Source organism: Poecilia mexicana, unplaced genomic scaffold, assembly GCF_051168715.1.
Source record: "Poecilia mexicana isolate PSO_F unplaced genomic scaffold, ASM5116871v1 scaffold_17, whole genome shotgun sequence".
Lineage (NCBI taxonomy): Eukaryota > Metazoa > Chordata > Actinopteri > Cyprinodontiformes > Poeciliidae > Poecilia > Poecilia mexicana.
This window is the reverse complement of record NW_028263386.1, coordinates 3,671,640-3,815,818: the sequence shown is the minus strand read 5'-3', so window position 1 is coordinate 3,815,818 and position 144,179 is coordinate 3,671,640.

The window sequence follows — 144,179 nt, the reverse complement described above, 5'->3', positions numbered from 1 at the left end:
GAAAAATCTATTTATTTCACGGCTGTATTGGCCATATTTACATGCACATGGTGCAGTGCATCATAATAAAGTCCTGGTTAAACAGAACAGTTTTTCTGACTGCATGGGCAGCAATGTGTGGGATAAACAGTAGGTAAGGAGAGATACAGTGATAAGCACAAAGTGGAGGTGCATGGAGCAGCCATGTATTATGAATGAACAGCTGAGCCACAGGAGGATTATGCCTGGTGAATTTATTTATTTATTTTTTACACATGTTAGACTGCCATGCATATTTCATTGAGCATGTCTGGTTGGGCTGTTGCTTTCCTGGGGAGCCTGACAGATGTTGCATGAGTGTGTGTAGGTGTGTGTGTCAGTGGATACAAATAAGGCATCAAAACTGAGACGCCGTGTGCAACTGTGATCGAAAAACACCCGTCTGCATGGGTGGAAAAAGAGCAGGACGCTAAACGAGAAGAAAGTCAGACCAACGAGAGTATTTTAGTTCTATTGTGAAATAATCTGATAATGAACTAAGAATTTGAAAACATTCTTCTGCAAATAAACAAAAATACTAAATCTTAAGTGCCAGACTTTGTGTTGCATCTGGATTTACGTTTTTATTCAATTATTTAATATATAGACATATTTCAAAAGACTTAAAACACAAACAAAAACCAAACATTTCTTTGAAAAAGCAGGATTCAGCAGAATTCAGGAAAACCTGCGACATGTTAAAGGAAAAGTTAAAGTTTCTTTAAAATGCTGGTTTGCTTTGGCATTTAGAGTCACTTTTGCACAAACTGATTGACAACACTTTTGTTGTCTCTGAGCCAACTTTTCTAACAGCCTGTCACCAGACACTTTCTCACAGACAGGATAATGTCAGTGTGACTAGAGGCTCATTCATCTGCGATCCTCAGTGTGAGGGCTGCCTCAGCATCACACCGGGATTCTGACAGGGAAACTTATGGCTTGAATTCCACCAACATCACAATAAATCCATGCTTAAAAGTTCAAGGACAGAAACTGATGTGCAAAGACGGAATTTAAAAAAATATATATATTTTGCTCTTAAGATGATTATTTACATAAATTATTTAACCTGTATTGGTCAGAAAAGCCAAAAAGATGTTTTTAGAATGTTTTTAAAAATTATGGGTGCAGCTTATTTTGCCTGTTAGATTATCAAAAATCAAGCATTTTAAGGTCTTTAAAGAATAAAAACATTTGCGTATCCAATCTTGTGTCCTTGTTGTTTTTCTTTTTCTATGTGTAGATTTTGGAGGGGGCTTAATGAAAAAATGTTTTGCAAAATTCATTGTGAATATTTCTGAAAGTAGAACCACAAAATCAGCGATTCTGGTTGCAAAAAAAAAAAAAAAATCACAAGATAATTGTGAAACCCTGAAGCAGTTCCTGCAGCAGGCCTTCTGCCACATTACATCATGATCACATGATTACATCATGTCCATTCTCTGTTAATTCTGTTTACAGTAAAGCAACGTGAAGCTCTGCTCCCACTGCATGTTAACGAATACAGTTCCCAGTTGCTTCGTTGACATGATCAGATATTCGCTGGTCTTTGAACCAACTATTCCACTTAAATGTTGGCTTTGGAGAGTGACCGTAGTTTCCATGTGGATGTGTTGCTTTTGGCTGTTTACAGCTCACTGAACTGTTTTTCCAGATTTTCAGTCTCAAACTTTATGCTCAAGTCTGAGCAAAGCCAACAAAAAAGTCCTGGGGTTCTACTTCTAACACAAAACTGACACGGTCACAAACTGTCACACACCCTTCCAGTGAGACACGTACAGAAGTTTGTTCATGGAATGGACTCTGGCCCAACCTCATCTCTTCTGAGACACTTTCACATGCTTTTAGCAAGAACTCACCCGCCTGAGGTCTTTGGGCAGCACAAACTTGGGGAATAAAGTAAAAAAAAGGAAGGAAAGATGATATTTGTAACACAGCAAGACAAAGAAACAACAGCTCAAGTTGACTCAGAGATCAGCTTGAAAAAAAATGTTAGGACATGGCTGACTGGAGAGCTGCCTTAAAATCTCGACTGTCAGTCTTTACACGGCTTCAGAATTGCATCTAGTTTATTCTTTAGGCTTTTAGAGGCTAAGCAGTCAGTTTGGGACTGTTTTATAAATAGACTCCATGGAGAACACATGAGGAAACAAGGCCAATTACTAAAAAATGTCCCAAAAGTCCACAAAAACCTTGCAGCTGAACTTTTCACATGCAAGCTAACAATGATAGAGCACCAGGAACTTTTCTGTAAGGGCTGAGCAGTAATGCCGAGAGCAGATCAGGTGTGAGTTTTGGTTTCAAAATTAAGAATTATTCCTTTTCTGATGAGTGATAGTTGACATTCCACTGTCATGTTTGTTATCTATAGTTGCTCTTTTGTTCACATGTAAAAATTGCAAATCCTCCAGAAGTTGCCAAGAGAATTCATTCAAGAAATAAGATGGATACAACTGCTGTAAAAAAAAAAAATGCATGTCCAATTCGTAATTTATGTTTCCAGCATTTCAAATCATGCGAACTCGCTGTTAAAATGGTACAACTCTTCCTTTCTTTAGCTCAGTTCTTCTGTTGTGGTAAAAACTCCACCATCCTGCTGCTGCAGCTCCGTCCCTTCGGTCCTGACCTCCTACTTCTGACTGATGTTTTTATTGGAGTCCTACTGACTCTGGAGTGATGCGCCTATTATGGAGGTCACAGAGGTCCGTTATTTTACTCCTCCCTCATCTGCAACGATTTGACAGCAAGGGCTCAGACAACTATTCCCAAAAGTAGCATGAAACCAAGTCTGTCTTATTGCATTCCCTTTTGAAACCAAGATTAACTTATCCTTTCCAGGAGAAAGAAAGTCACCCACCCCTTCCTGCCTCTCCCCATCTAGCCACAATTTAAATTTGTTTCACCTCGTATTGAAACATGATCCTTTTGCAGCAAGCTCCAGATTACATGGATGCCACTGATTGTCCGGTTTAGGACACACTGGAAAAGGTGTGTGCGTGTGTGTGTGTTGGAGAGTTGGGGGGATGATGGGGGAGATTTATAAAAATATGCTGCAGTAATTGAGCGAGGCTTCCCAGACAGTGGCTTCGCTGTAACACGGGAACTTAGGATGCATTATCTACCGCTGAGAGTTATTTACTGCTAAAGCAGTTTGGACAAGGCTGTTCATCACAAATTAGTGTCGGTCAGTAATTCAGCTTGTTTACCATGTTTATCTAATAGCGCATCTGTACACCCAGAAACATAAAGCCAAAGCTAATTTTTTCGACAAGCAAAACTTCAGCTAGAGATGAGAATTAAGTTGTGATCTGAGAGCAAATGGAAAGTAGTTGAAATTAAAACTAAGACAGGTCTGGATGACAGCTCTAAGCTAAAGCTCTTAGCGAGCAGTCTGCTAAATTATTGACATCATGAATACCACATTTTCGTTCCTGCCAAAGATGCCAAAATATGAGGGGTAAAAAAAACATATTTATCTATTTCCTAAGTGCTTCAAAGCACCCAAAGTGTAACATAGGCCAACCGAGCCAAATACAAACACTTGAAAGGAATACGATGATCCATAAGCAGCCAAATGGTGCCGAGCAGCGCCTGTAACAGGCGGCAGTGAGGGGGTTTGAAGTGCCACGCTGGGCTGTTGGCGGTGCTGACATTCAAGGCGCGACACAGCTCACCGGGACGCGATTTAGAGCGTGTACTTCCACCTTCCAAATGATGGCACTTCTAAGAGGTGAAAATAGATCCTCCTGCCTCCTCACAGAGTTCAGAGGCACTTTATTTCAGCTACTGAATCATGAAAAAGGTCTTTTGGAGCTATGAGGCACATTAGGGTTAGTTTCGGCTTGGTAACAAACCTTCCTCCGCTCATTAAAACTAAGTGAAAAGTGACTTTAAAAAATAATTGGATATTTCTGGATGTTTGTTTGGCCTAAAAAGGTGTTTTTCATGGTCAAAGCCAGTTAAACTGTAATTTCTGTTTTTCAGTTACAACCACAAACTTCAACATACTTTATTAGGATTTAATGTGACCAACACAAAGTGGTGCATAATTGGCAAGTAGAAGAAAAATTTGTTTTTTTGCAAATACAAATATAAACAAATTACATTCATAATATGTTCACTCCTCTTAATTCTGATGCTCCTTTGTGGGATTTAATGTGAGTATAAATGAAGCCATTCTGTTTGGGGTTTCAGAGTTTTGTTAAAGAACATGACTGAGAAAACATCATGAAAACAAAGGAACGTGAAGCTCTCTGTGAACAAACCTGCAGTTGCCTTTCAGTAAGAAGGTCTAAGGTTCAAATCTCAGCCTGGGATCTTTCTGAATGTTTGTATGTTCTCCTTGTGTCACACCGCAGCCCGAACAAAGTCAGGTTTGATTTTTTGACCTTATGTAACATGTATCTGATCTTTTCAAGACAGTCCAAACAACACAGATCTGATTTTTTTTGTCTATGTGGTTCTAAATACCTATCTGATCTTTTCAAATGTGACTTGTGTCTGTACAGTCAGGTTGCATCCATCTGACTCGTTCCTTACTGATGCTCAACAAACATCACTATTCTGCATCCAGATACGTTGAAGCAGGAAGAAAAACAACCATGATATGCAATAATACATATTGAGTTGTGAATGTGTTGGCTTGCAAAATACACCAATACCATCCATGTTTACTTCCACAAAGACTCTGTGTGACGTTACGTCAGGAGTTCTCACAGGAGATCACACACAAGTCGCATTTGGAAATGTGGCCATGCAAAATAAAAAGAGGAAAATTGATTTCTCAAAACACTGGAACTGAGCATTAAGGTCTGCAGTGTGAACGCAGCCTTACGACATGCATGCTGGGTTAATTAGCCTCTCTAAAATCCCCAAGGAAGGAATGCATGTGTCCAGTCTGTGGTGGACTGGTGACTTGACCAATCAAAAGCTCCTACATAAAGACACTGGCAGCTCCATAACTCTGGAATGATGAGCAGAACAGGATGGGCAGACGGGGCCAAAATTGCCTAGATGAGCTGCTGTACATGCGTCTAAAAACTTGCATCTGTAATTGTAGTGAAAAGTGATACTGACTGTGAAGGGGCTGAATGCAAATGCAGGCCAAGCCTTTTGTCATTTTGACTTTGGCAATTTTGTGTTGCTGTCTCACATAAAATCCCAATAAAATACTGTGAAGTTTGTGGTTGTATCATGATGAATGTGAAAAAGCTCAAGGGTTTTAATACTTTTGGAAGCCCAAAACACATCAAATTTCCCTTTTATCATTTTAATAACTTCTGAGAGAGTGGCAACTGGGGTAATTCCAAGGTTTGAGGTTTGTTTCTAAGAGCTGCTATTATGTTTCGTCTCTGAGGGATTCACCTCTCTGGTTAAACATACTCGAATAACTCAGAAGAATAAACAAACACAATAATTCTTAATTACATTGCATCCACTGGGTGCCTCAGAAATAAATTATTTGCCTTTCTCTTTGTGCGTTGATGAAATATTGGGAACTGAGTGAGGAATTCTTACATACTTTAAAAAACAAACTGGGATCCGGTCATGTACTGTAATGGATCCCTGAGAAAACTTTGGTTTCCACAGCCACTTGGAACCTTCAGTCTGAACTCCTGTGGGGAAATAATAACATAATGACATAAAGTGTTGACACAGACCTCAAATGCAGCTCTGGAAATAAAGCTTTGGGAGTCCAGGTCAAGTTTTGATGTAAAATACATGATATAGCATTACACAGCAAAAAGAATGCCTACAGAATGAAAAACATACACAGACATTTAAGATGAATTTCATGAAACTATATAAAACAAACACAAAAAAGCTTTAAATAATCATATTTGGTATTAAATATTTAGAATATCAAATCAAAGCAGAGAAGATTAAAAAATACCAGAAAAAACTTTATTTTCTGGCCGAGAACAATGTCTTCTTAATGTTTCCCTGAGATTGTTCATCTTAGAGAAGTTTTATGGTGATAAACTGACTGAATATATGAAAAGCAGCTCTTTCAAAAGCTTTACACCAGTCACCCTAACAAACACACACATTCAGATCTCAATCTGCAAATCAGTAGGCAACTAGGGATAAAGTGCTTTGCCCAGGACATAAACATGTGGCAGAGGAAGCTGGAATCAAACCCACAGCATCCTGAATGGACAACCACTGAACCACAATCACTACAAAACACACAAATTATATTTTCCATAATTTTTTACTTCTTTAAGTGTTAACATTAGTAAAGGAGTGCATGGCGGCACAGTTGGTAGTGCTGCTGTTTTGCAGCAAAAAGGCCTGGGTTTGATTCCCAGCATGAGGTTTAACTGTATGGACATGTTTCTTCCTGTTTTCTCAGGAAGCTATTAGTTTCAGTGTAAAAACAGTTTGGGTCTGTGTTTTTTTTTTCTTACAAATAATTAATCAACACATGTATATCTACCTAATTCTATCATATTAAGATAAAAAATCAGTCAGAATCACAATGTGGAGTCAGAGGCAGATTATGTATAAATCTAGAAATGTTATGTTTTACTAATTACTTTCTTGGCAAATCATTAAATGTGAATCCTGTTGATTTGCAGAAATATGATTGCAAAGATAAATTAATACAATTTCAAACATGCAAAGTGAAAAAATAAATTCTCATTTCCAGCTGCAGACATTTTTGGCTCTGCCTGAGAATCTGAACCGATTTTTTGTTTGGTGCTTTAGATCCATTGTTGATTTCATCTCAGAAGTTCTGTGAAGGCCTTTTCTGTTCTCCATCCTGAGCGCCACAGCCTACCAGCAGCAAAGGTGCCACAGTTGGCTTTGTTATTTATCTATTTATTTAGCTGCTGGAGTTAAATGGCTTAGTGACAAATTAGAGTGTAACAATAATGACCGCGATAGTTAACATCGCTCGCTTCTCATGGAACAGAGGAGTGAATTTCCAATGCTTCTTTTCTCCCATTCTTATCCTGACATATTTCACACCGCCTCAGAGTGAATGACAATTACTGCCTCAAACGTGAATGGGAACCCCGAACTTTGTTTTCTTTTTTCTTGGAGTCTAATGTGGCAATTCAGAAATACAGAACTGATTGGAATCGAAGGACACAATAAGGCAGGGAGGCGTCTTTCTTTTTCACCCCTCTTCTTAGAGTAGGCTGACTTTAGGAAAAAAAGGGGGTCAAGAATCAAAATGGGAATGACATTTGCCATCACCAGAGGCCTGCATTGTGCCAGCTATTGATGCGCTTTTCCCGAACAGAGGCTGCAAGGGAGCCGATTTGCATTGCAAATTGGCTTTGCACTGGCCCTTTTCACAAGTGGACAGGCGGGTCAGGGCACGGTTCCCACACACACCCCATCCGTCATCCCGCTCCCTTGTCAATGCCCAGCCCCCCACCCCATGCTCCGTCCTCCCTCCTAACCTCAGCTTGCCCGAACGGCCTCAATCGTAGCCAGGATTGAAGCGACTCAATGCTCTCCCAGGCTGACTCCCAGAAGCAGGCACACACAGCAGGGGCTTTGTTCCAGCAGCGAGGGGAGAGGAGGGTCCAGGTCAAGGGGGAGGAGACCTGCAGCTTTGACAGGCTGTAAGTAAAGGTTTAGTCTGAACTGTGTAAGTTCCTCGTCACTGTTTGTTTGTTTGTTTTTCCTCCCAGCTGAACCATCTGCCACGCTTTTGTACGTACAATTCTAGTATTTAACTTGTAAATCCACACAAACGTTACATTTTTAAGTGTGACATTGTGAAGGTAAAATGAACTAAATGTTTAGTAAATTACATTCTGAACTCATCAAAAAGACTTTAATCTTTTTTTATAACATCATAATAAAAGTTCGGTTTCCTTTTTAGGGAAACTGAAATGAAAAGTATTTTTCTCATGTAGGTTAAATTTATGTCCTTCAAAGACTCAGACTTCCTTTCTCTTTAAATCAAGACATGTTATAAAAATATTTTTTGTGTGCGTTTAAGATTGATGATAAATGTAATACGAATTCTTAACTCACAGACATTGAACAGATTTTTCAGTAATGTTTCATATGGATGTGGCAAAGTAAATGTTGCATTTAAAACTATTCTAGTAGCTACGCTAGCAGATTTATTTTCTCAAAATATAAATACACTTACTGTTTTCATTATTTTTGTTTTAGTCTTGCATTGAGAAATAGAAAAAAAAACACTTTTGTAAGCAGTTTTGTAATTTTCCAAATAAACTTTTGTATTAAACAGATTTTCTGCAAAACATCTGAGATTATATATTGTTACATAGATGTTTTTCAGAGAATGCTGTAAAAACTTTTAAAAAATGTCTCCTTATTGATCGTATAATCACAGAACTCTTTAATCGTCGAGAATCTAATAATCATGTGATAATTTACAGAGATGTTTTGCTTTGCCCATCTTTTTCTGATACATTCCTGTTAGATAAAGTTTGTTACTTAATTCTTTCACCTTGAACAAGTTTCCAAGTCAAAGTAAATAATTCCTCGCAATCCTCTGCTAAAACCAAGAGGATGACTTGAATTTGAAAAAAACGAAAACCTTTTCTTTGTATTACAGGAGGGAAAAGAGAAGCATTGGCAAAGCTGGAGGCAAAAAATATAAAGCAGCATCTCAGTCTGAATTATAACTACATTTTCCATCCTGTGAGATTAAATATCCATGTATGGAGGCACAACCAAAAGCAGACGAAAAATGCAACCTAAATATTTCTCTATTGGTGAGGATTCAGTAGAAAGCATCACGTTTTTCTCTTTATATGTTAAAATTAATTTTCTGTGGTTTCCTGGAACCTGCATCTGAAAGTAATACAAGCTCAGTATGTAAATATAGTAAATGTTTTAAAACCAACCAGATATGGCAACCTTGTAAAGTACATTTTGTCCATTGATAATTTTTGTTTTCATAATCTGAGTTATGCTGTTATTCACTGGTTATGACCTATATGTTTAAACACACACAAACTGATTTAAAATCCTGTGTTATCCTGACAAAAATAGTGTCATTTGAATGTTTTTCAAGAAAAAAGAAAATATGCTATTACTTTAGCCAATCTTTTCCAGGAAAGAGCAGCTCAACATTTCAGAGCGAGGTTACTCATTAAAGATGGATGACCTGTTTGCCTGATGTGACATAACATGACTAACTGCTGCAAAATGTTTCATACATATAATGTATCATGTTTTGTGCAATTCAACTGAAATACAAATACATGTGACAGGACAAAGTAGAAAATGTAAGTGTGCACGCCCATAATGTGAGATTTTGTCAAATCACCTTCAGCTTTTGCCGATTCAACCCCCAAAGTTTCTCTGAATCTCAGATCTCTCATCTCTTAGGTGATGTTCTGTCAAATTAACTTCTGCACTCTGGTTTGAAAACTTACTTTCTTTCGATGAAGTCATTCTTACACTCATTTGGATTTTTACTTGGACTCCAGGTGTTGGTGAAAATTCCTGTAAGTAGTAACACTCAACATTTTATTGAGTGATAACTGGGTTAAAACAACCTTAGGTGAAAATAAGATAAAGAAAACTGATTTACAAAGTTCACAAATATTTCTTTCAGAAATTGTCTTAATCTTTCAAGTGAAGGATTAAGTTTTCTTACTGCTTTAATCTGAAGGTGAAGAGATGCAAAATATTGCAGTCACCTTCAAATCATAAAGTTAGCAATATGACAAAATATGTACTGAGTCAAGGAGGTGGATATGTATTTTTCTTTCTGGATGGACTGGGAAACTAACTGGTGGTTTTTATATTAGCCTTAAAAAATGTCTACTCAGGGACTTTTTGTTGCATCTTTATTTTTGGGTGGTTTTGAGATGGGATGTAGAGGAATGCAGCTGGAAGAGGACAAGCTCAGGGGTGAATAGCTCTCAGATTTTTAGTTGTGTTTTTTAAAAGCACAGGGTTGTTTTCACCCTGCGTCCTCCCCTCAGGATGCCCCAAAGCAGAGCAGCAGAGCCACTGTGGCTGTTAGAATAATCATCAAGGCTTCCTGCTGGTCAGCGCAGTTGGTGCAGAAGCTAAGGCACATGCTAGAGTAGAATATCGAGTGCTCACATAAATGGTGAATGGAAAAAGTTATAACTGGAAAAAAAGAAAGATTTTGTCCTTACTTTTAAACTACCTTCAACACAAATATTTGTATTGGATTATATGCTTTACAGCTTAATGACCTCTGTGTGAATAAATATATATGAACTACATAATATTCCCTTAATACTATGTAGTTTAAGTAAGATGGCGCTGTATAAGGTCTCACTGTTCAGTCCATCAGAACAGCATGGTAGCCTTTGAAAATCTCTGTGAGCAAAGTTCAGTCCATCATCTGAAAATGGAAAAAACATATTGCAGCACCGCACATCTACCAAGGCAATGACCTAAAATTGCACAAATTGGAATTACAAAAGTAAATTTGCTGAACGGAAACACGCCAATTTAGTAAAAAAAGTTTTTTGGTCAAAGGTTTTTGCACTAGGATGAGGTGGTTTAATCAGCTGTATTGAAATTAATGTATTTTGTAAAAAGTGGAACTGCTTTTTTTCACACCACACGAGTCATGTGATCAACAACCGGATGTTACTGATGGCGGAAGAAACAAAGGAGACGACAAGAAATGGTCAGAAGATGAAGGTGTAGCATGTTTTTTGATGACTTATTGCATGAACAAACTTATTCATGTGTCACTTTAATAAATACTGGTCTGCTCAGATGAGACCAAAATGACAAGCGAAACGCATCACCCTGAACACACAGTGAAACATGGTGGTGGCAGCATCATGCTGTTGCCGGTCAGAGTTGGTGAGAAGAAGGTGGAAGGCAGTCCTGCTGGGAAAGACTTGAGACTGTAGTGAGACAGCCAGGTCTACATAGAAATGGTCTACTTCACATATCAGAATGGCCTTGTCAAAGTCCGGATATAAATGTAATAAAAATGTTAAGTAAGACTTAAAAATTGATGTTCAAACAGCCTCTCTGCAAATCTGTCTCAACTTGAAACTATTTCACAAAGAAGCAAGAAAGATTTCAGTGTCTAGATGTGCAAACTTGATACAGAAATACAACTAAAGGTTTGCAGATGAAGCTGCAGTGCAAGACAGTTCCACCAAGTAATGACGCAGGGGAAGTGAATAAGATTCAAGGTAAATAATTACTTTTGCAAGATACTGTAGAATCTACTTCCAAAAATCCAAATTCCCACTTTGACTAAGAAACTTGATCCTCTTTTCAGATTAAGTTTACAATAACTAAACAAAACCTGAGACATAGCAACATTATTCAAGTTAATATGTTTGGATCTGAAGAATAAAATAAAATCTCTGCTTTACTCTGCACCATAAGTCAAACAAGGAACATTTAATTTCCAGTGGAACACGCTGTATTTCTCATCAGCCGCTGGGAGGATACTCTAACTTGGTCATGACTCAACTTGAATTTTGCAACAGAAACATTAACAGGGTTATAATCACTGGCATGAAATTGCTGGGAAAAAAGTATCGCTATGCTACAGTCAGGAGGTGAAAATAAGATTTTCACTTTTGGACAAAAGTGAGGATTTGGTGTTTCTATTCAGACTCTGTCAAGCGTTTCTCTCCCCAAGCTTCCATGAGACAACTATTAACGAGCGAACTGATTTCAAAGGCCCTCTGGGTCGCAGAGACTGCATGTCCAGGCATCTGTGGAAAGAAAAAAAGAAGTCCCACATTGCTCTCTCATGCTTTCTTTCTCTGTCTGTGTCTCCACTCTCTTCCCTTTGAGAACTGACAGAAGTTTTGACAGTGGCAGTAAATTTACTTCGCAGACCTGCTGGGAGGCAGGGGAGCGCGGCAACGGGAAGACCTTTCTGCACTTCAAGGACCGCGAGCGTCTGCCGGATAGCCTGTCAGAAATACTAAGGCTGATAATAAATTTGCTTTTGCACAGCTGTGGCTGTGAAATGAGCGCAGAGGCACTGGGGTGAAGGCGAGAGCTAAAGTAGACAGATCTATGGGAAGCAATTGGTTGGTCTAACTTTTATAGAAAGAGGAATTGTTCAAACGACTAAGGCCAAGGCAAAGAGTGGAATTTATTGCCAATGCATTCTGTTAAACAACATTGTTGGAATTATATTAACACTGAAAGACATGTCAGAAAATGGTTATTCAATAGCAGCTCAAATAAACCATCACCAGATGTCAGACAGAATTTTTAAAGACTTCTACATTAAGTTGGGCTTGACAAGTTACTGACTTTATGTCAGGATATTTTTTCTCTAAATTTTCAGAATTTTACAGTGACAGTAATATTTGGTTTTCCTCTTGCCTTTCCCAGTCAAGATACAAAAGGACATTCAAGATTAGTTGATACTCCCACTACAATTCTGACCTTTAGCTCTTTGTTGTATTGGCATTTAAGAAATCAGTTTTAGATGACTTGAGCTTTTGGAACTGGTGTCTTATACTGTTAGAAGTAGCCACCAGATGATGGATAGACTGAGGAATGGAGATGGATATCAGTCATACTGAAGCAGGCAGTGAGATATAAGTGATTATCAGTTGAGTATTGGTAAGCCTATGTGAATTGTAGCTTCAGTTTCCTGGTTTTAGCTCATGGCAGTGGGACCTTTTGCGCCTGTCTGGTTCAGGACTAACCATGGTAGGGCATTCCACCATGGTTAGTGGAATGCCCTACCATGGTTGGAATAAGTATTGTTGTTTGAGGTTCTATAAATGATAGAAAGGCAACTTTCAAACCTCTAAAATCAAGCAGGTATTGTCAGTCATACAACTATCTCTTTCTGGATCATTTTTGCCCTTTTTCTGTAAACTTTAGCTATGGCTTTGTGTGAAAATAATAGATCAGCAGTTTCTAAAATACTTAGATTTCAATGTCTGGTACCAACAACTATGCTCCTTTACAAGTCCTTTAAATTTATTTTCTTCACTCTTCTGTTGCAGAACATCAATAAATTGTCTAAGGGCATTGAAATGGTAGAAGTTGCTGATAGAACAGAAAACCAAGGAGCAGAATATAAATACAGTATATGACATAAACTACAGAACAAAAGCACAAGGAACCCAAATCCAAGCATGTGGATGCTACCATCAACCGGACTTCCTGTTTTATACTTCTCCAACTCTAAAGGTAATTTTAAAGTGCGTATGGACTCCATTGGCTTCCAACCAGGCACTGTGGGGTCCGTGTGTTGACTGGAAAGCCAAACCGAGTGACGCTCTGTGGTAACTAGAGCTCTTATTACTGTTACCAATTACGACCCAAACTTTACAGTTAATCCATGAGAGAATGCCATGTTGAGAATGGTAATTTTAAGCATTTTTAAAAGGTAAAGGAAGACGTTATCTAACATTTCTGGTTTCTGGTTCTTAGTTTTTAACATTTGCTTTGTAAACTGCTAATCATATGTTTTTGGTTATTGCCACTGAAATTAACTATTGAGTTGCAGAATGCTGAACTGAGACTTTTTTGGATGAAACTCAAATACAACAAAAACAAGTATGCTTACCCACTGCTGTTGTCCTAGTGAGCAAAGGACTGCTACAGGGAACCTGTGGTCTACTTTGGGTCTTTCACTTCCTCTGCCTTAGGCTGTGGTTGCTCTGTAGCGTTTAACCAACAATGGACTTTTTAACCATCTCATCTGTCAGTTTACACCTAATCATTGCTATCAAAAACAAAACTGAGAAGTAACATTAGATACAGACTGTGAAAATGACTTAAATGTGTGTTTTTAATAATATGATAAATTTCATTAATATTTTCTACACATTTTTTATTCTATGATATAGAAGAAGTTGTGTCATTTAGCAAAAAAGTAATTAGAACATGTTTAGAGTGTTTTCTTTTTTTATATAAGTATACACTGTAAAAGCCAAGTTTTGTGATATAAATAATTATACTTTGGTGAATAATTTCAAAACTTTTCCACACATTCTGAAGAATTTGGTCTAGTCTTCCAGGGAAAAACAAACTAGAGGGGCAGAAATGGAAATAAACAGACTGTAAAAAAGAGCAGGGACTTTGTTGAAACACTCATTTGGTTTTAGTGTTCAGTTTTCTCAAGTTCACACATGACATCACATCATTTGTACATGATTCAACATAAATTAAGTTATTTTTTTGCTTTAGGATTTCCCAGATGTCTGGACGGTTTTATCTTTTAGCTTAAGCTTCAGTTTGGAGAAAGACTCTTCCTGCAGTTCCTGCCTACTCTGTGCTGTTTTAACTGTTTTGAGCCACTCTGTGTGTGTTAGTCCTGGAATGTGAGCAATGCTTTAGTATATTTGGATTTGCTACTTTCCACACCTTTCTGCTCAGGCAGGCCTGGAGTGTCCAGGACCTCCTCGTGAGACTCCCATGGGGGATACCTGGTGTTTGAAGCCATCTGCCTGGCTGTTTTAAAAAAATAAATTAATATTCAGTTTGGTTGGGTAAGGAGGCTGGGAGGTGCCTGGGAAGTGAGGAAAAGAAATACCTTTTCAATGTTGGTTCCCGGAATAAACAACAAACAAAATACTTTTCTTATTTTGATAAGTTTTGTATTTGTAGTTAACAGATTAGTTTGACAAAAAACATGCACAGGCACAATTTTAGAGTGAAAACATTTGTAAGTAAGTATGAGATTTAATGTTAATTTACAGCCAATTTAAATTGGTGTCCTCTTATACTGAATGCAATTCAAGCTTAAATGTACAAGTCAAAGAAAATAAATTAAAATTTGCAGAAAAGTTTTATGTTCTATATGTAACTTGCTACAAACAGCTGCAGAATGCTTTACATTTTAATCATTATTCCTAAAACTACACTAGTGACAGCAAATTTAAACTGTGGTAAACAGTTAACTTTGATTATATTTGAAGTAATACAAATTAAATAATTTATATTGTAAAGTATGAACAGTATTTAAGTAATATGCATTTCTTTTTATTTCAGGCTTGGAAATCTACGTTTTCATTATGATAATAAATGTAAAATAATGATTAAGGTGTCACCAGTTCCATACTATTTAGGACAGAAGCAGGACAGAGTAAAAATATCCTTCATTGTCCCACAGTGAGAAAATTCAGGTGTAATGGCAACAAAGTGACAGGACATCAAGACATGGATGATTAAGTATTTTTGCTTTGATATATTGTCAAAATTAAATTAACATCAGTTAGAATTTTCAGTTAAGAAATCAACCAGTTTATTAAAACACTATATTTACAACAGAGTATTGTCTATTTTTATATGTTCAAAACAAATGACACATATTTGTGATTCAATTCATAACTAAACTCTCCAGTATGCCCCACCATCTGTGCTCCATATACCTGTCCTGTTTTCTGTTGGAGCGCCACCCAACCTGGCAACCTTACAGCTCGAAACCCAAATAATGAAAAGTGTGTTTGTTCAGGAAATCAACCCATTTCAGGTTCACATGTGTTTTTCTCTGCGCCATTATAAGACCTAAATCGTGATAGTTTCTTTTGGCTGAACATGCTCCTAACCGTGCTAGCAGGGGGGACAGAGGGAGCCAGAGCATTTACTGCCTTATGCTGAGGACCCGTTTGCTTAAGAAGGTCCTGCAGGAAAGTGCCTGTGCTTTTGTTGGCTCAATATTCGTCTCTACTTCTACAGATTTGACCTTTTCCAAGTCATCAACAAACTCTGCGGACACCCAGGGAGAAGGCAAATGAGGGAAAAGCTTCATTAGAGAGAAACTAGAGATGTTTTTTCAAGAAGTAAATTATTTCCTATGTTTCACACTGTGGCAAGTTGGACTAAATATATATTTCTAACACAATACACCACAAATATTACACAATTTTATACAATTATTAAAACTTGGTGCAAGTTTTGCACTGTGGTGGTTCTTCAACGTCTCAATTTCATTTTATTTGGAATTTTATTATTTAGACTGGCACTAAATAGCTGTTTCAAATATAACAAGATAAACTAAGACTGCAACCTAAATGTCATTTGCCTCCTGAGGAAACAAAAGCCCCTCAGGCAAAGAAGCAACATCAACACAGATCAAGTGTTACAATGTCTGTGTAATGTTAAATTGCAATAAGTTAATTGCATTTTTTTTTGTTTTTATGCATTTTATTTTTTATTCTAACTAAAACAAATTTTATTTCATATATTTACAAATAGAAATTGGATTTTCTCTGATACTTTCCTGCATATTAATAACATCAGAGAAAAGGAAAGGCAGGTTTATTTGTGAAGCAAATTTCAGCAACAGGACTGAAATTTTGATGAAAACATGAAACAACAAACAAAAAGTATTCAACTGCAGAGGCATAAACAAAAGTTAGAACACAGATTAAAATTAATGATGGCCAAGTTTTTCTTTTAAACATGTGAAGTCAATGTTAAATTAATGTTGTTTTGGCAGAAATGTGCTCCTCCATGGCTAATTTTATTTTATATTTTCTTTTTTATCTACAATGGCCCTAATAGTGAGGTCCCAGAGTTTATTAAGTGAGAAAAAATAATAAAAATAGACGTGTGTGACACAAATATCACATTCATTGTGTAAAAAACAAATTGCATCCAGCCTTTAAAGAAAACCTTCTTTTTGACTTTGAGGATATTTTCAGCTAAATATTGAAAAATGATTTTAATGTGGGAAAATGTTCTGAATGCATGATGAATCCTCTTGTCTCTATCTGAGTTGTGCAGTTCTTGAAAAAGTGCTGATAGTTTCGTCTTTGGTGGTCGGAGTTGTTGTAAGTTAATCTGATGTTGTCTCAAGCGTGCAGCAGTACAATCAAAACTTCCTGCATGCTCATGCAATGCGTTCACACACAAACAAGGCCTAACACAGAGACTGCACAGTTAAGGCCTACTCCTGCCTAAATCTGATAATTAACCAGGCAATTTTCATCTTCCACATTCAGCACTTTTTCGTTTACTGTGGCACGTATCATGCATTCTTTCCAGATGACTGAGTCACTCAAGGTATTCAGTGATATGTCCTTTAGGTAAAATTAATTTTCTTCCACACTGATTATTGTTTGAATAATTCACTTCTAACCATCACCTGACTATTTGGAAACTCCTATTTTAAGCCTTGCAGAGTTTCTTATTTGTCTCTTCAGATATTTGTTAGGGCCACATTTCAAACGGCTGTACTTAGTGATGCAGCCCCCAAGAAACAGTAAAAGGTAAGTTGCAATGTATTTGATAATCAATGCAACGTCTACTTCTTTTATTATATGGATGTGATGTTTTACATTTCACATTAACATTCTTACATAGCATTAAACATTAAGGTATTAAAATAGACTCATCTTGACATACTGTACTGAACTCCTTTTTAGTTTGAAACAAAAATTCAAAGCCTGCCTTGAAACTGAGTATAGTTGGAGCATTCAACTAAAACTGGGGAAAAAATCGCCAAGCTTAAAGCAAAGCAATTTACAACTATGCGTTAAACATTGGAAAACACATAAACTTTAATTCTGTGTAAAAACTCAGCAAATGGAGTTTGTTATGAGATTAACTTAAGGAGAGTCTCAGTCTTTCTAGTGCACACTGGGAATAAATGGAACTCATATCTGATCTACTTGGCTGTAATTATGTTGCCATCATTTATTCTATTAACTTTTTACTTTAACATAAAAATAATCCCACATAAACTCAATGGTTTCTTTTTCCTTTCCACTGTTGTTGCATGCCTGCTTGGTATGAGGGATAAAGTCAACAACACAATGCATGCGCCTGTCTGCTGCTGCTACATGCTCACACAGGTGAAGTGAAGTCTGCAAGTCAATGACTTAATCCAATCAGGTTAAAATCATTTGAAAAATTAACTGAGTTAATTAACTCAATTAACTAATGATTATTCATTCATTAACAATGCTTAATGCATTGTTTAATGATTAGGATTAATTAGAATGTATGTGCAAATGAACTGAAATTGCGTTTTGAAAACTCATCTTAAAAAAACAAATATAGATTGTGCTAGCATCTGCTGATTTCCATTTGGAAAAAAAACAAAACAAACAAAAAAAAAACACTAATTACTCAATGCTGCAATCCAGCAAAACTATGAGCCTAAGATATAACTCAGGGCCAGGTGATGGTTTCTTATCTTTTCTAGAATAAACTGAAACTGGATAGTGACACTATAGGATGTAAATTGATCTTATTCATCACTGTTTGAATTAAAACTTCATTAGAATTATTACCGTGCCAGTGTCATGACATCATGGCATCATGTTGTACAGAGTAATCACCTGTGTTCCCTTCTGGTAGGAGAGGTCATGGTTGGGAACTCATGGCTGAAGATACACGTGTTTCAGGGTGTTGAAAGCACCTGTACCTCTGTGTGTGTAGGTGTGTGTGTGTGTGTGTTTGTGCGAGAGAGAAAGAGCTTGAGGCTGTTTTTAAGTATGATCTGTCACAGCAGAATACTCCTTTCCTTTGGATGTATTCATTATTGGCACTGGGTTCTGGAACAATGGCACATTTTCTGCACTGAGCATTGTTAGCCAAATGTTTGGCCACCTAACATCTGTTTTAAATTTTCAAACCAATTGTGTCAACTTATAAAATGTTTCAGATTTTTTAAGATTTAGATTTTATGTGAAGACAAACAAGGAACTATTTTATTAAATTAGTTCCACATCACAATCACATACATCACATTAAGGTTGTATCCAAATCACTGACTTTTTTTGAGCTTGACAAACGGAAACAAATTAATTAATTTCAATTAATTTAATTACAAAATAATTTTTAAAAAGTGTTTAGTGGTCTTATAATAGTTTAGGGACTAAGTCAGAGTTTCAGCACAAACATGTCTATTATTTTTACAAAAAATTTGGAGTTTGCACAACACTTCTGCTTTTAAATCTATGTATTTAAGATACATCTATATTCAATAAGTCTGAGTACAGCAGAATTTGAAATAGAGCTGACTGAAATTAGCCCACATGCCAAGCAGTGAAATAGTTCTTTATACTACATCTGACTCAGACTCTAATTTCATCATTGTGTTGTTTTGAAGATTTGTGGAACATGTTCAGAAGAAACAACCAACACTTTTCTATTCAAATGTAAAAAAAATCATTATGTAAGAAGCCTAAAAGTACTGCATTCTGATATGGAAATTGGTCATAATTTTGAATTAACATGTGAATCCTTTGTTTTACAGATAAAATATGTTTAAATCTGAGCAAAAATCACAAAACTAAGGATTAAAAAGAGACTTATTATTTATTTCTGTTTTATGTGAGTTTTTTCAATCATAATTCAATTAATTGCTTGTGATATTACCAAATAGAAAACAGTCTAAAGTTTGAGACTTTTCTAATAGATTTATTTTCATGATGATCTGCAGAATGAAAACTGCATACCAAAAAAAACTACAGACAGTCCAGTGACAGGCATGTAAATTATTCAGTCTGCATGTGATGGCATGTCCAACTCAAAACTTTACAAGGTCAGAGTGGTGGCAGGCCTGTGGAGAAGTACTGATACATGTATTATCAGTCACATCAGCGAGAGAAGGCCATCAGAGCAGAAACATGTCTCATAGACACATTAGCACAACTCAACAGTTATTGCCCAGCAGCAGCTATCAGAGCCACAGACGACATAACACTCCATGTGACTCATGAAGCTATCGATTAAGATCTGGTGTCTTTTCTAGTTGTGCCAGCTTTCTGCAAATTGAATTTTTCTCTTTATCACAATCATGCGTCCCAAATTATTTGCAGATTAACCCACTCAGACTGGCTTTGTTACCAATGACAGTATGTTGGCCATGGATGATGTACTGTGAGTTTACAAAAGTGGAAGGAGTTGGAAAAAGTTTTTGGTTCAGTTTGTATAACAATGAAGCTGGAGAGCTGGAAACGTTTGGGGCGAAAAGTTGTGATGAAAGGACAAAGTGCTGAGGGGGATGAGAGAGAAGAGCTGGAGTTGGTGGGATGTTGAGATAGCAGGGGGGTGGGCAGGATATCGGGGAGGTCTACTTGGCCATGAAATTAAAAAGCAAATGCAACTTGATGCAAGAAAAATAAATAGTCAGGAGGGCCTCCCTGGTTTGGTTTAAACAACCGCAGCGATTATTGAACTGTGTTGATTGCTTCCTGACTCACTGGCTTCATAAAAAAAGAGAAAAGAGGTCTACCACTAGACTCAAAGACTTAACACAGAAACATTACCTCATTTTTCAAAATTTATTAACTATATAGGTATGTTATATTTGGGAATGGACTCAGATAACTAATAAAAGCTAAAAACTATTAAAAGATAGCGAGACATAACTAGTTTTGACCTTTAAAATACCCGGGCATCGGTTATCTTGGAAAACATGAGGGACGTGGCAAGAAACAACAATAAACAACTTTGTAATTGGACGAAAAGGATAATGACATTCACCATATTGAGTATTTCCTGCACAACTCATTCAGTGACCTCTGACCTCCACCAATCATTCCCATGCTACATGCATGGGACTGCTCAGGGTGTCTCCCTACCAGCCAGATATAGAAAATGCACTTAGAAAACCGCCCAGAACTTTAAAGACGGCAACAAATCATGCAGAATTTATGAAAAGCGCTTTTAAAAAATGGAAAAACTGTATAATGCCACCATGGAACATGACATAGTTCAAGTTGTAAACAACACTGATGTGTAAAACTTGCAGCACATGCAGAGTATCCGTGTAAAGTACGTTTAACACAGTGAGGAGCCTATGCAGCATCAAAATGAAATCCTTCTGTGCCTCGACTCCCCATTAATGGTTAAACGACATCTGTAGCATTGCAGGCTTATTAATGCTTTGACCAGCTGGACTTTAAGCAACTGACAGATGGTTTATGTTAAAATCACGACTACATAAATGCATTTTTTAATCTATGCGATTATGTTCTTCATGAGTTCAGCAAGTTTCAACGTTCTTCTTGTTTTTAATAATAACTGCATTGAGTTTTATATGTAGCTGGAATTGCTATTAAATCTGCTCAGAACTGTTGAATATCCATTACCTAGAGGAAAAATTCATGATTTCTGAGGTGAGGTTCTATTAAAATGTTATAAGGAACAAACTGTCTAAGTGTTTTCATTTAGTATGTATTCAGTTTAGTTCCTTTTTCGTGGTGAAGCTAACGGCTAACGTGAGAGGGACCAAAGACACAGCAGACTTCGACCATCTTACAACTTTGTTTCCACTGTGCAGATTAATGCACGTTGAGGTAAATATTGAAATGGGCAGTTATTAGAATTGCCTTGTTGCTAAAATGTGGTAAAGAAATAAACCTGATGGTGAAACTTGATTATTTCAGCTAGTCATAGGGAGTTTTTGACTCTGACACCTGTGAACACCAGTACAATGGAATTAAATGTTGAATTAAAAATTTGAATATCTAAAACATCTCTAGTCAGAGTCACTCTTAAGTAGAAAAAGTTTGAAAAACTAAAATATATTGGTTAAAGTGAATGTGAATCCACAGAATGTCCCATTGTTTAATATTTATATCAGAAAGTTATTCTCTGGTAATTATTGTTAAAATAACCAGTTTCTCTGTAAATATCCAGCCAACACAAAAACATAAATGGTTAAAGAGCATATCAATAACTCCCTGGGAGTAACATAGACCTGCATGATACTTGACAGCTCTTTCCTCCTCAGCAGGGTCAAGTCCTCACTTTTTGGGGAAATGTAGCTTTGATCAGCTGCATCCAGAGTTTGAGTCCTTCAAATCAGAATTTCTAGGCTTTAATTTTATCTTAAATTATAATAAATCTGACTAAAAAAACATGTCGCAGTTGCTTCGTAAAGTTACGTTTACTTTCCATTGGTGAAAGGGTGAAATATTTCGCACAATGCATTTGTGTCGTACAGCGCTCACATTTGTTCACACATGTGCGTGACAAGGCTCCTTGGAGCTTTTTCTGTACACTCTTTAGTCAAACACTGTACAGTCCGGCGCTGATGGCTGGCATATGTGGCTGCACTTCCCTGCTTGCACCATGACACAAGAATTCACACTTCCCTTCCACCGAGCTTTGCCACCGACAGCTGCACTTTTAACAAGAGCTCAGAGATTCAATTACTGGCCCTTCTCTGCGCCGAAGCCTTGTCAGCCGAACCACACAGGAAATTGCCTCTCACAGTGTAAAGGTGGTAACTGGATTGCTGGCCTCTCAGGGAAATTGTACACACATTGTTCCTGCATGCATTTGATTATATTGTGAATTGCTGGCAGATTGCATAATGGCAAAGCTGGACGCAGCTCTAAGCTTCAATAGGTGCAATTTCTATAACTCTGTTGGGAGGCAGAGAGAGAAAAAAGTAAAACAAGTTTTTTAATCACGAGGCATGGAAAGGCTTTCAGTAAATAGGATATGAAAAAGACATTTCTTGTACTTTTAACTGAATAAGTGAGCACAGGGAAAAATAAATCAAATTCCCCCCAGCTCCTTGTCTATTTTCCCCCCCCCCAGTATTTTCTTCCTTCTTTTACTATCTCCATTAAAGACTGAGTCTGGCTGAATTCATCTGGTGGTTAAAAAATAATGTCAAACTCTTTTCATTTTGGGTTGCATCAAGATCATGAATGTTCTCAAAGAACAGGTTGTGGCAAAATGTATTAATATGTTAAATTTTTTAAATTTGTTTTCTCTGCGATTGACAGCAACAAATTCTCATCATTCCATGTTGATGTCATTTGGTCTTTTACAAATGAAAACACATTTTATTTGATACGGGAGTACTTAAGAACATAACTGTTATTTTAAAGTAGAATCTTGGGGGCCACATTATGGCGGGCTGGATTTGGCCCTCGAGCCTCGAGTTTGACACCAGTGATCTACAGAATAATTGGCCCACAATGTCCTTTTCGTACTTCCCTCCTGTTAAATATTGAATAACACATTAAAAATCACATCAAAACTTCCAAAATACATAAATACACCACATGGTCATGGATAAGCATTATTTTATCTAGATGTGAAATATCTCCATAATATTTTTTCTGAAGTTAAAATGTGAATAATAAAATGATTAGCTGGGCTTCCAGATTTTGATTATTATTTAAAAACATTTAAACATTTACAACTTGTTTATTATTAACATTTGATCACATAAATTTCCAAACCCAATATTTGGTAGTGACTGCATCACAAAATCAATAGAAAACTATTTTCTAACATCTATGTTACATTTAATTTGCGGTTCTGTCTCTTTTACTCTAGATACATAATTTATAAGCTTCTGATTTTGGAGATAGATAAGTTACCTTGTTCTGTTTTAACAGAACTGTTCTTAAACTGTTGGGTTTAAGTCAAACAGAAGTAATAAATACTCCAAACAGATGTAATAAATCAGTCCAACCTTAAAATATGTCTTGTCAGCTTTACAAGTCAAACAATAACGTTACAGTGATTTCAGATTTCTGCTCAGGTTTTCCTCCAGGTTCTTTTCTTTTGGCTTTGCATAGCAGCACTGATTATAATTCACACCAGGCGAGTATGTCATTTTTAAGTGGAAATGTAAAATCGGCTGCTAATTCATTGCTACAACATTTTGCCTTGGAAATTGGAGCAAGCTGAGTGCTCCTTACATAAATGTCTGCATGTCGACTTCTTTTGACATTTTGTTGGAAGTCACCAACTGCGTAAGTGAATAAAACTCTTTAGGCACATTGGAGTTTTCCGTGAGGGAGAAGTGCATCAAGTTATTGGTTTCCTTTTCCCCTCTCATTCTTACACACTTTTTGGCAGTAATACTTCCAGGGTAAGTGGAGAAGTGGATGTTTTATTCATTGTAAATTGCTTGTACAATACATATTTTGTTCAGTCAGTCAGGGAGGGAGAGCTTGATGTTTTACAGAACTTGGAACATTAAGAAAATGGTTGAGAACAAAATGAATAGTTTCAAAACATTTACTAAGACTGAACCACAATTGACTGCGTGGCAGCAAAGGTTCCAATCCCTTCAGCTCTCTAAATATGACACTATTATTTACAAATGCAAAACATTTCACATCGAAGAAGAACTTTGTGCAGATGTGTCTGCAAAATTCATCAGTGGCCACTGCTGGGTCGAGTGCTGACAGTGGCTTCGAAGTTTTGCTTCCAGCAAACTTATCATGGTGTCAACACACAAAGTCAAATTCCCCCCAGAACTATCCTTAAAAAACAGAAATGCCTCCACTCTCTGGACCAAAATAAATAACCAAAAGAACCTATGGAAGCACATTCCTCCACTGGAATGAAGCCATACTTCCCCCCCAGAATAAAAGCCTGCTTTTTCTGTTGTAGATAATTTTTTGGCCATTTGAAAGTCAGTGAGTGTTGTGATTGACTGGTAGATGGGTTAATCGCGGATACTGAGGTCAGAGCATCCTCTGGGAACTGTGAGCATCAATCACCAACCAGCATCACTCATCACACTGACGGCTTCCTGTTCCTAATTGCCTCTCTCTTTTCAGCCGCAGTGCAAAAATGAAAATATTTTTATTAAATCTGATTCTTCCTTTTGTAATATAATTATACACAGTAGTCTTATATTATACACAGTTGCTCTGTCTTTTTTCCATTTATGTTTGTGTTGTTTATCTTTGACCTAAAAAGGCTTAAATGGACGGCTTAAACTTGAGGTAAAATTATTTTTCTCAAATATGTTGGAAAAACAACACACCAGATATTATCTTTAGTCTTATTTGCTGAAACAATGAAATCGGGAAACATGAGCTAGAAGCACTGGCTCCTCCTAGTGATTCCAGTAAGAATCCACAGCACTCCACTGTGGAAATAACCAATAAAAAGAGGAGAAATCTGCTGGTCTGATAAAACCTCTCTGCTTTTGGGTGTTTATCTTTGTCTAACTTTAGTTTATTGCCTCTTCATTTACCACTGGGTGCACATAATCTTTAAACTTGCATGCATAGAGTTCCCTGTGTGGGATAAATTGTAGGGCTTGAGGAACGGGTGATTATTGTTCAGGGAGCTGGTCTGTGCGTGTCTGGTGCTGACTGTGAACACTGTGTTTTTGTGTCTGTCCTTGATGGATTTAAGTTGGCCTGCAGTCTTAGAAACAGGGAATGCTGACAATTCTTGTAGTGGTTTTGCAAGCACAGAATTAAAAAAGTAAAAGTGTTAGAGGCCATTTCATTTGTTTTTTTTTGTTTTTTTTTGTGGCTGTTTGTGTTTGCATTTCTAGTGAACAAAGGCTTTCTGTTTCATTTTACTGTTTCTTTTTTAAGCTTTTGTAAGAAAGAGAAAAATGTGTCTGAACATTTGTTTGTTGCATTCAATATATTTCGTTCTTAAATATTTTTAATTTATTTAATTGAATTAATTTAAATTGGAAAACAAAAAAGTTATATCGTGGCAATTTAAAAGTCAGATCAATCAAATTCATATCTGATTGTGGAAATGAAGTTAATAACAACAATAATAAGACAAAAATCACATAGACGGTTTCATTTAAGTTTCATTACATGTACTCCAATTAGATCAGAATTAACAAACACAATCAAATTTATGGTATAGAGTAAAAGTTGCCTAGAAAGCCCAGTTGTTTGTATTGTGTCGCTGATTTTCCATCGATTCTTGAGAAAGAAGCAACTCTCAGTGGCTGTGGTTACTTGTTTGAGTCAATGGACTGGTTTGTTCCTTTCAATTTAATAAACTCTACACTCATTTACAACTTTACTATTTACACCTTTTCAATACTTGATTGGACAGATTTTGCCTTCCAAACTGCCAAACATGCCTTGCCAGTTTTCATGGCAACAAAATATCTTTCACACTTTCGGACTGCAACCACAAGCCTGAACCTTTGATATAAGACATGATGGATGTATCTGCCACTGTTTTCTAGGCAAATCTCTGGCCTGAACATGTGGGTGTGAGACCTAATATTCAGACTCAACAAAGGAAGCGACATTTTTCCAATCTGGTATTGTCAGGTTCTGCTGACCCGTGTTATCTTCTGGTCTTCTCCCCATCTACTCCAAGATTCAACGTGATGTGTGTTCACAGATATGTTGCATTAGTTATACAATCAGTAGGTTTTTACATTAATGTTGCATATCTACTTGTGTGCCCATTCTCCTCCCTTTTGTATCCACATGAGTTCTACTCACTGGATAGTTTCTATTTTCTTGGAATGTTGAAACCTGAGACATTATTTTGTGTTGAAATTCCAGTAGATAAGTATTTTATTAAAAATTCAAACCAGCTGATGAAGCAGACAACCATGCCAGATTCAAAGCGCCTTAAATTCCCTTTCTTCTTCATTTTGATGCTCTGTTTGAAGCTCAACAACTTGTTTTCACCTGGTGTGCATTCCTGCAATTTTGTCTAAAAAATATGTACTACAGTGCTGATAAAGTGTATCCTTATTTCACTGTGACATGTTTTAGTTATCAGAACCTAAGCACACTAATCACAACTGTTTTTTGTTGCTTCATTTCAGTTCTGAAAATGTTTTGGTGTTTCAGTTTATGTCAAAGTTAAAATTGACCTAGCGCTAGCATTAGCATGGATTCTCCATTTCCATGTTGAGTTACTCCTCTCCCCCCTTTAGCAGTACTAGTATTGGAAATGAACGAACTTAGACCCATTTGTGTTCCGACCAGCATAAGCCCAGATTAAGTAAAGAACAAATAAAGAAATTCTCAAAATAAATACAACTCATAATTAGATTTTAGCTGAACCTTTAATTAGTTTAACTTCTAATGTTACAACAACTAACTCTTGAAAATCTTGCACAATTTGACACCAATAAAGTTATTTCTGTAATTGGACATAGGAGTGAAAAGCCCTAATTTAAACATTTGGGTTGCCCAAATGTTTGGGCAACCTTAAATTAGGGCTGTTTGATGGCTGTTTGAACCATCAAACAGCCATCAAACAGCCATCAAACAGCCCTGTTTGACTGTTTGGACCATCAAATGTTTGGGCAACCCTGAAGCCACTGCTTGGAAAAGTCGTGAAATCCCCTGAATAAAATATATTTTGAAAGTTTGAGGTATAAACTTGAGTTTGAAAGTAAAACACTAAAAGTGAAATACTGTTTTAACTCAACTAGCTTTTTGCAGGTTGGCTTGTGCTCTTGCATTGATTGCATGTTGCCTCTATTTAAGCCTTCAGAGAGTGGTGGTCTTACTTCAGATCAATGATGTTAAAGAGTCAAGGTTAGCATGTCTTCAGGGTGTGTTTGCATTTATGCCAGAGAAAGAATTGACTCCATGCTGTTTGACTTTTGTCCCAGAGAGGAAAAGGCTGTCATCCCACAGCGGCCTGAAAGCTGAAGACTGAGGTTGTTTTTTTTTACCTCACTGCCTAAGAGCACAGAAAGCAGTTGTAATAAATGAATGAATGAATGGAAATTGTGTGTATGGAGCAGAGAGTGTGAAAACATCAGTGTCAAGTCTTAAAACTGAACGCAGTTTTAAATTCAGTTTCAGACAATGATTCCTGTGTTAAATTAAAAATTAAGCCATAATTTAAATTGTGGATTTTGGCACTGTCCCCAGTCCTCTTTCTTCTGTTTTGATTCAGAAACGTATCGTTCCCCCAGGTTGGCTGGAAGGCAGGCAGACTGAGATTTTGCTTCCACCTCCAGGAGTAACTCAGGCTAAATATTTCACATGTTAGAAAGTTTTAAAGTTAATTAATGCATAGGCTTTACCCGAACTCAGTAAACCAATATAGAGTATTAAACTTAATGAAATCATTTCAAAACTTAAAATCAAAGTTAATATTTTCCAAGCAGAAAAAGAAGACTTTAATGTAACTTGCAAAAGTATTTATCCCCCACCAACCTCTTTCATTTGCCATGTTTCACCCACAAGCATCAATGCAAGGATTTTAAATGATAGACCTACACGTGTCTTTTTGTGTAGTTACTGACCCCCTCCATGCTTCAGATTCTAATAGGATCATTGAAAATGAAAGCATTAATCGAAAGTATAATTGTAACATAATAAAAAGTACATCCGCACAAAGAATCCACCACCAGATTAAACAGAAAAGGTAAAAATTGAATAGTAAACGATGAAAAAACTGTTATAAAGCTAACACTCTTAAATAAAAAAAAAAATTAATCCCTGTGGGGACATAATTGACATAATTGAACTAATTATCAGCTCAGTCTGAATCAATTTGAATAACAGCCATTAACTCAACCTGCAGCACACACAACGCCTAAAGGTTTGTCTAAAATTGAAAAAAGCTTGAAAACTTTAGCATCTGGGCTCGTTTCTTTCCTTTTTTCCAATAAAAGTTGTTGCAGTGAAGGGGCCCAGAGTGTGAAAAAATAGTAACACCTTGTAAATGCAGCATTGTTAATTCAGAGAGTGTAATATTTGTGTTCTTTACACTTCTAGAATCAACAAACAAATTTTATTGGCACTTGACGTCAGGTTTCACTGCAAAGATTTGGGCTACACGATGAAAAATAAACAGCTTTTCCACATTGAACTGGTGTAATGTATGGACCGTCAGTGAAACTAAACAAAGTTACACATGAGGTCATGGTCAACTGAAAATTAAGTTCTTTGGAGTATAACCAACAGCAAAGTTAAGAAGAATAAATTCAGCATGAAACTCAAATTATTTGCCGTCTATGTATCACCTGGCCTGACATTTATTCTACACCTCTGTAAAATTCCATGACAGTTTAAATAGAAATGCATAATATACACAAATAATGGCTGTTTGAAATCACGAAAGGAGAGATGTTGGATCTGAATGACATCTGGAACAAGTCATTTGGACGGATGAGACACTTTCCAAAACAAACTTTGGTTGGTTGACAGGTTGGTTGGATCTATGTCTGTATTGATGGATTATCGTTAATAACCCGTCTCCTTGCTGAATCTTGGTGTCTCAGAGTCTAATCCTATTCATTAGACAAACCCTGGTGGTTCTGCTTAATGTTTAAATGTCACAATGGTAATCCGATGATCTCCGATGTACCATCTCTTGGTCACCATGCTTTAGGTTTAACCTGACATGTTTTGAGTATGAATACACTCTTATTCTCTTTAAATGCTTTCAGTAATACATTCTAACCTCAGTCACATTCTGTCCTTGTCCATTTACACTCTGCCTCAAGTATGTCCAGGTCGGTTCTGGTCTCTTGACACCCATTTAGAGCTGCCTGTGCAAACAGACGCTATCAGCATATGAAATGTTTTGTCTCGGTTCCATTAGCTGAAACACATTGCTGCCTTGAGATGCAACATGCCTCAGGTTAACAAAACACCAAAGCATGCTGGTGAAGCTGACGTGTGTGCAGTCGTTTTGATTGACCACAGACGTTCCTTCTGCTGCACACAGACTACACATCCAGTGAATCCCAGGAAGGGTTTCATACCAAGGACATTCCAAGCATACAAATATAAATAGTATTGCCTGGTAGACTATTTCATCCACAGGTGGGCTGGACTATTAGGTCATGTTGTTTCTCATTTGCTTTAGAATCGTTTAAGTAAGAAAGTAAGTAAACTTTATATAGCACCTTTCACAGACATAAAAATCACAAAGTGCTTTACAAAAAAGGAAACATCAATATGACAATTTGCCCTCATTTAACAAACCTGCATTTGGCAAAAATGTGTTGTGCAGTTATTTTGACAGTTATTTTAAGATGAATCAACGTGGATTTGAAAGCAGGACACGCATTAAACTTGTGTCAGTGTGAAGTTGATCTATACACTACAGGACAAAATCTTACCATATTTGATCTAGTTTGTATTGCAAGTATCTTAGTACACTTAAAATACGACAAAACTAACTTAAAAGTAAAGTTCAACAAGACATAGGAGTTTGCTTTGAGTTAATAATTCTTGAATATTGAAAAAAAAATGTTTTTTGAAGCAAATTACAGGCAGACTGGACTCAAGCTGGAGACTTCACTGTCACTTGTTTTGTCTTCATTTGACATTGTTACGCATCTACACCTAAGAGTTTTTATAACATTGTCAGAAAATTAAAAATGTTGATGTAATTAAATCATGACGGGACATTTTATCAAGTTTCTTCATTTTCTTCTGAACTGAAAGCAGATTTACTTTCATTCAACCTTGTGCACATCTACCGTCCTCCAAAGCTGAATATTTTCTGTTTTTGAGAACAACTAAACTCTAGTAAATCACTTTTTTATACTACTGTGAAATATGATACCAAAAAACCTAATAATAAATAGAACATTCTTGATTTATTGTGCTGATGCATGAGTATGTCAGTTAACATTTTATGCTAAAATATATCTCTGATGAAGAAATGTATACTGCTTGTCATGCTGTGCATTGTGTAGATTTTTTTGTAAAAAGTGATGATTAACTGTGCGCTTTGTTCCATCGCTCTTCATGAAATGGTTTATTAATTCAAAACCTTCTGGCACAGCAGAGCTGGATAAAGTATTTGTTCAGCTGTTGTGCTGTGCTTTCCTCAATTTCTCATAGCTGCACATGTACAAGATTAATCTAATAAAGAAACAATTAACAATATTCTCTTTGTCAGCAGAGCAACAGCTGGGCTGAGCCGGCCAGTAGCTGCTGCTGTGGTATTTGTTAGTCATTTGTTGAGGACAGATTGACTTGGAAACGGCATTTCCCTCGTACTGTAAACTCAGGGCCCCCTCGTTAGGTCAGAATGTTTTCCACTGCGTAGACAGATGAGGTCAAACTTGTAGTGGATGTTTGGCAGAAAGGAAGGAAAAGAGAGTGGGAGGGTTAAGTGGGCCAAAACAGGTGGTCACCAACGTTCTTAATCAACTGTGATGGAGTGTACTGGTGCTACTGGGAGTTTATTGTTTACTGTAAGTGTTTAAAAAGTGTAAATGTGAAATAGTTCACCGTTTCACATTTACTGTTCCGACTATATTGCTCAACATCGCATTGAGAATGCTGACACTAGTTGCACCAACAAGAAAAAATGTTTTTACTAATTTGTAATGGACTAGGTCACAATAAAATAGAAAATGTTAACAGTTTTGTTTTATAGCCTCTTTGTACAATTTGACATCACATAGTTCTGCTCGTGCATGTATGAATATACAGATGCAATTATTGTACAATTATAGCAATTATATCAATTATATGTATATTATACAATTGTATATATCTGCATGTTTTAATACTAAAGCATTAATAAATGTTTTAGAATTTCTTTAATAAAATGGCATTTAAATGAAGTCCAGTTTTCTTTTTGCCTCTTTCTCATAATGTTTGGTTTAGAGTATTTAAATCTACTAGTATTAGAGATGAGACTTGTCCTTTTTGAGCTGGTAATCAGGATTCAATCAACAATCCAGGCTCCTCAGTCTTTCTTAGTATGCGATTCTGATTAGAGACAATTCGGATCTTAGCCTGGAAGTTTATATTTCCAGGAAATACAGGCAAAATCTAATGTTGCACTGTAAAAATAAACTACTCTGATACTATTGTGGTCCATATGTATGCAGTCAGTATTTGGTAGATTAGTTAAGGTCAGATTAAGTAAGGAAGATGGAAGAAATGTAGAAAGCATAAAAGTGTAAAACAGTTATAACTACTCTGATAAGGTAGAGACAAAGTGCTGTTTGTTAATGTATGTAAATTTGTGTTTGTAAGTCTGTGACCATCTGCCCATTCCACCGAGTCACACCTCAACCACAGAGTACTTTTGTGCAAACATCAGTTTTTGAACTCACCTTAAAGAATGTGTAGTGGTGACCGGTTTTATTTTTGCCACTAATTCTTCACTGTTTGCGTTAGAGAGGTAGGTTTTTGTCATTTTGTTTGTTTATTTTGATATTTTTTGGTAAGTTTAATTAACATTTCAGATAGTTTCGTGTGGCTCGTTGCTTTGGTATGAAGCCCACTCAGAAATTACACACAGGTCCTTTTAAAAAGAAAAGCAACATCTTGTAAATAAATCATTGTAAAATGATACAAATGCCTGAGGTCTGACAAGGAAGGAAAATCTTCATGTTGTGGTTTGGCCACCCGTAGGCAGGCCATTGCAACCAGATTACAGTTTGCAAATTCACATAGTGACAAAAAACGTGTCAATATGCTGACTTAAACTGTTAAGAGAGTATCATTATCCATAATGAAATGATAATTGAAGTGTTTGGCTATAATGACCATCATTACTTACAAAGTAAAATAGAGGAAGCTTGCAAGCCAGAGAAGAGCAGCATCACGTTGCATTGCTCTCTTATAGTAAGAAGGGCTGGTGTAGGGCTGGCACCATAAGCAAATTACATTATCTAAAGATATCAAAGTAACATCTCGAGACATCAGCAAGGAAGCTAAAGCTTGAGTCTTCCATACAATTACCAAAACTATACCGCCATATTAATTATAAAGTTGTTAAGGATAAAAATTGATGTTTTAGTGTGTGGTCTTTACAAAGTCCTGATCTCAATCCTAAAGAAAAGTTGTATGCAAATCTGAAAAGATGCGTCAGCAAGGTATCTGACAAAGATATCTTAGTTATGTCTGGAGGAAATGTCCAAAATTCCAACAAATTATACTGAGAAGCTTGTGGTAGGAAAAGGAAAAACAAGTTATAAAACTTAACAGGTGATTTCACTATTAAACTAACATAAGTATTTGGATTCACTGATATATTCATAATGACATGCCCATCACATAATGAGTTGATGATACTGACATCAAGGATTAGAAGCAGAATGTGAAATTCTAATATTTTTTAATCTAAGTCAACCACATTTACATACTATGGCATTTTTAGCATAAAACAATGCTAACAGAAACTCTGCTCAGATTATTGCTAAAGTCCTAGAAACTCTACCAGACCAGTACCTAAAGTTTACATATGTAATAACTGACAAATGTGACATAATTTGTCAGCAGTTTAAAATACTAATTGCTTAATCTTCTCTTTAGGAGAAGATCAATCTCTTATTCCAAACAGTCCAGTGGTCATCTCTGGTTTTCACACCCCCAGGGTTCCAACATTTAATAGCTTAGAGTAAAACTCATAGTACTTCATACACAAAGTTGGTTAAATTAAGTAACTGCCAGGACTACCTGCAAAGGTCAGAGTTGCTGTGTTTTAGGAGCTTTTTGCTATCATTATTGAGCTAATCTGTAAAAGTCTTTTTAGTAAAATATTCCAACATTGCCACATTTTTCTTAACTGCCTAACCTGAAGAAGCTTTTGTTCACATTCTGATTTCATTTACTTCTTCCTGTAAGCCAGCCTCGACTTTTGTGTCCAAGTAAGCTGCCACACAGTCATTACGAGTGGCTTTTCCAGGTGTTACTGGAATAAATTGTGTTTTCATTGGACACCACACTGGAACACAAGAGTTCTTTCTGTTACGAATCTTCCAAACATACAACGCGAGTAATGAGCAAAACTGACAAAACACATTCAACATAGCTGTGAGCCGTGCTCCTACACAGTCTCACACAGACAAGCCAAGCATGTCAGATTTATGTGTCTCACACTGGCCACAATCTGTGTTTCCTTCCAACAGCAGAAGCAATTAGTGTTGACATTTGTTTTTGCATCAACATTCCAAAGTTGACAAGTAGTTTCCCCCAAACTGAAAATGCGATAGCCATGTGTGCGCCCGGCCATTTCCCACGCTACCTTTGCTTTCTCGGTTGCCTGCAACATTTAAAATCGATGCACACACCTTTCACACGTTTCTTCAACCATTTGTGTCATCTCCAGAAAAATAGAGACTAGAAAACACAGGGTTGCTATGCACCAGGCGGCTGCTTGGAGAGGTAGTAGCTTCATGCCTCTTGTTGACCCTGCAACATGAACTGAAATGTGTCAGGAAACTTTAAAAAGTGGGTGTAAAGCCGGCCCTCATACAGAGAGAGCTTGGATTTACTATCATCTATAAATTTTACAGAACAAATTAAATATACTGTGTCATTTGGTGCTTTATTTCTTCTTTTTATAACAACTTATTCAGAATAATGCAGAATTTGACAGCAGAGTTTGCACACTCTGTGAAAACTCTTACTTATTACAACAAATCCAACCAATGCAATGCCAGAAAAATATCCAAGGGTGTACTAAGGTGTTTATCTGCCAAATAAACTCCCATATTTTTGTATGTAACTGGATATTCTGCAGAATCATCTCAAGACATTATTATAAATCCTGCTGAATAGCACACAATTGAGTTCTAACTCCAACCATTGCTTTAGAGCACAGGTGTTAAGGTGGGTGTCCTGCAACTTTTAGATGTGTCCGTGGTTCAATATACCTGAATTTACAAAATTTTAGTTTTGTTGTATGATGGGTTCCTACAGGTCTTGCAGGTAATAAGTTATTACTGTTTGATGCTTCCTTGTAAAAGGAGGACATTTCCCAGCAATATGTATTTTAAATATATGGACCTTAATTGTTCCCATTTTTCAAATCCAGTATTTTTTTTTCCTATAAACAAAAGAAAACGAAAGTTTTCATTTCAAGTCTTCATACAAAGTTATATACACAGTAGTTGGTAAGTAATTATTTTGTATAGCATTCTACACTGCCAGACTAAACCAGTCAATCTGCATTTATCAGAACTAGTGAGAAATATCTACTTGTAGCAGTTCCCAAGAAAAATACAAGCAAAACAAAATCCAGAGGATATTGTCAAACCCAGAATGTCAAAAAATTTAAACTCTCTTCAAACAATGTTTTCAGCTCCTGCAATCAGGCGCTTGTGGTGACTAGATATATCCTGGGCCCCATCGTGCCTGTATTATACAGTAGCTGGTGTTTCTTTACTCCCACACGGGACACTGGCAAACATGGGCTGAGACACTCAGATCGACTCACAGTGGGGGTAAACGGAGCAGATCATCTCTGCTGTCTCTGTGGCACATGAATAACCCTATGAACTCCTGTGAAATATCATTGATTCAGACTTCATCCCGAGATTGTGTAGGTGTCTGTATGGTGCATGCTCCTGATGCCTTCATGTGGTTTACAGAGGCAAAAATGTCTCTCCGTCAATCACGCAGGTGCGTGTTGTGTTTGCGCAAGTCCCAAAGCAAGAGGTGTCAGTCTCCATATACAAGCTGGATCTGTGGCAGCTTTGTCTGCTGACAGGAGGAACAGTGTGACAAAACAGCAGGGAGATTGGCATCCATCTCACCCCCCCAGGCGCTCCGCTTGACGCTGTACACAGTGCTGGATGCTTTAAATTCCTCACCCAAGAACTGTCTTGCATGATCTTCCTCCAAAGCTTGTTCTGCATTCTGACTGGAACTCTATCTGGAAGCTTAGCTTTTTTTTTTTTTTTTTTTTTTTTGCAAATTCTTGTTTTCAAGTAAGTGAACGGTGTGTGAGGATGTGATTTAGAGAAATGTGAATCTGAATTGCTCTCACTTTGTTTGCACAGACCATTTTTGGGATAAAGTAGTTGAACAAAGCTGAGCTACTACAGGAATTCTGAAAGTCTGTTCCCTATTACTGATTAGTCCTGTGCCTACTGCGTTACTCACACCCTACCTGATGGAGAGAAAAGAAAAACACTCAAACAAATCTGAAAGTTGAGCTCCAGATTCTTTTCACATCCAGAAGATCAAGCAGATGGCAAGTGCTTCGCATAAAAAGGCATGAAACTAAATCTGAGCGGCACCTGCATTGCAGGCAACAGGCTTCCAGTGAAAACCAATACTGGCTCTTCAAATGTGACCAGGAAACCAGAGTACCAAGAGCCCCCTGACAATGGACAAAAAGGGAGCGATCGAGCCTGGCCTCTCTTTGTTTTGGAGTCGGCATCAATGAGGTCATTGTGGATTTTGTTTTGCAGGAGGGAAAACATCTGTACTGCAATAAGACTGAATGAATGATGTGAACATTCAAAGGTGGATTGTGCTACAAACGCTACAGCACTGCTACATGGAGAAGGTGTAAACGCCGTCCAAAGTACTGATCTCACTGCACTGTTGATTGGGATGCCAACTATAATGTAGATAGGTCATAAAAATGACATCTGCTGCTTTTGCAAGAATTAGTCAGCACTACCATTTCAGTTTCTTACTTTTTCACAGTAAATGTCAAAATAACTAATTTTCATTTTTTTTATTTTTAAATGAAACCCTAACTAATAAAATTATTTCTTTGCCTGTTCAGTGAAATGCAGAGACATTATTGATGGCCAGCTACTTCAATTGTTGAATAGTCAGTAATGTTTGGTACTCTTTATCAGATCTTGTTGCTCTATTGTTGATTTTACCACTGAGCTGTTTATGTTGTTAGACTTTGATTTGTCATAAAATACACTTTTTGAATTCATCCACTTGACTGCTTGCTCCATTCTAGAAGTGGATTTCTATGTCATTACCATATTCTTGCATTTCAGGTATATTTATTTAACATGCAGAAACACAGACAGTTGCTTGCCTTTGTGATGATTTACATCAATGACTTTGATAATTGCTTAACATCCATTAGGTCCAGTCAAGCTGTGAAATGTTTTCATGATCTTCTCAGTAATTTGAATTACAAAATAATATAATGAACCAATATAAGTTGTTTTATTTACAAAGAACTAAGAACTTTATTTCAAATAAACATTTAAGCATATTTTGAATTTAAACCTGAGCCAGGTTTTACCTATAACATGTGAGCCAAAATGCTCACATCTGTGTCATTTTTTTTCACTACCTCATAATTAATTTATTTGTGTTTTGCTTGCAGCCAGGAAGGTTGCATGTCAATTATGCATCCGTCCTCTTTGGCCACTCCCTGACATCCAGTCTAAGTCCTCTTTAGAGCAGAGTACCTCCAGGCCTTAGTCCTTATTGTGTCGACAGATTTGCAAAAGACATAGTCCCATATGCCTCATTGTGTGTGGGATAAGACCTGCCTCCATTCAGATGGAAGTCTGAGAGTAACCCCTTGGCTGCCTCTCCACCATTGAAGGCAAACTGATTAGAGTCAGTTGGGTGTATTCTCAGGGGTGATTAGCATTCGTGCTCCACTCGTGCGGCTTTGACAGTTATTGAGGCTGTCCGGTTTGAGTGCCGTCTGCACGGCTGCTTCGTCACCTCTCTGACCATGAATGAAAATAATGAAGACTAATGAGCCTGTATGAACATAAAGAAATGCCATGAATTTTTGTGTCATAAATGGGTTTTTGACTTCACATTTCAGTGCAATTGGTTCGATACAAACGTTGCAGAGAGATTGTATTTATATGTATTTCTATGTATATTTGCCTAAACTTTGTAGAAAAATGTTTTATAGAATTGTTCTTAATTTTGCTAATACTTCATTTATAAAGTTAATATGACTTTTGGAGTAAAACAAATGTTTACAAATTATTATTTCTTTAAATGCATGTCATTAATAGGTACATTGGGATTTCTATATTGGTACAAATGCAACTGCCACACAATCCATGGTTTGTATAAAAGTTAATTAAGCTACCTAATTTTACTAATTGTTACAGATTATTAAGACACAGAAAAATATGCTCAACCCATCAATATGCAAATAATAAAAGTTTATATTTTAATTAGATGTGCTGAATTTAGAAAAAGAAAACATGGTTAAATGCATTAATGTATTTTCATAAGCCAATGTTTCATAAACCAGTTTGGAAATGAATCCATTTATTCCTGTAGCGATGGATGAATGCCATTAAATGATAAACTGACAAAGGCTATTAACTAAAACCCATTAACAACAATAAGCAACTAATTAAAAGACAATATTGCTTTCACTGAATGCAAAAGTTTCAATAACACACTAATTATCTAAATGAGGATCCCACAGCTCATTGCACGGCTATGACTTCAATTTTTCCTGGATCTGTGTTGGCTGATAATGCGGATCCAGTGGCCTCTGGCAGGAATGGAGGCATAATGAATCATGGTCCTCCAGAGGATAGGCCAATGGATGTTACACTGCCGATCTTCATTAGGAGCCATCCAGCTCAAACATCTGTCACTGGAGTGCTTGGCACTGTCCCATGGCAATTAGTGAGCTCCCTGCAACAGGTTGTGCTGGAAGATAAACAGAACCCGAGCAGAGCTGAAGGCATGCGAAGAGCAGTTCTCACTGAGCACAGAGATGACAGGAGCTGCTGCTTACAGTGCAGTTAGGAACACACAGACAAGCCCACAGCCTCAGACACATATTATTCCATTTGCCATTAAAATATAGGTATGAATTAGGAGGAAGACATACGGAAAGAGATGCTTTGATTTAATTCAGTTCTGTTCAGATTACACATGTAAACTTATTTTTATTCACAACTGTTTTCCAGAAATTGACATCCAGTTAAAATTTGGTTCATATTGCTTGTAAGGATTTTTTCTCACCTCATAGTCTGGTAGACTCGGTTCGACCGAGGACAAAAATTGCAACATTTGTTACATTTTCAGCTGCTGCAATTCACTTTCGTACTGAACTGTCAAAACAATCCAAACTCATTGAAATACCTGTTCCCCTCCTCGCCTGTGGTGGCGCTGCACCAAGAACCACTGCAGGAAATAACACATTGTGGGATTTCTCTTTTGTCGTTGGTAAAAGACCACAAGCCATTTCTCCTGCTAGTGCTAGACTTACGTTCGTTTTGGTTGTATTTTCCCAGTATGCTTTGTGTTATCGTTCACTTCCTGCTTTTGAACCTGTTTACGATCCGCTTACATCTACATGTGCATACGAACTGCACCACAGTTCACTTTAATACAACCGAGACCCAGGTTGTAGGGGACCAGATTTCACTTTTTTGGAGCATACCTCCCCAAACAAACTGGACTTTCTAGGCAAACAAAGTAGAGTTTGAATAAAGCGGACTAAACAGGGCTGGTGTGAATGCACCCAAAATCATTTCAATTAACCTAAACCACCATAAGCCTAGCTGTATGTCCATATTTAGCAAGCATTTGGTAAGTGTGGAAAGGAACAGCTCCCTTTGGAAAACCTCCAGCAGAACCAGGTGCCATTTAAGTGACCAACTGTGTGCCATGTTAAAAATGTGTGTTGTACAGTCTACTAAAGCATCAATAAAGAGCCCCGATATTATAATAAAGATCACTTTGAACGTACATTGATATTTTTCAAATAAAACTAAATTAATAAGAAAATAAGCACATAACACAACTTGATTAAACTGTAAGTAGAAGTGAAGCAAAGAAACAAGTAATAGATTCTCTGTTCTCACCTGTATTCTCTATAAAATATTGACAAGTTTTTGCAGTCAGACTCTCTCCGAGTTAGAATCCTTGTAAAAGCAAACTTTCAGTGTGTGGTGTTATTCAAAGCTGAAAGTGAGGGTGCAGAGAACAGGATGTTTAGAGCTGTTGCTGCAGCTGACTCTTGAACTGAATAAATAGTTTTACAGGTGCTGACTGACCGATCAAGCGGACGGTCAGGCAAAATCTATTTGCTTCTATTTATCAGAACCAGTTTAGGTTCAGGACGGCTTCATCTTGGAATACTATTCTAAAAGTTATTTTTGTAATGTTATTGAGCTAAATTAGAAAGATTGGTAGGTTAGCATTTACTCAAAAATGTTGCAGGTAAGAAATGAGTTAATTCATTTCTCACTTTATGTGTTCTGTTTTAGGTTTGGGGTCTTTTGAAAGGATTTAACCATTTAGTGCAACCCCTCACCCCCATTCTCTGTTCGGCATCCCTTCCACAGCCCCTCCTCCCCCTGTCTTTCAAACTGCAGTGCACAAAGAGGCTCTGGAGCGAGACCAGAGGGCAGCCAAAGACCAGAAATCTTCACCAAATACCCCCACCAGCCCACTCCCGAAACATACAATGAAGCACACATAGACACACTTAAGGGAAAAAAAAACCTTTAACAAGCCTACATAGATTTCCACATACCTGAGCTGAGAGTAAAACAGACGTCAGAATCAACCTGGGAGGCTGCGGCTCCGCCAGCTCCCCTAATGGGTGTCATCTCCAGGTCACAAGCGTGTTGAGTGTGTGTGTGTGTGTGTGTGTGTGTTTTCAATGAGTCCAGACTAGAGAACCAATCTATTCATCAACAAATGCTTCTGTAACAATAATCTTTAATCCTGTTGAAGGTAAAATTAATGTTTTATTTGGAAAAACTAAGGGATTTTACTGCTTCATGTCACACTTTAACAAATAAATGTGATAAATGTTTTAACCAGAGAGAGAGATTATCAATAGTTCCTTCATTCAGGTGAAAGGTAGATTCAGAAGTCTTCATAAAGACTTTAATTAGAAAGATGATTGTCGAGCCTTAAAGGCGGTGGAGGGCTATTATATTTATTCAGGTATGGATGACAAACAATTATATACTCTAAAGGTCAAGTTAAAGATTAAAGGAAAATGTTTTACTAGGCAAACTTACAGTGAATAATAACAATCAGTGTGCATATAAATCTCATAATAAAGCAAACAAAAATAAAACCACAATACAATGATAATCCCGTTTGCTTTTTGATCAAAAAATATTACTCTTCTTTTGCAGTAAATGTAAGATTTACTGTAATAATCAATCACACGACAATTGGTTTGTCTTAGATAAGACATTAAGACTATTATTTTCTAACCAGTTGTCCAGATTGAAATAACAAAAAAAAAAAAAGAAAACAGCAGTCCTGGATGATAAGTGTTGATCTTCATACAGAAATGCTTGCAGAAACTTTCTCATATCTGCAATCAGATCAATATTTGAAAGGTTAGAATCAGCTAGAAATGTGCCAATCAGGGATGGATGAGAAGGTTTTTTTTTTTTCTTTTGCCAATCCAAACAATGAGCAGGACAGCAAGGAAAGGAGGAAAAATGTGTTTATTTTCATGTATCACTATTTTGCATACTTTACTAATGTTGGAAAAAATGTTTGATAACTAATAAGAAAAGATATTTTGGACTGCATTTTTTTTAAATTCCTAATCCATCTTCATGTTTCTGTTTGCTTATTCTTTTGACATTGAAATCCCTAACACAGCTGCCAATTGTCCCACATTTAATCGGTGATGAGCTCAGCAAGTCATAAACAGCTTGCACATCTGTCTCCCTCAGTTTGACATCTCTGTATAAAAACCAACGCTGCACACACAGGAAGCCTTGGTCTCAAATAAACAAAGCAGAGAATGATGGGAGATCCTTATCGAGATGCACAGAGTTTTACACAAGGAAGAGACAAATGCAAACAACAAAATGCCACACGGTTTAGCAGAGGCAGACAAGCAGACACATGCCTTGACCTCCTCTTCCTCGCTTAAAAAATAATCAGCTGTGGAATCTGCAAGACAAATCTCGGCGCTCCCCCGAGCTTTTATTTTCCAATCTGCTTCATAAATCGGTCAACGAAGGAAACCATTTGACACTGGTGAAAACTAAATTAAGATAGGCAGCAGACACTGAGATTCAAGAGATTATCTCTAAAAAAATATTTGGCATTCAGGGGTGCTGAAGTGGGAAGAGGAGCCACATCACCTGTGCAGCTTAAGACGTATAAAAGTCGTCTTAAGGTGGAAATAAAACTTTCCCAATCAAACAAAAATGAATAAAGGTTGAAGAATGCACATATTTATGCATGCAGTAATGTGGCCTCTTGCTGCCTGAAAGATAATGAGCAGTTACTGTAGCCCTTTGTATAATTTAGGCTGGTAGTTTGTTATTGTATGACTGTGATTATGAATAACACAAAGGGTCGCTCCTGGAGGAGTTTAGTCTATGCCTTTCTTTCCAGCACAGTGCCAGGCAGACACCCAGATCCCACTGATTGAGAGGGACACAGGAAGCCAGCATGTAAACAGAGAGCAAGGCAAGCGGCCTACTGTTGGCTCGTTTCATGTGCCATGCTGTCCTTTGTGTGCTTTCTTATCATTTTTATAATGTCACATGTTGCACTGAGAAAAGAGATGAATTGATAGTGGCGGTAAAATAGTTTGGGCCTGTCTTATCTTAACAGTCACTGAGATTGATAAAAAGTTCAAAAACCCTAACAATCTGCAGAGCTTGCTTAAAATGAAAAAAAAAAGTATTTATATCAAGCCTGAAAAAAAAAAATGTTTGCCTTAATCAGACAAACATTATGAAAGTGGTATCTTCACGGTAAGAGCCATTAATGTGGCACAGAATTTGAGGAATGCATCATCCTTTATCGTGATTATTTACCTTGCTGACTGAAAAAATTCTTTCAGCAAGCTTGTCATATACTTTTATATTGATTAAATAGGGAAATAAAGCAGCATTCTGTCTTTGAATCAGAATGCTGTTGACTAGAAACTTATAAATCCCATTTCAATTGGTTGTTTGCTAAGATTATGTCAAATTTATTTGTATAGCACATTTCAGTAACAATACAGTTCAAAGTACTTTACATCATATCGTCACTAATTATGAAAAAAGAAATAAACATTACATTTTGTCAAATGTTGTAACACTTGACTTTAAAGAAAAAATGGGGAAAAGCACAAATCTCCCCAAAAAGTTCCCAAATAGAATAAATTAAAATAAAATGATCTTCAGAAAATCTGAAGAGTTATTGAGAAATGTTATAAGATTAGACTGCGAGCTAAAACATTGACTTCTGTCATATAGGTTTTGTACAGTTTATTTTTTTGACAAAAATAAACTGTGAATCCCTTGTTTTATGTTCCCTAAAGTACACAAAACTTGTAATGCATCACCTTTTCTATTACATTTTTCAACAAAACCATGTTCAATATAGCTGGATGGAGATAATTTGAAGAATGCGCTCATCGTATGTCTTTAGTTGTTGAACTTGCTGAAATAGCAGTTTCAAATTGTACGCCTAAGTTTTTGGATATTGTAAATGAAATCTAACACGGACTGAAAGTATTGCTAACAAACTACTGATTACTGAGATAAAACTTGCAGAAACTTTTTTTGAAGCTCAAATGCTGCAGAAATCCCCCTCTGCTAAATGTTTTCAGAAGCCCAGGAGCGAATGAATGAATTCCTATATGTCAAACCCTCCCTTTCCTGTGTGTTCCTCCTCCAGTCAGTTTGAGACCCCTGCGTTTCTTAATGCCAAACCATCTCCTCTCCCAGCCCAAGAATATTTTATTTAGGTTCACTCAAGCACACCCGCCTGACTTATGCGAGGAATCCGGTGGGCTGCTTGATTCAGGAAGCTAAGGAGATCAGCGGGGAGAATTAGGGGGTAACATACACAAACTTGTATTCCTAGCAGGGTCTTAACAGACAACACTGATATCCACATATATAAGCCAAACCACAACTACCTACACAATAATGGAGTTATATTTGCACAAATGCAAACATGGGGTGGAAAACATTCCTCACAAAACAGTCTTTCACACTTTCGGAAGACAGTGAACCGCAAATGGCGGAGCACTCTCACAAAGCACGAGCTTATGAGACTTGACGAAGACACGTGTTCTGTCAGAAGTTCAGCTCCGCTATCATTTCCTTCCTGAGGCCCAGTGCAAACATTACAGAACTGCTGGCTCATTTACTGCATGGCAGGAGTGCTAACAAGGTGGCCAGGTCGATGGTAGAAAACCTACAGATGCAGGAAATGAATAAGATAACTGCAACGCAGGGAGAGAGACCGGACATGCTCCCAGAAACCCACAAAGACACAACACGGTGTCACAAGATCCTAAAACATGCAAAGACATCCACACACACGGGTGCAGCGAAAAAGCCCCGAGAGGAAGATGGAGAGATTAGTTTATCATCGGTGCTGATGACAGATCCTGCTGATGTGTAACCACAAACCAAACAACCATCAATCTCTTCACTGCAGGAGAAGCGTGACGGAGGAGGGGACGCTGAAGAGTTTTACATGTGACGTTCCAAACACTCTGGAGTATTTAGCTTGAGTAAGACAGAGAGAGAGAATGCACTCTTGGCTAGAAACATATTAGTGAGTTAATTCATCAGGACAAAGGGCAGCTGTGGTCCCTCTGCAGTGCATATAAGAGGAAATTATGCTGGTTTCCTCATAATCGAGTTTTTTTTTTTTGTTTTCTTTTTGTATTTTGCAAAGAAGTACAGTTTGAGTCAATAGTAACTGATCCAGACTGGTTTTGTGGTCGTGAATCTTTCACAACCACAAACACAAATTTGAAGTGTTTAATAGCCTTAATTTCAATTGTAATGTCCCATAAGTAAACTGTGTTCACAGGAGATGCAAGCAGAATCCCCCTGCTTGCATTATTCCATAACCACTTGACAACCAATGATTTAAAAGTAATTTTCTCACTCTTATAAATCATATTGAAGAAATGTGTTTACTGCATCTACCAGGAGGTGGTTAGTTATTAATATTTCGAACTCAATACCAAGAAAACAACATAATATTCTGTAATACTGTGTCGTAATGGCTTGTTCTAGTACAAAACTAATAAACAGAGAAGTCAGTAGTCACACAGATAAAAAACAAATATGAACCTTTAAAATGTCTTCATTATTGTACTGTGAAATTAGATATGTGCAGAGAATGCTTGCAAAACCTGCAATGAAGAAAAACATTACGTTAATATTCAAAATGTCCGTCTGGTCGAACTAGAACAGTATGTTTTTCTTAACAGATAGCGAACAAAATAAGAAACCCAGTAGATGTGATGGAGGCTGGTCACGAAATCTTCTTTTATCCTTTTTCTCGCAAAACTGCAGCACAAATTAAATACAATATATTACATTTCAGATACATTATGTATAGCAGTCTTCATCTTCCAGTAAAAACTCACAAGGAATTCACTCACAAGCAGTAGTCATAACATAAAATGCACATTTAAAAACAACACAACAAATACAACAAAAATGAAGTTCATGCTAACCTCACGCGCTTAGCATGAGGCTAACCGCTAGCCTCGTGCTAGCGATTAACATCGTTAGCACAGTTTTAAAACTCAAAATAAGCTCCCTCAAACACTGTAACGTAACGCAGAGTCGTACAAAGCAACTAAAAATTTAACTAACTATGTTCATACTCACTGTTAGTTCAGCTCCAAGACAACTGACTCCCTGTGGTGTAGCATGAGCTCTGTGAAAGCTGGTTGTTGAAGCTACAGTAACTGAAAACCACCACAAGGGGGCAACAGTATTTACAAACTGACAAGCGTCAGAACTAATAGATTTCTCTTGTCATGAGAATAAGATGTAAGGAATTAAAAATGCACTCAGCATGCAAGTAGCACATGTGACAACTCAATGAACTGGTCAGTAATATCTCTCAATTACAGCTTTGGAGTTTTACTAAGAAATTTTCCACAGCATCAGAATATCTCACACCCATCGTTCTCACATGTACATGCATGTACACTTGTAGCTGTAACTAATCCATTTTGTTATTCAGAGGATGAACATTGGTGGGGAGAAGGAGTGTAGATATTTCCTGCAGGGCAGAAGTAACGTGTGGCTGGTTAATGGCTCCTTAGCACGTTGTATTATGTGCGTCCTCACTGAGTCATCACCATTAGCTTGGTATGTTCCCTTAAGGATGTCATGCAACTATGTTCCATACATCATCCAAGTTTCTCTTCATCTCCATAGAAAACTCCAAAAATACGCCTGCATGTAGTTTGTGGAGCCAAAAATCACAAACTTCAGGGAGACTGAAGTCCAAAAATTATAGATTCATATTAGATCATTATGAAGATATGCGGAGAATTTGATCCAGTGCATACATGCCTTCCATATGTCACCCTGTACATGTTTCCGTGTATGCAATCCGCTGTGTGTGTCTGGCCATGACAACAGACGGCCTAATATTACGAGAACAGGCTGAGAGGAAGGAGAAACCTCCCAACACGTCGCTGTGCTGAAAGCAACTCCTCAGCAAGCGGCAGCTGTTCGCATTTTCTGCGTATTGGATGTCGAGTGGTGGCTACTCCTCATTTGCCCTGTGCATTATTAACAGATGGACTTCCCACTCAGCTCTGATATTGGGAAATGGGAGAAATGTGACATGCACTGCGAGCACACAAGCACACACACGCAAACACTCTTACACTTTATCTTCTGCACAGCTGCCATTGGCTCAATAATTGAGCGCATGCAGATATTTATGGTGTGCCTCTCTGTCAAGACATATGACAGTATGTCAGTCTTTTCTACATGAGGGTGTATGATAGGAGTGAATGAGGCTGTGTCTCCCAGCAACGCTTCATGTGTGGGCCAGCTATGTGGCAGGAATTCCCCTTTGACCCACACTGCTGCTCTGTAGCCTTTATTCACATGGGATGATTTGATTACCAGTTAATGCATGACCATCAGCAATGGACATTTAGTAGGTAAAAAAAACATTTTTATTTTGTTTCAGTGGAACCTCTCAGAGGAAAACGGTTATTTTAAACTTTTTAATTCCCTCCTCGATGCAAAACAGGGCATGCTTTAATTTAGGACAACTTTATTAAAGCATTTGGCATTACAATAAAGCAAAAGCAGAATCTGGCCAACAATATCAATAAAGAGTAGTTCTGCTCAGTCATGTATATATTTCCTTTTTTAATTATCCATTATTGAAGTGAATAGATGCAATTCTCACTCCACTCTTTGTTTTTCAAAACTTTAACCTGGCACATAGTTCATGCCAGGACATGACTCTTCACACACTTTGCTTCACCCTTCGTTTGTACCCTCTCACACTATTTTATACCTGGGTATGTAAACATAACTAAGCACTTCCTTCAAGTTGCCATTCTTGAATCGGATACTCATTGAAAAGGACATAAACCAGGTTACTTCCTGTGTACCTCAAGTAGCTCAAGATGGAACAGGAACTACACAAAGGCAAAGGTTTATCCTAAGTGTCTCCTGCCATCCAATGATGCATTCGTTAACTCAGCCAACCATCAAGAGTCCCAGACGTTGGAACAGAGCACTTAGTGCAACACTTTCCGCTTCTTCTCCTAAAACAAACAGCTCTGGCAGAAGAAGAGGAGCATGATGGAAATGAGTGTCTCATTGTCCTGATGCCAACATTTGGGGCCTTTTAAAGTTGAGAGATTCTAATCACATCTGTAGTCAGAAAGATCAACTTATCAGACCTGTACTATTACCATCTGTGGGAACTTTAAACACAAACATTCTCCACTTCAATTTACACCCAGTTGGTCTACAGCAAGTGGATTACTTAGTCTTCATATGTAGCTGATGAACAGAGCTTAAAAGTTGCTATGCTGGCCATTACCAATGATTGACTTTTATGTGTTTTAAGGGTGGCATGTAGTGCCACACACCTGGTTTTACAAGTTTTATAAACATAGATGACTAATTTTAGAAAGTGGAACACTGAACACAATGTTCAATTGGTCATGTCTTATCTCAGCACACTCTTCTGCCATCAGATGAAATATGATGCCACTGGTACAACAAAACAGGTGCAACAGAGAATACCCTTCATAAGGAGAGTGAAAGATTTGATTTAGAAAAAATACATTTGATAGATTTTACAGAGGCTCTATTTCTTGTTAACATTATCTCTATTGACCATTGTATTGTCAAGCTTATTCTTACACTTGTTTGCTCCTGAGTTACAATGGGCTTTTTGTTTTTTGTTAGGTTAGTGGCTTTTTTGTTATTATCACCCCTTGTTTTGTAAAAATTACACAGGTTCTATATAAAATTTATTTTGTATTGTTTGAGTTTAGATAGACTCTCAATCTCAATAAAAACATGTGTTGTGTTGCTTGCTGCTGTCTTCTTGATATGCATTTTTTCTACTTCTCTGTACAAAGAAGCCAGACTACTTCATTGAAAGATACCTCACAGAAAAGGCTCTCATCTATTTTGCTGTTCAGTATGAGGTCTGAGAGGTCACTGCTGGATTCTCAACAATCACACTCCTTATGAATCCCCCAAGAGATTCAAGCTAATCAGTCTGGAGCTACAGGACCTGATGGAAAACCCTCCAGATCAGCAAGGAAATCATTTTTCAGCTCTGGGGGGTAATGACAGCTTCATGGTAAGATGATGGAGTCTATTTTAGATGGATTTAGTCCTGCTGGTTAAATCATGTTGAGCCTTCTGTTAGGTCTACATGGAATATGCTGCTGGGTATATAGCAAGCACACAGAAATTAGAAATTCAGGTTTAAATATATACTAAAGGCATATTTGCTTTATCTAGTGTCATGTTTCCCAAGGGGGAGGCAGCCTAATTTAAATTTAGCCACAAATACTATGAGCATCAGTGTGAAGCATGGAGGCATAACAAAATGGTTTGAGGAAATGAGAGCTGAAGATGATATGCCAGCAGTTTGAAGCTAATCAATTGGTATATGGAATTACAAATGGTTACAAATACAGTGCAACAACTATGAGATGATTTAGACAAGTTACCTCTTAAATAGAGAATCTATGCTACAAATTTTCAATTTTGCTAACCCTCCTACCTTTATCTTATTTCGTTTGTTATATTTTAATTTAAAACCTTTCAAGACGATGAAAAAAACTAATAAAGAAACCTCACTGTAACAATCAAAATGACAAGCTACTTTTGCTATGCAGGAATTGACACAAGTCTCTGAGAGTTCGCACATAATAAATACAGATATAGTTTCTGACATCTGTTGTAGAGTTTGGCTCTGAAACCCTGCGTGTTAAGTGTCCAGCTGACAATAATGCCTGAGCCTCGGACGTGCTCTGTAGTGGTGACAGAGATGTGCCCGGCATGGTGGAGTCGGCCCCTGCCCTGGCGCCACCGTTCACATAGACACTCGTCTTCATGCCACAGACCATTTGTCGAAAGGAGGTTATGATTTGGCTGCTTCTCAGGACAGCTAGAGGTCTGCTGGCACCAGACCCCAAGATGCCAAACCACAATGATGCTGGTGCCAGGCCCAGGCTTAGTTACTTATTATGCTGGCACTGTTGGTGTTTTGCCAATGGGCCAGAAGATATCAGGCCTTCTCAAAACGTTAGTGACACGGTCTCTGGGTTACAGTTTGAGGTTTTGAACCATTTTTAGCTTTAAATACTCTAATTAAATTTGATTACTATGTTCCCCAGTTTTGTTTCTGTAAGTTGTTCCCTTGTTTTCTTTTTTATGTCATCTTCTCAGTGTTGCCCCTTGGAACTGACTGTGCTGCATGCTTTGGATGTTTCCCTACTCTAGCACACTGATTCAGATGACTGAATTACCTCATCAACATGCCACAAAGCTGAAGGGACCCTGTTAATGATCCATCATTATAGATCAGGTGAACTCGAGCAAAGAAACCTCTAAGACTAGAACAGCAGCGTGCTCTGAAGACAAACAATGAGAAGCACTACTATTAGTTTTGCTATCTGCTTCTTCTGCATTTTAGGCTTGTTTCAAACCCAATTACAGTCTCTTTGCAGCACCTTCTGATGTATAGGATTATGTTTTTCTCTATTCCTCTTACAGTTATCATAATGTAATGTAATGTAATCTCCTGTACCTCTCATAAAGGTTTATGCACCTCCACCGTATGTTTCAGCCTCACTATAGATAAAGAAAAGTCAGCAGTATTTTTTATTTTTTTATTTTTGTGTATCTGTAGGCAGGGAGAATGAAAGTATACAGTTTTCTGTGTAATCCTGGGAGAATATATTAATAGATGCAGTCAGAAGGAGTTGGGCACATTAAAGTTACTCATGTGGTTGTTTTCCCAAATCTGTATCTATTGCATGAAGGCTCTAAAGTCTAAGTTAACTTCTATGAGTCAAGCTAGTAGCTTTGCTCATTAAACCCTTGGAGCAACTGCTTGTTTTTTATTTTATTTCTGTCCTCCCCCTCCAACTTTGTAAACACTAACATTTGACATATTTTTTTAGTGTTACAATTGTATTTTGCCTTTTAAGCATTATCATTATCATAATGCATTGTTGGGGGGTCTCACATAATTTAGTGAAACATAATAAAGGAGCAATTTGGAGGTGTGTGCTTCATCATACGTAGGACCCCCGCACAGCAGAGAAAGACATAAAAATAGATTGCTTTATAAAATGTACTGAACATGTATTGGTGTGTAGATTATGGACTGTTTGTTGCAGCTGTAAATTGTGTTCTTGTTGGCTGAAGCCATAGCAACCTGTGTTACAATAAATTACTTGAAGCTTCACAAGGCAGTCCAGTATGGATGTAATTAAATTGTAATCATAGAATGAGGGAAAGTGTGTTAAGCCCAGATGTTTCTGTTATGACCAAACCACAAAGGTGTGAGTCAGCACCACAAAATGGATTCTTAGTCTTTTCTGTCATCTTCTTTCCAAAAGGTCACGTCCAGGATGTCTTACATGGTGACCTCATCATAAGTTTCTGCATGGTCAAAACAATTCGGATCCCATCTCATCAAAATCCAGGGACCATACAAAACATACCTGATGTTTTGTGTTTAAAGGCAGCCTCATGAATGATCTCGCCTGTATCATGGGAAATCATTTCTTCTTCAGGTTTGACGTTTCCAGGCATTAACTGCCACCTCCAGAACAGTTTTATTTTGTTATGGTTGGAGTTTTTCTTTCAGTGCAGCTTCGATTCACCTATCTTTCATTCATGACATGAATTGTTTGGTAACTGATTTTTAAGTGCTACATTTTCCAGATTTGATGCCTTCAGTGCCAGTGTGACATTATGTTCAGAGGTTTCCTTTACATTCTCTGTCAGACCAAAGGTTTCAGATTGTCTGGTAGTAAAATACATTGTACTTCTTAATTTTACATTTACCGAAACATGTCCCCATTTAGACTATAAACAAAGTTATCTAAGGCAATGACATTCAAGAAAAAAACAAATATTGATGTTTTATCTGATGTAAAGTTGAGATTAATACCTTTTATTTTCTGTGCAACAGCATTGTCATGGTCTTAAAACACACATTCGTTCTCCCTTTGTCGAGTTTTCTCAGCAGTAAGCTTAGAAGCTGCTGGCTGTGCCTGGCATTGAAAATCAGACTCGTGTTGGAAGCTGGACCTGTGTGGAGATTAAGAGGAGACAAGAGGAGGTGAAGATGACATGTGTGGGTGCATGAGATCCAGCAGAGCCCTGAGGCAGGCCACATTATCTATTTCCATGCTAATACCCTTTTACATATGGTATTACTCCACAGTAAGCCAGTAAAAGGATTACCAACTGATCTGTGCACTGTTGCTTCCACCACACAGTGTTGTATCATAGAGCAGAAAACCTGAGGAAATATCCTCTCAGCACAATTCAGGTAAAGAATATTACTAATGATCCAATATTAGTGTTACAATTTCACATTTTTAAAGTAAAAATGCTACTTTAGGGAGCTAAAGTATCAAATTCCCAACATGCTTATGTCATGAGCAGATGAGCTGATTCATTTTCAGTTCATATTGCTCACTTGTTATTTCCTGTACAGTTGTGAACCTACATTAATATGCAGTCCAGTGGTTGCAAGTTGTGCAGAATTGTATTCAAGCAAGCTAATCACATAAAAATAAATGTGCTGGGAACAATTTTCTTAACTACCTAAAGTTTAGGCACAGTGTTCAGAAAAAATGGCTATTAATATAGTGGTAATCGGTTTAAAAAAAACCCCACACATTAGTGTGAATAATCTGGAAGTTGATACAACAAAAAGTTTATTCAATCACTGCAAACTGTCTCCGAGGCTTTTGTGAATGGATTTGCAGTGATGGTTCAGGAAATGATGCTAGTGTAACCCATGGCTACTATAATACAGAAATATCACATGATCAATAAACCCTTCCCTGATTGGCCGTCGCTGCTAAGCGGGAGAAGGGGGCGTCGCTGTTGGTTTGGTGTCTGTTTTGCCTCCTGCTGTGGCTGCCAGATGAAGATTCAGCATTGTAAACAGAATTGACCTTCTATTGTTCTGTTGCCACACAACATCTAGCTATACATTCAACTCAAGCAGTAAGCTTTGTATTTTTTCAGTTTATAACAGTATTTTATGTAGTTTAGTTGTTGCAACGCTGCTACCGCGACCGCGGAACTCCATTGAGAAAATGTTTTTCAAATTTGAAGTTTAATTTGAACCTTTATAATAAAATTGCACCTGGGTAATGTGCACACTGATTACTTTGGAAATAGGTCTTGTCTCATTTGGTTATGATGCCTAATTGATTTTGGATTTTATTTTTGTTCCATTGATTCATTTTGTGATGGGTATGCTAACCAGAAGTAGTATTTTTGGATACAACTGCGCAGTTTAATTAATAAGTTAGCTTCAGGAATGTTGCATTAGAAACCCCATATAATTTTTGAACTCCTTGTTTAGTTATTTAAAGTGTGTATTTACCAGTAAACTGATTTGAATTAATGATTGAAATTTGTTGTTTATTATTTTGGCCTTTTACTGGTCAGATTTTTCCCCCAGACCTTCAAATGAACAGAACCAAACTGAACCCATGGCGAGCTGGTAGGACTTTCTTTTTTTCCCCTTCTCCTTTCTTTTGATTTTCTTTCCCAGATCTAACCCTAACCCTAATGAGCCTCAGACAGATGAGCCTCAGACCGCCCTCTGGAAACAGAGGACGGGATGAGCCTCAGACCGCCCTCTGTTTCCAGACCGCCCTCTGTTTCCAGAGGGCGGTCTTAGGCTCATCATCCCGTCCTCTGTTTCCAGAGGGCGGTCTTAGGCTCATCATCCCGTCCTCTGTTTCCAGAGGGCGGTCTTAGGCTCATCATCCCGTCCTCTGTTTCCAGAGGGCGGTCTTAGGCTCATCATCCCGTCCTCTGTTTCCAGAGGGCGGTCTGAGGCTCATCTGTTTCCAGAGGGCGGTCTGAGGCTCATCCCGTCCTCTGGAAACAGAGGATGGGGTCTATAACAGTCACAAAATGTCACCAAAATCACTCTGTCCCTCTAAAATCTTTCAGAAAATCGCAAAGGTGTATTGAATTGTATTGTTTGCTGAATCTCGCAATATATATATCGTATCGTGAGCAGAATATCGTGTATCGTATATATATATATATATATATATATATATATATATATATATATATATATATATATATATATATATATATATATATATATATATATATATATATATATATATATCAATATATATAAATTGATGTACCTTTTGTTATTTATATAACTAACAATAATATTTATATAACAAACACTGTATATTCCAGTGGTAAATCGTTTAACCTAAAATGTATTTATATCTTACTTGTACATTTTTATCTGTTTTGTACAGTATGCAATGTTTTTATTACTTTTAAATGAAGTGTGATGACCACAGAGAGTATGTTTTTCTGTGTGGTATTGTTGGGTGAAAACCAACAAAATCTGCTAGAGCAACAAAATGTTCATGTTCATATCTCTTAGGATGAATAAAACTACGGTAAAAATGAAACTTTTCTCTTAGAAACCCAGGGAAGCAGAACAGGACAGATATAGTAGGCGTTATTCTGCATGAAAGCTAAAGACTTGTCACAATGCGCCCTCTGGTGGTTGTAAGCAAGTTTCATTGAAAAATTCTACACGCCTACATGTAATCTGCACAAACATTAAATTTGAAGAACATTACACCATTGCTAAATTATAAAAAATGTCAAGCAGATGACAAACTCTACAGTAAAGTGTGTAAATAGTTGATTTGTTTCCTAAAAAAACAAGAAAGTCTTAGTTAATGAAAGACAGATCTGCTCTGCTGAAGACATTAAACAGGAAGGGAAATGGTGAGATCTGAATCTATGAGTTTTGTAGCCCTGAAGGGAAAACTTTTATGGTGATTAATTTTACAGGCCAAGAGCTGGAGGCTCAATTATCACCCTCCCAGAGGAAGATGTGACTGCTGACAGGCTCAGGGGGTGAATAAATGTCAGGGTAGCGTGCTGCTCTGAGGGGTCAGTTTAGGGCGAGACTCTGAAAACTAGCTAAAAACTAAAAAGTGACAGGCTTATGAGGATAGCTGTCAAATGTAACCCATACATTGAGGATTAAGTTGCTGTCCAGCTGCTTTGTTTTAGTATGAGAGGAAACCACTGAAGCCAATGTTCCCGTATCTGTTGTCTTCCTAATGATGCTCATAAAATAAAAAAAAACACTTTAAAATGAAAAGTAAAATTGCATTCTTTGACATGCTTAAGCACTCCAACTGATTCATTTCTGCCTTTTCACACAAACAGTCTGAATGATTGCTTCAACATTGTATGTTTACTCAGCTTCCTGTTCATGATGGAGCAATCCACAAAGGCGGAGTGGTCCCAGTATCTCTTTAGATGGGAGGATTCCAACATACTGGGAGATATACAGCCTGAAGAGATGCATCCTGCAGGGCTGCCATAGAGCAGTCCACCTTCTCAGATATTTTTTTCAGTCTGTGTATCAGGTAGTCAATAATCCATGTGGCTAAGAGGAATTTTTTTTTCTGAGAGCTTTCCACAGTGTTGAAGGGTGAAAAGCTTTACAACCTCAGGAGGAAACAGGAACCTGATCCTCACAGTTGCTGACTTCTTGGTGAGGAAGAACAATAGAAAAGTGTTTTTTTTTTTTTTTTTAGCGTAACCTGTCAGGATCTGATTGTGTCACAGACACTGCTACTAAAACGTCTATCTGAACTTACTAAATACTGTTAATCTTCTTATAAGTCTTTCTGCCCAGTTTTTTTCTGACTTTTGCAGTCACCTGTTTTAACTAAACATCTTCATTAGAGTTTAATCCAGTACTTTATTAAATCACCTTTTTGTATTAATGCATAAACATCTACAAACATATTATTGGTGAAGATATTTTTAATGCATGATTGATACTGTATGTAATTAGATATATTTATTCAATTCTAAGTTGTTCTTTTCAGTGCTCATGTAGCATACAACCAGTGGTTTTCAACACAATAAAGCTTCAGCTCTTCATTTGTTTCATTGTCTTCTTTACCATTCTGCAGTTTCATCTTACCTTTCTGAAAAGGTTTAGTGTTTTTACGTGGTGTCCAAAGATTTTGCACCATTGAAAAAATTAAAAACACTCGGGCCATAAATGTTTTGGAGGAGTTGTTTTTTTTTAAGTTAGAAAAATGCAAAGTAACTGTTGAGAATTTTTTCTCTGTTTATCTGCTCAGCAATAAAGAAACATGCAAACTTTTCCTCAAAGAAGATCAAAAAGTCTTAAAGAAAGGGACTCAGATGATCGGCTTTATAAGTTGAAGGTATTCAGTTTCTCAATATTTGGGTCAAATGTTTCTACTTTGTGTTTTTTAAATCCCAGTAATAAAAACAATATTTGTTTTTCTTACAGTATTTTGTTTATTAAATGTAAGGTGTCCATGTCTGTTTTTGTGTAAAAACATGCTGCTTGTCTGTGGACTTACAGACTTGCATATTAGATGCTATAAATATATATTAAACTTTGTTTGGACTCTCCTGACCTTGACATAATATTAGCTATCATAACTGTATCAGGAAATTACCGGATAGATCATACTACTGGATAGTATTCACTACTAGAACAGAAAAATAAAAATAAATGTATTTGCTCATATTTATGCTGTTAAAAAGATGTATAATAAAAACATATCTACTTTAAAAGGCACCAAAAACCTGCAGGGGAAAGACGATCTTTTCAACTTTACTGCAGGGAAGGAGCCCAGACAGGCTTTCTTTCTCTGAATTTCAGTGCTTATATCCTGTAATTATTGTAAGCATGATTACTGTATATGGATTATTTTAGCCTGCTAAAGTGATGGTCTTATATGACCTTTTGAACCTACTGTTTGCTTACTTAAACATAGATTTGATTTGTTTCAGCAAAGCATCAAAAAAGTGGTTACCAAAGGTTTTATTTTATTTTATTTTTTTTTACCCAAGACCACAACTTTTTTATTTTGCCCCTGTAAAGCAAAGTAAATATCCTTTTTAACTGTACAATATCAATTTAAAGAAGATATTGTACAGCTTGTATCCTGACACTTCAGTGAATGTGACAGTGAGTACCAATTTTTAATAACATTTTTATTATGCCTAGAAGCATGCAATGTTTTTATCTGTAGCCGTCAGATTATCCATAAATTCACACTTTGTCAGTGCTTTGTCAAATTGTCAAATTCTTTTTATCCACTTTTAGCTTGTGTTTATCCATAGTCTAACAATTAAGCATACTTATTGAATTCAATGAATTTATTTGAAATCACAGCAGATTTTTTTTATTTCATTATCAGTTTAGCAGTTTTTATTTGTAGACATAAGTTGTATTCAAAAATGAGATTGCATTGACCCTAATAGAAGACAAACTCTGAGAAGATGATGGAGTGCTAAATATGATGGCAGGAAGGGTCAGATATATGAACATTTCCTCTGAATAAGGGAATTGGGATAATTAAAAGAAATGAAAACAAAAACGTACAATTTAGTGAGTAAATTTGTTTAGTAAAATATCCTAAATTAAACTTCAAGATAAAAAAAACAGGGTAGAAGTTGCTAAGGGTAAATATATGTTATGTATAAACAAGAAAATGTAGTAATTGCTAAAATTCTATAGATGATAGTAATTTTAACGTAATTGGAAAACTTTCTAGTAGTAAACAAAAGGACCACATTCATTCTTTCTAACTTTTGCGTCCTAGAAGTTATAAAAAAATAAAAAGCAGAGTCAAAATACTAACAAGGCATGTTAGCCAGAAGCTAACTGTGCAACTGTAACCACATAAGATGAGTGAAATTGTAGACTTACAGAAACCGTTCTTCCCCAGATGGTTTTTAGTTGGGATTGGTTAGCAAAATAAACACTCTGTGAAGCAGAGCAGGACGTATGTGCAGGAAGACAAAAAACAAAATCAAGGAAAGTACATGTTTTCTTGCATTTGGCACAATTTTTAACTTTTGATGAGTAGCTTCTGGTTTGTAATTAGAGCAACTGACTGACGGTGTAATTATAACATCCTAATTGTGGCCAGGATAACACACACAAAAAAATTCTAGCAGAAATTCCAGTTGGTTTGTTTTTAAGTTGTTCTGCTAAAAGTACCTACAGTTCAAGGCCAGAAGTTTATATATACTTTTTATGGGAATCAATTAGCCTTTTTTTGTTTTTAAATTAAATTGGTGAAAAAGTTTGAATTTAATGTGGATTTTATCTAATATAAAATTATACCTAGAGAGGCTCAATAAAGATTGAGCAATTTAGCAAAATTGACTCAGAATATGCTTTGAGGTCAGCTGAGGATTTCAAACCTACAAACATTACCAACGGTCAAGCATGTAATGTCACGTTACTGGGGTGTGTCTGCATCGAACAAGGTGGATGGGATGTTAGCCAACAGCCTCATGGGTCCAAATAAAATGAATTTGACCAATTCTGCCAGGACGAGTTGTCGACTAATCAGCCAGAATGAAACCATAAACTTATTGAAGGCGTCAGAAAGTATACAGCTGATGTACACTTTTCAGCATGTGTCTGTTTAATTATTTAATTTTAACTTGGTTCTATGCAATGTTTGTACATGGAGTAAAGTCTCTGCTGCTTTAAGGTTTGTCCAGGTAAACAGTGACTATTTTAGTTGCCCTGCTCCAGTTGAAGCTGTTTTAGTGAGCAGAGCCCCTTCTCTGACCTCAGATTCAGCTACCCTTACTGTGGCCGTTCTGCTGACCCTGTCACAGAAAGTAGTAGTCTTCTTTTTTCAGTTGAAACCTCTGGCTGAACTGCTCTGACTGCTTTTCATCACAGTGATGCTGTAATTGATGGCCAAACTTGGAATAAATTGAAGGACACCTACATATTAAGCAATCAAGCAACTTTGCGTCTCAGCTGCCAATAAATCAGTCCCTCTGGGCTTCCTTTAATTTTCATGCATTTGGAACATTTCTGTCTTTAAATCTTAGAAGCCCAGTAAAAAATCTAAAATTGAAGCAGCGACCGCTACACTTTCACTGTTGTCAGAGGATGACATTTTTTACGTTTTGTGAACTATAAAACATCTTTTTCTTTTTGTTTTGCAGATCACATTCAATTGTATTTTTTAAGAAAATAATCCAAAAGATGTCTGATGGTCAAGTCTTAAGGAGAGATTAAATAAAAACCTGAAGACTTGGCTTATAGTGTGTGCTTCATAAAAGTGCAATGCAAATTTGAGGAGGCAGTGAAACAGCCTAACACTGTCAACAACTCAGCATGTCTGCAAAAAGTAGCCATGGCGATATGCTGCCATATAGCCAAAAGAGAAGACAGAAGTCCAAGGCAAAAACTCATACAGAAAATCTATTTTATTTTTACTGACAAGTTATTCACATGAATTACTTGTCAGTAACTAAGCTAATAATACCCTCCAAACTCCACAAAAATGTTATATGTACATAAAATATGATGTAGAGTGCTATCTGAAATCCTCACAGATTTTTTCCTTTTATTTTTTTTAGCCTAAAATCTTTCAGATCAAACTAATTTTAACATCAGATCAAAACAACCTGAGTAAATACAAAATGAAGATTTCAAATCATGATCTTATTTATGAAAGAAATGAAAAACTAAGCCGGCCCCACGTCTAGAAGTAATTTCCTCTCTTGTTAAATCACAAATTAACTGTGATTAAATACATGATGTTCAGTTTCACCAACATCAATGTGACCAGCTTACTGCTAGAACCGCACAGTCAAGAAATCATAATGCAAACCTTCCTGACATCATGAAGCAGGTTATCTTAAAAAAAACAACAAAAAAAAACATATGATGATCTGAAGAATGTAATGAGAAACAAAGTCAGACATTTCTGTCTGGAAATGGCTGTAAAACCTTTTCTTAGGTTTTGGCATCGATGGATCAGCGGTGAACCTTCATATACCAAACTTACTCCAAGAGCACATAAACGAAGGAACGGTGTCTTCAGAGGGTGTTCACTGTAGTTCATAAGCTGAAATATGCTTGAGTTATGCTCCAGTGTTTTTGTTTGATCAAAAATACTCCAAAAAGAGGATCCTGTGGCTTGAGCCTAAATAGTTCATGTTCAAAAACTCTCCAGTGTCTCTGAATTAAAACAATTCAGCGAAGACAAGTGGGATTTATGTTCCAACCAGATAACAGCTCCAAGGGCCATAAACTTTTTAAAAATTATTTTTACATAAAGTCAGGTTGGTGTGAATTGCTTTTTCCCTTTTCATGTGGGTGTGACATAAATTAAAATAAATCTCTAACTTTTTCTGCACTGTCTATATAAAAAATTGGCTGTTGCTGCAGGAAAACATGCTCCTCACAGCTTTCCTGCTGAGCAGCCTCTGGATGTGTTCAACATCTGCTGGGTCCAGTGAGTCAGTCAGGAGGCTGGACGGAGCGCGGTGTGTCTGTTTCTATGGGAGTGAGTGATAAATAGCATCTGGCTGGTACGCAGGTCAGACAGCCAATGTACTCTCTGCAGCTTTCCAGACATTTGCTGAGACGCGGCCCAGCCAGGGCCCCAGGATCATAACTTAGGGCCATTTAACGCAGCCAACCTGATTTCAAAACACAGACAGCTTTCATTTCGTTCTTTTTTCCCTTTCTGACTTTGTGCTTTTCTTAAATAGTGTCAGAGAATTTAGGTCATTTCACTTTGCTTTTATATGGGAGTGTTAATGCACCTTTGTTCTGGGCCCAGACTTGCTTTGTCAGAAAAAGAACGAATGAGAAATTCAATTCAAAAGATGTTTTTTTTTCTTTTTTTGTTTTTAGAGGAAACTGAGCCATTGATTTTTTCTTTGCCTTTTCTTTGGCTCAGACTTGTTGACAGCAGAGGTCATGTGATCTGAATTCTTAATACACACTGTAAAATATAAGGACAGCAAATCCAGTCAGTGAGGGCCAATTCAACTCACCTGAGTCAAATAATCAGGTAATTATCAGGATTCTGGAGAACTTTACTGCATCCTGGGGAGGTAATTCAGCTGTTTGATTCAGGTGTGTTGGATCAGGAAGACATTTAAAACATTGCTTGATACCAGCATCTTTTTTGTTTTTCCACATTGTGAGTCAGGTTGTAAAGAACTGTTCTTCAGTCGTGTTTTTCTGCATCAGCACACCTGATTCAGATAATTGATTTACCTCCCCTTAATGCCACCAAGTCTGCAGAAGCCATTTATTGGCACACTATCTGTATTTTTATAAATCTACTTAATGTAGCTTAAGACTATTTAGATATTATTAAATGTTGCTTTTGAATGGATTTGGTTCTAAGTAGTATTTTGTTTTGAAAATCTGAATTTTTTTTTAATTTTATTTAGCCTAACATACAGTGGTCTGGGAGTAATACTAATACACAAGTTGAATGAAGTCCATGCAATCCCACAGTAAGAGAAGTACATAAAATTGAGATGTATCTAGAAAACACAATCACTTATGTATTTGTTTTAGCTTTTTTAGGGATAACCAACAATATCTATTTTTTGTGACATTATTCATTTGCACAACAAGAATTGTCTTCTTATTTTGCTACTGTAACTTAACTCTGTCATGATCATACTTTAGACAAAAATATTTAACATTTCCAACAATACAATACTTTCTTCTGTACCACTGAAATTTAATATACACTTCACCAGCAGAGGGCGCTACAACACAAAGTTTATGAGGTTCCTTCCTGTTTGGAGCACTGATGACTCAAACAGATCCACAGTTCTTATTGTGGACACCACATCTGATGCTTCTACACAGCGAAAAAAAAAAGTTAAATCCCAAATTACAGCTGTGTCAATGTTCCAGGGAAACTTTCTGCCACATACATTTCATTTTAACTGCATAACAACATTTTTATTGCATAGCTCATAAGCGCTGCTGGATCCCCATCACCGCTCCAAAGCAGCAGTGAAATTGTATCTCTGCTGCTGCCTACAAACACACAGAGAAAAGATTGGAGGGTTTTATTGTCTATGGTGGGATTTTAACAATCTGGACGTCATTTTTCAAATACATCCAGTGAGCTTGTGAGATTGACTTTAAGATATCAGTATGTGGCTCTACTGATAGTTACAAACACATACTGTGAGTCGATTCTGAGACTTAGATGGAAAAACTGAGTTTAATCATAAAATACCTTTATATGAGTTCATCTTTCTGAAATGTTGCCTATTAATAATGTCTTTTATAGCTGAATTTGAAAACACCCTTGTGAAAGAATGGGCTACCTTGCAAAAGTTTTTTTATACACTTTGAATTTTCTCTGTTCATCACATAACAGCCACAAACTTTATTGTATTGTAAGATTTTATATGATAGACTATTGTGCATAATTGTGATGAGAAAGAAAACTGGCACCTGTTTTTCATGATGATTCACAAATGTGAAAAGTGTGTTTGTGAAATTGCAGTCAGTTGCACAGATACACTCAATTAAACCTATTATTCTTAAAACACTTGAGCACAAACAGTTTCCTTCAAATATCACCTATGATGAAGCTGTTCTGTCTAGAAATAAAATGTTTCCAAGAGATTAGTGAACAAATATCACCACAAAGACTAAGGAACACAGCAGAAGAGGTCAGTGGGAAACTGAGGTTGTGTTATAAAACAACACTGCTCTGTTCAATTCATCAAATTCAAAGAAAAGGTGTTTCAAAACATCCCAAGGCATGATAATCAACTCAAACTGATTAGACAGACAGAACATGTATAAATAATAGGAAGGGAAGATTCCTATGAAACCTGTTTCATTGAGCCACAACTACAGGTCATGAGCTCCACAAATCTGGGCTTTATTATGAGTCTCCAGACTAATAAGTTATTGAAAGAAAGCCAAAGAATGTCTCTTTGCAGTTTGCTGTAACTCTTGCAGAAGACACAACAAACCATTGTTAGTCTGTGCTCTGATCAGATCAGACCAAACTTAAATGTCTTGTCCTACATATAACACTAACACTGCATATCACCCTAAATCCAGGGCTCCAATCATGGAATATAGTGGTGGCAGCATCATACTGTGATGATGTTTTGTTTTTTTATCAAGAAACATAAGCTAGTCAAAGATAAAGGGCAGTCCAGGCAGAAAGCCTGTTAGAATCAGCCAAAAACCGGAGCGCTCAGCACAACCTGAAACAACCAGCCCTGCAATGGAATGGTGATTTATAATGTGGTTGAAAACTCAACAATAGTCAAGACCTAAATCCAATTCAAATACGTGCCAAGACTTAAAGTGATGTTCCCAGATGGTTTCTGTCTAACAAGACTGAGTTTGTGCTGTTTGGGAAAGATGAAAATAGAAAACGTTTAGTCATCTAATGTGCAAAGCTGGTTGAGACACATCACCAAACACCTGGAGCTGTGATCACAGTGAAAGGGGATTTTGAGGAAAACATTAATTTATGGCCTATTGGTACAAATTCATGCCACACTATTCAGATTTTTTATGTAAAAGGTTAAAAATCTGCATTTTCTTTCCCTTCATGTCTCTGCACCACTTTATGTTGGTCTAACATGATAAGCTATATTGTCTCTTATGGCTGTGTCTTGAAAAAATGTGAAAAAGTTTAGTGTGACTATTTCTCCAGGACACTCTAGGAGTCTTTCCTTCGTGTCAGCTCTTTATAAGTTCATAAAGCTACTAAGTGCTGGAAATATGTGCATGGCAGTTTCCACAGCGAACACCAGAGTTTCCACAGGCTTGTGCTCCAATATAATTTAATAGCCGTTGTGGTAATTGAGCAAGTCTGTTAGATGTTATGTGTTGATCTATCTTAATTACAGAATTGACTCTCAGGACCTCCTTTGAAAAGCTACTTTTTATATAAAAACAGAGAAAGGCCCTTAAACATTAAAAGGTTAATTCAACACATTCTTTTAAATTTATATTAATGATTTCATTATTTAGCACAGATTAAACTAATATTCTGCTCTGGAACCATTTTTTCACAGAAAACAAATGGATTTGCAGTTAATGTTTCCATAATGAACAAGATTTTTTCTTTCCCTCTGCATTTCATACAAGCTCAATCTAGAATGTAATATCATTCAGACAGGCTAAAGTGTTGAATAGATTTATGTCCACAAAAGGCTGATAAAATCCTTATCTGTGATTAAATTTCACTCTTCGCTCATCGTTAATGTGCTTATTAGATTTTTTTCTCTCCTTTTTATTTGATAGAGATTGCTCCGCTGAAGCATTGCTCGTATCCCCACACCATCGGCTCTGAAAGCCCTCAGCCAGCCGGCATGAAGTTGAAACTTGGCGGCTGGTTTATGAAGCTGAAACTTTTATTGCGGCGTTATGTGGCACAAAGACTTGGGCAGCGAGCCAGGCTGGAGGAGAAGAAGGGAGTAAAGAGATACATTTCTAACCTTTAAAGGAAACACCTCATTGACCTATAAAGAAGTGAAAGATTTCACCCGGTACACCCATGACAATCACTTTGGCCGGGGCTTTCAGGTCTGACCTTTTTCAACCTTTCTCACTGAAGTTTTGATTGGAAGTTGAAGACTGGTTGGCCTTGTGGTTAGACTGCGGTGTAATTTAAAGGTTACACATTCAGGTCATGGAAACCGCCATTCACACTGATCCTAGAAATATTTAGGTGTAGCTTTTGACATTACTGACAAGTATGTGAAGTCTCATGCCTGGAGTTGGCATACAGTGACTGGAAAAATATTTATTGCTGTCAAGTGTTTTACTTCTAATGTTAGACTAACATAATCTAAGAAAACAGGAACAATGTTCTTTCAAGAAAAATTAATATTCTAACCAACCGGATCAGTTCAAAAGGCCGATGGTAAATTATTAACTGTTCTTAGCCCCATTTTTTGGATAGCTGAGTTCAATTTCAGTTTAGTTCAAAATCTGTTAATTCCAAAAGGAAAATTAACTCATAGTATCCAGGTTTCCTCAGAGCTGTAGTGCATGCTGAAGGCTGTGGACAGGAACAATCTCCTGTAGAAGTCTGTATTACAGTGGTTCTGTTGAAGCCTCTGACTGAAGACACACTGTTGTGTGTAATAATCTCTTGTAGACAATGATTTAAGCCAGACTAAGGACTAGTTTCTGCCAGACCAATAGAGTATTTTTTTTAAAGCAGCATATCATATCCTGATCTGATCTAAACAAAATCATCATCTATGCATCTGAAAAGTTTTATGAGTCAATTTGTTGTGATTTAGGTTTTCAGACAAATCACATTGAACTTGCAGGATGCTGGCATTGAATAATAAGTCAAAGAGCACATTAGATTTATCCAGGATGTCTCAAAAGAACCAAGAACAGCAACATCCAGTTAATATCATTCCTAATGAGCCAATAATGGGAAAGAAACTGAGAAAAAATGTCAGACATAGAAGAGTTTTAAGGCCAAAAGCAGTGGAATAAAACTAACACAGTATGTCATAGAGACAGTCAAACATGGTAGCCTTATGGCCTGGATGGAATCGCTTTGCTACATCCGGACCTGGATGACCGGGCATAAGCCTGAGTTTTGATCCATACAGAAAATCCTTAAGAAGAGCAGGGATCAAATTTTTGCCTTAAATGAAATAATTGTTCACCTGACTTTTTCATTGCCGTTTATGTCATTGGGTCATTCAGTGAAGAAGGTAAAGTAATATCAAAGATTATTCTAGAGCAGAATAGACATAACCAGGTTATCAAGCAACATTAGTCAGTGTCAGAGTTTATTTAGATGATAAAGATCAGGTTATTAAATATTTGTTATACTTGCTTATCTTTCTTTATTGGTTGAATTTAAGGCACTTTGCATGTTGCTGACAGAGAACAGCTGCAGGAAACAGGCAGTAAACCAGCAGGAGACAAATGAACATGACATACCATGAAGAAAAAGACCAATAAAATGTAAATAAAAAAACAACAATAAAATAAAGGGGGGGCAATAAAACATTTTAAAGCGAAGCAAAGGATGGAAAAAAACATCCATGAACCAGAGAGAGAAGATAAACACACATTATGTGATGTGAGGAGGGCTGCTGTGTTACTTTATTTCATTGCTGTTTGCATAATTCCAGCAAATAATGGTTCCAAAAATATGCAGCTCTTTTCATGGCTTATGGGGTTTCTCACTTTGTCGAAGGACATTACTGAATTTTACAGACTCTGGTTAATGTAGCTCGCTGCTCTCAGGAAACAATAACACAGAAGTCATTAGAAAGTCTGCATTCTTTCAGCAACCCAGAGTATTCCTCTTCTTCTGGGTCGGCTTGTCATTTAGCAACTCATGCTAGCACTCGTTCTAATGTTAAGATAACTATAGTACAATAACGAGCAAGCCAGATTTATTACAAGTTATCTGGCGACGTATGATACTTTATTCTCACTAAACGCTACAAGTTGGTAAATTTGGTGCTTTTATCTGATTCTTACACAGAATATTGCATCCACTGCTCTGCTGTCAGTCAACTAAATACAGGCTCTGTTTCCACTCCTTTCACTCCCTTTAGTGAATACTGATTTCCATTTGAGAGTCCGCAGCAGGTACCAACGAAGCAACTCATGAGTTAATGCTGTTCTCATTCCCCAGGTCAAGACGTTATTGATTGATACAGAGTACAATTACATAACCTGCTATGCATATCGTCCCACCAGTTATTAGTATAATTGCCTTTATTGTGACCTCTGTGAACCCTGAGGGAACACGGTGAGCTGAAACTGAAACTGTCTTCACCTTGTGACTGCTGAGTTTGGAAGTCCTGACCTATGATTTCAGTGTGTAACAGCTGCCATAGTCATTTAACTCTGACAATTGCATGATTTGAAATAGCAGCATGATTCTGTATTTTCTATTTCTCGTGTCTTTCTGGTGATCTTGACTTACCGTTTAAACAATTCCTCACATGACATCCTGTCAGTTTGTTCTCTATTAACCTTCCTCATCTACTGAAGAAAAAACCTGACATAGCTACATTTACAGTTTCTCTAAATGGAACCCATTCTTCTCCCTAATGCAATTTTTAAAATTACAGTAACTTTGATTTTACAATAGCTTTAAAGCTCAAGTGCGTAACCCCTGACAATTGCCTGATATTTCACAGATTCAGTGCTGGATTGGGGTTTGTAAAAAATCTGGACAATCAAGAGAATTTTGCAAACGTATCACATGGACCTACCAGTGTTATCACATCAGTATTAAGGTTGTTTTTTCTGTCTGCACAGTTTACCTTTATGTTTTGGGTGGTTTCTGTGCCTTCACCATCAGGTTCAGCCTTGCCTTAGAAGACCAAACACTCAAAACTTTAACAATAGGATGCAGCAGAGAAATTTTTGAATGGCGTGCTGAAAACGGCTAACTATTGGCATCTTATGGAATATTTTAATCATGCCTTTGTGAGTCCAAATATAAGGAATCATGCACAAGAAATCCAAAATTGGAGTATTTTTTCCCCTGATCATTCGTAGCTAATCATGCCGAGGCTCTGACGGCTGAAGTTGCTTTTGTGAATATTGTTCTTTAAAACAGATTAAAACAGAAAATGTTTTACAGACGTGTTCACTTATTTTGCAGATGTTCACTCATGACATGTTTTCCAGAATGCTTCCTAACAGATTAAGATACTCTCTTTATCTGTCTGGTTATCAGCTCTTGTACACTGAATTAAATTTAAAACCTTTCTGCTTCTTCCTCATTCTTTTTCTCTTGGTCCTGATAAATGAAGGCCAGAACCTGACAGGTATATATTTTGTTTTTTCTAAAACAAAATATAAAAATAAAATAAAAAAAACAACAACCTCCCATGTCAACCATATTATGTCCAAAGTGGAGGTGTGCATGTCTCCCTCAGCTGAGCTCAGTTCCTGTGTGCAAGGGGCCAGATCATAAAACTGTATTTTGTTGGCAGAAAAATCATGGATTGTTTTAATCCATCATTGGAGAACCTGCCAATCCAAATAACACAGCACAGCTTGTTTTTAGCCTTGGAGTGAAGATTTACTCTTCTACATCGATCACTTTTAGTGTCCTGGTTCTTTAACTACATGAATCAAGCAATGTGAAGGATAACAAATCTCTTTTTTTTTTTTTTGGAGATGCTCATTTTGCTTCTTAGTTACCAGATAACTGTATGGATTAGTTGTCAGAAAGCTTCCTTGCTTACACTACATTACAGAACAGTAAAAAAAAAAAAGTGTAGTCTGGCCATTTTTTAGTTTCTATTTAATCTCATACATATGAACCTCGAGAAAACCTTATTTAAATAAAAATGTTTAAGGTATCTTTATTCTATGCACATTTAACTCAGAATAATGTTCATTATGGAAGACAGAAAATGTTTTACTGACGTGTTCACTTATTTTGCAGATGTTCACTCATGACATGTTTTCCAGAATGCTTCCTAACAGATTAAGATACTCTCTTTATCTGTCTGGTTATCAGCTCTTGTACACTGAATTAAATTCCTCTTCTTTGCAAAACATGAAACTGGAACGTGAGTTTGTCTGTCAACAAGTAACCATTTCTGTGTAAACACGGCACGTAATCAGAGTGGATGGGTTTGGGCCCGGAGCCACGGGCCTGTGAGGTCTGTGTTATTGTGGTGAACGAGTGGGAACACTCGGAAACGCAGCCACACCCTCGTGACTCACAGCGTCTGTGTTTAGCTGCTTGGTTTTGAGTTGTACTTGGAACGTCCTGACAGTCAGACTGACACTCCCCAAAAGCATGAGGATTAGTGGATGGGTTGGTGCCAGGATCCATCCAGTTGAAACAGTTATAAATTTAGATCCACGTGTGTGAGAACAACAAGTTCGAACGGCGGTACATGCACAGTTTGTATTAGGAACAAAAAGAACGGGTTTACTTAAGGTCAGAAGTGATGCGATTAGATCATTTCCTTCTGATGGCTCTGACATATTGAAGTCATTTTGTTAGGAAGAAAATAGTTTTACAGCTTTTTCCAACCACTTTATAGCAAATCAGGTACTCAGGTACGATACTTAGACTAGTTATTTACCTAGTAAAATGTTGTAAAGTGAATCTTTACATTTTGTTTTCAATTTCAACATTTGTTTTATTGAAACTCAAACTTCTTTATCTGTATAATCATTTGTTGAATGATGTAGTCCTGGGCTGAAAAACGCTTCACAATATGAGTTTCATATTAATCAATATTGATAATTATTGACTAGTTTTTTGCTCTATATGAAATAATGCTAAATTGGTGGCGGACCAATGTTTAAGCAGCTCATTCTGTGTTTGGATCTGTTCTCTGTGCTTCACTAAATTTTAAAAGGTCAAAATTTTCTATGAAGCTTCCCTTGTATGAAATTTTATGCTCTGACTCTCCAGAAATATCACAAACAATATGAGTTCAGGAAAAACCTCATTTGATGATGCAAGTAAACGCTTATTTTTGGAAAGTACCTGAAAGCTCTCCTCTTTTCCAGTGAGCCTGCATGCTGGATCTTGATGCGCTCTGTAGCTCTAATGTACCAGGACAACCTGACTTACAGGCAAATCAAAAACCTTCACTATTTTGTACATTTATGTTATGTTCATCTGTTTAAAAGAACTTTTAGTATCTGGTAGAAAATCTCAATGTTGAAAGGGTGACAAGATACAAATGACTTTTAAAGAAGAAATGTGTCTGTGCACTGACACTGACTAACTACTCTAATTCAACAGCTGAGTTTCTGTTGGCTCTGAAGTAAAGGGCTATTTCAGTGTATTTAAGGATTGTAGACTTTACTAAACTCCCTTGTTTGAAACATAAGATTAGAGTCATTATTTTACCAAAAATATTGCTGAGATTACGTTTCACCTTATGAGAACAGCATCATTTATAATCTGATATTGTAAGCTAAACACACTGCGATATCAACTTTGGGGAGGGTATTTTGGCTTCTGCAAAAAATAGTTCACGTTTGTTCAAATCTTCCCAGTAGTAACAGAAATAATTTTAAATAACAAACATATTGAATTTTGAGAAAATCAACTTTTTAAAATTATTTTATCATTTTTTGTTTTTCTGATTGTGAGAAGTTTCAAGGTGAGCCATTTTAAACAAAAATATTTTCACAATATTGTAACTAGTTGTCCAAAAAGCAGGACGTTTTAGCAGCTCAGACGTGCTAATGCTGCAGATGAACGTGTGCTTGGTTAAATATAACTTGAACTTGAGGGGCCGTGTCTTAACTTTTTCCTGCTGTAGATGAATCCATAGCTGCACAAACACAAAAGTATTCCCAGCTTTCACTTTTTCTCAGCCTTCATCTTATCTCGCTTTTCTCTCTCCACAAAAAGAAACGCTCTTAAAGACATGCCTATTCATCGCCATTAACAGAGCACATTAATAACAATACTGCGGGGCTCACATTGTCTCCCAAACATAATTGTATTATCCATCATGCCTCTGTTTAGCTCTGACACACATCGAAACACGGCCGGGTAGTCTCGCTGCGGCTGCTCGGCCAGCAGCATTACCACAGATAATGTTTAATTATGCTAATTTGATTGAAATCGTTTTGAACAAAATGATAATATGCTAGTGCTAATGAATATTTATAAGAAGGCAAAGAAGTTAATTGTGCTTCATGAGTGTGCCGGGGAAGTTGTCGAGACCTGGATGAATGTGGAATGGATGACCAGACTGCGGTGGGGAAGGGAGGGACAGCAGGACTAATGGAAAACCATTCCAAACCATGATCAGTGTCTGAGTCATCTGATGGTGTTCACAGACCTGACATTCGCTTGATTTTCACTCCATCAGAGCACTAAATGAGGCAATGAGATCCAAATATGTAAATTCATTTCAAACTGAGCATTTCTTCTTCTGAAAGGAAAGATTTTCCTATTAAGTCATTACTCAGTCTAACATCTTGTGTCTGTGAATAAAGACAGTCTGGGTAGACGTACCATTATCCAATTCTCATCATTAGATAAAATTTGGTGCTGTGCATCACTCAGATGCCTAAAAAACAGTTCAATTCTAAATGGAACACACTGTTTATGTCAGAGATGAATACGTAAATGACATAATATGCAAAAATTTAATGCTTTGCTGGTTCAAATTGTACGTGAAGTAATGTTTTCCATCTGAATAATGAAGTTAAGTAAAATTAGTTGGAAGTGAACAAACAGACTTATGGTGTATTTCAGTCACAGGATCAGCCTCAGTTTTTCAGTAGCAAGTATCCTAAGTCATTTCCCTCATTCTTTGCACAATGTCAGGCTGCTGGTTGAGCTATACACACTATAAACATTTGTTATGAACTATTCAAAGCAGAGCTCATTCTAAAAGAATAGTAACTGTTGAAAATGTGATACATTTTCCATTTTAGCATTAAATGGAATTACTGCTGCTCCCTGCTAGAGGTTTGTAAAAAGCCTGATAATATTTTTTTAAGAGCATAATGTCAAATTGAAAAAAAGAAAAAAAAATGACAATGAATTCTGGAGATTTTTATTTATTTACTATTATTTTTAAATCTCATCCTGAAAATGCATGGTAGCAAGAAAACGTTCTTCCCCGTCCAGCCGTCGATTTCACAGTTCCAGTTGTTTCAAACTTTCTGACTGCAGACATTGCTGACTGCAAATGTTTGGAAATAGCATTTTTTTCTTTTTGTCATTTCCCGACTGATTGAGATCAACACACATTTGGTTTACTTGAACTGCATATTCTTTTGTATTCCCCATTTTAAAAGTGGTGAAATATGGGGTTCCTAGTGATGCTGTCCTGCAACTTTTTGATGTTTCCCTTTCTCCACCATCATCAGCAGTCATTCATCTCTGCAGAGGCCTGGTAATGAGCCATTCGTTTGTTGCAGGTGTGTTAGGGAAAAACGTTTTTGACACTCAAACAAGTAAAACACTGATACCTTTACTGGATAATCAATAACTGTGGAGGGTGCTGTACTTATTAAAGGTCCTTTATCAAGGACATGTCCACATAAAGTTTAAGTTATACACTTAATGTAAACTCCAGAGAGAAAACCTGGCCCAGATCTTGGTTGGTGTTGCCATCATCAGCTTTATAATGTGACTGAGGGTTGGCTTTATTTTGAAACTTGCAAACCTCTTCCTCATTTCTATCCGGATAGAAAGAACAAAAGTCTGAAACCTCTAGATCAACCTCAACTGACTCTTTATTATGTCTTTCAAACTTTTTAGCACCATCTACACATTGGGGTCATGTTTTTTTTCTTGCTTTATGTCTCTTTGATCATCTGCACTTCATCTTGTTATGCCCTAATCTGTGGTGTGTTAAACTTATTCACTGAAGCGCCAGAAAGGCACCAGTCCAAAGCCACAGGGGCAAACATTAACTGGGGAGGGTGAAACTATTAGTTACTCCATAACCAATCAATTAAAACACCCCCTCCACCCTCTGGTGGTGAGCATTCGACTTGCGGATGCCAGTGTGTGTTCTATCATACTTATAATATCAGCTAAAGCCTCTCATGAACAAGGTGTCAGCTGTTAGGCATATATAACAGCTCAACTTTTTCTGTAAGGCTTGCCTGCTACTGTCCGCCTCATACACACAGGCATTTGCACGCACTAACATTTGAACACACACAGTGCGCAGTACATCTCTCTTTGGAGTAAGTGCTGGGTTAAATTTCAGGCAGACCATTTCTCACTGTCAGTAATGCACATAACTCGAGCAGAGAATCTGGGCTGATGGGTAACACGATTACTCATTATGCCTTTCCATGAAGGAGGAAATGAGATTAAAAGTTGCCCTTTTACATCTTAGGGAAACAGCAGCCCAGCACATGGTGGGTTGTGTCAGAAGCTGGCAGCTCGCAGCAGAGTGCAACTTCTAATCCATCTTGATCTCATTAGGATGGCACTGTTGATTTTTTGTAACTGAAATGTTCCTTTAGATGCTGCCACAGGAATGCAGGGAGGCTTTTTTGGTTCAGACGGTGCATCTGCAATTTCAGCTGACTAAGCGCGAATGGATGGAGTGCTGCACATGCCAGCGCTGGCAGGAGTTGGCAAGACACAGGAAGGGAAAAACAGTGTGTGTGTGTGTGTGTGTGTACGTGTGTTTGCATGCTTCAATACTAAGAAGTCCACGTTTCCAATAACATGAAAGGAATGAGACTTAGTCATTTAGCAGCCAGGGTTCTATTTCTTTAAGATTGCTTGCAGAGATAGTTATAGATATGGTGAAACAAAAGTAAAGAACAAAACAGTAAGAAGGGATTAACAGAAGTGAGATCAGGAGTGATGCAGCGGTCACAGGGGCGGCTGGTCTTAAAGGCAGACATAAGGAGATTGTCATGCAGAGATAAAACATCCTCATAAACAGCAATTTAGCCTAAATCAACATGATTAAATCTGACATGAAACTGTGCAGCTCAGCATGTTTTCCATCCACTAAATCCAGTTTCACTTCAACACACTAAGTTTCTGTTTAAATACCATTTTCTCTGTGGTTGTTGCATAACATCTGCCCTGCATGACCAGCGCGCCTGCTTCCGTGTGCATGTTTGCACACTGGGGGGCACCGTTCCACAGTCCTTAAGAAGCCTGTTAGGATTTCTGAAAGCATGGAAACACTGGGATCAAATTTGTTGCATTTTAAATGACTGTGGCATGCTGTGAGGAAGGCGTGAAGCTCTTTGTATTCATCAGCAAAACCAAGGATGTCTGTGTTTGCATTCTCTTCATTTAAAGTCTTTAAAATAGTGTGCAGTCAGGTCCAACAGGGCAGTAATGTGCAAGTGATTAAACTTTGCATCCAGACATATTGAGCTTATGTCAGTTAATTTTAGATAAATGCTCTGATCATTCGTCTCTCTAAAGAGCATATCATTTTGTTTATAGAAATATTCTTGCCAAACATAGTTTATTTCTGTCTTTATTGGGTAAGTAATTTATATACATTGACATAAAATGGTATTCAGTGAGATGTCTGACATATATAGTGTCAAAGCTAAAAAGATTTAATGTGTATAGTGTTTGTGGTGCCTCATAGCAGAAAGATTTATTAGGCAGTTTTTTTCTCCAAGCTTAAGTTTACTCATGAATCTGTCAGAGCCGCTCTGACTTCCCCCGCATCGGATGTTGCTTTTATATTGTGTGGAGGGCAGGGAGAATATTTCATTTCTCTTAAAAAAGAGAGAGATTTATGAAGTGGAAATTTAAACACTGGGTTTAATGTAAAAGGAACAAAAATATGATGGCTTCTCTGACAAAAAGGTGTGAAAGTATATTATGGATTCCAGCCTCAATTTGTGCAACCTGATAATGTCTGAATGTAATTTTTAAAAATATATGTTTCAGTGTTGAATTGGGACATTCTCTGGTTTTTGCATAGGAAGACAAAAAGGGAAGTGTAATTATTGAAAGCACAGGGACATTAAGGGCTATCCCTGTGTCCTAATCAATAAATCATAGCTTCCCAATCCATTTAGATAATGTTACCAACACTTGACAGATTTTAATAAGGCTGTATTTTAGGTTTGCATGATGAATGGTTTTATCATCAAATTATTAGTGCTCAGTTCATAGTCAAATATTGTTTGGGATCATGGGATATTTAACCTGATCAGCCCTGAACTGTGACTGACCAGTCAACGCTCAGATCTCTTTCCGATCTGTTAATGCTCCATAACTAAATGCTACAGAGTCGTAGTATTTCCAGTATCAATGAGGTGTTTAAAAAGGAAATGAAAAGCAAGCACAGAGATGAAAACAGCAATTTAATGGAAAACCGTTTTTACTTGTAAGTAAAGGTTTAGAGTCTACAGGATGGGGGGAAAAGGAGCTGCTTAAAAACTGAAATGCTAATAGGGCTAATCAGGTTTAAAACAGTAAAATGTTTTTATATTTAAAGTGACTGCTCTTTTCCAGAGACATGGTGTCACTTTTAGGATCCTGAGTTATTTTAGGTTTGTTTATTTTGTTCCTTAGTTTCTTTTTATTAGATCCGTCTTGTTTTTGTTTTACTTTAGTTCAGTTTTTTCTCAGTAATTATAGTTATTATGTTTATTTCTTGTGTCTAGATCTTTGGTAGTTACTCTAGTTTTATTAAGTTTCTTTTCTGATTATTAGATTCATTTCCTAGTCCACAGTGCTTCTCTCATTCTTGTGTCACTTTCTCACACCTACAACCTGTTAGATCATCAGCCCAGGTCTATTGTTGCCAGATTTTTTCTTGGATTTATGGTTTGTGTTCTGCCCTGGCTCCCTGTGGTTTTTCTACCTTTTGTTCTTTGTCATTAAACATCTCCATCTATGCCATGCCTCTGCTGTTCTGCATGTGGGTCCACCACCAGCCACCACTTACCAAACATGGCAGTCACATGATTTATACTCAGTTTATACTTGACTGAACCAAAATTGTTTGAAAAAACTCAAACTTAGCCAATCAGAACAAACATTTCATACCAGTTTTCAAACATCTCCATAGAGGGTTGATAATTTGAGCTTGTTTTGCAGTGGCAGGACCTGAGCAGCTTGCAGTTTATGTAATAAATAAACTGCAATGAATTCCCCTTCTAGATTCAAATGTGAATCAATTTGTCCAACAGCTAAACCTCAGTTCAGTTCCAGATGATCAGAACAAAGACTGAAAATACACCTGAAAATGTGCAATGCCATGGCAAGGAAGGGGGAGAGCAACGGCCTATCCAAAGGTTTTTGTTTTTGTGTGAACTCAAGATTAAATTTAAAGAACTTCTGAAACTGCTGAATTTTTTTCTTTTTTCATTTTTATATCCTGAAACATTTTATTATTTGTCATGACTAATTCTCTTTTTGAGTCATTTTAACATGGCTCTGTAATTGTAAGTTGTTAAAAAAGATCAGACAATTATCCTTTATTTTCAGCATTTTATCCCTGCAAACTTTGTGATATACATGCAAACACAATTTAATCCTTTATGCAGTGGGATGAACAAGGTTCCCACTGCGAACTGAAGTGTCTAAATGATTCATTCAAATCTTTATTTCCACTACAGTTAACAATAAATGATGTGTTTTTACCTGCAGGGGGTTGCTTTGTACACTTTCATCAAAACATAATGTATTTTTTTCTAATCTGAAAAATCTGCAGCTGAAAAAAGTTCAGTTGCATGGGAATTTATCAACGTTAACTGTTAATTGACTTATCCTGCGATTTTACATTTCTGTGGTAATTACATTCTTCAGCTGTGCTTTGAGTCGATGATAGGTTTTCCCCACAGAGACCGCGGAGCATGTCACATCACACTGTATCATGTGAAGCGCTCAACATTAAGAAGGTGCGCCGCCTCGAGCCACATCGTTGTGCTAATTTCCATGGACATTATTAAAGTCTCCTCTGATTCTGGCCAGTGTTTAACAACGAGGAGCAATGCTGTGTCTACTCAGGTTCATTAAGTGCAGGTCCGTGTGTGCTGCAGAAATATTCCTTGGTTTCTATGGCAACATCATCTCTCTTAGATATTTTACTGCAGAGCGTCCGATATATCTGTATTCAAGATGCTCAAGGACTGACAGTCATCACAAAAGTCTAGATATGTTATTAGAGATTGAAAAACCAAGAGGTTTAAAACTCCACTTATTGATTTGGGACAGTATTAATGTTTTTGTCACATAAAATCCTTTAAGAAATACAGTTGAAACCAGATCTCCGTCTGCTTTGCTGTCTCAAAGCTGTGTGTGCATTTGCAAACTGCAATCTGGCTTTTTATTTTGCAAATTAGCAACGACTTCTTCATCTCTGAGTGGCCTGTGAGCTCATTCAGGAAACCTTTCACCCTGGATCACCATAAACCTGTGTGTAAACTGTTCGAAGAACTTGTTTTTAAAGGTATTTTTAATCATGCAAAAAAAAAAAAAACTCATGTGGATGCAGTAAGATCATTTCTTTGTCCAATCAGCAAATGTGAGCAATTTCCACCTGTTTTTTCATCATGTCACAGTTGCCCTTTTTCTGCCACAAAAACAGCAGGTGGAAATGTAAATAAATGGATTCAAAAGAGAAAACTCTTAAAAGTATAAGAAATAGATGCATTAGGACATCTATTTCCTAATGCATATATATAAAGTGTTAAGACGTCAACAAATTTTAAGACTGTTGAATGATTAACCTTTGCTTAATTGACTCATAAAAAATGCATCAGATTGTATTGTTATTATATGTATTCCAAACAATTTACATACCATTTCATGCTACCATGTCAGAAATGATTTGACTTGTCCATTAACCTCTACATAATGACCTTTATCTATTGGATAGTCTATAATTTGACATAATGAAACGGCAACAAGAGTTTATGCACAGTTAGTTGCAAAACGCTGTTGGGTAAATATCAAACATAAACGATGAACTCTGCCTGCTGTCTTCATTTTGTAAAGACAGCAGATCCTGATTTTTGCTGTTTCTTCTTCTGTGTCAAAAGTATCACCATAGCGACGTAATTCACATTTTCTGCTTCTGCACAATCAGAGAAGTTTGACAGCAGAGTTATGGGGCCTTTCTACATAATACCATTGCACATTTTAAAAATCCATCAAATTCTGATATCAGAATCTTTTGAAAGAAATGTCAGGTATAATTTTTTTAGACATCTAGGGACAGACAGCCTTTACAGAACACCACATTGATTTGTCAACGTACCCAGGAGCTATATGCAATTATCCTTGGCAAGTTTCTCACTTTGGCTAATGAGACATTGAGAACTTTTTGGCACCATTACCATTTCTTTTCTTTACCTGCACAGGGGTAAGTCTGCACTTGCGCGAGTTGTGCAAGCAAAAAAGTTGGCTGCAGCATTTGTTCACTTGTTACAAAAGTTTCACCAACCAGTGATCTTCAACCCAGCTTTTCCCCGGGTGATGTTTCCTGGTGTCTGAGTGTTTTGAGTTTGTACTTTCTTCCTTAATGCAGGGAAAAATAGAGAAGTATAAGCGCTGGCTCAGCATAGCAGGCCTTTAGTATTGGCAGCAGTAACATTATAGAACATGCCTTGTAGCAGACACATTTAAACTGTGTGTAACTCAGATCCTCTCCGATCCCTGAGGACATCAAACTGCCTTCATTTCACAAGAGCTGAAATTCAGAAAATTTCCACTCGCCTCACCTGCACGAACAGCGGGATTTTTCATGGAGGAGCAAAACAATATCTGACTGTTCTAATTTTTGAGGGGAAAATATCAGAATTTGGATTACGTATTAATGATTCTGCTCTGCAGTTTTCACTTGACTCTGAATTAACTTTATATAATACAGTACAGTTACAATCACTAACACAAGAAGATGTGAAATAAACCCAAGACTTGAACTTGGGAAAGATCTCAAAGCAAAACAGACAACTTTTACTTTTGCAATCTAGAAAATGACCACAGTCTGGACCTTTTTGGGAAGGAGGTTACTTTTCATAAACTCAGAAACTTCTTTTGCCACAGCGCAGTTAAGTCACAAACATACAACAGAGAAATGCTCTAAATGTTAGCGTTGGACTTTAGGAAGAGGGGAGGAAAGATGAGGATTTGGTAACAGCTGTGGAGGCGTTCATGGCTGCAAACAGGGCAGTAAGAAGGGGAGCAGAGAGTTTGTTCCTGCTATCAAAGCATCACACTTCCCTACCCCCACAGACAAGCTTACTCTCCGTTGTTGTAGAGGAGGCATCAACTGATTATCAAAGTCACGGATTTAGGTTGAGCAATGTGGCTTTTATCCTGGCTGTGGAACATGGAGGAGATCTTTACCTTCCAGACATGCTGATCGGGTCATGGGAGTATGATTCTCCAGTCTACAAATGTTTCATGGATCTTCAGATGGCTTGGGACATTTTTGTGAAAATGTGGTGCATCTGTGTGGATTTTAAGGGCTGTTCAATCCTTGTAGCCCTAAACAAATTGCTGTGTCCGTATTCTTGGCACAAAGTTGAGCTTGTTCCCAGTGAACGGTGGACTCTGCCATGGCTGCCCACAGTCATGGTGCTGCTGGTGGTGTTCATGGACAGGATTTTAAAATGTGATCTTGGAGAGGATAGTCTCTAGTTTGGTACTCATAATCACATCTTTGCTTTTCACAGACAATGTAATTCTGTTGTCCTCTTTTGGCCACAACCTTCGGTGTGTACTGGAACGGTTTTCAGCTGAGTGTGAAGCAGCAGGGCTGAGCATAAACTTCTTTAAATCCCTCTGAGTTGAAGGTCAGTCTCTGCATCAGGCAAGAAGAGTTTAAGTATTGTGGTGTTTTGTTCAAGACCAAGAATTGGAACAAGAGATAGACAGGCAGATTGAGGTTTTGTCTGCATTAATGATGGCACTGCTCCGGTCTGTGGTGGTGAAGAAAGAGCTAAAAAGAAAGCTGGTATAAGTTGCAACCCTCATCTGTAATTTTGAGATATCTATCCTGATTGATAGAAGGAAGTCTTGGATGCAAGCAGTTGAAATGAGGTTCTGCCACTTGGAAGGGAGCTCAGACTAGAGCTACAACTTCCTCGGATCTAAAGGCATTCAATGAGTCCGGGCATCTGATCCTTTTGGAGGTTTTCTGACCACATCCCTCAAGAAGGAGATGTGGGGAAGACCTAAAACATGCTGGAGAGACTACATATCCTGGTAATGCTTTGGGATCATTGAAACAAACTGGTGAGTGTCTTTGGGAGATGGATGTCTGAGTTCCCCTGCTGGACCTCTTATCCCTGCCACCGGATCTTTGATCTAGGTCAGGGAAGGGCAATGGATCGATGGATCAATGGATAGATGAATGATGCAGCAGCATCAACACAATATTTATGATACTGCTTCATATTTTCCATTGGTCTTTGGCTTAGGAGTTAAATGGGCTGTCAGTGAGCCTACTGCGCTGAACAAGCAAAACTCAGCTATTCTCTCTCACAAAGATTTTGGGGTAACTTAAAATTTCATCCTGAATTTTTCCATATTTCTATATTGTTATAGTAAAGCAGAAAAGTGAAAACTGGACAAAAAAGTGTTTATACTAGCTGGCATTTGTGAATTTAATTTACTGCTCTAGAAACACATCTTTTTATATTACTTTTTAAAGGCAGCGCTCATCACAAGACAAAATCAATAAGTAAAAGTATTAGTTTTGCTCTAACAGAAGCCTATGCTGCTTCATGGCTGTAAGCTGTTGTCTTTATTGAAATGACTCCCTTGTGCTTCGAATGAGATTAGGTTATTTATGGTTATTTAGCATGCACAGACAAGAGCCACAATCTTAATCCTCTATGTAAGATGAAAATCTGTCTGAGGGGGTGAGAATCTGGTGGGAATCTGCCCCTCCATGGCTGTGAATGTGGAATGAAGATCACATTCTGAATGTAAATTCACTGTTGAGGGGTTTAGATTTCTATTTATCCGTATTTGTTTCCTTTTCAGCAGAAAGGCTTAGTGTTTGCTTAACCCTTTGAAGGGTGATTAAGCTTATTAAATATTAAAAACCCTTTTACATAACTCTTCAGTAACATTATATAAAGTACATCATTTAAGATAAATTCTTTATTCATTTTAGGACATCGAGAGTAAAAAATTGGAAAATAAAAATCTTAATGCTGGTTGTTTGGATCACTATTTATGTCGAGATATACATGCAAATGGGCATAATTGTCATAATTTGGGCCTTTGTAGTGAATATAGTGAATACATCCTGAATTCAATGTGGATTTTCTTTAATCCACACTGGATCAAAATTACACATACAGGCTTAAATGTCTTTATATGCATATAGAATTATTGTTTTTGCCCCAGATTTTATGAAAAGATTATGAATTTCCAACATTCTTGAGGTCAATGCCTTTGGAAATGACTTCCCATAACCTTTGTGCGTCCAGATTTCAACCACCTGATCTAAACTGTCAGATCAGTTTAAACCACCTCATTTCTCAGGGCAGTTTATTAGGATTTGTGGGAACAGCAGCTTCACCGTTAAGAAAGTTTGATTTAATAATGGACTGAGCAGACGCTGGTGCACAAATAATCTTCTGCTCTGAAATTGACACAGTCAGGCTTGACTGAGGTTTGCAGCTGCCCAGCTGGAAAAGCTGCCTGGTCTGTTGAGGTGAAGGTCAGACCAGAAGAAGACGGAGTTATTTGGCCTCAGTGACCAGAAGGATGTTTTGAAGGCGTCAAAGAGAGGTTTTCAAATCATATAAGACTAAACTAACCAGTAGCGCCTGCAGCTGTACAGCTGTCCGCATGATGTGTAGCTTGAGATTTTCTTTTGAGTATAAATTTTTTATTATTATTTTCTCCCTCTACTATTAATACAATTGTGGAGAAATATAAAAATGATCTGTTGTGTCAACACTTCCTGTAAGTAGCTCACATCTGTGTAGGTCTGTGGGGGATGGGCACATCCTCAACCTGAATGTTATTGGTCGGTTAACTTTTGTTTACTTGGCGGCTTGGCGCTCTTTCTGTAAGCTAAATGTGACTATGCAATGAAGCTAGCTAAAAATTAATTGACATACTTTTAACCCTCTCTCAGTCCTAAGATGGGTCACGTTGCACGGTCCCCAGCGTTCACACTGACCCTGTGTGCGCTTTAACAAGTGTTACTTTTGTTGTGGTTTTGGGAACTGAACTGACTAGACATTCCCATTGCTCCTCCGTTAACAAACGATAACATCTGCCACACTCTTCTTGAGCATTGCGCTAAGACTTTGGGAAAGTTAAAGAGTTAAATGTAGTCTGAGTGTTTTCCAAAAACAGGATAAATTAAGCAAAAGTTGCTTCACCTCCTCATCCTCTGGATGTCTCTGTCACTCCACCTGAACCTGGGAATCTCCGTCCTCTGGTTTGCTTTCCTGTTTTTATTATTTAGTGTAATTTGTAACAAAGTACGCTACACAGGCATATAAGCATGTGAGTGTTTAGCATTGAGCACCTTGAGCCATGCGTGGATCAGATGCGCTGTTTCTGTGGGTCATGCACAGTTAGTTAGGTTTGTGCGCCGTGCTGGGGATGTGGTTTTGCTCGTGGGTTTAGGTGAAGTGATAGTTTTTGTGCATACCATCTGATAATATCCTGCAGGAACCAATGATACTAACTGGTGGCATCCTGCTGTGAGGGTATGATGCTGCTAGTTGTACTGATGCACAAAGTGGATAGAATAACAAAGAATAGGGAAACCTTCAAGTTCTCCAAATTTGCCTGAGCTCAAGTCAGACAGTTAAAATCTGGATGCTCTCACATTGAAAGTCTGTACTAATTTTCTTTGAGTGAATCCGAAAATATCTTCAGACTTTTACAAGTTTCCCTCTAGCAGTAGTCATTTATTAGAAAACAGCTCTATTACCTAGAGATGAATTTATAAAAAAGAGAACAGACAAGCTTGGTATTGTAGTCTCCAGAGCAATGGGGTTCAAAGGCACTGATGAATGTTTTGAACATCCCAGGCTTCTAAATATAGTTTCAGATCAATGCAGTGGGGAACGATCTCCATTATAACAAGCGGGACAGCCACTGAAGACGGATATCTGAGGATGTCAAGTATTCCTGTTGCGCAGTCAGGTAAATATAGTCTGTAACAGGAACTAATCCGTATCTGGGGACGTGCAGACAGGCAGCTTGCCACAAATTCTTGTACAGTATCCCTCATGCCAATGAAAGCTGTTAAAGTGGCTAAAAGAGAGAAGTAGGGGAAAATTGATAGAAAATAAAAAAGACAAGTTGAAAAGATCTGAGTTGTAGTCAAGAAGCTGTGACAGTCCCTAAAGATACTTACACCGAGTGGAGCAAAGATCAAGAAAAACTGGAGCGGAATGAAAGCAAATGGATCCCAGTGGTAACAAAAAACATTTAGTGCCATAATCCCCAAACTGCAGAGGAGTCCCAAACAGATTGTAAGCTTCTTTGTCCAAAAATATTTCTTCTACAAATGTTCCCCTTAAATATAGAGACATACCAATCAAAGATTCAATCTCTTCCAGCTTTCAGTCACGTATTTTGAAAGCCGTCAACAGTTTAACACATTTCAGATTCTTTTCAAGAGACTTAAGCAACAATTAAAGACGTATACATTTTGAAAACAGAGCTTTCCCAACAATATAGGATTCACAGTAGGAAAAAAAGCAATAGTATTATGACAAGCAACACAACTGTGTCTCTCTGGACATTTACAAGTACAGTAAAAGTCTTAAGATTTACAAGACAGACGTATCTGAATAAAGAAAAAAACAATCAAGGAAAAGAAATGAGCAAAAAGTATTACAGAATATATCCTCTCCTGCATTTAGGAGCTCTAGGAAAACTTTACATTTGAGGGTCTGCTCACTTATTCTGTGTTGTTTTCATGCGTCACATTAAATGTGGCAAAAGTTTAGAAATTTTTTTTCTTGGTCTAATTTGTTTAAATCTGGTATTTTATGAGCACTTTCTACATCCACTTCCTTTGAAAACAGTTTCCTGTATAGATTTTCTTGTCATTTTTAAAACACCTGACTTCTATAGAAAGATATCTGAGTGTTCTTCCCTTATTAACAATTCCCACACCAAAAAGTGTCTGACTCATATAAAACAAGTCAGACTGTTAGTTTACTGTTTGCCTGATTGCTCTGTTTCATCACAGCGTTTCAGTGCAGATCAGATGAGCTTGTCCTGAACAAATCAGATGATTAAATCTCTCAGGTTAAAGCAGTGACACTCTCCGGATTATTGTTGTACAGAGCTGTCGGTTTGTGTCTGCTTCACCAGCTCAACAAAAGGAGAGGAGAAAAGTGAGGAAGAGGATGAGAGGGCAGTGGCATAATGAAAACATCATTGTATGGGAGGAGATGCTGATCTAATCAGTGAGGAAATGAGGCCTGAGAATGCCCAGTCATTTTGGACTCATTTCTACGTCTCCTTTTAAAGCCGCTCAGCCATCGATTAGCCCCAGAGGAGCTCCGGACAGGAAACAAGACATGATTAGATGGCTTCCCAATTTGAACACTTTCCTTCTGCTGCACGTTCAAAAACTCACAGGTAAGATTAGAGCAGCTTGTTTTATGGTGATTTAACTGCAGGAATAAAAACGTGTCACATAATTAAAGTGGCAAATTATTTATGCTTTATGTACTTTCTAAAATCTTCTACGTGTTTGCTCTGGTTACAAGCTACTAAATCTTTACACTGCAATTTATCAGAGAATGAGAGGCAGCATGTAGAGCAGCTTCTGCAAAGAGTTATGCACACGTGTGTACAAATGTCAGTGGATAAGAAAACCTGTTTCTTCTTTTCTCACTTTTCACTTAAGCTTCAAAAACAAAGTCCTCTGCTGAGTTGTGTCTGCACACCAGGCTCTGCATGCACCCAGCAGCAACATGCTCCTGCCATGAGCTGCCCGCTGGTCGGACAGAGATGTGGAGCTGGGACAGAAACAGACCAGAGAAAAATCTGGGAGACGTTCTCTCTGTCTGACAGTTCACGGGGAAGCACGGCTGAAATCAACCTTCATTCCTCTTGTTGAGAAAAAAACAACAAGCTAAGAATTTGTTGTTTAGCAAAATTCCATCCCTTGTTCTACAATTAGTGGCATCCCTGCTGTTGATACTTTCTATAACCTCCTTTGGCCAATTAAATAGCACCTAGTCTTTTCCAATAGCATTAACAAGGTGAAGTGTGCAGTGAGGGATCTTTGACTGTTCCTGCAGATATTGATGGCTGTTTTGCTGCATCCCTTCTCCAACACACCTGGATCAAATTCAGTTTGAGTTCTGCAGAGAAAAGGTAATGAACCATTCAGCTGATTAAATTAAAGCTTGGATTTAAATTCAATCAATTGAATCCTTTTCTGCACATCTTCACCCACAGTGCAGATAATTATGGATGCACTAAACATATAACAGTAATTTTACTATAACTACTGTACACTTGAAATGAGACTAAACTAAGTAACTTTTCAGTCAAGTAGAGGAGCTTGTTTTAAGTAAGTAATTACTTACTATTAATGAAAAAGTAATTGTTCCATTAGTAGATTATTTCATTTATAACAACACATTTTTCCCGTGAATGAAATAATCTGTCAATGGAATAAGTATTTTTCCATCAGTGTTGACGACTGTTAAGGAAAAGTTACTAATAAGTCAGTTTTCTTATTTTAACTGCACTAAGTTATTTCCACTAGAATCCAGACCAGAGTTACTTGTAACATTTAGTGTTTAACATGTTAGCTGTTGGCTTTCTGAGTGTTTGGGAACGCCACATGTCCGCGGTATGAATGTAATTCCCTTAACAGATTTCCTTTTTGGGTAATCTGTTATGTTTTCACTTGTAACGAACCACACCTTTGCTCTTGTGAAAAGGAATCATACTTACAGTCTCAGAGGAACTTTAAGGGATTTTGAAGCAGGGAGTTGTTTTTACTGTAACGTATAGACAACAAAATGAGTTCCATATGGTTCGGGTTGAGCTGGCCTCCAAACGGAGCCTGCACCACACCCCTGCTTATCACCCACTCTTAAATATGTGATCCCAACCAATTCTGTGTGGACCGAATCTTGCACGACACAGCAAGAATTATCTCTGAAACGAGTCTTGGCTCCCACATGTGAGACCTTTAAGATAGCTCTATCCTCTTATACTTATCCTTTACAAGCACACACACACACACACACACACGTACACGCACACACAGCCACTTTTCCACAACGTGAGCTCACAAGGAGGAGAATTCTGATTAGGCTGCATCCAAAGCTGCCACCCACGGGACCCGAGGGAGATATGAATTTGAAAAGACACTACATTGCCAATATGAAGCGCCTGCATCACCGGGCAACAGGGACTCGTGTTGAGACGTGCTTTCCAGAGACCTGACAGGGTAGACAGGCAGGAGGGGAGGGGGGGCCGGGGTGGAGGGGGGAGAGAGGGGCATCTTGGAGCTGAATGTGCAGCAAAAAGGGTCTCTCATTAAAGAGCTACGGCAGCGAGCACACATCCACACACACTCACACACCCCTGGCCAAGATGGTAATCACACAACCAGCAGAATATGCAGAATAAATGTGTTTCTTTATCTGCAACCAAGAGTACCACCAATTAGTTTAATCCCTAATTAATTAACTAATTACAGATGTTTGTTTTGCATGATCTTAATGACCAGAACTCTTGGTGTTAATGATAAGCACACTAAAACTGTAGGAGACTGTCAAGTCTAATTTTAAGTGTAAAGCTGCTCTTGTTTTATTAAAAGATCCCTTTACAAAAGAGTCATTCGGTTCCCAGAGGCTCGGCTAAATTAAAACAGGTTAAATGTTTTTAACAACCTGTCATATTTTTTTCTTACTCACTGCGTTTAATAAACTTTATAAAATACTAGCAGCTCATGGGATGATGTGGCACTTTTATTAGAGAAGTAACTCAGTTTAATAAAATATGCAGAATAAAGAGAACAGCTGATACCAGTAGGCCTCTTTTTGAGAAATATGGTTGAAAATACATGCCCAAAATGAATTGAATGTATCTCAAGAACTACAGAGTTTATTTTAATTGTTTTGGTATCAAAATAAAGGCAAGACTCTAGAGAATATGTTACAGCTCTAAAACCCACCCTGCCTGTTACTGAGGAAAGTGAATTAATATGATACACAGCAGAAATTAAGCAAAATATCTATTTCCGCCTAAAAAAACCAGTTCAATATATGAAGATACCTTTCAAAGCATGTTTACTACATGTTTTGGATGTAGTAAACAACAGTACACAATCTGACCTTTTACTGTGCCAAGTTTCATGGAAAGAAAGTGAATCACATGAGTTTTAGAGAGGTACTACTTGATAAAAATCTAGGCGGACCTTCCAAATTAGCCATTTTGGCACAATTTGTGCCATTTGAACTTTCTCAGTTTTTTTTTCTGTAGGTTCTGTTTCAATTATTTATTCTTATCATAGAATAAATGATTACTTGTCATAGATAAGTAATTACATCTAATAATTGTTTTTGGGGGTTCCTTTGAAAAAAAAATTTCCTCCTGGAGTCTCTAGTCTGCGCTCTGCGCTCTGCGCGTAAAACCATGCAGTTCTCAATACAGATATTCAAACTTACGCGGGGCGGTTTCTCGGGATCCCATTGGCCAATTTTGATGATTGACACGTCTTTCGAATCGTCAGAGCCAATAGAATCCGAGGGCGTTGACATTAATACGGAAACTAAAGCCATTCACCAATTAAAGGACGGGAAACGCATGTGACGTGCATTGACGGAGTTCGCCTCTACATTTTTATATGGAAGCCCAGGAGGCGGAAGAGGCTCTGGGCAGAGCCGAAAACAGTATGAGATGGACTTAGGGAAAATGGATTATCGAACCAAGTGGAAATATTTAGTCTAATAAGGATTATGACCACGAAACAGCAAAGGTAGGACTGAATTTATGCTTTTCGCTTCGTGAAATTAGCGATTTCTTTTTTTCTTCTTCAGCTGCTGGTTCAGTGAGTTTTGCACGTAGCGTGGTGATTCTGGTATTGTTGGAAACGGCAGAGCTTCGGCTTTACTCTGGTTGATAGTTTGTGGGCTTTGGGAATAGTCGCTCTTTCACTGTTGCATTTTTTACCGCGTATGCCTCGTTAGCCTCGTTAGCATCTAATTACGTTTCGTTTTATCAAGCTACTTCGTGTTCAGGCTGGGTGTTGTTGATGTAGAAAATATTGTTTGTATCATTTAGAAGAGCTTTTTCCCGATCTGTGGATATGCAATATGCCTATATTGATAAATGTATAGCATGTTTTTTCAATTGATCTTGTTGCGGCAAGCGCAGAGGACCCAAATTTGGGTCCTCTCGCCAAACAGGTTAAAGCTCTCTATAGATTATATTGTATTGTTCCAGTTATGATCATATATGAAATCCAAGTGTTTTTGCTATTTCATCTTTAATAATAAAAAAGGGTAAAAAAAAAAAACTTTTCCATTTATCAATAACAATGTCTGAAAGTTAACAATACATTTTATTTTTTCTTAATTACTCTGTAGATTCCTCATGTCAGCTTTGTGTAAATATGTCCCACTTTCAAAGATGTTCTTAATATTTATTGAAGGAAAAGATGGTGAGAATCAGAGAAACATTTTCATGTTCACTGTCATGAATGACTGCGACTCCTATTTGCCGACTGTACATGTCTGAAGTCCAGGAAACATCATATTAAAGATTTATTCTGTCATCAGTGGAAACGGGTCTATGATTAAGACCAACATGGACTGACAGAATGATTCCTGTCAAAGAATCCTCTCGTCCAAAATTGACACTTTCAAGGTTGACTGTAATGTTCTGCTGCTTTGTATGCACAGGCCAACATACTTCAGGACAAAATGTTGGTATTCAGGAGAGACGGTCAAACTGTTTGGCCACAGCGACCAGAGGACTGTTGGAGGAGTCAAAGTCAGGCTGTCCAACTTTCTGAATGCAGCACTAAACTTGGTCCCAGTTGGGGGTTTTACTATGATCCCCAAAAATGTATAATGTATACAAAGACTACGCTGGAAAGCAGAAGTACTAATGAGACGTAGTCAGGCAGAATTACTGGGGTAAAATATTGATGGCTTTAAAGCGCATGTAATTTCACTGCAACTTGTAACAAAATTTATGTATTCATTTATTTTAGCTTCTATGTATTTTTTGACACTGTGGATTAGGAAAATTGACAATAAATTCAAACTTGTGCATCTTATTTTTGTTCTTGGCAGAACATTAATAAATCACTATAAGCATGAAATCTTTGACACTCATGTTAATTATGTATGTATGGAAATTTCAGTGCTAACTTAATGCTCCATTTGCAATAAATCATAAACAGGGTTCTGAAACCAGAGTAAGCCCCTAATAACTTAAAACATTTTCAAAATAACTTTATTGAAACAAAACAAACCAAAAATAACTTAAATGCCTGGTTCACAATAACAGCCTGACACGTTTCCTTTTTTAGTCGCACAGAGATGCCGATGTCTCTATCTCCACATAAACAGATGCACTAATGTTTTCCACTGCAGTGACAGCTGTTATGGTTTGCTTAGATGCAGATGATTTTAGTTGACAAATATATAAATAAATAAGAATAGTCTTTTCACTCTGTGGTGTTTTGGAATACCCAGGAGAATGTGGATGTTGTTGAAAATACGAGCCTGAAGGATCAGATCTGCATGGATGACACCTTAAGCTTAGTGTGCAGTTCATCATTTTACCTCAGTGTCAATAAGGAAGGATACTAACACAAAGTAAAGCTGATTTTCATTATATCTATATTTGAATTTTTTTCAAAGTAATTCAACATAATTCAGGAAAATTGTGACATTCATCAGCTGTAATTAAATAATTCTCTAAAACTCAATTTTAAGACTCACTTCTCAGTGATTTTGAAAGAAGAATTATTTATTTGAATCCAATTTTTGCTCACTGGAGGGCTTCATCTCTCTGCCTTTCTTTATTACCTGCACTTACTGTATTACAGGAATGATAATAAATGGAGCAATCATGCATGAAATGATGCTCATAACAAAACCGAAATCACACAGACAAACAGAAACAAAAAAAAAAGCAGTCCTAGGGCATGAAAACAGAAAATATTTCAGAGCCACTCCCAGAGATGATTGGCTTCATATGTTATCCTGTCATTCCACAGGCTGCTACACCAGGATGGAGTTGGTGAAGAATGGGAGCAAGAAGATCAGGAGAGGAGGAGAGAGCGAGGAAATTTAAGGGGAGGTTTGAAGAGAAATGGCAGGATGCGATCGCGCTAAAACGAGAGCGGAGGGAGAGGTGATTAAAAGGGAAGAAGGGGTGGAGAAGGAAACTTGAGTAAAAAGGAGGAAAACAGATGAGGTGAGAAGAAAATACAAACTAAGACATAAAGGGAAAAATGGGAGGGAAAGAAAGAGAAAGGGGATTTCTGATGAGGGAACAGATAAAAAAGAGAGTAAATCCAATCGTCTCTTATTGAGGAGACAGCCAGACTTGGAAAACAAAACCTATTTGACAAGAGAGAAGTAAAAGCCCAATGAATCCCAGCAGACTGGATTCTGGCTCTTTATTCCATCTGTTTCTGTTCTCTGCTGCTGGAAGGAAAGCTGCAGGCCCGGCCCACCACCATGACTGGGTCATACAAGACTTGGAAAGTGCATCTCCTTCAAGATTTACACCCACGCACACAATCCTGGGAGAGTAGGCCTGACGCCAGATCACAACATGAACCAGCTGTTCTCCTGCTCTCACACATTCGACCAACCAACAGCTCCAACCATGACTGACAGGCAGGGGGGAAAAATCTGGTGCTAACTGTAATTCTGATCTTGCATAACAGACTTGAGGCAAAAGATAAGTCCGGGGATTTCTTGCCTCCAGATGTCCTGAATTTGCCAGCACTTGACCCAGTGACCCGACTGTTAGTCACAAGACCTGCTATCCATGGATGTCAGACATTAGCTGAACTGCAGCAACTAAATCACCAAACAAAACTCCCGTGGTTTTAACATTAAATCTATACCTTCTGTTCCATTTGGAGGTAAATCTACTGTTTCCTCCACAGAACAAATAAAGAGGCCACTCATTCTCAAATGTCCACAGCTCCATAACTTCAGAAAAAGATAAGGCATATTTTGCTGTCATAAAATCCAGAAATAAAAGAGGCATTTGGAGTTTAACGACCCTCATTTTTGCCCAGTACTCATTTTGACTGGTGATAATCAAAGCCTGCACATGTAGCATGCATGAACAACATATTGTTTTTAATGAATCTCCATTGGCACCATTATGGGCTCTCCTGCTGTGAAGAGCTTTTATGACCCCTCTTGCCAATAGGAAGGCACTTTGAGTGTAAAGAAAGGGGAATCTTTAACCATCCTCTGCACAGTCCTAAGTTCTCGTTTTCAGCAGACCGCAAAGATTTTCCGTTGGATTTCCAACTTCCTGTTGTCTATTTCTTCTTGGTTTGTGCCAGTGGTGACATTCGGTTGTTGATCATGTGACTCAAGTGATGCAACAAAAATGTTTCTATTGCAGTTTTGCAAAACACATTTATTTCTATACGGATGAATAACCACGTTACACATAGATCAACAAATCTTGAAATTTTAAAATTGTACATTATGACACTTTAAAATGTGTAACTAGTACACATTTAAAGATGATTTTATTTCAAGATTTTTAACACTCCCTCACCAAGCTTGTCAATAATTTTGTCACGAGTTGTATATTGATATTATTTTTCTGTTACAGCTCAAGCGTCGGGTAAAACAAGCAGAGAAGTTAAGTGAGACAAAGTTGTTCAATTTGATGTTAACTAAATTACATAAAGGGAAAAAAATGTGTTTACTTGCCATGGCTGCATTTCCTAAAAATAAACCCAGAAAAAGGATTTGCCTTCTTAGGATTAGATTCTGCTTCAGCCACTTTTCTTAACACCTTCCAGTGACAGAGGCACAAAACTGAGGAAAAACAAACACAATTTTTAAAATCTGGCAGCTACCTTGGACAAATTGCATGATTCCACACCAGTTACCAGGAGGAACAGTTGCTATGCATAACATGATCCAAGGAAGACAAATGTAACTGCAGCATTTCCAATTTAAATGTCTCTGCAATAATAAGAAAAAACCTAAATGTGAGTAACCACAAATAAAGTTTTTACACTAATTTTTCTGAAATTTTACATGATCAAGTTACTTCCATATTCTTTAAGTGAAAGTAATATAAAAGAGAAGAAAATGAATGCATTGCAGTGTCAAGAAAACAAAAGCAGTATAACACAAAAACCAAAGTCATTGAAGATGCTAACTCTGTTCTTACCAGACTGGTTTGTCCTTCTTTTAAGGATCACAGCTGTGCCGACAAGATTCAGAGCGAGGTTTTACCTGATGGGGGACAACGTCTCCCAACCAGCCCAACCAGCTGTCAGACGGGGGTCAGTGCTCACATCTGACACCTGCACAGTTTCCACTGCAAACTTATAATGCATCTTTAAATGTCAGTCTGCCCATACAATAAACAAAACACCTGGCGTGCACCCAGAGTCGTGTTCAACAAAATGTTAGAGGGCAAACGTGGTCATTTTTATTTTTCTGAAGGGATTCACTTTGGTAGAAAATGAGAAAACGCTGCTGTTATTCTCCTTCTACAAAATAAGATGGGAAATTACTGAGAGTTTAATGGGAGGTCTTACCTCCATGAGATAAAGGACATTTTACCAGGAGTCCATTTCTTCTATAATCTCAAATTGGCTGATTCATTTTAATTACATAAAATCTTTTGAGTCTCTTGATCACTTTATTGGTGATTTGACAGATAAATTGTGTTGAATTTGTCTTTTGCTGTGGTACTGTTGTCCTGCTTTTAATTTTTTAACAATCCACCAACCAGTTATTCTGCACTGTTGTAATGAAACTCATCAACTATTAACATAGATTGTCTCTAAGTTTATACCTTCATCTGTCTTTTCCATAAGAAAACACAGAAAAATAAAAAAGGTGAAGCCACATTGACCTTTGAAGAAGAACTGCATCGTAAACCCCTGATAAGTGAAGCTGACCTCAATCACAGCTTCAGATAGACAGTCAGTTTGAATTCATCTATTAGGATTTTCATGGTTTGAAATGTTTTCAACAAGTAATTTAATCTGATCTTGACAAGTTCTCCAGGAACTTACAATAAAAACAATGTGCTGAGATGGAGAGGCGAAATGCTGTTTTGTTCTGGAAGCATTGTGACATGCTCACACCTGAACACACAGGCACAAATCACAATGTGCTACACTTGTCAATTACCTCACATCCATGTAATTCTTTCTATATGTGGTGCTGACAGCTGTTTTAACACACTGAAAACTGTAGAATTAGCCGCAGAAGCTCGGCTGCAGCTCAGGGTGTCTGTGAAAGACAGTTATTATGGAGCGGAAGCAGAGATACGGCTCTGGATGTACTGTCATCGATAATGCTGGGGGAGCTCACCTCTTGCAGCGCCGTTGCTACATCGGGTTTGGAATTCACAGTGGAATGACAGACATGTCACAAAGATAAACTGCTGTCAGCCCGGCTTTGTGGGCTACTTGAGATGACTGCAACAATGGAGGGATTGAATCACCTTGTCATTCTCTGAGCATTTCCTCCTTTTTTCGTGCTTTCACCGACTTGGCTTTGCCTGTAGCGTTGTCAGGGTCGTCCAAAAGCCCACAGGCCAGTGGCAGCCTTTGCTTTTTGTGACCCTGACTGAGGATTGACCCCAAGCTGCCGGAGGCGGGGTCACTATAGACGGAAGAATGACCTTACATGAAGAGTAAATTTAGCCTTTCTATATTCCAACCTCCGTGTTTTACATTACTCGGATGTTTATTGTCACGTTGTGGTATGAATTATCTACATTTTAGGTCTTTTTTGTCAGTCAGAAAAGATTCAGTTTTAGGTTGAATATCACTGCAATAATTCTTCCATTTCTCATATATATTATAGATAAAATTTGCAAGGTGAGATTAATGTTTTAAGAAAAAATGTAAATTGCATTAGAATAAATAAAGAAAATGACAGAGAGCAATGATGCACATTTGTTTAAATTTGACAAGTAATAAAATGTTATTGTTGTTGCTGTTTTTATTTATTCTCCTATATGGAAAACTGGTGGCTAATTGCATTTTTCTTTTTTGGAGGAGATTTAAAGCATGTTCTCTATTTTATATGGAGACAAAGATGTTTTATCTCAGTCATTAAAAGGAATCACACAGTCTAAAATAACCTCTTAGCTATATAGCTTTGATTGTAGTTTTAACAGCTCAGTGACATAAAGCTTTATTTGTCATAAAATGTTATTGATTTCCTCTATTTCTCAAATGCGATTGTTTCTAAACTGTGCTAAACCAACAAAAAACCCAAAACCAAACAACAAACCAACTTAGTTGCAGTGAATGAAAGTGATATTCATAGACCTGAAGTCAACATTTAATTATATAAAACCGTATTTCTAAGGTAACTAGAATTTATCAATCGCCAATTGAAATGTTCAGAAGGACATGAAAGAACAAGAGTTAATCAGATTAAGCTTATACAGCAAACACACACAGCAAACCTTAACAAAATCCCAAGATCTTAAAATAACTTTACAAAACTAAGAAAAAAAAATCTCTCCTCTACAGTACCCTTCAACATCCAGGATGGAGGTTCTCCTAAAACAAACATTTACCTTTTGTACATGTTAAGCAATGCTCAATGCACCAATTAGAAAAATAAATGCTGTTTATCTTGTGCTTTTCACCAATGGATTGTTTCAGCATGTTTAAGTGAGAAAGAATCCTCAAATTCTAGGAATCAAACAAACTACCCACTTAGTAATTATATGCTGCACAACAGGATCCAAGAGGGGTGTGAAAAATATAGACAACCACTGCGCAGTGCCGGTGCTGACTCCAAACAGCTACTTCAAAGAGTCACTGATTGCTCATAGAGTAGGAACGCTGCCTGACTCACGCTGCTTACCTCAAAAAATGCATTAGAAAGACATCGTTGTTTTTGTGTGTTATTCCAGGAGATTTGCCTTTGCTGTTTTTTAATGAGCATATTAAGTAGCTAATTGGGAGATTAGACTCCTTGCTGCAGGCGGGAAACTGAGTCCCCTACTGTGCAGTTTACCATTCAAACACAAAGCTCCGACCATCATGCCCCTCAGCTGAATTTCTAAAACTCATTCTTTCTCATATCAGTCTGCAGAAAAATGAATCCTCATCCAACGTAACAGAAATTAACTGGATAATCCATCGTTGTGCACAAACAGGCCGGCTTTGTCGGGAACATCTGAGGATGGAAAAGAAGAATTTAGTGTGGGTTCTGTGGTCAGCCATAGCTATCTCTGAGAGCCACTGCGTCACAGACGGTTTCAGCTTTCACAGTTAAAGTTGATTGATTTTGAAATATCAAGAGATAATGGATGATTGGATTTGTTTGAATGTGTACTGACACAAGCAAAGTTACATGAAAGTCATGAAACTTTGAGTTATAAACATATATACCAAACAAATTAACTCTATAGTTTCTGTTTATTTTCACTGACAAGTCCTGGAAAACGTCCCGAGAGTTTCATGCAAAGGATAAGTTCAGTTTAAAAAATATATCTTTTAATGAGTAAATATGTGATAATAGCACTAAATGTAAAAAAAAAATAAATTGAAGTGGTTGTATATATTTTTTATAATTGATGATAAATTTACTGCCAGGGTATGAAAGGTCAGCATTTAATACACTATCTACAAGGCCATGAGTGGTCAAATAATTATTTATTGAATAATTAAAAAAATAAACATGGCTGACCTGACTTTGAAGTCAGTGCATGCATTCAGCATGCCGAAGTGAGGGAATAGTTGCAGAAAAGGTGTGTGCATAGCATAGAGTGAGACTAAGCAATGTTATTGGTAATATGTACGTACAAATACACACATTTTGTAGCAGTATTGCATATTGTGTCATCTACATCTTGTTTCATTAGCTGTAACATCCAAAACATCTGTGGCAGCCTGGCTTAGTTATGATACATATGACGCGTCAATTATGGCATGGAAATCGGATCATTATTCACAATCTTTGTATGCATCTGAAAGAAAAGGCAGGTATTAAACACCGGCATGTGAAGGATTAGAAATGGAGCTTTGTTCCAAATTAATGCACAAAACTATATAATTGTACAATATCTGATATTTAAATGGAATATATTTCAATATATTTCAATAATAAAAATACCTGGATGTTATCGCTTCAGCTTTCGTCATCTTGTAGTGGTTTCCTCAACAAACAATTATATAGTTACCTAATGCTTTTTGTCCTTTCTGAGCTCTATTTTTTATTCAGAAATGGCAGGGAGGAAAAATTTAAATTTTTGTATTTCTGCTTTTTAATAGGACCTGCTATTACTTTCGCAGATAGTAATTTATGTCAACCATTTTCTTGAGAAAAATTAGGGAATATTACAGACACCTTGAATTTGCAGCCTAAATCCACAGAAATGTGAGTTCTTACCTAAACATGCTCATAATAGCTTTTTAACGTCCATAATCTTCAGTGTCTCTGTTGTTGGGGGTCTAGTCAATAACCTGCAAGGAAAGTGGATGGCGCTCCTGAATTGGCTGTTGTGCAAACTCCAGGAAATAAGACATCTCTGAACATTATAGCTCAGTATATCAGCGTCCAACGCTACATTTTCTTTAGAGTGTTTTAGATTTGCTCTGCAAAAAAAAAATCTGACAAAAGGCAAATTTTGGCAAATATGTTAGAGTTGTGTTTGACAAACATCCGCAAATAAGTGACTCTGAAAACACTGAACCGTGAAGAGGTGGAGGTACACTGCACTGTTCCAAATGTTTTAAGTGTTTCTAAAGCTACGAAGAATTTCTCTCTTTAATTGATTAAAGATTTTAAAAATGAGATGCCAAAGCAACATAATTCTTGACTGAATCACTCAGTGCAAACTGCCTGTAGGCTCAAAGCCAGACCTGCTCTCATGTGTCCAGAGCAGATAAAAAGGTGAAGCAGCCTTGAAAAAAACTGCATGAGATGAAGCGCATTGCATTGAGTTACCTCAGCAATGTAAAATTGGATACATTTTCATATTTCTGAGTTAAATCTCATTGCATGCAATTGCATCTGTCCACTGCTCCAAGCTTGTTCAAAACAAGACAATATAGTAATCTTCTCACGTCAGCACGGCCGGCCCTCGACTCCCTTCTTGCCGCTCTTGCCACATCTCCAATCAAAGCGTCCCGCTGTGCCGGCCCGACTTGAGACTGGTGGCTTATGTGATCTGTCTTTCATCACAGCTGGACTCTCCTCCTGAGCTCCACTTAACCTCTGTGGTCTGTGTGTCTGCCAGACTCATTGAGGGAACCCTGACGCTGACGCTGGGGAGACAGAGACAGAAGAGTGTGTTTGTGTGTGTCCACCTGTAAAAGATGGGCGCTGTGCGGCTTTCATCTATTTTTCAAGGATGTATAATGGAGTTCCAAGAGCCGTGCAAATCCATTTGGCATGTAAAATCAGTGTGGATTATACAAAAAACAACAACAAAAAAACCTTTCTTCACACGGCGACTCCATCCCTTTGTTTGCATCTTGTTCGCTCCATTGTGTTCTATGCAATTTGAAGATTTTTACAAATCTTATAAGCAATATTGTTGCAGTAGCACAATAAAAATATAGAGATAATTGGACAAACATAAAATAGAGAAAAGCTTAATTTAAGGGAAAAGTAGCTTCTTTTCTAGTACCTTTGTCAGCTTCATTTGTCTAAACGGATGATTCAGACGGAGATGCATCTGTTTCAGAATGGAAGCACACCTGTTGATGTTTATCAACTCAAACACGTTTCTAATTGTTTCTAATCTTATGTTTGGTTTATTGCTTAGATTTGAGGTTGTTAAGTAGGCATGATTATATAATGATTATACAGATAACAGATTTACTCTATGATTGCATTATTAGCTCATATTAATTTGAATTCATAAAATTAGTCAATCTTGCTTAATTCAGTCTAAGTCCTCAAGTCAAAAAAGCTTTAAAACTGACATTTTTTGTGTTTTTGTATACACAAAGTTAATGAAATTAAAGCTTAAGTCTCACACTGTGTTTTATAGAAACCTTTAATATTTTAAGCACTGAATTATTCAGTTGAGGTCTGACTACTCTAAGTAATATATGTCTATGTAGAACAACGATTAAATACAGTACAAGTTTACAAATGCAATAAAATTAGCAATAAAAACTGACAGCTAACTCTGTGTCCTTTCGTCTCTGTCCAACAGAATATTTATTTTCACTTAAATTTAGACAAACATGTCTTAAAAATAACTTTTCAGAAAGGCAAATCCGCTTGTTTAAAGTCAATATTGAATATAGAAAAAGTTCTAATTCCATTGGCAGATTTTTTTCACCTAAAACAGGAAAAATGTCTCTTTATAAGTTATAAAATCCACCAATGAAACTAACACGACTTTCATCTCTACAAGAATCATCTTAAAATGAGATTAGATATCTTGAACATTTATTTTTAAGTTAGTTTTGTCTTATTTTAACTCTATTAAGATATTTGCACTAAAAACTAAACAGACATACTTGGTAAGATTTTCTCTTTCACACACATGGAGTAACATCGCATTTGATCCTAACATGAACAATGTGTGATGCCCGTGCTGTCACTAATTTCCCTGATTCAACCAGAATTAGTATCAGCAGGTCAAAGCTTAAAGAAAAAAAAAATAGAGTGGCCACTAAATTCTGATTGGTGCATAAAAGATGCAAAATTAAAAAGAGCTATGAAGAGGATTTGAATAGGCAGTTTCTTGATTTTCTTTTCTCCAAAGAAGATGTGGCTTCATTTGAAGAGAAATGCCAACACACCAGCTGACATTACAGGGTCTCATTTTTAAATAACTGCTGCTTCTTTCTCCCACAAAGGCTTAGAGAGCCTGGGAGTGCATTAAGGGCACAATGCCAGCTGATTGGTAGAAAGCACTGACACAGTGCTTCGGGTGGATTAAGGAGAGCGCATGAAAAGTGTCTCTGAAGTTAAAATGAAAATCAAACGCCCACTCTGCCAGCTGCACAAGTTGACAAAAACCCAATTCAAGATTAGATATTGTGGCTCTGACATTGACTGTCAAACCAGATGCCTGGAATTTGTCAACAAGAATGCACAAGCTTTAAAAAATGTCTGTTTCTCACAAAATATGATTTTTTTCCCCTAGTTATTGTTAATATATTGTTTGGGACTTATTGTTTTTTTTCTTTAGTTTTTTTCATTTTCTTCAGATTTATGTTTATAGAAATTCTCACTATGTAAATCCACCTATTACAAGCACTGTTTATAATATTCAGACTCAATGTCTGAATGTATGCATGTATGCAACCCACATTATACTGTTGCCTCGCTATCTATATTCTTAATACTTTTCTGGTCACAAATGAGTGAAATTGCAAAATTTTCCCCAACACAGATGCTTCTCCCGGCTTTTAGCAACACATGGCTGAGAAGTTTGCCAAAGTTTTCTGTATCTGGCTCGAATACTTTATATTCCTTGCTCCATGTTTGTATGTGGGCGTGGAACAGCTGTGATGAGACAAGCCTGGGCCCCAAGTGACAGAGTCTGCAGAATGTGTGCACAGTTTTCACCCACACCCCCTCATGGCTTTTCATTTCCTGGAAAATACTGGGGGGGAAAATGTCCGAGCAAGTCTCTCAGCTTGCCAAACTGATTTCAAAACTTTTATTAAAAACATTCTCTTTACAAGGTTGCCACACAGAGATACAGTCTGCCAGAGTTTGGTAAAGATAAGCTGCAACTTTTTTTGTCTTGACTGCAAAGATGTTCAGATTGAACTCTGGCATCGAACGAAAGCAGGAGATCTTTGCTCACTGGAGCGAGAAAAAGCAAATCTAAATTATATAGAATACGAGACGGAAGTATGGATCCAAATCTTTACCTCTTTGCATTGATTTTTACCATCACCGTATGTCAATGATCAACCTCGTTTGTGTTAATTTCATCTGAATATGTTCTCAGAATTCAAAACCAATGCACTGCTGACATCATTTTTCATCTAAATAAATCATATTACTCTATTCATATTACTGACTTTAGGAGTTGTATTGTTATAACAACTAATTAACCAAATACATAACTAGTTTTTGTCAAAGCCAGAGCTCTACCTATGGTTTGGTTTCTACTAAACACATTATAACAGCAATTTCCTCAAATTAAGGTTTAATGAGTGAAACCATGCACTAAATCTACATTAATATCCTTTTGTAATTAGACCTAAACAGTAACTGTGCTTCAAGGTACATTATGAATTAAAGTGTGAGGTGCAATGAAGTGAGTGAACGTGTGAGAATTATTCATATTGAACCGAATAGAACATAACATGCTTTTACTTTAAAGAGGCAGACATTTTGTTTTATAATGATAATTAACAGAATGTAAGAAGGTTTATTATGTATTAGTTTAATACAAGGTGCAGTTTGAGAAATCTTAGTACTGTCATTGTAATCATCATTTTTAATGTTTTTATCTTTTCTTTTTATCTTTTTATTACTTTCTTTTATTTCTCTTTCTCACTGTTTGCGTCACATGCTGTTTTTATTTTAATTATGTAAAGCACTTTGAAATGCCTTGATGCTGAAATGTGCTATACAAATAAAATTTGATTTGATTTTTTTTTTGATCCCAGATATTATTATTTTGAATCTGCAAATAATCTTAGCCTCCTTTTCCCAGTAGAACATGCACAGACCTGTCACCGTTTCTTCATGTCAGAAAAATCTATGTTGGGAAATTCTAGATAATCTGAAAATGTTCATCATTTCCTCCATCCTGCTGCTTGTGTTGATGCAATGATCTGAAACCGTTATGATCCTTCAGTGTTTGGGTTTTGGTTGACTTGTGTTTTGACCATTTCTTCTTGTTTATATTTGTTTAAGTCTTACCCCTGTGCAGTGTTGTTTGAATGTTGTTGCCATATAAATTCATTCTTTAGTATTTAGTTTCTTTTATGTATTTTTGCATTATGTTTTTGTGGAATAAGGTTTTTATTTCCTTATAGTTTGTATTTTCTTTAAGTCGTCGTTCATTTTCTTTGCTTTTCATTATTTAGCTTCCCTCAGCGGTTGCTCCTTTCCACAGCTGTTCCCAATCACCTGATTTCCTCACCTGCATCTAATGCTATTCTCATTGTTCATTACTGGACTCTTCTGTTCCTCTCTGTGTTTCTCAAGTCCTGAGATTGCCCGGTCAGTCGTCCTTTTATCTTTATTATTAAAGACACTCAGTTCTGCCAGAATCTCTGCACTTGGGTCCATTATTAAATCTTGGCATGACTGAACCAGGAGCTCTGGATTGTAGGTAATTCTAAGATTATGAAGCACCATGCCTCCTGCAGATTGATTTGTAATAAAGCTATTTACTGTTGAATTCAATGGCCAGATTCTTACCTGGCTCTCAGGATTTCCTTTTCTGACACGCAGAGTGCATTTTTCATCCTTTTTACCTCTATGCCTCATTGCCTGAGTGTGGAACCACTGAGCAGGATCCCTCCACTTTTAGCACGCCCCCATCACTAAGGAAATAGGACATTCCTTCTTTTGGCTCCAAGCATAAAGGAAATGGGACCAAATATTTCAAAAGCAAAAGGGAGGTCATCTCAGAGGCATCTTTCATTAGTCTTGGCATTGTAGAAGTTAGAATAAAAGAGGATTGAAATGCCTTTTTTTATATATATATGTCTTTGTTGTGATGGCAATTAAACCAGACCTGGCCACAGGCTTTGTCCCTTTAGACTACAAAGAAATCTGGTTTCTATGTGAGCACATAAAAATTCCAGTTCAAATTGCATTCATTATTGATTTGTGAATTTAATATTGTTGATTTATTACTATTTTTAGAAAGGTGTGCTAAACATTTAAAACCCTTTCAATAAAAGTATATTTTATCCAAGTACTGCTCATGTCCAACTGTGTGCCGACCATCCTGGATCAATATTTCAAACTAAAAACAAAATGTTTTACATGTTTTAGAAGTGACACAGTTGCATTATGCTTTCCATAAAATACATTATGTTTAAAATGTCCAAAGTGTGAATCCACATGGTGTCTTGAAGAGCCCAAATTATGCCAAACATGAAGGTTCATGTAGAAGACGACAGGTAATAGCTCTCAGCTTTTTGTGCTGTTCATCCGCTTCGGGCTTAAAACATTGGTTGGATGCTTAAATATGATAAACTTTGTGAATATTTTGGATTGAAGTAGTTAATGTAAGATAAAAAGCAAATCACAATTACTTAAATACATGACAGGAAAGAGCTGTGCTGGTGTGTTGTGGAATTACACTTTAGAAATAACTTAGAGGTATTGAACCATAAATGAATATTCATGTTTGGCCATACCAGGAAATAAATACATTAATCATTTAAAGCTTTAAAACTTATTTTGGTGGTTTTTAAAGAAATGAAGATTCTCCAAAAATCACATTTGGAACATTTTTGTTTTCTTAAAAGGCAGGCGTGTTTTCACTGTGACACTAAGCATTATGCCTAACCTTGTATCACAAGAGAGTGGAAATGAAGCTATCAGATTTGAAAATGCTCATGGTAAGAATATGTGTAACTTTACCCCGTGTTTTACAGATGCTTTGTTTGTATGAAATGAAGCCTAAAAGCTTTTCATTTTTCACAAATTTCCCCATCTCTCTCTTTCCTTATTCTTTTCATTTCTTCTGCCTCTTTTCTCTGTGGGCTATCTAATGAAGCACAAAAGACATAAGCGTACTCTATCAAACTGAACAGGGGCTCTAGTAATAATAATTTCCTGTACCATAAAACCCATTATTCATGCAGGCTACAGGCACTGCTAAAGTGCTGGATAAACCACTGACTTCACATCAATATTCTCAGTGGGTATGCACCTTCAAAACATCACATTGTTGAAAATTACATAAACAAATTGTGATTGACCACGGTGGGGGCATCGGTGTAGACAGCCAATCAAAACAACTCTACATGGAGCCGAACCCGCCAGACTGAATTTACCCTCACACACAAAGACGTGATGCTTGAACAGACACTTAAATCACACATCTACCACTGAGCCCCATCTCTGCTATATTGGCATGGTAAAAAGACCTTGTAATACTTTTCTTTTTTTCCTCTTTCACTGGTCCGACCACTGAACTGCCCTGATGCACTATGGCTCGGTGACTTCCATCTCAGTCCCCACCTCAGAAGCTTGTAGTCTTTTATATCAATATTGTCTCAAAGCCACAGAAAATTGCTGCAAATGAAAATTGAAATGGGTGGTTTTGTGTGTATGGGGAGCGTTTAAAGAGTGGGTGAGCAGCCTCATGGGAACTGTGTAGGTGAGGAAAATCAAGCCTTCAGGAAGCAGCAGGCCATGCGACCTCCTCCTTCTGCTTGCTGTGTGACTGATTCTCACTCTGAATGCCTCAGTGCTTTCAAATGAAGTAGCCAGAATTTGGGATAAAAGCCCAACTTTCCTCATGGGCTATAATTTACTGCATTTATTAAGCAAGTAAGAAGTACTAGATGTTCCTGCTCCGACACCCAATTCAAATCAAAATGTAATTTATTTTATTCGAATGGGACAGTGATTATTAATGAACGCACAATATTAGCATATTATTCAGACGGGATTTAACAAAATGCTAATTTCCATCTGTAGTCCCATGAAACAAAACATACAAAAATAATATTACAATACGATTAGAAAAAAAGAGAAGAAATACAGTAAAAATACCAAATAAAAGATATATAGCATCAGGTAAACTGATATACGTTTTTGTAAGAAACTTATATCAATATTCTATAACCAAAATATCTCTCTCACCTCATTTGTCACCTGTATTCAAGCAGGGGCTTTTGTAATACTTTGAATATAACTACCTGATCTAAAGAACTCTGACCTTCTGTTTAGGCTCAGTGATAAAAAGAAAACCTTTGCCCAAGTCTTGACCGTTTTTGAAGCTTCAGACAGGTTTGGTTTAGCATTGGGCTACATTTAGCACCATTCATCTTCCATGTTGTCATTGACAAAGCCATACCCAGAGGATGATACAGCCATGGCCATGCTTCACCTTGGGGATGTTGTGTGCACGATGAGGTGTAGTGTTTGCTTTCTTCTACTCATGGTGTAGTCAGATTATGGTCTCATCTGACCAAAGCGTCTTCTTGCATGTTTTATGTCTTGTAGCAAACTGCAGGTGGGACTTGTGACTTTCTTTCCACATCAGGTTTCATCTCCCTAATCTTCGTAAAAGGCCAGATTTGTGGAGTGCAGGAAATTAGGTCAAGAGTAGCTTCTTCTGTTACAGCGTCTTGCTAAGGTAAAGCCTTATTTTCCCACCTGGGGACTTAGAAAGACTAATCCATATTTTTATGTCAGCACACTTAGATTATTGTAATTACCTGAATCTAGGCTCAGACCAGTCGTCCCTTCATTGCTTACAGGTCACACAAAATGCTGTTGATCCTCTTAAAGCAGGGACATAATTCTGGTTCTGTCTTCTGGCTGTTACAGATTGATTATAAAATGATGTTACTAGTTTTTAACTGAACAGTTTTGTCTCATTATTAAAGTATGATTAAAAATATTTATGCAACTATCAAAACATTGAATTTAAGCTCTTAGGTGTTTCAAGGTCCAAACAGTTAAAAAGAAGTGATTGTGCCATCTCTGTTGCTGCCCCATAACTAATACTAATTAAAAAGTATATTATTTTGCACAACATTATTATTAAAATCTCATGTGTCTCTAGTATGTGAGGAAGATCATTTGTTTGTAAGTTTGTTTTTTTTTTCCCTAGATGTCACTACTATGGACTTTAATAATGTACCTAAAATATGTAATTTAAAAAGTTAACACAAATATAACAATAACATAATTAAATCAGACGAATAAACTTTTATTTTAGAAGTTAATTTATTTACAACAGTTTCAGAAAACTGTTAACTTTAAGGATGCCTTTAAATTCCAGGTCTTATTACGTCTTTATTAGTTTGTCCTGAGTGAGCGGTTCCACTGACTTTTAGGGACTTGTAAAGTCAGACTGGATTAGAGCTCATGTGTGCTTCAGTCATATTTGTTTTATGCATTTTAGCTTATTTTTACAGTCTGAATTTCCTTTTATTCCCAACGATGGAAGTTGCATTGCAATAGTGAGCCTTTTTGGCAGCTGATGAACAGAGTCAGGTCGCAGAGGAATCTCTTGGCTCTCTGACAAACCTGACAATCACTCAGAAAACACAGCCCCCTGCCAACAGAGTGTCCAATTACCTGGTAATATCCACGATACCTGCTTGTGTTTCTATGTCTGAAAGTGAGGAGCATGAGTGATGGATAAAGCTGTTGGAATGACATACATGTTGGCAGAGATGTACGTACACATGTGTACTTGGTATGTGCGCCATGTGTGAGCGTCTTTGTCTCTGCGTGTCCGTATGTGTAGCTGCATCTGTGATGGATCAAGCTATCCCTGGAATGACATTCTTGTGGGCGAGACGGCCTGGCTGTGTGAGTGTTTATATCTGTGTCAGTTAATGTGTGTGCATGATGGATCAACCTTTCCGCACTGAGGCAGAATGACAGAAAGGAGCGGAAAACAGTGAAATGGGAAAGTGTTTTCATGTTGTGACCAGGCTTTAGATAGATTTGGGCCTCTGGAATCCGTGTTGCAGCCAAAACAACCTCTTAAAGGCCAAAATCAACACGGACAGAGGTAAAGACAGATTTGTGTACCTGATTGGCATCTATAATTTGTAAGTGAATTTTAATCACTCCAGAAATAATTGATTTTAAAAGAAGAACAAAAGATATATATATGGAAAATGCATTTACACACTGAAAGATACCTTGTTTAAATACAATCCAAATATATGCAGAGAGGCCCAGACGTCCCTCTCCACAGACACTTTGGCCAGCTCTTTGGGGGGAATCTGGTAGATCCAGGGATCTGGAAAGGATTCCAGAACCCCTGAGCAGACCTTACCAAAGAGGCTTAGGAGTGTGATCCTTCATCACTGGAACACACCCTGGTCTGCCAATTCATGGAAACTTCCCCTTTGTCCATGCAATTTTGCAGAGGTGCATCAACCAACATGACCCTACAACATTCAGAGAATTAAGGAATTATGGGAAAATCTAAACCACCCCTGGAGCCCTGCCACTGAGTTTTTAACTACTTTGATTACTTCAGCACCAGATATTGAAGAGCGGTACCAAAAGTCCCCATGCTCCTTTTCCTCACTGAAAGACATGCCACTGGGATTGGTGAGGATTCAAAGAGTTCACACCACTGAGTCACAACATCCCAAGGTGGCTCACTGCTTTCCACTCTGAGACACCCAGAGGTGGACCAGGATCTCCTCAAAGCCACAACAGAAGTTGTCCCAAATGGCCTCTCCAAACTCCTCCAATTACTTCTGAGCAACAATTCAGGAAAGACCTGCTTTCATCGATAGCCAAGGGCAGGCTAATGACAGTAGCAACCAATGAAACATTGCAATGGATGGATGGACATTACAACAACCACAAGAAAGCCTAACTGTCCATACTGAGATACGAAGGACGGTACTTGGTACTGCAGGAGGAACAGATTTTGAAATTGACTCTGATGCAAACAGAAAACCAGTGAAGGAAAACAAAGATTGAATAGATCTCTTCCCAGAATGGCTGTGTGTATTGTGCCAGTGGTGTTCCTCAGGGTGGTCCTTCTTGGTTTGAGGGTGAGGGAATAGTGATTGAGGTTTGTAAGACAGTGATATTTTTTATTATTTTTCTCAGGCAGCATTTCAGTTTTTGGAAGGCCTGTTTGAGTCTCTGGTCTGTTGTGATAACCACCCTGTGGTACAATGTGCTCCGATGACAGTTTGGGAGAGTTGACTTGGCTCTAGCACGACTGTGGGTGTGCAGCTCAAATAACCTGAATCTGTGTCTTAATAATTCAGAAGGTAGGTTTGGAGAAATATTATAACTGACTGTGATGTAAACCAGATGCTGGTAAAATAAAGGTATACTTGTGGGCGAAGAGATGCAATCTTGCTCTCCTCTGAGGAGTTAAAAACAAGGAGTATCCCCTTTGCTTCACTTTGGGTGCTGTAAAACATATTAAAGTGGTCCTACTGACCACAGCTGCTGTCATTACAGAACATGATGTATTCAGCTGGAGGGTGTGCCTTCTGGCCAGGGACAAAGATTGAACTTTTTGGAACAATTGGGTAGGGAATGGGGGATAAAATAAACTAGAGGGGCAAATGAGGACTGAAAACATAAAAAAGGAAACAGACATGCATTAATATATGTGTTCTTTCTGTGGGTGTGAGGCCCCAGAACGTTGCTCATTAGCCCTCAGTGAAGTCATGGAGTGATCACATACTGCTGCATTAGTCCTTTCAGAGTCACTGGGCGTAGGTGTATAATTCAGAAACTCATGATTAGTCATGGATTGATGTGTCCTCCGAAGGATGCAAATCACTATTTGTTGCCAAATGCCAATTGCAGACCTCTTTAAAATAAGTGAAAATGTTTGATGTCTGTGCAGGTGGGTGGACAGGCCAAAGACATCAAGATGGATCAAAAATTCATCAGAGGCATACAGGGGACTGGGAAGAAAGAAGACAAATTGGAGTTGTTGATGTTGTGGTGGCATGTGCAAATTAAGGTGTTAAATTGAAAGCTCTTTGTTTTGTTGTTTTCCTTGTCTCACTGTTCGGTGCCTAGTTGGTTTTAGCAGAAATTGTCATTTCCATTTATTCAACTCAATGGTCCAAAAATAAAAGACAAGGGAAGTCCTAACTTATACCTTATCTAAACAAGAAAACTGGAGGTGCAAAAACTGATTAACTGTCCATATATGTTTTTCTGTTTTATTTTTTAAAAAACTGTATTTGACAAACATCAGCAAAGATGCATTTTTAAAAAATGTCAACATTATTACTTAGTGTAAAGCTTGTTTTTGCCTCTTACACACTTGTATAAAAGTCTAAATGATCTGGGAGAGGGAACCAGAGTTTTTTTTTGTTTTTCCTTGAAAAGGTGCCTCCGTTTCTCTGAAAAAATGTGAAGATGACAGCTTTTCATCTATAGCTGGCTGTATAATTATGGGGAAGTAAATGATAGCGGTGCTGCTGCTATGCACATGAAAATCTCAGCAGTGCAGGTGTCATAAAAGCAGCCTGTTTGTTTACCAAGGTTTCTTCATTTATGTCCAATAAAAAATAAAACTATTTTGTTTTTCTGAAGCACATTTATGCAACCTTTTTATTTTGTGTGTGTGTGTGCAGGTGTGTGTCAGTGTCCATGTGTGTATAGTAAGCATGTCTGCACAGGAATGAATTCATCTAAAAATGAAGCTTACTACAGTGCATACCGTCTCATGCAGATCCGTTTGTATCTGCATGTATCTGCTTGTTTTGTTGTTTTTTGGTTTTTTCCTGTTGCTCAATGGGGCCAACCTCTGGCTCAGTGTGCCCTTTAAGCTGGTGCCAGGAGCTTTGAAACTAAATACACACCCGCATTGCAAACCAAACACTAACAAATATTTAAATCTTTGTGTGGATTCAGCATGTAAAGAAAACTGCTGCAAATTAATCTGAGTTATTTTGAGCATGTAACATTTAACCCAATAAAAAATGATAAGTTTGCATTTATGTAAAACAAACATTAAAAAGTGGTTGAAATGGTATGTGTAGTGTCTATTTGTCCCAAATCTTAAATTAAAAAAACTCAAAAGTGATCAAAACAAAAAGTGAATCCAACTCAAATATTCACCCGATGCACTGTGGATTCTGGTTTACGCAGCACAAAAGGATCAAAAAGTCAAAATGCAGTTCTTTGGTTATTTTATTTCATAGTTCAGGTTACAGACTTCACAAGATTCTCCTGCTCTGATTCCTGCACCTGTTCTCTGACTGACGACTAAAATGACTGGTGACTGATGAGACTGATTCCATAGACTGGTAAAAAACTTTGTGGCCACCCACCTGCATAATAAGCTACCTAAGACCCACCTATTTATACCGTGAAACACCCACATCCCAACTGAAATTAATTAACTAATTAAGTGAATTACTAACCAAAAAACTTATTCTAAATAACAAATTAAACAAAGATTCTAATGATAAATCAACTAGAAACTAAACAAAAAATAAGAATAAACTAAACAATTTAATTTCAAAGATTTAACTGAAAATGGAGAAATAGCTCATAGAGTATGCCACAAGTTTACATCAAAATCCTGAATACCATGTACCTTCTGCTCAACTCAAAGCAAACACACACAATGAGGCAGGATACAGTGCAAAGACAAGAAAACATTTTTCTCAACAAAGGTAATGGAAAGGGCTTTTATTTTGAAGAAGCAGAATTGTTCTTATAATGATTCTAAGAGTAAGAGAATAAATTGACTGTCAATTTTACTTTACATTTCACCAATTACTGTTTGTATTTTTCTGCAGCTACACCCAACAAGAACAATTTTTATGAAACCTTAAGTTCCCTCTGATAAATGAATCCCTGCCAAAGCTGTGGTTTATGGCTTACTTACTGTAAATGCTTGCTTATATGTATATACAGCAGAGGGGGAAATAAATTATTTACCAAAATGAACTACACTTATTGACTTACTTTTACCCCTGATTACATGTGAAAAAGACGTGAGAAGATTCATGTGAGACCTTGACTCCAAGTGGGGCATTGAGTCTCTAAAGAGCAGAAGGTAAACGTCTTGGTTTTTGAGACGGAAAGAGTTAGTTTGGATTTTTTTGTTATAATTAAGTTTCTGGGAAGTTACCATCAGTAATATTTCTCTTACTGTTAGAGAAATGTCATATCATGTGAGCTTTTTATCTTCCCTCAGACCCAGCTCGACATTCGGGAAGAATGTGGTACCTGTCACAGTCAGACGATGAGGATGCAGGGTGTCCGTCAGTTCCCAAAACCACACACACACACACACACACACACACACACACACACCCACACACACGCACGCACACATGTTTGTGTTGCCAACTTTGTGGGGACTTTCCATTGACTTCCATTCATTTCTACAGCCTAAACCTTACCTTTACCCTATCCATCACATACCTAACCCTAACCCTAACCAAAACTCAATACATACCTTAGCCCTAACTCTGACCCCTGACCCAAAAACAGGGTTTCCCCTTGTGGGGACCAGGCTCCGGTCCCCACAAGGAGCAATTGGTCCCCACAACGTAGTATATGTCAGGAAAATCGTCCCCACAAAGTATTACAAACAAACGCACACACACACACGCACACGCACACACACACACACACACACACACAAAGCCTTTGAAGTCACACACACCCAAAGGTGGACCCCTCCTGGGACTGCAGGAGAGTTAAATTATTATTAGTAATCAATTTATTGTAGGTCATATCAGCAACTTAAAACAGACCAAACTGAAAATGTTCATATTAGTGGAGTACAGTGTTATATTAGTAGATGCTAAGTTTCACGAGAGACCACTGGTATATTTAGTGCTGTTTTGTTAGGCCTCTGTTCCCACGTGAAATTATGGCGGCTGAATCTGTCGACTGCATCAGTCGGCCAGATAGGCTGCAACTTGTCAGCCCACTTTTGCTCTGCCAAAAATGGAGTAAAGCTTCAGATTTTGTAAATGTGCAACAGCAATGAAGATGATATTTCATATTCTTTCCAGGACTCAGAGTTGTTTGAATATTATCTGGTGGACTCAGGGGATCATCTGCCTCCAAATCAACTGATTAGGCAGATTGGTACAGCATATGTCTGAGTTGACTGTTTGCTTTCTGACAATCTGAGAATATATTTACATTCTTTACAACTTAATACCAATTGTTATCTAACTTTTATCGATGGGAATCTCACAGAACCAAACTTTGAAAAACACAAATTGGACCTTTAGGTTGCAGACTTGAGATGCTAAGACCCATAAATTAGAAAATTACATCTTGAACTCCCTAAAACGTGAGAACATGAAACATTTCTTTTGCTTGTTTCTCATGTACCTTATCTTCCCCATTGGTGATTCTTGCCAGTGACAGTCATAAAACCCACAAGACATTTTAGTTAGAGGCTGTTGTTTAGGCAAAGTGACTACTGGGATCCCTTCCCATTTTTACTTCTATTACTATTTATTGCTATTAATAACATAACGACTATGTAAAAAAATCTGACTGTATAACAAATCACATTTTTTCTCAACAGATGGCTGTCCATCTATCAGCCACAGCGTAGTGGTGGGGGGAGAATTTGAGTCCATAAGAATAGCAGAAAATCACAGGACAGCTTGGACAGCTTCCTGAATGCCAGAAATATGACACACAATCATTATCACTGACAGCTGCTGACAATTTAGAGTCAGCATTTTTTACTAACAAGTAATTGGGAGGTTGGAGGACACCTGGAGGGCTCCGCTATGTATATCAGGGTACAGCTTTGAGATTCATTCTTTTACCCGAAGGTGTTTCTATCTGTTTTAGCCTCATGTTGACACCAGGCGCTACTGTTCGGTTTCACCCTGAGAGAAAGGCTGCTGGGCAGAACAGTTTCTGAAACCTCTGTGCTGTGAGATGAATAATCATATATCATCACCAAACACACATCGTGTTGTAGAAGTACTCATGTCAACATAGATTGACCAGAACTACGAGAGCTTCACATTTCAACTCTCTCTTTTTGTTACAACAGACTAAAACAAAAGTGAGACTTCATTAGGTCTGTAGTTAAAAATGAAAGAAAACACAAAAAACCTCATATAGTTGGTTCATTAAAGGGTGTATCAGTTCAAGTAGTTAGCCTGCGGTCAGCTGCCTAACAGACATTTTGGCTGTCTGTTAGCTGGCTGTCTGTCTGTTAGTTAGCTGTCTGTTAGCTGTCTGTCTGTTAGCTAGCTGTCTGTTAGCTGTCTTTTAGCTAGCTGTCTTTTAGCTAGCTGTCTGTTAGTTAGCTGTCTTTTAGCTGGCTGTGTGTTAGCTAGTTGTCTGTTAGCTATCTGTCTGTTAGCTGGCTGTCTTTTAGCTAGCTGTCTGTTAGTTAGCTATCTGTTAGCCGTCTGTTAGCTGGCTGTCTGTTAGCTAGCTGTCTGTTAGCTAGCTGTTGTAGTGGACATTTGTACCTTGTAGCTGATGTGAAAGAACTAAATTACTTCATGATAAAAATTCTGGATAATTAAAGGAACTGACTGAAATGTACAGCTCCAGTTGTGGCTGTAAATATACACTTATAAAATCTATTACAGACTGACAAACACAATGACTGTATATCCTTACAACAGAGGATGTAGGTTTAGTGTTGACACCAGCTTTTATGAAGGTTATAAACATTTTAGCTGGAGTACAGTTTTCAACATAAAAAGGAAACTCCGGTGGGATTGATGGCTATCATCATTTACTGCAACTGTAAACAGAACAAAAGCTAAACATGTGCACAAAAAGTATCTGTCTACCCAAACAACAAATCTAAGTTGCATCCTGTCAGCTACAGCTCTTTGTTTCCTCCTATTTCTCCACATCACGTTACGCTCCCACCCTTTAAGTGGTTAACAGCCATCTAGCTGACTCTTAAATGGCCCGGATTGCCATTACTAAGGTTTTCTAGAGCCATCCCTTACCCTCTTAATGACAGCTGCTTCCTCCATTAATTCTCAATCAATAATGCAAAAAAACACTCAGAGCGAAGTCCATCCTGCCACAGCTTTATTTTCTAATGCTTTTCGAAAGCTAATGAGTCAGGCTAATTGGTCTGTCATCTTTGCCACTCAGGAGTTTACCAGAGGAAGTGGCTCCTTTTCTTACTGCTTTAAAGAGCATTAGAGAGCAACTGGTTTCCTCAAAGTGACCTGCAAAACTTCTGCCATGAAAAAGTCTTACAAAATATTTTGTCGGATATCTTTGTGATTATTTCTGGGAACAGTTTGGTTATAAGTTAACACAATGTACTGATTTCATTCCATCTTAGCGTAAGGGTAACTATTTTCATGACTAAAGATAATTTATACATAGTCATGTTTCTTTGATTTGGACTGACTGAACAGGAGAGAACTAGCATCCAAATAAAAATAATGGTTTCAGTTCAAGTCTTACACTTTAACAGGATTCTTCTCTGACAAGAAAATGACACTGAGTTTAAAAGCTGGTACAATTTAGGACGTTCAGGTTGTATTTGACTTGTTTAAGGCCTCTGAGCTCAGACCCAGAACTTATATTGCACCTTACTTGAATGCACTCTAGTTCCACTTTGGAAAAACACTCAGTCTACATGTATGAACAAATTCAGTGCAATCAAACAAGGGAAAATACAAAGTTTATTCCTGCAACTCTGACTATTTTTATGAACATCAACACCATTTGAACATTGAATTTTGGGTAGTTCAGGGGACCAAAACAATTCCTAATGGAATCCCGACTTTAATGTTGCATTGGAGTTGATAGATAAGATAATTACCTTCTCATGACACCAAGTCATAGGCCCAGACTGTTTTACTCTGGATGTTTTCATAAAAACAACTCAGAAAACATCTTGGCCAACTGTATTTTAAAAGTTATTAAAATGCTGAAGCAGTGTGCTATGACAGTAAATGACAATAAAGGAAACATCAAATGGCCCCTGGTGGTCATTTTTTACCTTTACCTTTTCTGGAATGAACTGTTACTGCCAACTCCTGTTCTGCATATTTTACTCATAATCTGTGGCAAAGATATGTGTTTATATCATTCCAGTAACCAAAACCTACCAGCAGGAGATCACTTCAGGTTGAACTGAGGTCATACTTTACAAGAATCACATGACTCAGTCAGGGATCAAAACCAAAATCATTGGGAACAGAGTGCAATATAACATTTTCAGAAAAAAAAACATAAAAATACAGCTGAATTGAATTCCACAAGAAATTGAGGCTTCTCAGAAATTATCATCATAATTCATGAACATACGTAAATAGTGTAAGAAGATGTCATGTTACAACAGTGGTTTGTTTGCAGGTTGAAGGAGGAGACAAGAAGGTTTTACATACGTACGAAATGAATTAGCAAATTGAGGGGAAAAGAGGATAGCCGTTGAAGGTTACTGAGTGCCCTAAAGAAGAAGTTGCTAGACTTTTTTTTAAATGCTGTATGGTTTCCTCTAAATCATTTTTAAATTGAGGTTTAAAAATCATTTTCAAATATTTACTTTTTTCAATCACAAAGTGCCATTTGGTTGTGGATGGGATGGGTTTTACATTTAGACTGGGCCGATCACATGGATCTGTTTTACAATGGAAATAGAATAATATATTTTATTGCACCAACCAGTTTTTGTACCGCTCAGTTGAATCTGCTGTAACTGCATACTGACTGCGAGGGCCAACGTTTGCAGCTCCCTGCAGTAACGTTGTAACTGTGGGGAAAAGGGACAGAAAGACCAGTAATATAGATAAAAATCTGATCTATTTATCTATTTTTTTATGAAGGTGTTTGACATAAAAAAAGAAATCTATTTTGTTTTTTTCTGGAGAATTGAACATATTGTGCAGCTGTTCAACAACATCTCATAGAGAAACAAGCATTTACTTCAGATGTGGCATAGGCAGACATTAACAGTATCATCTTCATGATCTATTATCATGCTTATACAATAATACCACTCAATACTGGTGACTTGGAGCCTATTTCATTATATTATTTCACCTCATTTAGCAAAGCAAACTATCGGGCGATTAGTTTATGGTCATTATAAATATATTTGGGAGCATAGCATTTATGAGAAATAAACTGTTCTTGCTGGTCGAAAATGCAATCACGGCATAATACATAAATTTCCTCTGTGGTTGCGTTCAGTCTGCCTCCCCACCCCTCAGTGGGCAGCATGAAGAAGGGCCTTCCCCTAATCCAATATGTTGTAAAAACATGTAGGCCGATGGATTATCTATATATCACACCACATGCATTACAGCTGCATGATTGGTGGCATGTAATAATCTCTATCATTTCAAACAAATAGCCTCCTGTTGGATCAATACATGGACAGACACAAGCAAGAGTAATGTTCTCCTCCATGGATTTTGTAATCAGGAAAAGGCCTGCGATTACCTGCTGCCTGCTATGTATTTTCCAGTGAAGACTAAGAACACAAGGTAACTAAATGTCTGCTGTATTGAATATGCTTTAAATAAATGCCCAAACGATGTGATTTGATGGAAGCAGAGTTTTCTAGAATTGGCAGAAGATTAATGACAAGCAGTGATGGGAAGCTTATGTGACTTGCATCTACAACACCTTAGCAAAAGACTATGGAGATACTGTATGAATATGAATACCATAGAACCACCTAAGTATGTGAGGAAATGTATCTATCAGTATTTTTTAAAGTTAACGTCAATGAAAATGGATTTTAGAAAAACCTTTTCCAGAAACAGAAAGGAAAACCTTGATAAAAACAAGAATTTGAATGTTTTTTCATGAAAATGTATTAGAACAGCAGAACAAGGAAGCTAAAAAATTTATAATTTACGAAACTAAAATGTTATCAATTATCAATTTAAAATTACACATTCAAGTTTAATCTAATTATTAAAATAACTTCTAGATTTTACAGATTAGGTAAAAATCAGACCTGAGTGAAACTGAATTCAACATTCCAATGAAAACCTTTTTTTTAGTTTATCTTTGTCGAAGATAAACTAGTTATAGTCGTTCATCTCTATATTATCTCACCAGCAGTAGATTGATGCTTTTTACATAAAAGAAATGTCTTTGTTTTAAAATCTTGTGTTCAAACCATGAAACCAGTGTATTTTTACTGAAGGTAATCATATTGTCAAAAGCTCATATCTAGTGTATATCTACCATACCTGAAGTTTAGCTTGAGCTGTTGATGATTAGATTCATTACGTTTCAGGATTATTCATTAGATTTTTTGCCTGCTGTTTTTGCTGTGGAAAGGCCTTAAGTCTCATTACTCATATAAGACTTCATCACTAAACAATCCACTGCTGCGTCGGGAAAACAAGCTTGGACAAAAACTGCAAGGAGTTGAGAAAAGAAAAAATAAAACTTTATTTTAAACCAGGAAAATCAACAATTTCTCGACTTGATCTCTGGTCACCTGTGTTTTAAAGGTAGGAGTATATTTATTTACAATTGATAAATGTTTTTATCGTGTCACCAGGCTGCTAAAGGGCTTCAGATTGAATAAACTCATGTCAGCCATCCCTAATGGCATTTTACAGCTGTATTTAGTTATGTTTTAAAGTTAAATTCTTACATGACATCTAATATGATGCACATTTTGTTTATGCCTCTGTTCTTCTCGTCGCATTAGCATGATTACTTTAGATGCCGTATAACATTTGTAGGGAAGTACGTGGGATGGTTGCAGAATTAGAAGTCGTGCCATTCCTAATTAGATCTGACTTCAGGGGTAGATTGCTTAAAAACGTTTAGAAATTACTCATTTCATCATGCCATGACTGATTACTCTGGAGATACTTTCAGCTGCTTGGTTGAGCGCAGATTGATGACCGTCTGTATTTACTTTAACCAAGATACAGGAGAGCCCTTTCTAAACTTTATTAACTCTAGTTAATAATGCATCTCCTCTTTATTTTGCAGCAGGTTTTTCCCAAGCATTCAGCAGCTGCACTGATAAAGAACTCTGCTATTTTACTGATGGTTATTGGTGACAATAAGTAAAAGCAATTAAGACAGAGATGCTCCGATTTCATCCACAGCTTCACTTTCCACTCCTTAGTCATAATTATAGTCTATTACTTTCACCAGTTATATATAATCACTTAAATTTAGTTGCAAATTCAACCTCACAATAATATGCATGAACCCTCAAACCAAACACCAGAGTTTTTTAATCTTATGTTTGTGTTACTTTTAGACTCATGTGTTCTTGCAGCAATAGTTAAAATCGCTGAAAAGTTTATACTTTCACACAAAAGAGAATAACTTTTTTGGGAGTAGAGGGTTTGTTTTAGAGCTGCGAAGATCTTTAAATTGATTTGAAATGCTGATCTCAACTAGAGTTAAATGTCTTCAGTGTAAAGGTTTGGCTTTTATTGCTCCAGTGCTTTTTTATTTCTGACTCTTTCTTTCCAATCAGGTTCTGGATTTTTCCAAATGTCTGGAAAGAAAAAACTTGAAAAACACAGATGAAAATTACTGGAATAAAAATAAGAATAATGAAAGCTCAGTGTCATGCAGATGAGTGACAGCTGTGCCCTAAGACATACATGAGGATTTTCATCAACACACCTACTCCTATAAGGCAAGTCAGACATATGAAGAGGAACAGTGATGGGAATCTAAAGAAAGGCAAACCTTCTGTTGTTGTGACAGCAGGAAAACATCAGAAACTTTTAAATTAAAATGAAATGTCAATTACAATATAATGAAAAAGGTTGCCGTCTTGGTGCGGCGGTAACACTGAGTGGGTGTCGGTAGCAGCGTTACACAGCTCAAGTCAAATCCCTCCTCCTCGACAGATGTGCTTCATTTCTGTTTAATTGAACTCTGCCTCGCTGTGATTGGTCCCCTGCTGTGTGTGAATGGGTACATAGAGGAAGAAATGCCATTCAAGAGTCTGGCTCAGACTCAGATTAAAGGTCCCATTATTGTCAAACGGCCTGCTGGTCATATCCCCAGGCACATTGCTCTGTGGAGGTCACCATGTTAATGGATACAAAACCAGACCATTTCTGTTAGCATGGATGCTACGAGACTGAAGGTTTTCTAACAGGAAGATGATGTACTAACAGATACATTCACTCACAAAATGATTTACAAAATTGTCATCCAGGCTAAAATACCAAAAAGGTGAAATTGTCAGAATAAATACATTTTTAAGCATTGCATTTAAACTACCTATTTAAAAAACAGAACAAGTATTTAAAAATAAATAAGTAATCAAATTACTGACTCTTCAGTGAAAGATTACACTTGCATATGAAGAAGACACTCTTAATCTAAAAACAACCATTTATTTAAATACAATGTGGCATCCATAAATGTTAACTCAATAACAAACAGACATATTGGTCTAATTTTGGACATATTGGATTGAAAACAAGGCTGGACACAGAAAAGTAAACAATGAAATTGATGGCATTGATTGAATTACTGGAATTTGCCTCAGGTGATGAAGGGGAAAAAGTCAAGATGAATTCCTTTGGGAAGGCTTAACCTGAATTAGAAAGAAAAAATTAGAGCCTCACCACTGACAAAATCACAAACGACTGAAAATATGAAATTACTTAAATTATTTATGCATTTTTCTATTAGTTAGATCCTCATTTATGTTTAATGTTTTATGGGTTGTTGTTTTTTCTGGTGTTGTTATTGTGTCTCTATGTGAAACTGTATTACATTTAATATAACTTCTTTTCAAAAGTTTCTTTGAAGGTAATTATTTACCTCTGATGGACTTTGATGAACTTTCCGTCCATCAAGGTCAAATGAAATGGTTGGTATTACAGGAATAAATAAGTGAATAATGGAGATGATCAAAGTCTGTTTTACTTTCAGTTTTATTTATAATAGCTCCTGTTCATTAAAATGAATGTAATCTTTAAAAAAAACACTTCCTTTTCACATCCAGCTATATTTAGAAATACTTACATCAGCACAATATAATGCAATCTGGGAGACAGATTTGAATTCACATCCAGTTTTCTTTCCTTAGGTACAATAAAATTCTGTCACATTCAGTTTTAATTGGTAAAAATGTCTCTACTGAAAACCAGGGCCACCCCTGGTTTGGACCTCATGTTTTCAATAAGTAATGATTTAGCATTTCAGAGAAACTGTGAAAGTTTCAGTTTTACAAGGAGATGTTTATTCAGGTCCAGATGGTTTTGATGACACTAATTAATTTCAAAGAAAGCAGTAGCAAATAAAGCAGAACATGCTTAACTATTTCCAAAGAAAAGCAGTAAAAGCTAAAAGCTTTGAGTCAGAAACAGGAATGTAACCACAGTTGTGAAACTAAACTGCTGGAATGCACACCAAACCAATTTTCTGTCAGATTCAATCATTTAGAATGAAATGAATGTAAAAAAAAAAAAAAGCTTCACTGAATCTTCAAATGTAGGTAAAAGTTTACAAAGTGGAGAAGGGTTTTTTCACCCTTAAGCAGACAATTTACATTGCGATCTGGCCAGAAAGTCTCAATGTATGAAACGTAATGAGCTTTACAGAATGGGGGATTCTGTAGATGACCCTTCGTGTCTTTCTGTCTGCACAAGGACTTAGCATCAACTTCTATCCATTTTTAATGTATTTCCACAGCCCAGACCCATATCAGTACAAGCCTAAACTCAATATAAACCTTACTAGTTAACTTAACCTCAAGCCCAAAAAGAGCAGCACTTTTCTAATGGAGCCCAAAGGAGCAGCTTTAACTTTTACCTTTTACTGATGTCAGTGTAACCCAACGCATTCCTCTGCACTGATGTGGAGCTTGTTGACCTGAAATAACCTCACTGCACAACTACAACAAACATGTCACTTGCATGGTTTGGCATGCATGCCTGACTGCCAAGCGCTAGTTGAATCATCACATAAAATGTGAACCCTGATTCTGTCCCTTCACAGGGTGCCCAGACAATAATGAACCTTCTGTGATAAAAGTTAATCACCAGGCCTGCCTACCCCAATGTGGTTTTTCCATTTTTTTGCAGTCAGGCAGCTCCTCCCCCTCCCCGTTCTGCTAATCTCTACAAACATTTCAGGTAAGGCTGACTGGTATGAGTGATCAAGCCAAAGTGCCTAAGAGGCCATTAATAGTTTATAAGGCCAAGGCTGATGAAAGACAGGCAGGAGGAGAGGACCAGGGAAGCTAATTAAATCAGTGTCAGGGGGTCGCTGGTGTCTTCAGCTGGCATGGTGGGCCGTAAAGATTACCATTATCACTCTCATTACCTGGGGTGATTGTTTGGAGGTGCAGGGTTGGAGGGGGAAATGCATCAGATTGGGATGTTGTCCCATAATGCAAGCCTCTGACAATTTCTATTATCAAAATGCTACAGAGCAGGAAGTATGAAATTTTATTTCACAATAATGCTCATCCACACTTTATTATATACGTTTTATAGTGCATTGTTTAGAAATTGATTGATTCATTAAATTGACATTTTAGCTAGAAAAGCAAAGAAGTTGAACAAGCTTTAAATAGTTGGAACTTCAGAACAAATATGTTACAAGACATATTTTCTACAGAAATCTCATCTTCTTTTGTTTTTTCATATACATCATAGTTATTGCAAAAGAAATACTTCTGTCTTTGGAGAGTGAAGCAGAAATAAGCTGAATAACTTCTTCAGATGTCACACAAACTTATAACAATGCCATATGTAAGGTAAAAAAAAATGTTATTAAGTTTGAAAATAAATGTGCAAGTCGCATAGCATAAGACCACAAATGTGCTTCGCTCCTTTGGAATCCCACTGCTCACCTCCTGTTTGTCCAGCAAGATAATAACAGCAATGACCTTGTTCCCATCGCAATCTGCTGTTCATTATTGGATACTGGTTCGGACTGGGTCTATAACCCCCCCAAAACCCCCATCTATGCTTCCTTTCAGCTCCTGCCATGGACCTGGGTTCTGGCAGCCTGGGTGGTTTGACACAGCCAGCCGCGACTGGGTCGGGTTTATAAATATGCGCTAATGAGCGAGCGGCTGATTGTGCTGTGGCACGCTTACCCATTTCCTGTAATCACCATGGAGACGCCGTGTGTGGAGGCGGCTCTGCTTAATGCAGCAGTTGCATATGGAAGAGCATATATCTAGTCAAAGTATAAAGTATGCTGCATGTTTAAAATTAATACCTGGCAATGAAGAGGCATCAGAAGCAGAGACGAGCTAATTTATGACGTTTTTTTTGTCCGTTTTGGTAGAAATATATTTTATAAAACAAACAAACAAAAAAAAACAATGAATGAAAGTCAAAGCTAAGGGTGTATGTCAATTTTTGTTTTGGATAAAAAACAGTTAATTCGTGCTAAAGCTTCTAATACGTGATTTGGAAATTTGAAGTTCTATGTTTAAAAAACAGCATAAATCCATTATTCCAATCTCAAATTAATACAAAATTCATACCAATTATTAGTGTATGTAAACATCTGACCCATACTGTGTGTCTCTGCAGCGCTGTCACTAAACAAATACATCTGGTATAAATGAAATGAAAACATCTCTGTAATCTCCAAAGTCTTAATGAATAATTTTAATGTTTGTGGTATAACAGTCAGTAAACACAGGCTGGAGAAAAAACAATCAACAACGACTAGAAATCCCATTTAATCTCATTTGCTGTTGCCCAAATCCTGCTGTGAGAATGTGTAGTAAGTAAGCTCTGATAAATAAATGGATTTAATGATTCACCAGCTTCAGTAGTTGAGCTTTATCTCACTTAATGACCAATTCTAAAATGTGTCTAAAACTAGGCTTCTTGACTTTTGGTTCCTGCTGTGTGTAAATGAAGTCTGATGCTGATCTTTCCTGCATTTCTGCAGCAGTGTGTAGCTTTTCTCTTTTGGTCCAGCAGTTTTGCTTCTATAAGGCCTGTTTTTATTTTTTAATCTAAGCTTTATGGATAATTTCATTCCCACATGTCCAGACAGCTTATCTAACACAATAAATATATTTCAAAAACAGTTTTTTGTTTTGTTGTGTTTGTCTGAAATGTGTTCTGAATTTTAATGAAGTCATCACCAGAAGAAGATAGGTGTGTCCGTGTTATTAACTCCAAATTGGCTTAATTTATGCTGGACATCAATGAATGTATTCATCGCTATAAAGGTGGTGAAAGATTTAGATGCTGATTTTCTCTAAGAATGTCTTGGTTTTCTGTTCATGGGCGTTTGAGGGATGGAACATGAAGATCGAGCTGAGCTAAAAACTACAACTTTTGATTTCCTTTTGATTTTTATTCTAGCCCCATTCAGTCAGAGGCCACATTGGGTCACGTCCAGAGGAGCCACGTTGTGATGACTTCCTGAAAGCGGAGTTTCAGAAACAGCAGGACTTTTTAGAGACAAAGGTCCAACTTTAAGGCATTAGATTACAAAGTCAAATAGCATTTTCTAACAACTGAAGTTAATATAGTTACTTTACCGTGTTATAAAATGGCACTATGTGTAATTCTGCCCCTCTTCCCTTCTATGCAGTTTACAAACAACATTTTATCACCAACTGCAGAAATTAGTTTGATTTCTTCAGCCATTCATGATTCCATGTCAATCAGCTGTGACAAAAATCCACCAGTTTTCAGCTACACCAAGCTGCTTGGTGATTAGCTAGTAGGAAAGTTGAGAAGCTGTTGTATTTTTAATTAATACACAGTGCCTAAAATGTAACAGGTTATGCTCAAATTTGTGCTGTTGGGGGTGAAAGTTGTTACTCTGGGAAGAAAATTCAGTGATGTTCAGGATCACTGAGCCAAAAGGAAGATGGGATTGGGATTATTTAATATCGTCAAAGCTTCTCAAAACCAGAGACAGAAGATTTACTTTTATTAGACAGGCATCATTTCCCTTCCTATTGTTTGTTTGTGTTCTTAAGATGAAATGTGATTTTCATCCAAGCATCCCCAGACCATGACTGCTTCTGAAGAGTCAACTTTAGTGTTTTTTTTTTTATTGTCCTGTGTAGCTTTAATTCATGTCAATCCAATTTCCTTCACCAAATTTCTCGGAGATTGATTATAAACATTCAGTTTTGTTCTTGTCCATTTCTTTTGTTGTGTATTTCATAATTCCACCTCCTATTGTTTTGTTTTCTGTTTCCTGGTCACCCTGCGTGTTTTATTTGTTTGTGCTTGCTCTAAAATGTAGCTGAAGCAGCCGGACACAACCCACATCATTTGTCACACTCCTTCACAAAGGAGTTATATAATCATCTCCATTGTCTCCAATGACAGTGCTCTTTTTGGGGACCATAATTTCTGCCAATCAGACAGTTGCAACATCTTATTAAGGTCTGGGAGCACTCTCTTTTAATTCAATTCAGATCCATTAAGTTTTGATTATATCACCAAATTGAACAAAACGGCCATAAGGGAACTAAACAAAGCAAAGTATAATTTCAAATAGTGCCAAATTTTCCTGTGTCATTACTAAATGTCTACCATCACATTAGCCCTGTGTGAGAGTGTAATTGCCGATATGCAGACCAGTTCATGAAAGGGTTAGCCAGGCTTTACTGGACTTTTCTGTTGTGGAAAAGCTTGCATCAGCCTGGTTCCTCTGCCAGATCGTAGCGTCAGACTTCTTAATCCTCTCTGAACTCTGAGAACTCAGAAGATTCATCGAATTCTGATCATCGTCTCTTTTTGTTCCAGTGTTGTGGCCTGCCTTCCTCTCCTGACCCAAACACACTGCATGCTCTACAATGTGTAGAGAATTTATGAGACTCTACTTACATACAGTCTCATAAAGAGCTTGATTTTTACTCTCTGCTGTAGAAAAAAATGATTCCATCAAGACACAATACTTTGTTTCTGTGTTTGAATTTCAGTTTTTAGTGGGTCAGATTTAAGAACAATGTTCTATCTTATATTCAACAGTTAGCAATCACTGATAACATTTCTATTTTTGTCACTGTGCACTTGCACACAAAGGTTAATTTATTAGCCAGTGGCTGTAAACTGTAGCACTCATTTGGAACAGAAGTTGAAGAAAGTCGTTTTTCAAACTTTAATTATCCTAAGCAGCTTGATTAAAACAGACACAAAAAGAGGTACTTTTTTATGCATTGCAAGACGTTTGGAAAATTCTTGCACAGTAGAAGCATATTATCCATTGATTCCACTTTGTTTTATTACGCCAAATCTTGTGAAAATTGCGCAATACTTGTGCAACATGTACACTAGTTGTGTATTTGCGATCTCAGACAGTTTCTCTGAGTTTCTGGATTTGTTTCTTTATGAGCTTGGCCATCAGGTTTTGCTCTCATTGCTGTTAATGTTTCTGCTTGTGCTGAACTGTTCTCCTGCCAGGGCATTGTAATGGAAAAACAGACCGCCCAGACCCTGGGATGTCCAAGTATTTTATGTGTGTGAGAGTGTGTGTCAACACATGTCAGCAAGTGTGAGATGCGAGGGAGTTTATTTCAGTGTATTCTTGTGTCAGCATTTATGGGGGTGTATGCACTTATTAAAGTGTCTGTTTGTGTTTGTATGTGGACCAGAGAGGCAATTGAAATTTAAGAAGAGAACTGCGGTCACATTTATAGCTTATAGGTGCATCTCTGAGAGCACATAAATTAATACACAGTGCCTTGCAAAAATATTTATAACTATTAAAAGTTTTTATTTATTTATTTTTTAAACATTATTTAATGTTGAAACTATTAAATCACTGTATTAAAACATTTTTGGGGGCCAGAAAACCTTCCTACAAAGTGAAATTCTCCTTGTTTTTCCACCCTTGTAAAAATATCAAGTTTGTGGATTTGATGACTTGCAGCTTCATACTCTGATGATTCTCCTACCTGAGTTGATGAATTTTGCATCTCCTCCAGAACTATCATTGCTTCCCTGATTAATGCTCTCCTTACTGAGCCTGAGATGTTTGAGATGTGGAAATATGATCTAACCCTGCTGCAGTGGACACACTTCGTTCATATTTCTTGATTATAATTTTTTCCAGACATTGTTTACTTCTGGTCTGGCTTCTTTTGGTGCAGAATTATGACGCATGTCTCACCAATGCCAATGACATAAAGATCAGATTAAATTAAATCACACTGCTAATACTTTGAAAACAATTAGTCACGTATTTTACATATGAAGAAGCTCAAATCAGATTTTTTTTGGATGGTGGGATGATTGTAATCGGGCTGTTCAGACTCCTGTGAAAAAGTCGGACATGGGTTGAAATGTGTAAAAAAAAGTCTGACTTGGGTTGTTCACCTCCTGTGTGAATGTAGCCTTAGAGTAAATTGTCTCAATACAAATGTATGCTACACTTCGCCTATTTTTATTTATGTAATATGTTTTTTTTTCCTCTTCACATTTATGTGCTACTTTGTATCTGTCTGACCAGAAAACCCTAATAAGAAACATGGATGTTTCCGGTTATTGCATTACAGAATGTGAAAAATCTACGAGGAATATGCATATCTTTGCAAGGCCATGTACTTACGCAGCTGTCTGATAGCATGCATACATATGCACTTTCCTCCATCTGTTTGTGCACACATTTCAGTAATGTATGTGAAACGTCGGATGGGTGGAGGGGGCGTTTGGGAGTGGGCTGAAGGTTTTAAGGCATGACAGTTCTCCCACATCTGCAGATCCACTCCCACATTCAGGGAATTCTTTAAGAAACGGACACTATTTGTCTGGTCTGACTGGAGGTGGGTGGTTCAGGAGAACTTTGTCTTCAAGATTGTGTGTATTTTTTGCCGCCGATACACAGGACAGAGGAAATGAGTTTCATTGCAGAGAGACAAGAGCAACAGCGATAGGGGCGGAGGCAGGAGGGGGGTCAGGCTGGTTTTCATTTAGCCCTCTTTATGAGTCAGGACAAAGCTAGCCAGGTCAGAGAGGAGCTGCGAGCAAAGAGAAGAGGGAGTTCACTTGTCTGGTTGATGTATGACAAATGCACATAGGAGATACACACAGTCAGGGAATTGGATTCTTCCCTCCTCAGCAATGGCTTTTTTTGCTGCCTTTTCGGTCCTCCCTCCAGGCAATGAGGTTATAGATTTGGACAGGTGTGAATACTGATGATGAATAGTAATGTTTGTTAGCTAGAACGGGGGGCTAAGATGGATGGAGAGAGCACCGACTCTTAGGTTATAAAGGTTTGGACGCAGCTCCGAGAGTTTATGAGACATTATCCGGTGTAAACAGGGGAAAAAAAGCAAACATATTGTGAGTGTTATAGTGAGGAGATATAATGTTATGCTCATGTTATGGAAAAATGTAAACACAGATAGTGTACATGTGAAAACCATCAAAAGACAACATTTTGGTTAGAAACAGAGGAAGCGTATTGTAAATGAACATATGAGATACATTCAAAAAGACATTAGACGTGAACTCTGGTTTGTAAACAAGAGCACAACATTTTACACTTTAGCTCCGTTATTTGGGCTGTTTTTGGAAAGAAATCTTTAGCAAAGTAAATAAACCCTTAGAGTGATAGAATGCTTATCCCAACTCAGACTGACCCGACATTTTTACACGGTAACACTTTATTTGAAGGGGTGTGCATAAGACTGACATGACACTGTCATAAACATGACATAACACCTGTCATGAACATAAAGAAGTCTTTATGAATGTTTATGACAGTTGTCATGAAGTGTCATTCGGTAAATAATGACACTTTTAATGAAAGAAATGCTCTAAAAGTTGCATTGAAAGTCTATTAAAAGTACCAACTTTGCATTAAAAGTGTCATTATTTAGCGAATGACACTTCATGACAACTGTCATAAACATTCATAAAGACTTCTTTATGTTTATGACAGGTGTTATGTCATGTTTATGACAGTGTCATGTCAATCTTATGCACACCCCTTCAAATAAAATGTTACAGATTATATCATTAAAACACATTAATCTTCATCACGTCCAATATGCATATATTGTTATGTTGCTGTTTTATTTTAAGTATCTTGGTATTTTAAAGTTACATTGGCCAAGATTGATTCATTTTGACAATAAAAAATTCCAAACAGTTTTACCACCTGGAAAAGTAACGTGCCACTGCGATTACACAAATGAAAGCGATGTTAACATTTAACATTTAGCTAAAATGTTAAATGTTAGCTAAAAATGGACTGAAGAGTCACAGTGGACCAGGCAGATTGATACAGTGGGAAGCTGCAGTGAAACTTTAGTTTGTTTACATGGAAGCTGCTCAGCTTGGGAAAAAGTATCAAATATGAAATCTTTTCTGACAGTGCAAATGAAAAATATAAATAACATAAAGTAAGAGCACCTAGTTAATGAGTTTTAATAATCTGTCTCTATGCTAGTAGTGGATAATATTTACTCAAATGTCAGATTAAGATGTATATTCATTGTAAAGACACCGATATGGGGAGTGGTGAAAAGTAACTCAAACCCACTTGCTAGCATCCTGTGATAGTCTTGAAGTAAAAGATTGATATCAAACAATTTTCCAGGGAGCTAAAACCCGCCACATTCGTGTGTGGCCAAAACCTCTCTAAGCTCACCTCCCCCAACAACACCTTATCACAAATCACAGAACTAACCTCTCAGTACGTCTGCGGATGATGCATAATCTCTTCCATGCTCTCTGCTTTGCAAAGCCGCGTCTCTACAGCAGCTTAAGACTGAAAAACAAACACCGAGTCAAAGGGAGGCTTGAAAGGTGAGATTTAGAGCGCAGGGTTTCACTTGGTTGCACCTTACAGTTTTTTCATTCACAGCCCCTGACAAAAAAATATGGAATCACTACTTTTGGAAGATGTTCAGTTGTCGCACACAAAAAGAAAGAAAAAAGTATCAAACATCATTGTCTAGATGTAGTTTAGCATTTGGGAGAGGCACAGGAACCAGAGATGATGCTGACTGTATAGATGCCTTTCTGGATGCCATTAAGCGCGCCCACCACCAACACTGTAAGTGCGGGTCATTAGACTGTTATAAGTGAGAGTGTGTAAGGACAGTGAAACGGGGGCCTGTACCGCCATGAGTCTGTGAATATTGAAAATGCTTGCAGTGCCCTGGTGACGCCTCTGCATCCCTGCATCAATGTTGGTGTGATGGAGCGGGCAGAGGGAGGGTCTGGGGATGGTTTATCACATTTTCTGGATGTGGTACCATTTAGATGTTTCGCTTTTACAAGCTAGCCATTTTCTTTTCTGAGAGGGCATTTTGACTATTTTGTCAGAGGCCTTGTATATTCACTTTCATAACAGAGATTTAATCTTTTCCAGTCTTTCACCTGACAGCTCTTGTGTTGTTATCTTCATTCTAGTAAATTGCCCATGAGAAACAACTTAAGACTCACTTGCATGACTGGGCATGTACAAGTATTTCTTACAAATGTAATTTCAGGCAGATTTTATCATTTTCCCCTCAGCATTGAGTAGTTTCATAATTTCATTCTGTTGGATTCACTCCTCCCATTCCACTAGGGGGCTCTATAGTTGCTTTGTATTGGTGCGTGAATTAATGTGTAGAAGAAGAAGACGAACGGCGGTCAAGTAATGTACTTAGGCTGCCTTCCTTAAACTTACAAGCCGAACCTGCCATAAAATCACATCTTACTAATGTTCATGAGTGTTGCCCAAAGTGGTGAGTTATATTAATGCTGTAGCTGTAGAAGATAAGTATTTGTTATCTGTTTTAAGAGTGCGCTTGGTGTTTGCTAGAGCTAATTAGCCAAATGCTAGCTGTTGTTTGCTGCACTGTGATATTTGAATGGCGATGTTTATTATATTACGAAGTAGTTCTAAAAGTAAACTTTGCTTTATAACCGGCTAGTCAAGTCAAGCCAAGCTCCTAAAGCTATGTTTAAGTTTGTGTTTAATATTGCAATACTAAGTATTGACATTTTGTTTGTCTTTTTATTTTATTTTTTTAAACTTTATTTACAATTTAACCGGCATGTCCGTGTAAAGACACTCGGTAATTAAATTAACAACTACTACAACAATAACGGCTACCTTATGTTCTTTGTAACACATTCCCTCCACTCACCTCACAAAGAGGCATGACAATGGCTGAAGCTATATTATTAAATGTTTTGCTGTATATATTAAAATTTCAGCTAGTTAATGAAACAGTGTGGTGTTATATTGTCATTTATTGTTTTTATGATGAAGTAACAACTGACTGAAAATCCTCCAGGAGTGGAGGGAAGATGCCGGTGGTTGGAGATGTTTCTAAAATTGTTAGTTAATTATAAGTGTTTGACATATTGAAATGTACTGCCTGTGATTACCCAGTGAACATTAGGACAGATATTATTCAACTGTCAAAACTTCACAACATTAGGTTTTGCATTGTCAGTCATCTGCTTCATTCATGCAGCAGCTTCAATTATTTCTGATCTCCCATATGGAATAAATCTACATATTATTATTTTCATTAAATCTGGTCATTATGACTTTTATTAATTCTGAAATTCTCGTATCAGATATATATCATGGTTGGTCAAAATGAGTGGTAGAAATAAAATGTTTAATTCTATTTTGCTTTTAAAATTCAAACATCCAATTTGTTGATCTTTGTTTTTAACATATTACTTTTATTTAATTTAAAAAAAATATTATTCTAAGAGACAACAAAAATATTTGAAAGAAAATAAAAAGTGTAACAGAAATGTGTTTTTATTTTATTTAAATACTACATGATGATGCTAAACACAACGAGATTTAGTATCTGGGGATACAAGAAACGATGCTATAAAAACAGCAAAATGAATAACAAACATAACTGGTATAATGTTACAAATGACCTCATACAAAACATATGTCAGCTGTAGTTTATTAGTGCTGGCAGAATTCAATTAGCAGACCTCCATCTTGGCCCCCCTAATTTAAACCACACAGGGTCAGACCGGGGCGCGCTCTGTTTGTCTCCTGCTGAACTACGTCTTCTGACTGCGTTGCCATCATGTTTCTTGCCACCAAGCCGTCCCAAACCCCCACTACCAGTTTGTAACCTTTGTCCTCCAACACTGGAGCTGGCCAACATCTGGCTGAAGGCATCAGTTCTACCGCTGACTGTGAACTGAAGGAAAGGAGTAGAGCTGGTGGGTGGTGGTGTTGGTCCATATAATTCATACCTCAGCAGAAAAAAACATTGGCTTTGAAGCTGGCATTCAAAGAGCTGGCGCTGTTTGTCCGTGACGGGTGGCGGCTACTCAGAGAGGGTCAGGAACTGTTGACACATCCCAAAAATGTATGGGAAGAACAGAAACTTTTACACCATATTTATTTTTATACAAGCTCTGCCTTCATCTTCTTACTCTTGCTCTTTTTGACTGACTAAAATCTCACAAAGGGTATCATGGTTTAATGCAAAAGCTATATCCTCCACATTTAAGTCATCGTCACGTTTGCATTGAGGAAATATTTGCATAGATTCTGATGCTTATTTACACAGGAAATGGAAAAAAGGAAGAAGTGCAACACAAAGGATTTTTTGTGCAGAAATACAATGGTACATGTAATCCATTTCCAGAAAGAGTTAGTCTGTTTTAAAAGTAAAGTGGTATAAAATGAAGAGGTATTATAGAAGATTAACTATTTTAGAATTATTTTTTCACCGTCTGACTGTATCTGATTGATCAGGCTTCTGAATACTATGACACTAACATGACTGAAGGCTGTTTTAGACAGCAGGAGTCTCATTTGGAACAATAAACTCTATAGAGTAACCATAACCATTAGCAACAGTGATTAACTAATCTCAATTTATGGCAAAAGAAAAGGCTCAGAAAGTCATCTACCAGAGATATGATATTAGAAGTTCTTATTTTTAACAAAATAAAACACCAGCAATCCTAAACTATGCTTTGTAAACTTTCTGAACTCCAGCATGGTCTGGCTTGTGGTTAGCTTTACCTGCCTTTTCCCAACTGACCTGGATTTATATTTAATCAAGATGCTAAGTGAGTCATCAACTGATTGTAACTTTAACCTTAAACCTTAAAGAACTGTTTCACAATTTTTTGGTTCACTGCTACGTAATACAGCAAGAAAAGCTGAACAGATCTGCTGTGAAGCATGAACAAAATAAGTGATTAAAAAAGAGAATTTGGTGTCATGCTGGGTATTTTTTAGCATGAATAAATCTATTCAGTCAGAATTCAGAAGTGACAAATTCTTTATCTCTTGATGTTAAAAGTAATGTTTAGCTATGAAGCCTCTTTCTTCCATAATTATCAAAGCGTGTCACAAATAAAATAAAATGACAGCACTATAAAAGACATAAAGTAACAAACATTGAAAACAACTAAAACAGCAGAAAATCCTTTTTTCTCTAATAGCTTTTCTGGAGAAAAGAGATGTCAGAATGCTGAAAGAAACTGTCCATGTGCAAACAAACCTCACACTGATAGAGCTTCTATCTGCTGAAACAAAGGCTCCTCCTGCAGAAGCTTTTCAGAAACTCAAGCTGATATATGAATTAAAACAAAAATATGTTGATAGCTTCTTTATGACATGAGACGTTTCTTGATGGATGAGTATTTGGTCCATTAACTGCCTCTGGAGTTGTAGTGCAGGTAAGCTGCTGTCGAGCGTTGTTAGGCTGTGCACAGCAACTAAAATATTTTGATAGGGCAGCACTTGCTTTTGTCAGCACTGTGGAGACTGTGGCTACTGAATGACAAACACAGGAACACGGTCAGCTGTTTTCCCCTTTGTACCTCCACTTCTCAAACACTCACAAAACAGGGGCATTTGTTCGGCATTTGGATCGACTTAAGGAGATCTTTCTGTTAAAATATCAGAATGTTTAAAAATATAAGAATAAGAGCAGGAGAAATGCTTTAAAATGTTCAATAGTATTTATTTTTTTAAAAACTAAATCCACACATTTATTGCCTTTTGGAAGACGATACTAAGATCATAGACAGATGTATAAAGTCAAATGCAAACAATTAGGATGTCAGCTTTGCTCTTTTAAACTTTAGAAATGTAGCTTTATGCGTTTCTGACTGCTGAAGTGAAATTGAACAATATGGTAAAACCTTCTCAAGGTCTTCAGAAAGAAAATTCAGTCTACTATGGGTTTTAGTTTAGGCATTTTTAGTGTAGTGTGTCATGACTTTTTTCCAATCTAGAAAATTTATTTTTGTTGATATACTTAGTTAATGATCAATTTTAATTGGAACAAATCAATTTCTTGACCGCTGGAGAAAGACACCAGCCCCCTTACAACCCTGCAAGGATTAGCATGTTCAGATAATAGAAGGATGGATGGAAATCACATTGTTTTGGAGAAATAAAACATGAGATTAGACACAGATATTCAAGAATCTCTTAATGAAGAACTGAATATTTGATGAAGTTTCCGTATTTTTTCACTCTTGATTGATTACTTCATAAATAATGAAGAACATCCCCAAAAAATGAATCAACATATTGTTCAAAAAGATGCTTTGTTTGATTACAGGAACAGTCTACAGAGGTTCTTCAGGACGTTATTATTTAGATTATATGCCAGATGTCTCATGGATAGATGGACAGAAACGTTTTCTGCAGTAATGAGTTGATCTTGTCTGATGTGGTGATGAAAACACTGATCCAGTAATCAGACTTCCCGATTAACCGACGGGACGTATCTGATCCTCACCTGTGTTCCTAAGATCTTAACCTCGGGAACAAACAGCTGGAATGAGCTTCCTCTGTCAGGTGGCCAAGCTCCGGCCTGGGGATAAGGGGAGGATTGTTGTCATCCAGAGGGAGCCGCTCCCCCTCTGCTTCATCTGGGTTTTCCTCCTGTAATCCCCTCACCCTGACCTCCGATACGTGGAAGACGACACATGAACGGATGAAGGGATAGATGGGTGAATAGAAATACATTCTATTCTATATACATATATATATATATATATATATATAGAGAGAGAGAGAGAGAGAGAAAGAAATCAACAGTTTAGCAAACAAAAACCAAAAAAAACAAAAAAACTGGAGGTTATTCATATATATTATATATTGCAGATTTTGGTGATTTATTGATAGAATAAAATGTATTGTATCAGAGGAAGAGTTGTGGGCTTCACTGCTGAAACATAAATGTTCTAATCTGTATTGAATCAGCCAGCTTTGCCTTCATCAAATCTTAACTTCAACTTCTTAAAAATTAAAGACTCCCACCAGTTTGGCATACAAACACAACAACCGACAGTGCATGCTTACGTGCAAATTTTTTATTTAATCAAAAGCAGGGCATGTATTTTTATCTTCAGTGTGTTACAGTCCTCCGAAATGAAATCCAAATTGGTTGAGTGGTTGTGGGTAGAAATTCTTATTTTGCATGTTTTCCACTTTTTTCTACATGAGTGAAGCACTTCGATGCAGTGGAAACTGCTCTGCCAAAAGCAAGTGGAAATCCTTATTCCGTAGAGGAGAAACAGATAGATGAGGGAGTTTTTTACAACATGTCTGAGGTCACAAGTTCAAATTCTTACAACAGCCAATCCGTCCATAAACAGTCATGAAGTATCTCAGAGCCCGGCTTAAAGTCCTCCCCGGGAGTCCCTCTGGATAAGACTGTCAGCCAAACACCTCAGATGTAAAATTCTGTGTCTTGTTAGCCGACAGCTTAACGATGGCATTTGTCTCCACCAGCTCCTCAGCTGTGCATCCCATATTTACAGTCGCTCTCTGCTCCTTTTTTTCCCTTCTCCTGCACGTAAACACTCTGCTGCAGCAGCTGCAGGAGCCGGTTGTCATGAATGGTGCTTTCCATCTGCGTCTCCCTTGATGAGGAAGGGACCAAGTAAGCAGGAGTGAAAGCGTGAAAGCATAATGGCTTTCAGTGGTACCATATGCTTTCCATATTCACATGTAGTATCAACACCATGTTGTTTTAATTTCAAACAGCCTATTATGTAACAACAGCATGAAAAAGATGATCCATGAAGCAACCCCTGACTCCTCTCATGTCTTAAGCGAAGAAGACTGTTTTCACATTCCACTTACTGTAGGAGCACTGAGCAGCCAGCGCAGGGGGGAAGACGGTTTAAGCTCCATGTTTACATAGTTTGTCTTGAAGAGAAATGCAGACTTTTAGATGTATACCTTATATGTGCTTATGTGGTGTTTGTTCTAACTTATGTAATTTGTCAAGTACTGTGACATAACTTTAATTTTCAAAATGAAGATGAAATCCGTTGCCAAATGTGTGCAGCACATCATTTATAAAAGCTTGAACATTACACCCACATGTCACTGTGGAACATTTCATTCTGTTTCATCCCTGATTGTATGAAAGAGAGAATGAAATTACCTACTGCACGAGAATATCAAGAGAAATTCCTGCTTCTGATCCTGTTTTTTGGAAAGGTAAATGCATTCAAGGCGTTCTGAACTTTAGAATCAGGACAGTAGCCTTGTTATATAAACACAGCCTAAATAACAGCTTCCCCACAGCTCGACATGCGTCTTAGAGAAATGCTACCATATGTCAAAGTGGTGCCTATGATTAAAAGTGATTGTATGAATTACTGGTTTGTTGTTTTTAAAAAAAGACACCTGTGCAGTTATGACATCATAAACTAGTTGTGTCCAGTTCCAGTCCTCAGAGTCTCGTGTTTTGTATTTAATAGACGTGTCTGTGCTCCAACACACCTGATGAAAATAGCAGATTATATCTGCTCACCATGTCATCAGGGTCTGCAGAGGCTTTGTAATGAACCAGGTGTTCTTTGATTTAGTTGTGTTGAACCAGGGAAACGTCTAAAACATGTGGAGGAAAGGCCCTTAGGAAGCAGAATAAGACACCACTTTTATAAACTCAACCTGCATCTATCTATCCACAGGCTGCAGCATCTAAGTGGTGCAAACAATGGTGAGTGGCAAGAACAAATAATTTACCAGAAATGTACAGTGTTAGAAGTGTTAGCTTTAACTAAAACATAGATGTAAACTGCAACAAAAGACAAAAGAACCAGATTTTAAAGTATTTGGTCTTGTTAAAGTTTTCTTTGAGACAGATTGAAGTATACTAAGGGAGAGACAAGCAGTACAGCGAGGAAGAAGCAGAATATGTCTATATTAATCCTTGGGGAAGATTTGGGGCCAAATATTAAAGATGAGTTTAGTTAAGAATAGATTTTACCAATAACAAGCAACAGGATGTGAAGTCGTGGAATAGATGGCAGCATTAGCATGGCCACCAATAACTGGCTGCATTCTGTGTCCCTGTCTCATCTACTGGCATCAGGCTCCGTGTGCAGGAGACTTTGTCTTCCAGCGAAGCCAGTGTCATGTGACCAAGGTCACCAAAATACCATGCAGGTTGAGAGTTTGATTATTTCTAAGTCATATCAGTAAGTGACGTGACTTACAGGTGCTGGTCATAAAATTAGAATATTGTGATAAAGTTCATTATTTTCCATAATGTCATGATAAAAATTAAATTGTCATATATTTTAGATTCATTGCACACCAACTGAAATATTTCAGGTCTTTTATTGTTTTAATTTTGATGATTTTGGCAAACAGCTCATGAAAACCCAAAATCCCTGTCTCAAAAAATTAGAATATTATGAAAAGGTTCTCTGAACGAGCAATAAAAATAATCATCTGAATCAACAAAGTAACTCTAAACACCTGAAAAAGATTCCTGAGGCCTTTAAAAACTCCCAGCCTGGTTCATTACTCAAAACCACAATCATGGGTCAGATTGCTGACCTGACTGCTGTCCAGAAGGCCATCACTGACATCCTCAAGCAAGAGGGTGAGAAACGGAAAGAAATTTCTGAACGAATCGGCTGTTTGCAGAGTGTTATATCAAGGCACCTCAGTGGGAAGTCAGTAGGAAGGAAAAAGTGTGGCAGAAAACGCTGCACAACGAGAAGAGGTGACCGGACCCTGAGGAAGATTGTGGAGAAGGGCCGATTCCAGACCTTGGGGGACCTACGGAAGCAGTGGACTGAGTCTGGAGTAGAAACATCCAGAGCCACTGTGCACAGGCGTGTGCAGGAAATGGGCTACAGGTGCCGCATTCCCCAGGTCAAAGGTCAAGCCACTTTTGAACCAGAAACAGCGGCAGAAGCGCCTGACCTGGGCTACAGAGAAGCAGCACTTTGGACCACTGTTGTTCAGTGGTCCAAAGTACTTTTTTCGGATGAAAGCAAACTTTGCATGTCATTCGGAAATCAAAGTGCCAGACTCTGGAGGAAGACTGGGGAGAAGGAAATGCCAAAATGCCAGAAGTCCAGTGTCAAGTACCCACAGTCAGTGATGGTCTGGGTGCCATGTCAGCTGCTGGTGTTGGTCCACTGGGTTTTATCAAGGGCAGGATCAATGCAGCAGCTATCAGGAGATGTTGGAGCACTTCATGCTTCCATCTGCTGAAAAGTTTTATGGAGATGAAAATTTAATTTGGTCTGGAATCGGCCCTTCTCCACAATCTTCCTCAGGGTCCGGTCACCTCTTCTCGTTGTGTAGCGTTTTCTGCCACACTTTTTCCTTCCTACTGACTTCCCACTGAGGTGCCTTGATATAACACTCTGCAAACAGCCGATTCGTTCAGAAATTTCTTTCCGTTTCTCACCCTCTTGCTTGAGGATGTCAGTGATGGCCTTCTGGACAGCAGTCAGGTCAGCAGTCTGACCCATGATTGTGGTTTTGAGTAATGAACCCGGCTGGGAGTTTTTAAAGGCCTCAGGAATCTTTTTCAGGTGTTTAGAGTTACTTTGTTGATTCAGATAATTATTTTTATTGCTCGTTCAGAGAACCTTTTCATAATATTCTAATTTTTTGAGACAGGGATTTTGGGTTTTAATGAGCTGTTTGCCAAAATCATCAAAATTAAAACAATAAAAGACCTGAAATATTTCAGTTGGTGTGCAATGAATCTAAAATATATGACAATTTAATTTTTATCATGACATTATGGAAAATAATGAACTTTATCACAATATTCTAATTTTATGACCAGCACCTGTACTTCCTCTCACACTTCCTGTGAACCTTGCCTGTGGATGTTTATTGGGACTTATGAATTTCCATTATGTGAACACAGCTTCCAGAAGAGAATTGCTGCGGTTTGACACCTATGATGGCTGATAAGACCTGACTCAGTTAATGTTGCAGCTAAGCCCAGAGGTGTTAGATACCAGTGAGTTCAAGAATCTGTCAAGTTCAGACATTTACCACAATACTGGCATTTCTGTGAAAAAGTGAATGTTTAGTGCAGTATTATGGTTTATTTTCACTAGTAGTGAGGCACAAATCCTCCCATAAAGCTCCCTGAAGTAAACACATTCACTGACGGTATTTGTAAAATGTTTTATTTGTAGCCTTGCCACAGCACATACCATGAACGTGACTGTTCAGAGAATTGTACGTGCATGAAGTTCAAGTCAACAGTGTGTAACAGAACATTTTGCAGATGTTTACATGTTTTTCTGTTTAAGTTATTGGAGGGGCGGATTACAAATACCAAAAGTCATGCATGAGGGAGTAATCACTGGGGTTCTCTAGGCCAAACGGGGCGGGGAAGTGATGTGTGGTATGCATGAGTGTGATTGGAGATGAACCAAAAGATGTCATATCTCTGTACTGTTTTAACTTGCCTGAGACGGATTACGTGTTATAACTCACAAACAACTTAATCTGACACATGTGGTGTCTTAAAGAAACTTTCCACTGAGTTTTTGCTGATGTTTTTTGGGAAGTGCTTAAGGAGAGCTGCAGGCCAGTGTGTGTGTGTTTGTGAAAATGTAGAAATGAGAAAGTGAGGGTTCTGTGAAGGCTGCAGACTCAGAGCAGTTCAGATTATGTTCTGTTTTCATGGAATACCTTGGCTGAGAAACAATGAATGGAAGAGAGCCACACTTTGCTCTGACGAAATGTCCTGAATCTCTCTTAAGACTGAAAATGTAGTTTTGACTTGTCTTGGTTTATGGAATAAATCTATTTAAGAACATTTATTCAGAATAAATTGTACGAGTACCAATACCACTATTTTATTTTTATAGCTGAAATGTGGTGGCATTGTGGTATATACTTAGCACATTGCATATTTATTGCCTTCCTAAGTAAAGAAAATGTCATAAATGTATCTTAATCTTAAACTCAGTTTGCTAAACACAAAAACGCATTTATTTTTAACTTAAGCACATTTATTCAGTCAGTAAAAAGAAAATCCTTCTTCAAAATGTAGAACTTTTACATGTACTTATGGCAAAAACAACCTGTTTGTTTTTATTATTATTAAATCTTGTCATTTTTAAGAGTTTGCAACATCATCAAAAATCCTCCACCATACCTTACCTTGGACATGAGTTTTTTCATCCTCTGTTGCTGGCTCCGCAGCTCAGTCTCCGCCTGATTTGACCAAAGCTTACAGCTTTAACTCCTGTGCTGTTTAGAAAACTTTACATGTTTACGGCTGTGGCTGTGGGACAGAAAGGACTGTTCACTAAAATGTCTCCAAAAGAACAAGTTGGCAAGTAGATAGCATCAAATAGTTATCCTAGAAACTCAATGAGTCCCTCTTTGGATCAGATCTTTAACAGGAAGTTTGTTTTTACTTCCCTTTAAAAGTTACGGTAAATAGTACTGATCCAGGATTTTCGCCACAGTTCCAGTAAACAAGATATTTCCTAAATAACAATCACACTTTCTGTCTCAAGAGAACAAGATAAGATGGTAGATTTGACCTAAAATCATTTGATATTATTTTTAAATCCATTCTTTTCATATTTCAGTTTTCAAAACAAGCTTGTCTTTTCACATGTGAACAATAAGACGTGATGTTTGTCAGTCATATTAAGAATTAAAAACTCTAATGATCACAAACACAGCTGATTTTAAAAGCACTAAAAGGTAGCGTGGACTACAGACCTGTTTGCTCAGCAGTGACTTAACACTTCCAGGCTTGCAGGAGCTCAGGTAATGAACATGCTCCTTATCCATCAAATAGTCAAATTACAGGACTAATGACCCTGGCCCACGCTGTAATAATCCTTCATGCTTTGCTGCTGGATATTCCTTTTGAAGATTAGTTACCGGTCAGCTCCAGGTCATTACAGATCAATTCAATCGTTTTTGTTTTTGACTTTTATCAGAGTTGACCTCCTATTATAGTTAACCTCACTCCCTCATGTTGAACTCTGCCTACCTGACCTTTTGTGCTCTCCTTTGAGTAACTGAGGCTGAAAGACAGGTAAACTACAGCAGGCTTTTCTCTAAGTTCTTAAGTTTTATGATACATTTCACAACTCAAGTTGTGAAATGTATCCTGACATGGGTAATGGTGTGCAAACAGGTAATAGCGTGGCATTGCAATTGAACATGCTAATTTGCTCTTATGAAAAGGTTTACTGTGTAATTTTATCCTCATCAAACTGACAAAACCGGACAAATATAGACAGAGAAATGTGTTTAATGAATGTCATTAAAAAGTAAAAAGTACATTGCCAGTATGTTGTAATTTTAGGGATCATATAGTTCCCCTGTGCTGCTCTAACTACATTGTTTCTTTTATTAAGAGAGATGCAGAAGTGTCAGAGATCCACAACAAATCAACAGAAAAAATAAGAAGTTGGTATCCATTTGTTGTGCTGTGCTTGCATTCAAAGATGCACAAGCAACAGTAAAATATTAAAGGGGCATTATCCTATAAAATCAACATTTTAAGCTTCCATCACATTACAGTGTTATCCTCTCATCAGAAACATATCTGCAGTGAGGCCTTGATTTTCTTCCTTTAATCTCCATGGCAACCATTCAGCTCTGCAAAACGCCTGGCTTTACATAGCTCCGCCTTCAAGGATGAAGCTCCTCCTCAGAGCAGCAGTGTTCAAGTTTCTGAGCTTCCTGTGAACCTTTCTGCTCTGCTCCTTCAGACTAACCAGCAGCAATTAACAACCACCTGGTGGAACTGCACATCTGCTGAGCTCAATATACAAGATACCTCTCTATTAACCCTTAATGTTGGTAAAGGGTTAACAGAGAGCTATGTTGTGATAACTTCCTGAAGGCAGATTGTCAAAAAGAGCAAGAGTTTCTTAAAGAGACAGAAGACCAATTTCAACGGGTTAAATTACAAAGTCAAATTTATTTAAAGTCATATTTGATATACACAACATTTTTATAACTGAAAGGTAACATATTTATTTAATTGTGCTATAAAATGGCACTATGTACCTAGAAAATACATATTACTGCCCCTTTAAAGAAATTTGAATCTGTAATCATTTTGTATCAAAACAGCTGAAACACAAGTCAGGAAACTTGGGAGGCTTACTGGCCTGAGGACTCTGATCACTATTTCATGTAGTGTGGTAATGAAGCAGAGTGACAGTTCACACAGCTTAAATGAGCTGCAAATGACTCAGAACGTGGCTGTGAGTCAGGGAGATGGGAGAGTAGCTCACAAACGGAGTGACACCTGAGACGGAGCACATCTGGTTTCAGGAGTGAACGTTCTCCCCAGGCCACATGTGCTTTTTGTTGGGGCTGCATGCTGCAGGGTCAACCCATGCCTGCAAGAAGAGCCCTTCCCACCTCCCCAGTCCACATGTGGAATCCTGCTGGACGCCTCCTCAGCAGGCTCAACTTGACCCACTTTTAGCTCTCATGGTTGTTTCCCCCCCTTATTCTTTTCGGCTCATTAACTGCCTTGGCTGCCTTTACGAAGCTGTCATGTCAAGCAGAAGCAACATCCTATATTGTTTCAGGTTTAACCCAGAGCCCCAGCATGGAGCAGTGAAACGACACCTGGAACCATGTGAAGTTTTTCAAAGAACTTTTCCCTTTACTATCACTGCATTCACATTGAAAACAAGCAGAGCTAATCTTTAAATAAGTGACTTATGTGTTAGATAAATACATTTTATGACTAGAATGTTGGACGCTTCTTTTTTATGCAGGCATGCACACTTTTGCTGTGTTACGGATGTTTTTATGTGTCATAAACTCAGACTCTTAGCATTCAAACAGAAAGTGAAGAATAATGCATAATACATTTAAATAATACATGAACAAGCAATATTTGGTTGTAAGAATGATAATTCTCTCTTTAAAAGGTTGAAATATTTTGACCCTCTAACAGTTTCATTGATGCCAAAAGGATCCAGTGCTGGTAAAAACGTTTCAACCACTGCCCATTTGATTTTCTTTTTTCCATTTTCTTGCATTTCTGTCACAGCTAAATATTTCAAATTGTCCAACAAATTTAGTATAAGTTTAGTACAAAAGAAAATGCATAGCAATTGTTTTTAAAATGTCGATGATTTTCTCTTTCACACTATTACAGCAGATTCAGCAGAACATGCATCTTTAAAGTTCATCCAGACATGTCAGAGTTCAACGAGATGTTGTTGGCGGAAAGACGGGAAAGCAGCTGTCTCTTTCTTATTGATGAGTCTTGAACTATGACCTTAACAATGTGCAGCTGAGATTTTTTTTATTGTTTTAACCTATTTCTATTTCTTTTTCTATTTTTAATTTTTTATTCTAGAGGTCAGCAAGTTGTCATGCCAAGGTGTGGCAAGTGAAACTGAATCAAACAATTAGCCATAATTAATAAGAGGTGCAGTTATGTTTTCATGTAGAACCAGGCTAGTTTGGATGGCTTTCCCCCTAATTAATGAAATCATCATTTGAAAGCAGACTTTTATATTTACTCAATTTAGTCTAAAAATATTGGGCAAATTTAAGTGAGACCAAAGAGCCGGGAAATCTCTTGGGCTCTATTACAATTTTTGTGGGACTGTTAACAAATGTAATTGTGCAAACATTAAAGGAGTGATTGATTTAAAGGCTGTGCACTGAGCTAAGTGGAGGTGAAAAGAGCAGACATCCCAGTTTAAAAACATAATGTGAACATTTATTTCACCACTGCTCAGTGTTTTGACAGATTAGAGTTACATCCGCAGTCTTTGTGCCAGATGTGCGGTTGGCTACTGTCTTTCAGAATCCTGTGAGTTTTGAGCTTTATTTTTAATTTATGATCTTTACTTTTCTTGTTGAACTCGGATGATATTTTAATGCATTTTGTGGTTTTGAACAGATCAACACCATCAGCTCAAAAGATATTCATTCTTAAAAACTGTATCTAAGTTTCTCTCTGGTGCTTTTCAGTTACACCTCAAAATTAAACCCAGCTAAACTATAATTTAGTAATATTTGTAGACCAGAGATTGGTATCGAAAAAATGTGGATTACATTGAACTTGAATAGAACACACAAGAGAAAATGAGTGAATAATGAGTGGAGCAATACAGTTGCAGGACTTTGTGTAAAACTCTGTGAAAAAAGTCAGGGCAGGTTACCAAATATATGATTTAAAAATAAAAAAAGTACCAGAACTTGACAATTTGTCAGGGTTTACATTTGTGTTTGAGGGAGCCAGACAAACATCAAATCCACAGGCTGTCTAAACCAAAGATTGGTTTAGACAGCCTGTGGATTTGATGTTTGTCAAATGTTGGTGCCTATCTCCAGCTAATGTTCTGGGTGAGAGGTGGGGTACACCCTGGACAGGTTGCCAGTCTGTTGCACACTCACACCTAGGGGCAATTTGGAGAGGCCAATTAACCTGACTCATGTTTTTGGACTATGGGAGAAGCTGGAGTACCTGGAGAAAACCCACATGTGCACAGGGAGAACATGCAGACTCCATGCAGAGGGACTGGGGCCAGGAATCAAACCCAGAGCCTTCTTGCTGCAAGGCAACAGCTCTACCAACTGCACCACTGTGCAGCCCCAAATTATGACCCATTTTAAAGATTTTTTTTTTTTTCAGGTGAAGATTTAAGAATCTGCAAAGCATTCTGTAGATTTTGTTGGTCTAGGATTGATTTTCTATACCCATGATACTATTCTGTTTGCTAAGCAGACTGCATGTTTAGTTGTGGTCTTCCAGTCACCTAATCACTCCTCTTAGTCTCTTCTGTTTTAATTTGCCTCTGTTCCTTGAAATGTCTTGTATTTAGGGAGAACTGTTGGCTTTAAAGGTTTTGTTGGGTTTTGGATGTTTGAAATAATAATATTGCTGACAGATGAAACAAGGTTGTTTTAGGTGGTGGTGGAATGGTCTCTGAAACAAACTGCTTTATTATTGTATGAGACATAATCTGGAATTATTATGATACTTGAATATTTCATGTTGTCAAACTTTCTGTCTCCAATAATGTAAAAGATAGAGCTTCTAAAATATTTGTTTTGTATATATTTGCCTAAAGGGCTAGTTCAGATTTTTTTTAAGTGGGTTGTTGTTGACCAACATCATCTTACTTGGAGAATCTGGCTCTGAGCATATTTACTTTGATCAGACATAGATTAGTTTTCCAGATATCGACTAGTCAGAGCATCGCCAAAACCAAAGTAGCTTTCCGCTTACACTTCTCACTGCTGGTTTTCCTCTGATGAGTAAACAAATTGAACAAGAGGTGAAAAGTGTTTTTCTGGGAAGAAACAAAACTGATGCTGAGAGAAAAGCAGGCGTCTCTTGACAGCTCCTAAGATCTATGACCATATTATCTCCTAAGCTGAGCTTCAACAAGACTGTGGCCGTTTCTCTAAACTTGTCACTGATTAACATTCAGATAATAAATGACTCCTAAAGAGGAATAGCACAAAAAAATGCAGCATCTAAATAACATTTTCTATTAATGCTGGTGACAAAAGTCAATTACTTAAAATCATTTACCAGACCTAGAAATTAGTCTGCACCCTTTTTATCGTGTTGAGCTGAAGTGGAGTTTCTGCACATTATCAATATTTTAGTTACCTTTTATTTTAATAAATTAATATAAGTGATGCAGGCATTTTGCTCTCACAATAACAGTGATGTTTAGGACACAGTGGAAACCCAGAAGTAAATCAAATGATGACTTTTTAGAGATGATTTAATGAATCCCTAATATGTTTTTATATGGTTTTCAGACACTTTGATCATTGTTATTAATTTATATTTTGTATTTATTTATTTTTTAGTTACAGATTGAGTCGGGATAGCGGTTACAGGGCAAACTCTGACCACCATCACCCCCATCTTTAGATAGGAAATGAATTAAGTTTCCAAAAGAGTGTTATTTGCACAGATATTCAGTTTGTTCCTGGCTATAGTTCACCTCCAGTGATAAATGTCTGAGAGGTTGAATACAACCTGGACTGGGAGACCATCCCTCATAGTGGAAAAGAAACAGAACAAATCATTCAGCCAACTGCGAATCGGAGCAGCGCCAAGTAGAAATCTGCCATGTTGAAACAAGTTCAATCTGAACAATGTAATTGTGGCTCATTTGAGCATTATTTTCAAAACCAATAAACCTTCATCGTATTTGAATTCGGTTAGCAGTTTATGGTTGCTTACAACAAAGGCTGTGTTAAACATTTTTTTTTTCCATATGAAAAAAAAACTATTGCAAAATTAAACTTTTGGCTGTTCAAAGTAAGAATCTGATGGGAAAATAAGGCAGAGTGAGAAGTAATAAATGGAGGTCACTGTAACTTCTGTTATATTTTTTTTAATTTAACACTGCTTTACTTTTGCAACAGATAATGGGGATGTGATAATCTAACCTGGACAGGCTCATAAAATCCTATTTGCAAGATTAAATATAATATTTTGAAGTTGTAAATTGCTGCTGTAGTTGTTGTTGTCTTGACTTTTCTATTATTATCAATATGCATATAATAAGTGAGCAATGGGATGTATAGATACTAATGTTTCCTAGTAAATACATTCATTAGAAAAATCTATTTTTCTGATGCAGACATACTAAAGAATACATGTACATTAGATTTATCAATTTATGCACATGTGATTTTTAAGCCTCTAAAGTCTTTTTTTTTTCTTTTTTCTAGCTAACAGCCTCCTTTCGCTGACAGCTGTGCTCTGCATGTTCACACACTGACTTCTTCTGCTGGCAGACAGAGAGGTCACTGAAATCCCACTGCATTACATCACCGAACCACACAAACAGTAGTAAGATCATGTTTACTCATCCTGCTACTCAGTGTAGGCTTAAAACGTAAAAAAAATAAAAAAAGAAGCCAAATAAATAAAACAGTGACTGACTTTCTTTTGGCAGAGAGCGTCGGTGTTGCTGCTCAGCAGACAGTTTGGATTGTGATTTGAAGGTTTGCTGCCTCCCCCTCAACAGAACCTGTCAATAACCTTCCACTGCGCTGCATTCCAGCAGTTATCTAACATGGCCTTCGCACTTTCCCTTGACGGATTCCCTTCAGCAATTGGAAGCATTAGACTTCTCCCCAAGATAAACCCTGGAGGGGTTGATGGAGTCCGGTGATGCAGACTTACCCTGAATGCAGAGTGAATCATTTGTAGCTTTTGCACATTGTAAACCAGAATTTATATTTTATGCTCACACCGTCACAAGACCATATTCTTCTGTCTTTGCTTCTTCATCCTGTGAACTCAATAATATAAATAGTTTTAAATGCCCTGACATTTCCAAGTAGTCAAAAACTGAACCAAAGTGCCGATGAAGGTAAATTAAGGTCAGCCCTGTTTGAAGGTTAGGTTTTCTTACAACAAATTACACAGAAACATTGAAAGTGAGTGGTTCTATTTACAACTGAAGCGATTAAGCTGTCTGTTTGCAGCTTTGTTTAACCCATTACTGTCGCATCTAAAAATGGTTTTTATAAAGTTCAATACTAAGAAATGAAAAGTCAAGTCCTGTCATGATTGTTGAAGTTTGTGCATAATTGCTGATGCCCTTCATGCCATTGATTACATGTGTTTTAGGATGAAGGATGTAAACAGTGCAGTCTTGACTGTGTTGGTACTGATTTACTTTGAATCATGATTTTTTTTTAAGTTTCTCATGTTTCATTTCCTTTTCTCCATCCTTGATGACACGCTGATCTTTTCGGTTTGAATGCTCTGTGTGATTCATCAGGCACTTTAAATATTCATGTCCATATTAACTTCAGATCAGGTCTGTAGTTTTCAGTGTTTTGCTGGTCCCTCTGATTTTGTATTAGGATCATTTTAGATGTTGTATATTTTTGGTTTCTGCTGCTTATTGGTCTCATTTTGTTCTTAAGTCTCTCAATCACCTCCCCAGCAGTTGAAAGCCAGTCATTACCTCCTTGTCAGATCTTTTTTTGTGCTCCTGTCACCACTGCTTTTGTTGGTTCCTGTCAGATGCACTTCATAAATCTGTGTGTTATGTTATGTCATGAGTACAAATTTACATCACACATACATAATATTATTTACATAAAGCTCCACATAATCAACTAAAGAAATGCAAAATAAGTAGCATGAAGAAAACCAGATAACAGGCAGCTACAGAGGGTGTGTAGTCCTCACTGATTTTCCAAAGAACAAAACTCCAAAATGTTTTGATGGTGCAAAGAATAAATAATAGAAAAATGTCCTTGCAATTTCTTTATACCATGCAAGAA